Source organism: Oncorhynchus clarkii, chromosome 24 (assembly GCF_045791955.1).
Source record: "Oncorhynchus clarkii lewisi isolate Uvic-CL-2024 chromosome 24, UVic_Ocla_1.0, whole genome shotgun sequence".
NCBI lineage: Eukaryota > Metazoa > Chordata > Actinopteri > Salmoniformes > Salmonidae > Oncorhynchus > Oncorhynchus clarkii.
The window spans coordinates 13,718,450-13,862,628 of NC_092170.1; the positions used below are offsets into that span (position 1 = coordinate 13,718,450).

At 42.7% G+C, this 144,179-nt stretch overlaps 3 protein-coding genes across 5 annotated transcripts; 2 read left to right on the forward strand and 1 right to left on the reverse strand.

The window, feature by feature from the left end:
- Nucleotides 1-51,908: 51,908 nt before the first annotated feature.
- On the reverse strand, nucleotides 51,909-74,736 carry LOC139382267 (A disintegrin and metalloproteinase with thrombospondin motifs 15). The gene is made up of 8 exons (XM_071126137.1): nucleotides 73,570-74,736; nucleotides 70,119-70,251; nucleotides 64,555-64,722; nucleotides 63,821-64,104; nucleotides 63,405-63,582; nucleotides 61,369-61,544; nucleotides 55,201-55,376; nucleotides 51,909-54,797 (listed from the first exon to the last, which is right to left on the reverse strand). Exons 1-8 carry the CDS (start codon nucleotides 74,518-74,520, stop codon nucleotides 54,020-54,022), a joined length of 2,844 nt encoding a protein of 947 aa, XP_070982238.1. The 5' UTR covers nucleotides 74,521-74,736; the 3' UTR covers nucleotides 51,909-54,019.
- Nucleotides 74,737-76,257: 1,521 nt separating this feature from the next.
- LOC139382268 (A disintegrin and metalloproteinase with thrombospondin motifs 8-like) lies at nucleotides 76,258-84,888 on the forward strand. The gene is made up of 9 exons (XM_071126138.1): nucleotides 76,258-77,330; nucleotides 77,932-78,171; nucleotides 79,003-79,135; nucleotides 79,493-79,660; nucleotides 80,747-81,039; nucleotides 81,598-81,781; nucleotides 81,945-82,117; nucleotides 82,248-82,423; nucleotides 82,615-84,888. The coding sequence occupies exons 1-9, from the start codon at nucleotides 76,575-76,577 to the stop codon at nucleotides 83,345-83,347; spliced, it is 2,856 nt and encodes a 951-aa protein (XP_070982239.1). The 5' UTR covers nucleotides 76,258-76,574; the 3' UTR covers nucleotides 83,348-84,888.
- Nucleotides 84,889-92,405: 7,517 nt separating this feature from the next.
- LOC139382710 (zinc finger and BTB domain-containing protein 44-like) lies at nucleotides 92,406-117,066 on the forward strand. 3 transcript variants are annotated; one of them, XR_011628657.1, is made up of 7 exons: nucleotides 92,406-92,813; nucleotides 94,699-95,750; nucleotides 96,464-96,548; nucleotides 101,470-101,621; nucleotides 112,355-112,655; nucleotides 113,602-114,857; nucleotides 115,040-117,066. XR_011628657.1 is itself a non-coding variant. In XM_071126814.1 (6 exons), the coding sequence occupies exons 2-6, from the start codon at nucleotides 94,715-94,717 to the stop codon at nucleotides 113,894-113,896; spliced, it is 1,869 nt and encodes a 622-aa protein (XP_070982915.1). In that variant the 5' UTR covers nucleotides 92,460-92,813; nucleotides 94,699-94,714; the 3' UTR covers nucleotides 113,897-117,066. The 3 variants fall into 3 exon arrangements, 2 of the variants coding, with proteins under 2 accessions (XP_070982915.1, XP_070982916.1); XM_071126814.1 differs by having other exon boundaries at nucleotides 92,460-92,813; nucleotides 113,602-117,066; XM_071126815.1 differs by lacking the exons at nucleotides 96,464-96,548; nucleotides 101,470-101,621 and having other exon boundaries at nucleotides 92,462-92,813; nucleotides 113,602-117,066.
- Nucleotides 117,067-144,179: the final 27,113 nt, after the last annotated feature.

Below are 144,179 nucleotides of genomic sequence, written 5' to 3' on the forward strand. Positions count from 1 at the left end.
GTAATCAAACATAAGGGATCTGTTATCATAAATTGGGTGGTTTGAGCCCTGAGTGCTGATTGGCTGACAGCCGTGGTATATCAGACCGTGTACCACGGGTATGACAAACCATTTATTTTTACTGCTCTAATTACGCTGATAACCAGTTTATAATAGCAAAAAGGCACCTCTGGGTTTTGTGATATATGGCCAATATACCACGGCTAAGGGCTGTGTCCAGGAACTCTGCGTTGCGTCTTGCATAAGAACAGCCCTTGGACATGGTATATTGGCCATATACCACACCTACTTGGGCCTTATTGCTTAATTAGAGCACACAGCAATGCATACTGGTGGGGCATAACCCAATCAATGGGGTAAGAATGTATTTAATTCACCAGATCAAATAGTACATTCTCAATTTTGAGTCCCGTAGCAAAAGGTCTGAATACTTATGTAAATAATGTGTCTGTTTTTTATGTTTAATACATTTGCAAAATGTGTCATTATGTATTGTGTGTAGATTGAGGATAAAAAAAAAAATTAATCCATTTTAGAATAAGGCTGTAATGTAACAAAATTTGCAAACAGGGAAGGGGTATGAATACTTTCTGAATGTACTGTATGACACAGAATTGTGCAAGCATCTAAAAAAAATTCAGACATACAGTTGAAGTCAGAGTAAAACTAGTAAAAATTCCCTGTTTTAGGTCAGTTAGGATCACCACTTTATTTTAAGAACGTGAAATGCCAGAATAATAGTAGAGAATTATTTATTTCAGCTTTTATTTATTTCATCACATTCCCAGTGGGTCACAAGTTAGTATTTGGTAGCAATGCCTATAAATTGTTTAACTTGGGTCAAACGTTTTGGGTAGCCTTCCACAAGCTTCCCACAATAAGTTGGGTGAATTTTGGCCCATTCCTCCTGACAGAGCTGGTGTAACTAAGTCAGGTTTGTAGGCCTCATTGCTCGCACACGCTTTTTCAGTTCTGCCCACAAATCTTCTATAGGATTTAGGTCAGGGCTTTGTAATGGCCACTCCAATACCTTGACTTTGTTGTCCTTAAGCCATTTTGTCACAACTTTGGAAGTATGCTTGGGGTCATTGTCCATTTGGAAGACCCGTTTGCAACCAAGCTTTAACTTCCTGAAAGATGTCTTGAGATTTTGCTTCAATATATCCACATAATTGTCCTTCCTCATGATACCATCTATTTTGTGAAGTGCACCAGTCCTTCCTGCAGCAAAGCACCCCCACAACATGATGCTGCCACCCCTGTGCTTCTCGATTGGGATGGTGTGCTTCGGCATGCAAGCCTCCCCCTTTTTCCTCCAAACATAACGTTGGTCATTATGACCAAAAAGTTATATTTTTGTTTCATCAGACCAGAGGAGTGTGCAGTTGCAAACCGTAGTCTACCTTTTATTTAAGACGGTTTTGGAGCAGTGGCTTCTTCCTTGCTGAGTGGCCTTTCAGGTTATGTCAATATAGGACTTGTTTTACTGTGGCAATAGATGCTTTTGTACCTGTTTCCTCCAGCATCTTCACAAGGTCCTTTGCGCTTGTTCTGGGATTGATTTGCACTTTACGCACAAAAGTACGTTCATCTCTAGGAGACAGAACACATCTCCTTTCTGAGCGCAATGACAGCTGCGTGGTCCCATGTAGTTTAAACGTGCATACTATTGTTTGTACAGATGAACATGGTACCTTCAGGCGTTTGGAAATTGCTCCCAAGGATGAACCAGACATGTGGAGGTCTACAATTTTTTTCTGAGGTCTTGGCTGATTTCTTTTGATTTTCCCATGATGTCAAGCAAAGAGGCACTGAGTTTGAAGGTAGGCCTTGAAATACATCCACAGGTACACCTCCAATTGACTCAAATCATGTCAATTAGCCTATCAGAAGCATCTAAAGCCATGACATCATTTTCTGGAATTTTCCAAGCTGTTTAATTATAAGTGAAATAATCTGTCTTTAAACAATTCTTGGAAAATTGTGTCATGCACAATTAACCGACTTGCCAAAACTATAGCTTGTTAACAATAATTTTGTGGAGTGGTTGAAAAATGAGTTTTAATGACTCCAACCTAAATGTATGTAAACTTCCGACTTCAACTGTACTTATTCGTGGTACATTTTGACAGAGGGTATTACAATATTTACGCAAGGGGATTTATGGTAAATGAATGTAGTTAATTTATTGAGCCCTTCTGTATCCCATAGTGGACAGAAACCATTCCTCCATACACCAATTTCTTGCATGTATTAGTGTAGCATTCCTAATGCACTCAGGTTAACCCACTTGACACTGATAGTAGATACTTTCCACGGTTGAAATTGAAACTAATGGAGATTGACATAAAGTATAAAAATTGCATTTATTATATGAATACTTGTAATGAACACTCAGGGAGAAAAATGTGTAGATTCACTCGCAGAGCAGGTGTTTTTTCACCTTCGCAGAAGGCAGGGATCGTGGTCACAGGCAGGCAATGGTCATACACAGGTAGGCAATGGTCATACACAGGTAGGCAATGGTCATACACAGGTAGGCAATGGTCACACACACAGGTATGCAAACAGGCCCGTGAATCAAAACTAGGACTGAAGGCTATAACTGGTTCTCACAAAGGAGCTAGGAAAAGGCTTAGTAGAGTCAAAACGAACAACACCTCACAAAGGAACAAACAGCATGAACTGAACTAAATAAGGAGCTGATGAGACCAGGTGAGTAACTAACACAGGTGAAATCAATGAAAAGAAATGAAAGACAGGGCTATGTTCAAGAACACAAAGGAACAGGGCTCCGTTCAAGAATACAACGAAACAGAACACATGGTTGACTAAGAAAATAAATACAGAACCTTACAATACTGTGTTGCAATACAATTAAACACATTTATATTATGATGCTATGTGTTTGTTTTTTTACACAGCTGGCTAATAGAAAGTGTTAATATTAAGTTAGTTAATGCCCCACTACATTTACTCATGACTTCATCCACAACTGCAAAATGGGAAAGGCCTTTTGTTGGCAGTGAGTATATTATGACGGAATAACTCATATTTTCCTTGTGCCTGTAAACCTAGTTAAGGTTAAACATTTTGACCTAAAATAAAGTGTTACTAAAGTGTTACCATTTCTCCAAGTAATGCAGCCTCTCCCACTGCTGCTGCTGCTCCTGCCTCTGTTCCTTCTCCTGCTGCTGCTGCCTGTTGACACACCGCTTGGTCCGTTTGTGGTGGGTGATTCTGCAACGGTTTTCTTGGTGAGAAGAAGAGTCGGACCAAAATGCAGCGTGTAGATTGCGATCCATGTTTATTCAACAAACGAAACACGAATCTAAATACAAACACTACAAAACAATAAACGTAACGAAAACCGAAACAGCCTATACTAGTGAAAACTAACGCATAGACAGGAATAACGACACATAGAACATCAAGACACTAAGGACAATCACCCACGACAAACTCAAAGAATATGGCTGCCTAAATATGGTTCCCAATCAGAGACAACGATAAACACCTGCCTCTGATTGAGAACCACTCCAGACAGCCATAGACTTTGCTAGATAACCCCACTAGCTACAATCCCAATACATACACACCAACACCCCCAAGACAAAACACACCACAATACAAAAACCCCATGCCACACCCTGGCCTGACCCAATACATGAAGAAAAACGCAAAATACTTAGACCAGGGCGTGACAGAACCCCTCCCCCTAAGGTGCGGACTCCCGAACGCACCTCAAAACAATAGGGAGGGTCCGGGTGGGCGTCTGTCCATGGTGGCGGCTCCAGCGGGACGTGGACCCCACTCAATCAATGTCTTAGTCCCTTCTCCTCGCGTCCTTGGATAGTCCACCCTCGCCGCCGACCATGGCCTAGTAGTCCTCACCCAGAACCCCACTGGACTGAGGAGCAGATCGGGACTGAGGGGCAGCTCGGGACTGAGGCAGCTCGGGACTGAGGGGAAGCTCAGGAGTGAGAGGAAGCTCAGGAGTGAGAGGAAGCTCAGGCAGGTTGATGAATCACCAAATCCTGGCTGGCTGGTGGTTTCGGCAGATCCTGGCTGACTGGCAGATCCTGGCTGACTGGCAGATCTGGCGGATCCTGGCCGACTGGCGGATCCTGGCCGACTGGCAGTTCTGGCAGATCCCGGCTGACTGGCGGATCTGGAAGAGTCTGTATGACTGGCAGATCTGGAAGAGTCTGTATGACTGGCAGATCTGGAAGAGTCTGTATGACTGGCAGATCTGGAAGAGTCTGTATGACTGGCAGATCCGGAAGAGTCTGGTAGACTGGCAGATCCGGAAGAGTCTGGTAGACTGGCAGATCCGGAAGAGTCTGGTTGACTGGCAGATCCGGAAGAGTCTGGTTGACTGGCAGATCCGGAAGAGTCTGGTTGACTGGCAGATCCGGAAGAGTCTGGTTGACTGGCAGATCTGGAAGAGTCTGGTTGACTGGCAGATCTGGAAGAGTCTGGTTGACTGGCAGATCTGGAAGAGTCTGGTTGACTGGCAGATCTGGAAGAGTCAGGTTGACTGGCAGATCTGGAAGAGTCTGGCTGACTGGCAGATCTGGAAGAGTCTGGCTGACTGGCAGTTCTGGCTGCTCCATACTGACTGGCTGCTCTGGCTGCTCCATGTTGACTGGCTGCTCCATGCTGACTGGCAGCTCTGGCTGCTCCATGCTGACTGGCTGCTCTGGCTGCTCCATGCAGACTGGCGGCCCTGGCTGCTCCATGCAGACTGGCTGCTCTGGCTGCTCCATGCAGACTGGCGGCTCTGGCTGCTCCATGCTAACTGGCGGCTCTGGCTGCTCCATGCTAACTGGCGGCTCTGGCTGCTCCATGCTAACTGGCGGCTCTGGCTGCTCCATGCTAACTGGCGGCTCTGGCGGCTCCATGCAGACTGGCGGCTCTGGCGGCTCCATGCAGACTGGCAGCTCTGGCGGCTCCATGCAGACTGGCAGCTCTGGCGGCTCCATGCAGACTGGCAGCTCTGGCGGCTCCTTGCAGACTGGCAGCTCCTTGCAGACTGGCAGCTCCTTGCAGACTGGCAGCTCCTTGCAGACTGGCAGCTCCTTGCAGACTGGCAGCTCCTTGCAGACTGGCAGTTCTTAACAGGCGGGAGACTCCGGCAGCGCTGTAGAGGCGGAAAGCTCTGGCAGCACTAAACAGGCGGGAGACTCCGACAGCGCTGGATAGGAGGAAGGCTCCGGCAGCGCTGGACAGGCGAGGCGCACTGTAGGCCTGATGCGTGGTGCTGGCACTGGTGGTACTGGGCCGAGGACACGCACAGGAAGCCTGGTGCGGGGAGCTGCTACCGGAGGGCTGGGGTGTGGAGGTGGTACTGGGTAGACCGGACCGTGCAGGCGCACTGGAGCTCTTGAGCACCGAGCCTGCCCAACCTTACCTGGTTGAATGCTCACGGTCGCCCTGCCAGTGCGGCGAGGTGGAATAGCCCGCACTGGAACCGGAGACACCGAGCGCAAGGCTGGTGCCATGTAAGCCGGCCCAAGGAGACGCACTGGGGACCAGCTGCGTAGAGCCGGCTTCATGGCACTTGGCTTGATGCTCACTCTAGCCCGGCCGATACGCAGAGCTGGAATGTACCGCACCGGGCTATGCACCCGCACTGGAGACACCGTGCGCACCACAGCATAACACGGTGCCTGCCCGGTCTCTCTAGCCCCCCGGTAAGCACAGGGAGTTTGCGCAGGTCTCCTACCTGGCGTAGCCATACTCCCTGTTAGCCCCCCCCCCCCCCCCCAATACATTTTTGGGGGTGACTCTCAGGCTTCCATCAGCGTCGCCGTGCTGCCTCCTCATACCAGCGCCTCTCTGCTTTCGCCGCCTCCAGTTCCTCTTTGGGGCGGCGATATTCTCCAGGCTGTGCCCAGGGTCCTTTACCGTCCAAATCGTCCTCCCAAGTCCATTTCTCCAAGTAATGCAGCCTCTCCCACTGCTGCTGCTGCTCCAGCCTCTGTTCCTTCTCCTGCTGCTGCTGCCTGTTGACACACCGCTTGGTCCGTTTGTGGTGGGTGATTCTGTAACGGTTTTCTTGGTGAGAAGGAGAGTCGGACCAAAATGCTGCGTGTAGATTGCGATCCATGTTTATTCAACAAACGAAACACGAATCTAAATACAAACACTACAAAACAATAAACGTAACGAAAACCGAAACAGCCTATACTAGTGAAAACTAACGCATAGACAGTAATAACGACACATAGGACATCACGACACTAAGGACAATCACCCACGACAAACTCAAAGAATATGGCTGCCTAAATATGGTTCCCAATCAGAGACAACGATAAACACCTGCCTCTGATTGAGAACCACTCCAGACAGCCATAGACTTTGCTAGATAACCCCACTAGCTACAATCCCAATACATACACACCAACACCCCCAAGACAAAACACACCACAATACAAAAACCCCATGCCACACCCTGGCCTGACCCAATACGTGAAGAAAAACACAAAATACTTAGACCAGGGCGTGACATAAAGTTTATTTTGGGGAATCATTAACTGTTTTGTAGATTTGAATTCAGGACCTCCACCACATAATATTGTGGGTGTACATACAGTGCATTCGGAAAGTATTCAGACCCCTTCACTTTTTCCACATTTTGTTGCTTTAGAGCCTTATAAAATTGATTAAATAAAACATTTCTCAATCTACACACAACACCCCATAATGACAAAGTGAAAAAAGGTTTTTAGAAAACCTACATAAGTATTCAGACCCTTTGCTATGTGCTTTGCAGGTGTGTATTGTTACCATTGATCATCCTTGAGATGTTTCTACAACTTGATTGGAGTCCACCAGTGGTAAATTTAATTGATTGGACATGATTTGGAATGGCACACACCTGTCCATATAAGGTCCCACGGTTGACAGTGGATGTCAGAGCAACAACCAAGCCATGAGGTCGAAGGAATTGTAGTAAAGCTCCGAGACAGGGTTGTGTCGAAGGCACCGATCTGGGGAAGGGTACCAAAAAATGTCTGCAGCATTGAAGGTCCCAAAGAACACAGTGGCCTCCATCATTGATAAATGGAAGAGGTTTGGAACCACCAAGACTCTTCCTATAGCTAGCCTCCCGGACAAACTGAGCAATCGGGGGAGAAGTGCCATGAGAAACAAGATTCTCTGGTCTGATGAAACCAACATTGAACTTTTTGGCCAGAATTCCAAGCATCACGTCTGGAGGAAACCAGGCACTGCTCGTGATCTGGCCAATACCATCCCTACGATGCTTCCACCACCATGCAGTGGGGATGTTTTTCATTGGCAGGGACTGTGAGACTAGTCAGAATCGAGGGAAAGATGAACGAAGCAAAGTACAGGGAGATCATTGATGAAAACCTGCTCCAGAGCACTCAGGATCTCAGACTGAGGTGAAGGTTCACCTTCCAACAGGACAACGACCCTAAGCACACAGCCAAGACAACGCAGGAGTGGTTTTGGGACAAGTCTCTGAATGTCCTTGAGTGGCCCAGCCAGAGCCGTATCAGGAACCCGATCGAAAATAGAAAATAGCTGTGCAGCGATGCTCCCCAGTCAACCTGACAGAGAATGAGATCATCTGCAGAGAAGAATGGGTGTGCCAACCTTGTAGCGTCATACCCAAGAAGACTTGAAGCTGTAATCGCTGCCAAATGTGCTTTAACAAAGTACTGAGTAAAGAGTCTGAATACGTATGTAAAGGTGATATTTCAGTTTATTTGTAATACATTTGCAAAAAATGATAACCTGTTTTTGCTTTGTCATAATGGTGAATTGTGTGTAGATTGACGAGGGAAAAACATTAATACATTTTAGAATAGGTGAGGTAACAAAATGTGTAAAAAAAGCAAAGGGGACTGAATACTTTCCAAATGCACTGTAGGCAATACATGCTGTATAATGATAGGAGACAAGCGCAGGAATACGTAATATTTTATTCCCCTCCAAACGCAGATGGTTGCCAGCACGCTGTCCATTGCGCTGCCGAGTCTGGAGAGACAGTCCTCTTGATGCTACGTAATAGGGGGTTTTATATTCTCCACCCAAACAAAAGAGCAAGATGTAAACCTCTAAATAATACACGGGACGAGACCCATAAAACAAGTGCACAATTACACGTAGCATGGAAGCCGCTACAACATCAAAAGGTGCTCACACTGGAGACGCCCCACCCAATGCCTTGAATCCTGAACTTCACGGACCGAGTACGCCTTACCTCCCTCGATGTCCAGAGGAGGAGGCGGGGCATCACTGGGTTCAGCCTCAGCCTGAGGAGAGACATATGAAAAGTCTGGTTAATGCGGTAATCAGTAGGGAGTTGAAAAAGGTATTTTACCTCATTAACCCTTCTCAGGACTTTAAACGACCCCACAAACTGCAGTCTCAGCTTCCAGCAGGGCATGCGGAGGGGCAGGTTCCGCTCACTTCAGTGGCGGTCGGCCTGTTCCTTGTGCCGACGCACAGCCCGCTGGAGACCAGTGTACACAGCGTTCCAGGTCTCCTCAACATGCCAAACCACTAATCCACTGCAGGGGCCTCGGTCTGACTCAGATGCCAAGGTGTCAGGGCCGGCTGATACCCCAACACGCACTGGAAAGGAGTGAGGTTAGTGGAGGAGTGGCAGAGGGAATTCTGTGCGTACTCAGCCAAAGGTATAAAATCCACCCACTCCCCCAGCCGGTCCTGACAGTAACATCTCAGGAACCAATCAGTCAAATGTATTTATAAAGCCCGACTTACATCAGCTGATGTCATAAAGTGCTGTACAGAAACCCAGCCTAAAACCCCAAACAGCAAGCAATGCAGGTGTAGAAGCACGGTGGCTAGGAAAAACTCCCTAGAAAGGCCAGAACCTAGGAAGAAACCTAGAGAGGAACCAGGCTATGAGGGGTGGCCAGTCCTCTTCTGGAGGTGCTGGTTGGAGATTATAACAGAACATGGCCAAGATGTTCAAATATTCATAGATGACCAGCGGGGTCAAATAATAATACAGGAAGGAATAATAAAGGTACCTGCCCACTTCCTGATTGACCCTCTCCACCTGCCCATTAGCTTGAGGATGGTACCCAGAGGTGAGAAACCATACCCCCAGGCATTCCACGAACGCTTTCCATATGCGTGATGTCAACTGAGGGCCACAATCTGACACAATGTCTTCCGGGATCCCGTAGTGCTGGAAGACGTGCGTAAAAAGAGCCTCCGTTGTTTAAATGGCCGACGGGAGCCTAGGCAGCGATTTGGATAACCGGTCCACAACAACGAGAACGGTGGTGTTCCCCTGGGAATGGGGAATGTCAGTAACTAAGTCCACAGAGAGGTGAGACCAGGGTCATTGTGGAGCCGGCAGGGGAAGGATCTTTCCATAAGGGATGTGTCTGGGTGTTTTTGACTGGGCACAGATGGAGCAGGAAGAGATGTAAACCCGGGCATGCCTAACCAAGGTGGGCTACCAGTACTTCTCAGTCAGGAAGGCGATGGTATGACTTATCCCAGGATGACCTGACACAGGCGCCATCTGCCCAGGTAAGGAGGCGGTCCCGCACACCCGTGGGCATGTAGGTGCAGTTCTCCGGGCACTATGCAGGTGTGGGTTCCATGTGCAGGACTTGCCATATGTTGGCATCCATGTCCCGCACCACTGGCACTATGATGGGATGGGATGGTGGGATGATGGGGTCTCCTCTCCCTCTCCTCTGCGTCATAGAGGCGAGACAGGACATCCACCTTCACGTTCTTCGAGGCTGGCCTATAAGAAAGCGTGAATTGGAACCCACCTGGCATGTCTTGGGTTTAGTCTCTTCGCTGCCCTGATGTACTCCAGGTACACCCAGGTACACCCATGTACACCCAGGAAAGGGTGTTTGGATCCATCCAGCCAGTGCCTCCACGCCTTCAGAGCCTTCTTGACAGCCAAGAGTTCCCGGTCCCCCTACGTTGTAGTTCCTCTGGGCGGAGCTCAGCTGCTTGGAGTAAAAGGTTGAAAGGCCACAGCCTTGGAGGGGTTCTGGTGCGCTGGGACAGAAGTGAGGGACGGGATGTGCCAGCAAGCAGTGGCGAAGCATGCCTTCAGTGCCTCGAACGCACTCTCTGCCTCTGCCGTACAACGAATAAGCAGAGGACCTCCTCAGGTAAGAGGCGCAACCAACGTGCTGAAGCCCAGGAAATAGTTGGCAGCCACAGGAATCGCTGGACTGCTTTCACGGAGTTGGGGATGGGCCATGACTGCGCTGACGCGTTGCTGCTTCATCTCCACTCCCCCGTGGATATGAGGTAGCCCATAAAATAACACGGACCGCTGGCAAAACAAACACTTTTAATAAAGGCCTGGAAGACTGAAAGAGCATTAGACAGGTCAAAAGGCATTACGAGATACTCGTTATGGCCCGTGGTCGTGGAAAAGGCTGTTTTCCATTCATCGCCTGCACGAATGCGCACTAGATTGTAGGCGCTCCTCAAGTCCAGTTTCATGAAGTACTGCGCCCCGTGAATTTGTTCGATGGTTGGAATGAGGGTTAAAGGATAACTGAACTTACCGGTGGATTTATTCAGAGTTCAATAATCAATGCAGGGGCACAGTCCCCCATCTTTCTATTTAACAGAAAAGAAGCTTGAGGAGGTGTAGAGGGGCGGATAAAACCCTGCTGGAGGCTCTCCTGTAAATATGTCTCCATGGCCTCGGTCTCCGCATAGGAGAGGTGATAGACATGTCCTCTCGGGAGGGCTGCGTCAGACAGCAAGTCAATGGCACAGACCCAGGAGGCAGACGTGTAGCCTGGGTCTTAGAGAAAACCCTATGCAGATCCTAGTATTCATCCGATAACTTCACTTGAGGGGCGTGGTTCGAACATTCCACCATAGTGGTGTTGATAGACACCGCGAGACACCTCCCCTGACACTCCTGCGACCAACCCAGCAGTCTCCCCTCGGACCAGGAAATAACAGGGGTCTGCCAACTCAACCAGGGGAGACCTAACACAACGGGGTGCCTATAATCAAAAAGGTGATCTGTTCTAAATGAATGTCATGGGTCAGCAGAGAAACGGGAACAGTGAATTGATGTACGAGCCCTGTCCCTATTGGACGATAATCCAGGGCTTGAGCCGGAATGGGTGACTGGGGGAACCAAAGGAATGCGTAATGCAGTGGCCAGTGCACTTTCTAAAAGATTTCCGGAAGCGCCGGAGTCAATCAGAGCTAACGGGAGTGAGGGGCTAGGGTATTCAGGGAATTTTATGGGAAAACACACTGGTTGAGTTGACAGAAAAGGAGGGGAGATCTTGCATCCTACCTGGCTTGTCACCTCCTCTCCGATTATTTGATAGAGGGCAGGTTGGTGAGAAATAACCCCTTTCTCCACAATAGGAGCAGAGGCCCAGAGTCCTCCTTCTCCTACGCTCTACCTTGGGAAAACGTGCAGAACCCACTTCCATCGACTCTGGCCATAGAGCAGGTGTAGCCACGGGCTCTGGTTTCCCTCGCAGGTCTACGTCTGGACCGCAGGAGGTTGTCCAAATGAATCGCCATGCTGATGAGCTGGTCAAGTGACAGGTTGTCATCACGGCAGCCTATCTCCATCTGTACCTCCTCCCGCAGTCCGCTGCGGAACACGGTGACCAGAGCTGACTCGTGGAGGCCACGATGGTCCAGAACTCCAGAGCAAACTCCGAGGCGGTCCTAGATCACTGGCGTAGTCGATGCTCACCCTCCTCTCGGCCCTCCACAGGATGATCAAACATCGAGCGGAAGAGGAGGGTGAAGTGTTCGTAGGACTCGACGGTGGGTCCGCCCATTTCCCAGACCGTGGCACCCCAGTCCAGGGCCTGTCCGGTCAGTGCTGAGATGACGGTGGCAACCCTTTGCGTAGCGAGCGAGGTACAGGTTGTATTGCAGTAGGAATCCCTTGCATTTCACTGGTGCGCTATCAAAACCCCCGGGAGAGACAGGGGTATTCTGCAGACCGGCTCAGATGGGACGGAGGCAGGTAGTGGTGTGGGGGCTGGTCCCGGAACCGGTGCTGGAGACTGGAGGAACTGCACATTCCCCTCCAAACGCAGGATGGTTGCCAGCATGCTGTCCATGGCGCTGCCGAGTCTGGAGAGACAGTCCTCTTGATGCTACGTAATAGGGGGTTTTATATTCTCCACACAAACAAAAGAGCGAGGTGTAAACCTTTAAATAATACATTGGACGCGACCCGTAAAACAAGTGCACAATTACACGTAGCATGGAAGCCGCTACAACAGCACAGGTACTCCCAAGACCAACGGACATGGTAACAATAACCGACAATGGGGAACAGAGGGCACATATATACACATACTAATCAGGGGGAATGGGAACCAGGTGTGCGTAATAAGACAAGACAGTCCGGGGTTGGTGGTAATGAATCTAGTTCAGTGACGCCTAGAAGGCCGGTGACGTAGACCTCCAGAGCTGATGAACCGAACGAGCAGCAATACCGTGGGATCCATGACAACTTTTGACAGGCATATGGGGATGTAAGCAACATTACACTGTCTTTGGAGGCCAAACTAATATCTAATTTCTGTATGGAACATTGTTTGGCTCGGACAGTGGATCTGGCCCATGTTCGCAGAGGAGAGGAATTGAAAGATTATTGGTAAGCAAAACAGTACAGTACATGGGAATCTGTGAGTGTATCAGTGGAGTACAGCAAGTGAGGGCCTGTTGAGTCCTCCAATCTTTGCTGACGTGGAACAAATTCCAATGGTAATGAAATCATCTTCAAAGTGCTCACATCTCTTTGAAAACACATTTCAGATTCCCATATTTAAAATGAACAGCTCACCAGGTTTGATAAATTACTTGGGCATCCTGGAATGTTGAACATTTCTCAGTATTGTCTCGGCTCTGTGAGCTAGTTCCATTTACGTGAATGTTTTTAACAGTTTGGCCACCAGTGACGTCCTATCAGGCATGTACACCCCTGTACGTCATTTCACAGTTCAGTAAGATTCCACCAGCCTGAAACAACACTCCCTCTGGATCTGCTCCAGGACACCATTTCTCACTCTCAGGACTGTCATTTTGAGAAATGTAAGTTGAAGCTTTTCAAAGTAATGGGATGGAACATCCCGAACGTGCCCACACTCAGGTAACACTCAAATACAGTAACAGAAGTTTTGTCAGTGATGTATGGGCCAAGTGTTGCAAAATGCCACCCATTTATCATGTTCTCTTCAAATGGAAAAGCCCAGAGTGGAAACTGTGTCGACTGTAGTCATCGCTGTGTCTTTAAAACCTTCCACTGGCCTACATTCTTGGAAAAAAAGGTTCCGAAAGGGTTCTTCGGCTGTCCTCATAGGAGAACCCTTTTTGATTCAAGGTAGAACCCTTTTTGGTTCCAGGTATAACCCTTTTGGGTTCCAAGTAGAACCCTCAATGGAAAGGGTTCTACATGGAACCAAAAAGGGTTCTTCAAAGGGTTATCCTATGGGAGCAGCTGAACAACCCTTTTAGGTTTTAGATAGCACCATTTTTTAAGAGTATACTCCTCAACATCCAAGATACATCTTGTTTACAGTCTGAATTTTAAAGTTTGTCTTATCCTTTTTCATAATGTTCCACTTATGAGTGTGTTGAATACTATATATTTGGAAAAAAACGTATTATATTTGTCTATTCATATAGGCCTATTTACAACGTTATCCCTCTTTACAATTTATGATATTCTGTTCACCATACTGTACCAAAAGATATATCCTGGAATTTGTATTGCAATGTGCTTCTGTAAACATGGTTCTGGTTTTGATGTTGGGCTTGGATGAATTCAGGACTTCAAACCTAGAGACTAAAGCTTTGTAGCGTTAAAGAACCATAGTGGGACTATACACACTAATACAACTCTTGTCTTGGTTAATCAGTGAGGTTGTGTATTCTCTAGCCGTCCTTTAACAAACTGTTTGAAACCAAAGCCTTTTTTCTCTTTCCTTCTCTCAGCCTCAGTGGGATTCTGAGCTCTCACTGTTGACTGAACACTAAAGGTATGCTAAGGCTTGCAATTGGGATCAATCTCACACACACTCCCTCAATGTCTGTTCTGTGAAATCTAAGAATGGCCTCGCCTCGAGCTATGATTTATTTTACCTTCCTTTCGCCACTCACTTCTGGCAGTACACTCTTAGAAAAAAAGGGTTCCAAAAGGGTTATTTGGCTGTCCCCATAGGAGAGCCCTTTGAAAAATAATTTTAGGTTCCAGGTAGAACTCTTTTGGGTTCCATGTAGAACCCTCTGGGGTTTTACATGGAACTCAGTAGGGTTCTACTTGGAACCAAAAAGGGTTCTTCAAAAGGTTCTCCTATGGGGACAGCCGAAGAACCCTTTTATGTTCTAGATAGCACATTTTTTCTAAGAGTGAAGAAGTAGTGTCTCCCTGTAACGATAGGAAGCTTTGTTAGAAGATCTTTAGATCCCCCCCAAGACTGACTGAAAGTGCATGGTATGGTAATTGGGTAACACTTTAGCACTGTAACAGTTTTGTATTAACATGTTGTTTGATAGTTGCCTGGCTACTCAGACTCCTTACTCTGGCCAACGCTACGCCACACCCACAGACATTAGTTTCTTCTCTGCAATGAGTATGGATCTGTGTACCTCCCCGACCCTGCACTGAATTGCGAACACATTCGGGGACGTCTGACTGGTCCAAAAAATGTAACCAGGTAGGCCAGTTGAGAACAAGTTCTCATTTACAACTGCAACCTGGTAGTTAGGCCAGAGCCAGAACACATGTGGTGCTCTGATTGGTTAGACTATCCAATCGCTGATGACTTTGTTATGTACAACGCCCCTCGTCACCACAAATAACTTCAATGATGGCAGTCTCAGGTTAAAGTGTGTAGTGAGCGACAGAGCAGTTGAAGAATTTAGTGTGAGTCCTCAGTCTAGTTACATAGTACTGTACTTCAGTTGAGGACAGCCCCATTCCATTGATACAGTATATACAGTATATAATAACAAAAACCACTCATTTACTATGTAATTTTATTGAAATTGCCAAAGTACATCAAAGTACTATCATGTATAAAATAGTGTTTACCAATCGATTAGATTAAGTTAACAGTAATGCACCATATAAAACAGTAGGTCAATTTGTTATATTTCATTTTTTATTGAGAAGAAAAATGAACCTACTGTACATTACAATAATTCTACTCACAAATGAGGAGCTGAGTCGTAACATAGTTGCCACAACAGGGCTCATATTTCACAGGTTAATTGTGTTGTGCTTTATTGCACCTCTGGCACATAAGGGGCAGGTGTTAGCAATAAAAACCTGATCGCTTAGTTCTCCCCTGCTGTTTATAAGCTGAACTGGTTATGCCAGGTGTTAGTGCCTACCCAATTATAAATTCATGTTTGGGTTTAAGGCTTGTAAGCGGTACCAGGTGGGGTCACTCATGCATGTTTGGATAATGTCCAGACACAAAGGCCACATTCTCATCTGCACAAGTTCAAGGAAGTCACACTCACATTAAATATTCATTGTGGAAGATTTACAAGACATTGACCTAAGATTTGATAGAAACGGTGAACTAACACAATCTAACACAGGAAATGTATTTCACAGAAAATATATTTCTATATTTCTTTCTACATCGGATGAAGTGACACCCCTTTGCTCTTGGGCAGAACCTTGTTGGAACCATATGGGATGCAACACAGGCATTCTGGTATGATGTCATTGGTGTCGAGCTTATTTGGAGCACATGTGCGGCACAAATAGTACTACTACAGTTTAACAGTTTAGCTATTCATATCTTTTGACCCATATCTGATTTAACGGGAAAACAATACGTTTACATGCAAAATGTGAAAAACACTGCATGTGACAATATTAGTGTATTCATAATGACTTGATCCTTAAAGTCTTAATGCAGATCACAAAGGGTCATACATCAAAGCCCATTCTTGAGATGAGCCTTGAGGTCCAATTAATTGGCTGAACATGCTATGAAAGATAGTCATATGGCTGTATAGTCCCTATGATTCATAAGCTGCTCTTCCATTTCCTGCCCATTGCTGTCTGTGGCACAGCCTTGCTGACTGAGAATGTTGTATGTGGTATGAAGCTCAAGGCCTGTTCCAAATTTCTTTAAAAAAAATATATAAATATTTTATCTGGGCATCAATTGTGTGCAGCCTTGTTGACATAGCTCACCCTGAAGTCATTCTAATGAGCAGTGGCATTATGCACCATCATTTTTTAAATTCAGTAGATTTACATTCATATCTGTAAATATATATTTTACTGTATATTGTTGTCCTAAAATCTAAGTTCTTCGGGGGACATGCCCCCGGCCCCCCTTCCCCGTCAGTTTCAATGGGCTTCTGTTAATGAGGAGCTGATACAGCTCATTTCCTTGTTGCGTAATCACATTCAAACAGAATCATGGCTTTTTAACCCCCGCCTATGCCTTATTGGTGCTATGCTCCCTCTTATATGGTTGCGAGAGATATCCTTTCCTCTGTTGATTGCCATTAGTTAATTATGTCAAAATTACCAAGACAATTCAGAAATTCCTAATGTATGTGCACTGGCAACTCAAGACTGCCAATCATTGGATTATTGGGTTCAACAATCAGTACCAACGAGGGTTCTATGCTTTGACATCTTCCAAAAACAAATGTTGTGTTGAGAATATAACCATACAAGCTTGCAGAAGAACGTAGTGTCTACATCCTTTGCACTTGACAGCCCTCTTCGTAGACTGCCAGTCTTGTCATAGACGGTCCCAGGGGACACATTTTTTGGGGGATGATGAAATACTGTACGTGTCAATGTTTTGTTTTCATCATAGATGTTTGTTTTTGTTCTAAGCAACTGAAGAGCTGAGCAAAGACCACAGCTCTTTAGGCCCAGTCTTTTATGGTGACTCAATCCCTGTAAACCAAAACATAACATTGAGATTAAAACAGAGCACACAGAGAACACTGATATTCATCTCATAATAGAAGAATCAAGGTTTCTGTGTACTATGACTTCAGCAGTGACTGTGTTGGTGTGTTGGTACCATGGTTACGAATGGCCTGAGAGTATTCCCACTGGGCACAAACTTGTTGAATCAACATGGTTTCAACACACACTACCAGTCAAAAGTTTGGACATACCTACTCATTCAAGGGTCTTTGTTAATTTTTTTATTATTTTCTACATTGTAGAATATTAGTGAAAACATCAAAACTACGAAATAACACAGAATCATGTAGTAACCAAAAAAGTGTTAAACTTGACAGCTTTGCAAACTCTTGGCATTCTCTCAACCAGCTTCACGACATAGTCACCTGGAATGTATTTCAATTAATAGGGGTGCCTTGTTAAAAGTGAATTTGTGGAATTTCTTTCCTCAGTGCGTTTGAGCCAATCAGTTGTGTTGTGATAGGGTAGGGGTGGTATAGAGAAGATAGCGCTATTTGGTAAAAGACCAAGTCCATAATATGGCAAGAACAGCGCAAACAAGCAAAGAGAAACAATAGTCCATCATTACGTTAAGACATGGTGGACAATTTCAATAACTTTGAAAGTTCCTTCAAGTGCAGTCGCAAAAACTATCAAGCGCTATGATGAAAATTGGCTCTCATGAGGACTGCCAGAGGAAAGGAAGACCCAGAGTTACCTCTGCTCCAGAGGATAAGTTCATTAGAGTTAACTGCACCTCAGATTGCAGCACAAATAAATGCTTCACAGAGTTCAAGTAACTGTGTGAATCAGGCCTTCATGGTCTAATTGCTGCAAAGAAACCATGGCTAAAGGACGCAAATAATAATAAGATCCTTGCTTGGGTCAAGAAATACGAGCAATGGACATTAGACCAGTGAAAATCTGTATTTTGGTCTGATGAGCCCAAATGTGCAATTTTTGGTCTTTGTGAGACTCAGAATAGGTGAACGGATAATCTCTGCATGTGTGGTTTCCACCGTGAAGCATGGATGAGGAGGTGTGAGGGTGTGGGGGTGCTTTGCTGGTGACACTGTCAGTGATTTATTTAGAATTCAAGGCACACTTAACCAGCATGGCTACCACAGCATTCCACAGCTATACGCCATCCCATCTGGTTTGCGCTTAGTAGGACTATCATTTGTTTTTCAACATGATAATGACCCAACACACCTCCAGGCTGTGTAAGGGCTATTTTACCAAGAAGGAGAGTGATGGAATGCTGCATCAGATGACCTGGCCTCCACAATCACCCGACCTCAACCCAATTGAGATGATTTTGGATGATTTGGACCGCAGAGTGAAGGAAAAGCAGCCAACAAGTGCTCAGCATATGTGGGAACTCCTTCAAGACTGTTGGAAAAGCATTCCAGGTGAAGCTGGTTGAGAGAATTCAAAGAGTGTGCAAAGCTGTCATCAAGTCAACGTGGTGACTACTTTGAAGAATCTCAAATATAAAATATATTTGAATTTGTTTAACACTTTTTTGGTTACTACATGATTCATATGTGTTAATTCATAGTTATGATATCTTCACTATTATTCTACAATGTAGAAAATAGTACAAATAAAGAAAAACCCTTCAATGAGTAGGTGTCTACAAACTTTTGAATGGTACTGTACCTTGTATAAAATGTGTTGAATTTGTACATTTAAAACAACATCAGATTTTCAACTTTGTTTCCACTATCAGGAAGAAAATGTAATAGTCTGGGAAGCACCTCCTACTGGAGAGTTGATCTATCTATAGCTATTCATTTGGTCTCTCATCCTAGGTTTAAACCAAGCCCTGCTTTGTTTGGTTATTTCTCACTGACTACTACCAATCTGCTATCATGAGAATGATTATTGAGAGATCTCAACCTTTTACTGCAGCCGGTTAAACCAGGGTCACAGAGTGTTTCCTGGTAGTCTTAAACAAATTTACTTTGAAACAAAAGTATACACCCCACACACATGGTTATGGGCTTAACAAAAATAAATATCTGTGCCATGCCAGATATAGAGTATAAATGTATTACATTTTGAGTTTGCATCCCAGTTTGCATTACACTTTACACATCACAGAAGACTGATAAATAACAAAAGCGCTTGACATAGCAACAGCGTATTTCCAGCGTTTAAAAATATATTGTTTACTAATTATGAAAAATGTTAACATTCCATCCATGAGGCCACTAGGTCATTTGACTGCAGGAAAGGGCTACTAAATCAATATTTTCACTTTTGCTACTGAAGTCATTCCAAAGGGAAGGTTTAACAGAGCAAATGAAATGTAACCATACTTTAAAAGTCATGTATAATCAGTTATACTATTTAGGCCTATAGCAGTTACAAGTCATCAACAACTATTGTTTCAATTCAACCCTATAGCTAGCTAGCTAACAAAGAATAACAAAGAATATCTAGTTAACAGAAGAAATGAAAGACAAAATAAGGACAGAAGAACAAGGACATCAAAGTGAAACAGTCCTCTAAAGACACAAGAGACAATAGTACAAGAAACAACGCTTCTATTGCGTTTATATTATATTTCTATAGCTTCTTCAAGGTTTCCAAGATGGCATAGCAGTCAGACGTCCTTTGTCCTCGTCTTGTCCCATGTGTATGTATTTTATTTATTTTTGTATTTTTCTTTGCATATCTTTTTGTATATTTTTTCTAGAAACTCAACTTCAAAACACTAGCTAACGTTAGTATTCAGCTAACCACGGCTAGCGGTCATCAGCTATCCTTTAGCTCGGAAAGCTATCGCCAGTTTTGTACAACGCGACTCAGACCAGAGCATTCCGGACCTATTTTCTCTCCATATCCCCGGATTTCTACCGCAAGCTCTGGACATTTACACTTGGTTCTTGCAGCTAACTAGCTGCTATCCGTGTGACTATTGGCTAACGTTGATTCCGGAGCAAACACCAATTATCCCGGAGCTAGCCAGCTGAAGAGTTCCATCAGCCACTCCTGGGCTACAATCACTTATCCAGACCCGTTTTACTGCCGATGCGGAGCCCCACCGGGCCTTCACGACTGGAATGCCGACGTTATCTGCCGGAGGGAGTTATTCAACTGGCCCGTCCATCGCGACGTAACCTGAACGCCCATCTGCTAACTGCGGCCCGCTAATCATTAGCAGCCGATATGCTCAAGACAGCTATCTGAACAGGTCTATCAAACAATCTTCTTGGGCCACTATAACTATAACTATTTTAATAATTGGATTAATCCCCTCTACCACACGGAACCCACTAATCTACCGACGGAAATGCACGGGGTGGCTAAAAACAGACCTCCATCTTCTGCTAGCTTGCTACCCATGGCTTGTCTAGCTGTCTGAATCGTCGTGTCCCCAACCAACCTCACTACTCACTTGACCTTTATGATCACTCGGCTAAGCATGCCTCTCCTTAATGTCAATATGCCTTGTCCATTGCTGTTCTGGTTAGTGTTTATTGGCTTATTTCACTGTAGAGCCTCTAGCCCTGCTCATTATACCTTATCCAGCCCTTCAGTTCCACCACCCACACATGCGATGACATCACCTGGTTTCAATGACAATCTCTCTTTCATCATCACTCAATGCCTAGGTTTACCTCGACTATATTCACATCCTACCATACCTTTGTCTGTACACTATACCTTGAATCTATTTTATCGCCCTCAGAAACCTGCTCCTTTTACTCTCTGTTCCGGACGTCCTAGACGTCCAATTCTCATGGCTTTTACCCTTATCCTACTCCTCCTCTGTTCCTCTGGCGATGTAGAGATTAATCCAAGCCCTGCAGTGCCTAGCTCCACTCCTATTCCCCAGGCGCTCTCTTTTGATGACTTCTGTAACCGTAAAAGCCTTGTTTTCATTCATGTTAACATTAGAAGCCTCCTTCTAATGTTTTATTCACTGCTTTAGCACACCCTGCCAACCCGGATGTCTTAGCCGTGTCTGAATCCTGGTTTAGGAAGACCACCAATAACTCTGAAATCTCCATCCCTAACTACAACATTTTCAGACAAGATAGAACGGCCAAAGGGGGCGGTGTTGCAATCTACTGCAGAGATAGCCTGCAGAGTTCTGTCCTACTATCCAGGTCTGCACCCAAACAATTTGAACTTCTACTTTTAAAAATCCACCTCTATAAAAATAAGTCTCTCACCCTTGCTGCCTGCTATAGACCACCCTCTGCCCCCAGCTATGCTCTGGATACCATATGTGAACTGATTGCCCCCTATCTATCTTCAGTGCTCGTGCTGCTAGGTGACCTAAACTGTGACATGCTTAACACCCCGGCCATCCTACAATCTAAGCTTGATGCCCTCAATCTCACACAAATGATCAATGAACCTACCAGGAAAAACCCCAATGTCGTAAACACGGGCACCCTCATAGATATCATCCTAACCAACTTGCCCTCTAAATACACCTCTGCTGTTTTCAACCAAGATCTCAGTGATCACTGCCTCATTGCCTGCATCCGTAATGGGTCAGCGGTCAAACAACCTCCACTCATCACTATCAAACGCTCCCTGAAACACTTCAGCGAGCAGACCTTTCTAATCAACCTGGCCCGGGTATCCTGGAAGGATATCGACGCCATCCCATATTTTTTTAAATGCCTTCCTCACAATCTTAAATACGCATGCCCCATTTAAGAAATTTAGAACCAGGAACAGATATATCTCTTGGTTCTCTCCAGACCTGACTGCCCTTAACCAACACAAAAACATCTTGTGGCGTTCTGCATTTTCATCGAACAGCCCCCGTGAAATGAAACTTTTTAGGGAAGTTAGCAAACAATATACACAGGCAGTTAGAAAAGCCAAGGCTAACTTATTCCAAGCAGAAATTTGCTTCCTGCAACACAAACTCAAAAAGTTCTGGGACATTGTAAAGTTCATGGAGAATAAGAGCACCTCCTCCCAGCTGCCCACTGAACTGAGGATAGGAAACTCTGTCACCACCGATAAATCCACTATAATTGAGAATTTCAATACGCATTTTTCTACGGCTGGCCATGCTTTCAACCTGGCCACGCCTGCCCCGGTCAGCAGCACTGCACCCCCCACAGCAACTCGCCCAAGCCTTCCCCATTTCTCCTTCTCCCAAATCCAGTCAGATGATGTTCTGAAAGAGCTGCAAAATCTGGACCCCCACAAATCAGCCGGGCTTGACAATCTGGACCCTTACTTTCTAAAATTATCTTCCGAAATTATTGCAACCCCTATTACTAGCCTGTTCAACCTCTCTTTCGTGTCGTCTGAGATTCCCAAAGATTGGAAAGCAGCTGCGGTCATCCCCCTCTTCAAAGGGGGGGACACTCTTGACCCAAACTGCTACAGACCTATATCTATCCTACCCTGTCTTTCTAAGGTCTTCGAAAGCCAAGTTAACAAACGGATCACCGACCATTTCGAATTCCACCGTACCTTCTCCGCTATGCAATTTGGTTTCAGAGCTGGTCATGGGTGCACCTCAGTCACTCTCAAGGTTCTAAACGATATCTTAACCGCCATCGAAGAAGAAGAAACAAGAAACAATACTGTGCAGCCATATTCATTGACCTGGCCAAGGCTTTCGACAGTGTCAATCACCACATTCTCATCGGCAGACTCAACAGCCTTGGTTTCTCAAATGATTGGCTCGCCTGGTTCATCAACTACTTCTCCGACAGAGTTCAGTGTGTCAAATCTGAGGGCCTGTTGTCCGGGCCTCTGGCAGTCTCTATGGGGGTGCCACAGGGTTCAATTCTTGGGCCGACTCTCTTCTCTGTATATATCAATGATGTCGCTCTTGCTGCTGGTGAGTCTCTGATCCACCTCTACGCAGACAACACCATTCTGTATACTTCTGGCCCTTCTTTGGACACTGTGTTAACAACCCTCCAGACGAGCTTCAATGCCATACAACTCTCCTTCCGTGGCCTCCAACTGCTCTTAAATACAAGTAAAACGAAATGCATGCTCTTCAACCGATCGCTGCTTGCACCTGCCCGCCCGTCCAGCATCACTACTCTGGACGGTTCTGACTTAGAATATGTGGACAACTACAAATACCTAGGTGTCTGGTTAGACTGTAAACTCTCCTTCCAGACACATAAAGCATCTCCAATCCAAAGTTAAATCTAGAATTGGCTTCCTATTTCGCAACAAAGCATCCTTCACTCATGCTGCCAAACATACCCTCGTAAAACTGACCATCTTACCGATCCTCGACTTTGGAGATGTCATTTACAAAATAGCCTCCAACACCCTACTCAACAAATTGGATGCAGTCTATCACAGTGCCCTCCGTTTTGTCACCAAAGCCCCATGTACTACCCACCACTGCGACCTGTACGCTCTCGTTGGCTGGCCCTCGCTTCAAACTCGTCGCAAAACCCACTGGCTCCAGGTCATCTACAAGACCCTGCTAGGTAAAGTCTGGCCTTATCTCTGCTCACTGGTCACCATAGCTGCACCCACCCGTAGCACGCGTTCCAGCAGGTATATCTCCCATGTCACCCCCAAAGCCAATTCCTCTTTGGCCGCCTCTCCTTCCAGTTCTCTGCTGCCAATGACTGGAACGAACTACAAAAATCTCTGAAACTGGAAACACATCTCCATCAGTAGCTTTAAGCACCAGCTGTCAGAGCAGCTCACAGATCACTGCACCTGTACATAGCCCATCTATAAATAGCCCAAACAACTACCTCTTCCCCTACTGTATTTATTTATTTATTTATTTTGCTCCTTTGAATCCCAGTATTTCTACTTTGCACACTCATCTACTGTCAAATCTACCATTCCAGTATTTTAATTGCTATATTGTATTTACTTCGCCACCATGGCCTATTTATTGCCTTTACCTCCCTTATCTCACCTCATTTGCTCACATTGTATATAGACTTATTTTTCTACTGTATTATTGACTGCATGTTTGTTTTACTCCATGTGTAACTCTGTGTTGTTATCTTGGCCAGGTCGCAGTTGTAAATGAGAACTTGTTCTCAACTGGCCTACCTGGTTAAATAAAGGTGTTCTCAACTGGCCTACCTGGTTAAATAAAGGTGAAATAAAATAAAATAAATGAAAATCAAAAGGTTCAACTACAAATAGACAATACATACTTCGGAAAGACGCCTCAACTTTTTCGACATTTTGTTCCGTTACAGCCTTATTCTAAAACTGGTTAAATGAAAACAAATCCCCAGCAATTTACACACAGTACTTCATAATGACAAAGTGAGAATGTGGTTATTAGACATTTTTGCAAATGTATTAAACATAAAAAACAAAAATACCTTATTTACATACGTATTCAGACCTTTTGCTCTGAGACTCGAAATTGAGCTCTGGTGCATCCTGTTCCCATTGATCATGATTGGAGTCCACCTGTAGTAAATTCAATTGATTGGACATGATTTGGAAAGGCACACACCTGTCTATACAAGTTCCCACAGTTGACAGTGCATGTCAGAGCAAAAACCAAGCCACGAGGTCGAAGGAATTGTAGCAGAGCTCCAAAACAGGATTGTGTCAAGGGAAAGATCTGGGAAAGGTTTCCAAAAAATGTCTGCAGCATTGAAGGTCCCCAAGAACACAGTGGGCTCCATCATTCATAAATGGAAGAAGTTTGGATCCACCAAGACTCTTCCTAGAACTGGCACCCGGACAAACTGAGCAATTGGGGAGAAGGGCTTTGGTCAGGGAGGTGACCAAGAACCCGATGGTCACTCTGACAGATCTCTAGAGTTGCTCTGTGGAGATGGGAGAACCTTCCAGAAAGACAGCCATCTCTGCAGTACTCCACCAATCAGGCCTTCATGGTAGAGTGGCCAGATGGAAGTCACTCCTCAGTAAAAGGCCCATGACAGCCCGCTTGGAGTTTTCCAAAAGGTACCTAAAGACTCTCAGACCATGAGAAACAAAAGTATCTGGCCTGATGAAACCAAGATTTAACTCGTTGGCCTGAATGCCAAACGTCACATCTGGAGGAAATCTGACACCAGGGTTGCCAGGATCGAGGCAGGATCGAGGCAAAGATGAACGGGCAAAGTACAGAGAGATCCTTGATGAAAACCTGCTCCAGAGCGCTCAGGACCTCAGACTGGGTCGAAGGTTTACCTTCCAACAGGACAAAGACCCCTAAGCACACAGCCAAGACAACACAGACGTGGCTTCGGGACAAGTCTCTGAATGTCCTTGAGTGGCCCAGCCAGAGCCAGGACTTGAACCCGATCGAACATCTCTTAAGAGACCTGAAAATAGCTGTGCAGCAACGCTCCCCATCCTACCTGACAGAGCTTGAGAGGATATGCAGAGAAGAATGGGAGGAACTCCCCAAATACAGGTGTGCCAAGCTCGTCATGTAAATGTGATATTTCTAACAACCTGGTTTTGCTTTGTCATAATGGGATATTGTGTGTAGATTGATGAGGGGGGAAAAACATTTGAATACATTTCAGAATAAGGCTGTAACCTAACAAAATGTGGAAAAAGTCAAGGGGTCTGAATACTTTCTGAAGGCACTGTATATGCTTAGGCCCTTGGGTTTCAAGGTTTGGTTGAGTTCAAGTTAGTCTTTAATATTCACATCTCCATCACAAACAAGAATCTATGTTAAATAATAGGACTAAATTAATTAGTGCATTTAAAGTTTGCTTAGATTTAGTCCTAGTCTTTAACTTTGATATTTGGTGTAGCTGGAGACACGTATCCAACATATTAATTTGTAGACTAAATGGATATTGAATTGTGTTTGGTTGTCCACACAGCCGAGTATCAACATTTGAAGGAGATATATCTTCTGCTTGGATAGTTCCATCTGTGCCAGTGACTTAATCTGCCTTTAATTCCAGTTTGTCTACAGTTTAATAATTTAAATGTTGGTTTTATGTCTCCATCTCAACCGAGTAAAAAAATAGGACTAAATCAAATCAAACTTTAAATGCACTTTAAATAAAGTTTGATTTGATTTAATTATATTCTTTAACTTTGATTCTTGGTTGAGAAATCCAACATATCTGTCACGCCCTGGTCTTAGTATTTTGTGTATTCTTTATTATTTTTGGTCAGGCCAGGGTGTGACATGGGTTATTTATGTGGTGTGTTTTGTCTTGGGGTTTTCGTAGGTATTGGGATTGTGGCATAGTAGAGTTGTCTAGGAAAGTCTATGGTTGCCTGGAGTGGTTCTCAATCAGAGGCAGGTGTTTATGGTTGTCTCTGATTGGGAACCATATTTAGGCAGCCATATTCTTTGAGTGTTTCGTGGGTGATTGTTCCTGTCTCTGTGTTTGTTTGCACCAGATAGGGCTATTTTGGTTTTTCACGTTATGTTTTTGTATTGTTCGTTATATTCTTTATTAAATATGTATCGAGATAACCACGCTGCATTTTGGTCCTCCTCTTCTTCACCGGAAGAAAACCTTAACAATATCAATGATAAAAATAAAAAAAATAAACATTTACGCTACTGCTACTTGTTATCTATGCATAGTAACTTTACCCCTACCTACATGTACATTTTACCTCGACTAACCAGTACCCCCTCACATATACCCTGTATATAGTATAGGCTCGTTATTGTTACTTTTTTATTTTTTTACTTTAGTTTATTTAGTAAATATTTTCAACTCTTATTTTTCTTAAAACTGCATTGTTTAGGACTTGTAGGTAAGGACTATTACACCTGTTGTATTCGGAGCATGTGACAAATAACATTTGATTTGTATATTACCTCACACCCTTGTGATTTTCACAGCACATGATCTTGAGTGCCCATTGTAATGACAGCTCTTGACTGTTATTATAGATAACTTAAGTGGTGCTTGCAGGCATGTAAAAAGCTTGTTGGACAACACAAGCACACGTCTGTCAAACTCTTGCATAAACAGCACTTTGTTGGTCAAGATTTGTTTGATTGAACATGTTGACTAAAATACATTGTGATTGTATGGGTATTTGTATGAGGTAGCCTACGATGAGGAACACTGATGGGTTAGTTGCTTAGTAGAATACAGAATGCTACCATAATAGAATCCCAGAACTGTATTCACTAATGGCATATCTACATTCCTACTGAAACAGTGTATTCAGGGTGTGTCTAGAGAGTTTTTCACACTATGAGTGAAACACAACTGCCGGTGAACAGTCCTGGGTTCAAATACTACTTGCAATGATTGAGCTTGGTGCAATGCAACCCCCCCCCCCAAAAAAAAGTTTTTAAAATATGTAAATAGTATTTGAACCCGGGTCTGCCGGGGTTCACTGAACTGTCTCCGTTTGGACCAGATCTGAAGTATGCAGGTAATCCATCAAGATCTATCCAGACATGGCTACATTTCCACCACTAACGTGTTGAGCATGTGCATTCTCAGGATGATGAATGAACCCCATTGGAAACAGTGAGACAGTAGGAGACTCTCCTCCTCTCACACCCTCTCTCCCCATAATCTCTACTTCTCACAGGATTTTAACTCCCTCTCGTGTCTGGTTTTTGTCTTGTATCTGTGCAGGTTACTGTGAAAGCTGTTGAGAAACTCTCGTGCTTGTGCCATGTATTGATTTTCTTGTTTAGTATTGATTTATATATTTACAAAGTCAAGCAAATAGGCCTACACAGTATATCAGTTTGCTCATACCGATATTTGACTTGACTATACCCTACAGTACTATTAGGAATGTCTCTAAGTGAACAACAAGGTAACTCCTTATGTCCCATGTAAACAGGGCAGAGGTTGGACATGCTTACAGAACCGAAGGACTGAAACACTAAGCATTGCCAACTGTAATGAGGATGTTAATGGCACCACTGGGACCCCCTTACAGGACGTGAGTCATTTGCCCTGTCACTCCTCAATCAGGCAGCCTGAGAAATGCCTCCCCTGTGGGTCTAATGGAACTATTTACCCATTTCGACCAAATAACCTAATGTAAAGTTGGACAGAGACTGCCTATAAGGGCAGATTGATAAATTATTATCTCACTCTAGTGGGTTGGTGGAGGGGGACAAGTTCTTTACCTCAAATTGAATTGCCTGGCTCGACATCACGTATTTGGAAAAGTTGACTTATTGTTAGGCATGTAAAAGTGGAATGGTATGAATTGTGTTTGGTAATGTGTTTTTGTGGTCTTATGGGCTTGGTATAGTCTTTCTGTTATTTTGCTCTTATGTGACAAAAGTATTGACCGTTTTGTATGATAGAGGATTGCTATCTCACTTGAGAAGGCTTCTCTGTGGGTGTAATAGGTTCTCAGAGCCTTTGTTTTTCTCCTGCGGGCCCGCAGAGAGAAGAAAGTTAGGGTCTCACGGTCTAGAGAGAGAGCTTGTCATAACCGTGAAGCAGCTGAGGGTGTAGGGAGTAATCAGAGCCCTTTGCACTTCTGCTGTAGTGACCATCACACCCACATCTCAGGAGACACGGCTGGGAACACAACTGTCTACTGACGCTATTAGCTCTATCTGTGCAGTAGCTCTCACACTGCGGAGTAAAGACCCCACTGAGGCAACCAGAAAGAATGCACGCACGCACGCACACATCAAATCAAATGGTATTTGTCACATGCGCCGAATACAACTTAATTACTAATAAGCCATTAAGAAAATGACTGTAAAAACTGTTAAATCCCCTTGGATTGATGAGGAATTGAAAAATGTTATGGTTGAAAGGGATGAGGCAAAAGGTATTGCAATTAAGTCTGGCAGCCCAACTGATTGGCAAACGTACTGCAAATTAAGAAATCTGTGACTAAACAAAATAAAAATAAACTACACTATGAAACAAAGATAAATTATATAAATAATGATAGTAAAAAGCGTTGGGGTACCTTAAATGAAATATTTGTGAAAAAAGCCTACTCGGCTTCTTCATTCATTGAATCAGATGGCTCATTCATCACAAAGCCCACTGATATTGTAAACTACTTCAAATAACTTTTTCATTGGCAAGATAAGCACATTTAGGGATGACAAATGCTGACACTACACATCCAAGTATATCGGACCAAATTATGAAAGACAAGAATTGTACTTTTGAATTCCCAAAGTAAAGATCTTCAGTTTCTTGGCAATTTCTCGCATGGAATAGTCAAATAAAGAACAGAGTAGCAGCAGCAAATGATGAGTGTAAAAGTGTATATGTATGTGTGTTTTTGTTGTGTCGGCATGTGTGTGTGTGTGGGTGTGTGTGTGAGTGTGTGTGTAGGTTTTGTGTGAGTGTCAATCAATCAATCAAATGTATTTATTAAGCCCGACTTACATCAGCTAATGTCACAAAGTGCTGTACAGAAACCCAGCCTAAAACCCCAAACAGCAAGGAATGCAGGTGTAGAAGCACGGTGGCTAGGAAAAACTCCCTAGAAAGGCCAGAACCTAGGAAGAAACCTAGAGAGGAACCAGACTATGAGGGGTGGCCAGTCCTCTTCTGGCTGTGCCGGGTGGAGAGTATAACAGAACATGGTCAAGATGTTCAAATGTTCATAGATGAAGAGCAGGGTCAAATAATAACAATCACAGTGGTTGTTGAGGATGCAACAGGTCAGCACCTCAGGGGTAAATGTCAGTTGACTTTCATAGCCGATAATTCAGCGTATCCCTACCGCTCCTGCTGTCTCTAGTGAGTTGAAAACAGCAGGTCTGGGACAGGTAGCACATCCGGTGAACAGGTCAGGGTTCCATAGCCGCAGGCAGAACAGTTGAAACTGGAGCAGCAGCACGACCAGGTGGACTGGGGACAGCAAGGAGTCATCAGGCCAGGTAGTCCTGAGGCATGGTCCTAGGGCTCAGGTCCTCAGAGAGAGAGAATGAAAGAAAGAAAGAGAGAAAAGAAAGAGAGAAAAAAAAGAGAGAATTAGAGAGAGCATACATTCACACAGGACACCGGATAAGACAGGGGAAATACTCCAGATATAACAGACTGACCCTATCCCCCGACACATACACTTTTTCAGCATAAATACTGGAGGCTGAGACAGGAGGAGTCGGGAGACACTGTAGCCCCGTCCGACATTAAACCCGGACAGGGCCAAACAGGCAGGATATAACCCCACCCACTTTGCCAAAGCACAGCCCCCACACCACTAGAGGGATATCTTCAACCACCAACTTACCATCCTTTGACAAGGCCGAGTATAGCCCACGAAGATCTCCCCCACGGCACAACCCAAGGGAGGGCGTCAGTGACTCAACCCACTCAAGTGACACACCCCTCCTAGGGATTGCATGAAAGAGTACCAGTAACTCAGCCCCTGTAATAGGGTTTGAGGCAGAGAATTCCAGTGGAGTGAGGGGAACCGGCCAGGCAGAGACAGCAATGGCGGTTCGTTGCTCCAGTGCCTTTCCGTTCACCTTCACACTCCTGGGCCAGACTACACTCAATCAGAGGACCTATTGAAGAGATTAGTATTTATTGAAGAGATGAGTATAAAGACTCAAAGGTTTAGACCGAGTCTGCGTCTCTCACATGGATAGGCAGACCATTCAATAAAAAATGGCTCTACCACCAGCCTTTGCTTAGAATTTCCCTGTATTTAGCACCATCCATAATTCCTTCAATTTTGACCAGTTTCCCAGTCCCTGCCGATGAAAAACATCCCCACAGCATGATGCTGCCGTCACCATGCTTCACTTTTGCGCCAGACATAGCATTTTCCTTGATGGCCAAAAAGCTCAATTTTAATCTCATCTGACCATATGTTTGGAGAGTCTCCCACATGCCTTTTGGCAAACACCAAACATGTTTGCTAATTTTTGTCTGGTCACTCTTCTGTAAAGCCCAGCTCTGTGGAGTGTATGGCTTAAAGTGGTCCTATGGACAGATACTCTAATCTCCGCTGTGGAACTTTGCAGCTCCTTCAGGGTTATCTTTGGTCTCTTTGATGCCTCTCTGACTAATGCCATCCTTGCCTGGTCTGTGAGTTTTGGTGGGTGGCCCTCTCTTGGCAGGTTTGTTGTGGTGCCATATTCTTTCCATTTTTTAATTATGGATTTAAATGGTGCTCCGTGGGATGTTCAAAGTTTCAGATATTTTTTTATAACCCAACCCTGATCTGTACTTCTCCACAACTTTATCCCTGACCTGTTTGGAGAGCTCCTTGGTCTTCATGGTGCCGCTTGCTTGGTTGTGCCCCTTGCTTATTGGTGTTGCAGACTCTGGGGCCTTTCAGAACAGGTGTATATATACTGAGATCATGTGTCAGATTATGTGACACTTAGATTGCACACAGGTGGACTTTATTTAACTAATTATGTGACTTCTGAAGGTAATTGGTTGCACCAGATCTTATTTAGGGGCTTCATAGCAAAGGGGATGATACATATGCATGCACCACTTTTCTGTTTTTTATTTTTAGAAGTAATTTGGACTATTTTGTGTATGTCTATTACATAAAATCCAAATAAAAATCAATTTAAATTACAGGTTGTAATGCAACAAAGTAGGAAAAATGCCAAGGGGGTGAATATTTTTGCAAGGCACTGCATATAGTCTAGTGAGTGTGAATATGGTGTGTATATATATATAGTCTACAGAGTGTGTGTATATGGTGTGTGTATATATAGTTTAGTGAGTGTGTATATGGTGTGCATATATAGTCTACGGAGTATGTGTATATGGTGTGTATATATAGTCTAGAGAGTGTGTATATGGTGTGTATATATAGTCTACAGAGTGTGTGTATATGGTGTGTGTATATAGTCTACGGAGTGTGTGTGTATGGTGTATATATATAGTCTAGTGAGTGTGTGTATGTGGTTTGTATATATCGTCTAGTGAGTGTGTATATGGTGTGTATATATAGTCTACAGAGTGTGTGTATATGGTGTGTGTATATAGTCTACGGAGTGTGTGTATATGGTGTATATATATATATATATATGTATATATATATATATATATATATATATATATATATATATATATATATATATATATATATATTTAGTCTATATATTTAGTCTACAGAGTGTGTGTATATGGTGTGTATATATAGTCTACAGAGTGTGTGTATATGGCGTGTGTATATAGTCTACGGAGTGTGTGTATAGTTTGGGGACCATAAATGTACTATTTAGCAGTCCAGCTATTTAAACGTATGGCTTGGAGGTAGAAGCTGTTGGTCCGAGAGCTGATGCTCCGGTGCCGTTTGACGATCGGTAACAAAGTGAACAGTCTATGACTTGGGTGGCTGGATTCTTTGGCAATTTTTCAGGCCTTCCTCTGACACTGCCTGATATTGAGGTCCTGGATGGCAGGGAGCTCGGCCACAGTGATGTACTGGGCTGTCCGCATCACCCTCTGTAGCACTTTGCGGTCAAGGTGGTGCATTTGACATACCAAGCGGTGATGCAGCCAGTCAAGATGCCCTCGATGGTGCAGCTGTAGAACTTTTTGAGGATCCGAGGGTCCCATGCCAAATCTTTTCAGCCTCCTGAGGGGGAAGAGGTGTTGTTGTCCTGGCACCACTGTGCTAAGTCTCTGACCTGCTCCCTGTAGGCTGACTCATCGCCGTCGGAGATCAGGCCTACCATCGTCGTGTCATCAGCAAACTTGCTGATGGTGTTGGAGACTGGGTGAACAGGGAGTACAGAAGGGAACTAAGCACACACCCATGAGGGTGTTGAGGATCCCCACCACCTGGGGCCGGCCCGTTAGGGAGTCTAGGATCCAGTTGCAGAGGGAGGGTTTCAGTCAAAGTTTGGTGATGAGCTTGGAGCGGACTATGGTGTTGAATGCTGAGCTGTAGTCTATGAACAGCATTCTCACATTGTTATTTCCCCTCTTGTCCAGGTGGGAGAGGTCAGTGTGAAGTGCAATTAAGATGGTTTCATCTGTAGATCTATTAGGATGGTATGCGAATTGGAGAGGGACTATGATGATGTCTGGGATGATGGTGTTGATGTGTGTCATGACCAGCCTTTCAAAGCACTTCATAAATACAGATGTGAGTGCAACAACTCAACGGTGGACTGATGTTCAACTTATCACTACTGATTATTTGACTTAGCATGACTTCATTCTTATCAGGCAGATTCCAAGTGAGAATGGGTTGACTTTCTACCCTGTTCACTTCATCCTGAACACTCAAAATCTACTGTCATTGGTCCACCCCTCTGTTTGACAAAACCCATTCTACAACCTTACAGCTACACTATACATTGGACGTTTGGCGCAGTCTGATGTTGGCAATGCCAATACAAAACATCTCCGCTAACTTTCTCAGCGACATCTCTCACATCCCATCTCCACAGGGAGAGAGCTGTCATGGAGGTCTGAGCCTCTCTCTGGTCTAACTACCAGCCACCTGGCTGACCCTGAGTGCTAGGGGAAGGTCTGAGCCTCTCCCTGGTCTAACTGCAGCCCCCTGGCTGGCCCTGAGTGCTAGGGGAAGGTCTGAGCCTCTCCCTGGTCTAACTGCAGCCCCCTGGCTGGCCCTGAGTGTTAGGGGAAGGTCTGAGCCTCTCCCTGGTCTAACTGCAGCCCCCTGGCTAGCCCTGAGTGCTAGGGGAAAGTCTGAGCCTCTCTCTAGTCTAACTGCAGCCCCCTGGCTGGCCCTGAGTGCTAGGGGAAGGTCTGAGCCTCTCCCTGGTCTATCTGCAGCCCCTTGGCTGGCCCTGAGTGCTAGGGGAAGGTCTGAGCCTCTCCCTGGTCTAACTGCAGCCCCTTGGTTGGCCCTGAGTGCTAGGGGAAGGTCTAAGCCTCTCCCTGGTCTAACTTCAGCCCCCTGGCTGGCCCTGAGTGATAGGGGAAGGTCTGACCTGTATTCACACACAGAGGAACTATGTAGGTTGTGGGGCTCCTCACTGATAAAGATGGCAGTCTGTCTCTCCAGCTGCTTTAATCTGCCCACATTCCAGGAAGCATCTGGTCTCATTGAAGCAATTCAAGGTGAAGGACTACAGGCAGAGCTAGGGGCCTGTTGCTTTTTCATTGCCAGGTTTAGGACATTTGGATTGTTTTCAGTCTCAAACTCATTAGATAACGCCATGTAGTTTGATATCATAATCACTCCTGATGATTTATATTGATTTACCCTGTTTTTACAGGTAAATGTATTAAGAACAGACTCTTATTTGCATGATGAGGATGAGACTGAAAATGTGTATTATTATTATGTTGGTGTGTTATCCTATAGGCTTTGTTTGTAGTTTTTAACTGACGAATTTTGATGATGAAAAAATGATGATGATGATGAAGTCGACTGTGTAGAGAAGAATGGATAAGGTGAGCCACACGTATTTTCAGACTAACCCCTGCTGTCATGCTTGGTTTTCAGACATGTTCTGTACAGTGTAGTGTGGAAAATCTGTAGGTCTGCCATAGCATGTTATGTACTACGAATGTGTCTACATTCATGTTGTAATATTCCCAAAACAATATCATATGTCAGAGGTTAACAGTTTGCAGCAGTTCTTGTTTTTTGTTTTTTAAAGCTGATTGAATAGCTGGGCCTCAAGGTCAAGTCTATGAAATCACTGTGGTCAAATTACAACATATGAGCAAACAGAATCAGTTGAATGTTTTTTTTAGATTGTTTATTGATTTAACTTTTCCCAATGTGAAGAACAAAATGTCTTTTTAAAAATCTATTTGTTAGTTCTTTTCCAAACCTCTTCATTATTTGTCCTTACTAACTCTACTATATGAGAGTTTTATTTGGAAGGGATTCTCTGGATGACATTTGTCTGTCATCATCGGAATGGAATAATAGCACCTAACAGCTGAAATGTGTTTGGAATGAGGTGTTGCTTTCCTGGAGTCACTTTCCAGCGTCCAAATGAGAGACTGTCGGATTCTTCCAGGCAGTGAAAATAATAGAAAACAGGGATCCATCATGTTTAGCATTTAGAAGTCTAAAAGGCTTGAGAGGAATAAAAAAACCTGACTCTAGATGGTATTGCTGACAACAAGCTAAGACAACTGAATCCTAACCAGCACAATGTATGTCCTCCATGTGTACAAGCACATAGCGGCCGTGAAAAGGAACTGACTGCCAGACCTGAGTTCAAATAGTATTTCAAATCATAGAAATATGTTTGCTGTGCCTGATTGAGCTTGTTTGGCACAATGGAACCAATTGCACTCCAGGCAGGCTCAAGCAAAATACTACTTGTATGTAGTGGTTTGTCTCTGATTTAAATACATTTGATGAAAGGCTGGATTAAATTGACAGTGATATATTACAGAATCCATTTGGAATGATGAGGGAGCTGGGAATCTGAGCCACGGCCATGACACCACATACACATCTAATTCAAACTGTCTGCCTCCATGTTTATATGGTGTGTAAGCCTCTCTGCTGTTTTAATACATCAAGGATTGAATAATCTAGAATTTACTGTTCTCACCGTGCCCACTGTGGTCCAGGCCGCCACATAAACGCTTGTAGAGCACATTGACAACCATGTCAGTCGCAGCATTATGTTAGCACCAAGCTAAAGAAGCTTGAGCTCATTTACGATTGGCCAACTGATGAGGGGTTCTGTACACCTGAGAGGGGACAGTATACAGTACCTTGCGAAAGTATTCGGCCCCCTTGAACTTTGCGACCTTTTGCCACATTTCAGGCTTCAAACATAAAGATATAAAACTGTATTTTTTTGTGAAGAATCAACAACAAGTGGGACACAATCATGAAGTGGAACGACATTTATTGAATATTTCAAACTTTTTTAACAAATCAAAAACTGAAAAATTGGCCGTGCAAAATTATTCAGCCCCCTTAAATTAATACTTTGTAGCGCCACCTTTTGCTGCGATTACAGCTGTAAGTCGCTTGGGGTATGTCTCTATCAGTTTTGCACATCGAGAGACTGACATTTTTTCCCATTCCTCCTTGCAAAACAGCTCGAGCTCAGTGAGGTTGGATGGAGAGCATTTGTGAACAGCAGTTTTCAGTTCTTTCCACAGATTCTCGATTGGATTCAGGTCTGGACTTTGACTTGGCCATTCTAACACCTGGATATGTTTATTTTTGAACCATTCCATTGTAGATTTTGCTTTATGTTTTGGATCATTGTCTTGTTGGAAGACAAATCTCCGTCCCAGTCTCAGGTCTTTTGCAGACTCCATCAGGTTTTCTTCCAGAATGGTCCTGTATTTGGCTCCATCCATCTTCCCATCAATTTTAACCATCTTCCCTGTCCCTGCTGAAGAAAAGCAGGCCCAAACCATGATGCTGCCACCACCATGTGTGACAGTGGGGATGGTGTGTTCAGGGTGATGAGCTGTGTTGCTTTTACGCCAAACATAACGTTTTGCATTGTTGCCAAAAAATTCAATTTTGGTTTCATCTGACCAGAGCACCTTCTTCCACATGTTTGGTGTGTCTCCCAGGTGGCTTGTGGCAAACTTTAAACGACACTTTTTATGGATATCTTTAAGAAATGGCTTTCTTCTTGCCACTCTTCCATAAAGGCCAGATTTGTGCAATATACGACTGATTGTTGTCCTATGGACAGAGTCTCCCACCTCAGCTGTAGATCTCTGCAGTTCATCCAGAGTGATCATGGGCCTCTTGGCTGCATCTCTGATCAGTCTTCTCCTTGTATGAGCTAAAAGTTTAGAGGGACGGCCAGGTCTTGGTAGATTTTCAGTGGTCTGATACTCCTTCCATTTCAATATTATCGCTTGCACAGTGCTCCTTGGGATGTTTAAAGCTTGGGAAATCTGTTTGTATCCAAATCCGGCTTTAAATTTCTTCACAACAGTATCTCGGACCTGCCTGGTGTGTTCCTTGTTCTTCATGATGCTCTCTGCGCTTTTAACGGACCTCTGAGACTATCACAGTGCAGGTGCATTTATATGGAGACTTGATTACACACAGGTGGATTGTATTTATCATCATTAGTCATTTAGGTCAACATTGGATCATTCAGAGATCCTCACTGAACTTCTGGAGAGAGTTTGCTGCACTGAAAGTAAAGGGGCTGAATAATTTTGCACGCCCAATATTTCAGTTTTTGATTTGTTAAAAAAGTTTGAAATATCCAATAAATGTCGTTCCACTTCATGATTGTGTCCCACTTGTTGTTGATTCTTCACAAAAAAATACAGTTTAAATCTTTATGTTTGAAGCCTGAAATGTGGCAAAAGGTCGCAAAGTTCAAGGGGGCCGAATACTTCCGCAAGGCACTGTATCTTCTGGAGAGGAACTTGACACCGCTTGTGGTATTTTGCATTAAGTACCTGTTGAAAGACAGGGATATACTCTACTGGACACGAGTCACTCCAAAATATCTATCCACAGGCCATAGTTTTAGCTAATCTATCACTTGCTTTCTCTACCTTCTAATAATACAGGTGCCATGAAACTTTCATTTCACATTATTTGTCCAAAACACTAAATGAAAAATGGCCATTCTGTTTAAACCTACAGGTTTGAGCGGAATAAGGATATGCTCAGACGTAACACACTCATTACAGTTTTGGTTCTTTGTCTTTGATCAGCCATTTGTAGCAAAGTGTGTAGGAAGAACCAGATGTTCTCTCTCTCTCTCTCTGGTTCTACTGTCCAGAGAGAGAGAACATGCAGCTAATCTACATCTGCAGGTTACCAAGAGTGAAGGACTCTCAAACTAAGGAAAGGCTATATGAAAATAACTTAAACTGTCTCCATTGAGCCAGGCATTTCTCAAGGTTTTACATGTTTGATGTTCCTAAAGAGTAGGTACATTTAGACAAAATGCTTTGAAAAAGTCGACATGGAAATGTTAGTATTTCAAACCAAAAAGTAAATAAGTCAAATAAAACTGGGAAGGACCACGCCGTTACTCTGGACCCTGATCTCTCTTTTGAAGAACATATCAAGAACATCAGAACATCAGAACAGAACAGAACATCAGAACATATCAAGAACATATTGGGTCAGTTTGTTATATCTGGAGTACTTCTCCTGTCCTATTCGGTGTCCTGTGTGAATTTAAGTATGCTCTCTCTAATTCTCTTTTTCTTTCTCTCTCTCGGAGGACCTGAGCCCTAGGACCATGCCTCAGGACTACCTGACATGATGACTCCTTGCTGTCCCCAGTCCACCTGGCCGTGCTGCTGCTCCAGTTTCAACTGTTCTGCCTTGTTATTATTGGACCATGCTGGTCATTTATGAACATTTGAACATCTTGGCCATGTTCTGTTATAACCTCCACCCGGCACAGCCAGAAGATGACTGGCCACCCCACATAGCCTGGTTCCTCTCTAGGTTTCTTCCTAGGTTTTGGCCTTTCTAGGGAGTTTTTCCTAGCCACCGTGCTTCTACACCTGCATTGCTTGCTGTTTGGGGTTTTAGGCTGGGTTTCTGTACAGCACTTTGAGATATCAGCTGATGTACGAAGGGCTATATAAATACATTTGATTTGATTTGAAAATTTGCCAGTGAACAGTACTGCAATACCAACGTCAGCAATATTGTGATTTAAAGCTACAACCAATTCGTGACAAATTGAAATCAAAAGGACTAGGTGTGTCATTAAACAGCATACACATAATTGACCCCTATCCATCCTCAAAACCTATATATGACATGGAAAATAATAGATAGCTAATTAATGCATGAATTCAAATCTATCCTAATAGTCATAATTTTGTTATGATCTTTCTTTGGAGCCGTTCTTTACGAACCCTCAGGGTATAAAAAAATGGTACAGTGTGTGGCATGTGGATACTTTAAAGACTGACAATGATGGATGGGGTGTGTTGGCTGTATTCGAGGTCCGCTGTTATATAACATTATCGTTCTCTCATCATGTGAAATCCAATACCTTGTCAAACCTAAGATCAGCTCACCGGTATGGCTGTATAGTGTTTTATATATTTTGAACTCAGTCTTTTATCCAATGTCGTCACTTTGAAAACAAACAGATGAATAGCATGAGAACACCCGTTATATAAAACCGTTTTACTGCCCCTTGGGAATATGATTGACCACATATTTTCTCCAATGAAAACAATTTAGAAACATTTAAGAATACGTTCAATGTGCAGCGCAGTACTATTATGTACATGGTGCATTACCATAACCTTGTACCGTAAAAAAGTATAAAATGTAGTAAAAATCCCTGTAATTCCTTAATCAGAAGTTTATATTTTGTTTTTGCATACAGTGATCAAATGCAGCATTATCCCTTCACCATTACACCACAGAACTCAGTTTTAAAAGGTATATTCATTCAGACACTTTGTATGTTTTACTGAGCCTACCTGGAGCTCCGGGTGGGTGGCGTTTGCACTTTTGGGACCATCGCACCAGACAAGCTGAACCAAGCACAACTAAAAGTATATGAAATATTTCAAACACTATTTGGACCCAGGTCTGCAGAACACCATATGCGTCCAGTGTGATTCAGTGGACAGAGAGAACGGGGTGAACCAGTGGGCAGAGACAGTTCACTGCACATCCCTCAGCCTACTTCATTAAGCCCCCACAGGCAGATACATTGTTAAAATCACTCCGAGGGTGAAAACAGCATTGAAGATGTCATTACTTTCATCCTAGCACAACAGAGTAGATGTCCTTCCAAATTGTTTCCATTCTGCCTGGCTGACTGTCGGTAAAACTATCCTCCCCCGAACAGAGCTTCCCTCTGAGTGGCTCAGTGAATGCGGAGGAGGGGAGAGAAATCACTCTACTGTAAACTCGTTAAGCAAACACAGCAAATTAAGATTAAACCCATGCTGTCTCCTTCTGCTGTGATTCACCGATAATAACAGAGCAGATCAACAGGCCTTTATAGGGCTGAAACATCTCTCTCTCTCTCTTTCTCTCCCCCTCCAGCAACTGGAGTAAGTTTGAGATACCTTGTGTGTACTCATTATTGAAAATTGGATGTGTGTGTGTGTGTCTGTGAGTGGAGCGTATTTTGTTTTTAAACGAGGACATGCTACAGCCAAGCATCCCAGAGGGCATTTGAAATTATCAAAGTCCTTTGGCACGGCTGGTGGATTCCTGCCATCCATTGATTCTATCCCCTTAAGATAACAAAGGCAGGCTTTGTTATGTGAGGGCAAGCAAGCGTTGAAATTGGGCAAAGTCTCGCAGGCAAGTGAAACTCTCATTGTTCACGTCTTCAGCATGGCCACATCAAATGGCAGTACTCACGTGACTGTGGACACCCGGAACCTTTGAAGCCAACTCCTATAACTGCCAGTTCATTTTATCAGAATACACTAATCTATATCAAGACTATATCAAGACCATCCTCAACATAAATCCCAAATGGCACCCTATTTCCTATCTAGTGCACTACTTTCCCCCTTCTTTTTTTACCATAGGGCCCTGGTCAAAAGTAGGGCACTTTACTGTATAGGGAACAGGGTGCTATTTGGGATGTAACCAATGTCTTTCTAAGGTCCATGTACAAATCATGTTTATTTCAGAGCTAAACGAAAGGCATAGGAAGCCTCAGAGATGTGAGACGACACTTATAAGTCACCTTATAATACGTTAATGGTGTGTGTCTTCGTACATTATATTTTCTCTGAACTAAGGAGTGGAAATGTCCATAGCAGTGGTGACCAGTTCAAACTTGCATAAGAATACGGTAAAGTCTGTTGAATGAAAATTGGAATTAACTTTTTTTTCTGTTTGTATAGGCCTATGTGTGCTCAGTGATGTAGTTGTGTACATTGCTGTCTGATCCCTCTTTTATAAAATCGTAATGTTCCGTCTGGTTTAAATCATATCCGTTTCAACAATTTTGGCATATCAATGTTTTTCTTCTGTTTTGTTGTTTCCTTGATGTGGTAGAATTTAATGGGAATCATCAGCAAGTACCCCTTCTACTGACAGATTGGTTGGAACGTGACACCCCATCCCGGATCCGGGAGCGTAATCATCGACTGACACTAATTAGCATAACGCAACGGACATAAATATTACTAGAAGATATTCCTATTCATGAAAATCACAAGTGAAATATATTGAGACACAGCTTAGCCTTTTGTTAATCACCCTGTCATCTCATTTTCAAAATATGCTTTACAGCCAAAGCAAGACAAGCGTTTGTGCAAGTTTATCGACAGCCTAGCATTATGTCCACGAAAATCAGAAAATAAATCAAATTAAATTGTTTACCTTTGATGAGCTTCGGATGTTTTCACTCACGAGACTCCCAGTTAGATAGCCAATGTTCCTTTTTTCCAAAAATATTATTTTTGTAGGCGAAATAGCTCCGTTTGTTCTTCACGTTTGGCTGAGAAATCGACCGGAAATTGCGGTCATGACAACGCCGAAAAAATCTCCAAATTAGCTCCATAATATCGACAGAAACATGGCAAACGTTGTTTATAATCAATCCTCAAGGTGTTTTTCAAATATCTATTCGATAATATATCCACCGGGACAATTGGTTTTTCAGTAGGACCGATTGGAAAAATGGCTACCTCTGTATTTTACGCGAGAATCACTCTGAGAGCCATCAGGTGACCACTTACACAATGTGGCCGCTTACGGGTATTCTTCAACATAAAGGCGTAAAACTACGTCACAATGCTGTAGACGCCTTGGGGGATACGTAGAAAAAGTAATCTGGTTGATAGCCCATTCACTGCTCAATAGGGACACATTGGAACGCAGAGCTTTCAAAACTTGAGGCACTTCCGATTGGATTTTTCTCAGGCTTTTGCCTGCAATATCAGTTCTGTTATACTCACAGACAATATTTGTACAGTTTTGGAAACCTTAGAGTGTTTTCTATCCTATCCTGTCAATTATATGCATATTCTAGCATCTTGTCCTGACAAAATATCCCATTTACTTTGGGAACGTTATTTTTCCAAAAATGAAAATACTGCCCCCTAGTCACAAGAATTAAGGGGAAATATTGCACAACATAACCACAGACACTCACTGGAAACCCAGGTGAAAATATAGACGTCTTGTTTCTTCTTCTCATTCTAGTTGGTTTGGAGGCGGACAGTGGAAACCGGGGAAATAAGTCACTTTCACACACAATGGCTCTGTTACAATTCATCTTGACTTTATTGTTACCCATTTGGAAAGAATGCCAACCGAAAATCTATTTGTCATGTCACTTGTAGGGTCGTGTGAGTGTAGTATGTGAAAATCCTTGCCAAAGCACTACCATCAACATATGTTCCTTGGTAAGTATTCAGCCTTCATGCAATCGCAAACATTTATTTTCTAACAATAGTATGTATATAGGCAAGTTATCGTTACTCATTGTGTATTTATTCCACCTGTTATAATTTTTTCTATATTTTTTCTATATTTTTCTCTCTGCATTGTTGGGAAGGGCCTGTAAGTAAGCATTTCACTGTTAGTCTACACCTGTTGTTTACGAAGCATGTGACAAATAACATTTGATTTGATTTGATTTACTACTCAATGACTATTGTTTTAGACTTCTAAGGTATTATACCCATGCTGGTAGACTTTATGAAAGTAGCTGTCACCTTTCAACCGATCAGAGTAGGAGCATAAGAGATCCTTCAGATAGATAGCCACCGGGCAAAAACGTGTTGAACTAACATTTCAACTCAATTAAATATCAACCAAAACTTGACATTGGTTTTACGTTACATAATCTTTTTTTATGGGAACAGGGAACAGTCAGATTATTTCAGATGACAAGGTCACCATGGATATGTGTTTGAGAGCCAGTGACCTCACCACTTGTAGCCCACTGCTTTTCATTACACCCTGGTGCTGCTTTGCCTTCTAGGGTTCCCAACGCTGCAGTTTAGCCCTTATTTTGATGCGCACCATACATTTTCACCATAGCAACCTAAATCTACTTTAACCTTGGAAAGTCCCTAATGATGTCCTCATTAACAGTTTTTTTTCCTCCAGAGGAATAAGAAGGCAATGTGAGACTGTTCCTTCTCCCTAATGCTGAGCTGTAGGTCTCCTCTGTGGTATTGAAACTACTCAAGGGAAACTCACAATGTAGGAGAAGAGTATTGTACTTGTGAATGTGCATATCTAAATAGTGGAGTTGAACAGTTGCTTTTTAGAGTGGGGGTGTAAGTGTGTGTGTGGAGGGGGTGAGTGTGTGTGTGGAGGGGGTGAGTGTGAAAGAGCTAGACTGGTTCCTCATTCCTGCGATTGGAAAAACAACAAACCAGCTGCCCCACCACTTGTTCTGGTAAACAGCTGATGATTGGCTATACTGCATATCATTCATTTAATAGACCAAAAATGGATGTACCAAGCGAACAATGCCGTTTTAAGCAGAAAAGTTGTGGAATTTATTTTAGACAATACATTTTCAAAATAACAGCTAATCTCTAAACTTCAAAGGTCCGACAGCTTTTCTTTTGGATACATGCCCTCCGATGCTGGCTCAACATACAATGCAGAAATGTTCAGCTCAGTTCAACTCAGGACAGGCTTTTCGGTGACGTGGCATGTATTTAGCCAGAGACAATGGTAAATGAGGGCTGTCATTTTGACTGTAGTGCCACAATTACGAGAGCAAAGCTGCTATAGCTGTGCTGCACGATTTTCCTATTTTTGGGAGAGTCTCGAGATTTCTGAGGACCTAATTTAGCCCAGCTGGGTGTTGCTTACAGACCCTGTCAGGACATTTGATGAACCAAGCAATATGCCTGCCAGTTGTGTTTCCTGCTTCTGTCATTGAGCTTTTCAAATCAAATGTCAGGCTTTGGTTTGCATGGGTAGCGTACATTATTAATTGGCATTATGTGCAATTACATTAAAGGAGAAGTTCACTTTATTTGAACCTAATGTCCATTTTTTTATGTAAGTGGCATATTCTAGAAGTGTTCAGACACTTTTTTAAAGATCTCACTTGTTTTTGAGAAACTTAGCCCACCAATGATAGACTTCCTCGTGCTCTTTTAGCAGTTATAGGGGCAGAGATGAAACATGAACATAGGCTCCAAAAACACAATATGTCCTTTTGGAAACAGCAACGCTCTCAGTATAGTTATACAGGTCTTTAGATGTTGTACACATGAAATTGTGTCATTCCAAACTTTATTCGCAACACTATATTCCATTTTGTGGGACTCTAGTGATACGTCTCTGTGAAAGCCCAGGATACTTTTCCGTGTGCGTATGAGCGGGCTACACCGAGAAAAAACGTACAAAATGGAATACGATGTTGCAGGTAATGTTCAGAATGGCAGAATGCAGTTGTTTCTAGTGGTACACCATCTGTTAGTTAATGAACTTCAAAGCAAGATCACTGCCGGGTGAGGCAGCACACAGTACTACGCACTCAAGTGTGTCATCCAATTAGTTATTGATTCGCTGAATGTTTTAACCACAAAGTCTTTGATTCAACCAAAGTGGTCCTCCATTTTGGCACAACGTTGACCCAAGTCAAGATGTGGAGCTGATGACACAGGCGCCAGTGAGATGAACTGCAGTTGTTAATGACCTCTTTGAACACGGCACATTCTGTATCTGGCCCAGGGGCTTATGATATTAAAGTAAACAAATAAATAGGTCTCTCTCTCTCTCTCTAATTCAATTCAAATGGCTTTATTGGCATGGGAAACAATGTTTTCATTGCCAAAGCAAGTGAAATAGTGTAACGCTCGTCCTCTTCTTCTGACGAGGAGTAAGAGAGATCAGACCAATTTGCAGCGTGGTAAGTGTCCATAACGTTATAACTTTATTTGCAAGAACACTAAACTACAAAATAACAAAGTGAAAGAATGAAACAAACGAAACAGTCCCGTGTGGCACAAACACTAACACGGAAAACACAATCACCCACAACTCAAAAGTGAAACCAGGCTACCTAAGTATGGTTCTCAATCAGGAACAATGATTGACAGCTGCCTCTGATTGAGAACCATACCAGGCCAAACACAGAAATCCCAAATCATAGAAAAAGGAACATAGACAATTCACCCAACTCACGCCCTGACCATACTAAAACAAAGACATAACAAAATAACCAAGGTCAGAACGTGACAAATAGATAATAAACAAAAGTGAAATAAACAGAAAAAAAAGAACAATAAACATTACACTCACAAAAGTTCCAAGCAATTTAAAATGTCATATTATGTCTATAGACAGTGCTGCAATGATGTGCAAATAGTTAAAGTACAAAATGGAAAATAAATAAACATAAATATGGGTTGTATTTAGAATGGTATTTGCTCTTCACTGGTTGCCCTTTTCTTGTGGCAACAGGTCACAAATCTTGCTGATGTGATGTCACACTGGTATTTCACCAAATAGATATGGGATTTGTTTTCGAATTCTTTGTGGGTCTGTGTAATCTGAGGGAAATATGTGTCTAATATGGTCATACATTTGGCAGGAGGTTAGGAAGTGCAGCTCAGTTTCCACCTCTCTCTATCTCTCTAATGTTTCTATCCAATTGAGTCCATGTAGTATTTTATCCCAATTGTGGCAAATGGTCCATTCCAACATCCATATTTCCAAGAGTAACAACTTTTCTGCTGCCCCTGACCTTTTCAAAGCTAAAGCCTCCAATAACGGGGCCGACAGTACGGGAAACATATCACACTGTTAAGAGGTCATTCTTCAGACCAGAGTTTTTTGTGTTTATTTTAGCCTGGGATTTCAACCGCTGTATTTGTAGCTTATTGCCCTCGCTAGTCTCCTTACCCAAACAGAATGACCAGTTTGAGTCCCACATGTCCGTGATCGAGGCACTACAGACACTTCCAAACAAAGTAGCGCCAACAGAAGATACATGTGTACACAGAATGCACACAGACATTTTTCAGACAGACACCCTTTCTATGGGACTGTTTTTCATGCTCTGCTTTTGAACAGCACAGTGGTCCCTCCCTACAAAACACTTCTGGGTAACAATGAGTCAATTGGTTTCTGGTGGACTGGTGGGCTGGCCTGAAGGCTTAGGTCGGTGGCTATAGTATGACTTGATTCAGCCTGCAGAACAGGTTTTCAGTAGTGAGGCCTAATGCAAGGACAAGTTCACCCAATTACTATGCAACTACACATTAATAACTGTAGTAGCGACATAGTAGTTGCATATGTGTTACTACGTAATTACATGGTAACAAGGTTGTAGCGCTATCAGTTAATATGAACCTTTGTCAAATCCATTAAAGGGAAGTCATACTGAAAAATATTATCCTGTCTCCTTATTTCTCCTGGTCAGCCTGATGTCTGCAAAGGTTGTTACATTGTAACTACATAGTAATTATAAAGGTTATACCCTACTTGGATTCACTTCACATTAAGTTGCTTTCTCATGGGTAGGTACATGATAACTACAAGTATATCCAATGCAACTACATTGTCCTTACATTACATTGATTCGGTATAGCATTTGAGCCAGGTCATAACATAGAAATAAACTAATTGAAAATGACCAGTAGTTAATGACAGGGTGTGCCTTGTTGCAATTGTTCTTACCAGGTCCTAGCCTACTTATCAAGCCTGGTATTACACGTGGATTCGACGGGAGTGGCACCTTGTGTAACAAGGTCAGATATTGGTTAGAGTTGTTAACATGGTAATTCACAGGTGACCTTCAAACATGTAATTACAAAACATTAGTTACATAGTGGAACAAGAACATGTGTAATAACATCAGTAGTTACAAATGTGGAATAACCGTCAGCAAGTGGATGCGTAATTACACATGTGGAATAACCTTCAGCATTGGATGTGTAATTACACATTCCTTGTTCCAATTGTGCAACAACTACAACCTTATTACCATGTAATTACATAGTAACACCTGTGTAGTTACATAGTAATAGGAGCAACAATGTAAAGCGTTTCCTACATCTATGAGCTGAAATGACCTCACTTGAAACTTGATACATTCTTAGATTTGCTAATCTGTCTGTTGTACATGGCCTTCTAAATGCATTTAACTCTGCAACGCTGGTCATATTGAATTTCAAGGTTACCTAAGTGGCCCAGCCGTTGCAAAGGCCAACTTAGTAAGGGCTCAATGGTTCCAAAGGACCGGAAAATATTAACCCTTTGAGGTTGTTTGCCCCATGAGAAGAGAGTGAAGGGGCACACAGCCATCCACTTAGAGAAAAGGGGGAAATGAGTAGGGGAAGTCTTTTCTGCAAACTGTTGTGTCCATGTGTCATCCATTGCACCGCTATGTCAAACGCATAACGGGATTTCCGGACAGGAATTATCCTCACACGTTGTGCGGTAGTACTGGGGGTAATACTCTTTCAGCTGAACTCAAAGCCAGAAAATAAATCATAAATCCAAAACTAAACTGGGGGCATGTCTAGATGTCTTTCCTTTGTGCAACAAGCACCAAAAAAACATCCCAATACATCAAACTCACTTCAACAGGTTTCCGTGGATGGATTCTGAGGATGGAAAATGTCATTACTTTGAGATCCACTTGCTTTGTTTTGATTTAAAAGAAAAGGGACAGTTTAAACATAGTTCGGTGACTGTGGGTTGCTACTCACCATGTAATTCTGGGTAGGGGGCATTTTTTTAGTTAAAACCTTTATTGAAATGGAAACAATTAGCCGACCACCGTGGCTCAACCTTGATATTTAAACACACATGAAGTAGCAAAATGGACAAGAGCCAGGAGAGATCTGAGACCAGTTTATTTAGTATATGCCGTTATATACAGTATGTGTATATATATTCTTCTTACAGGCTCAGTTTTAGTATTCCACAAAGTCAAGCATCACAAAGCTGGCCAGTCTGGGTGATGGAAACGAGAGGGAAATGCTTAATAGGAATGGAAATACATGCAAACTATACCATATATTTGTGTATTTTTCACATGTACGGAAGAGAAGACCTTTTGCAATTCTACAACCGGCCTTTTTATCAATTTTTCAGAAACAAACTGTGATGTGGTAGTAATAATTAGAGGGATAGTACAGCGATTTTACATATTCCAATATGGATTGCAGTCACTCCTTGTCCATAGACTGCATTCAATGTAAAGAAACAAATGTCTAAATATGTCACATCGCTTAACTATGACTTTAGAAGTAAGGTAGAGTAAGTATGACATTACATTTTAACATTTGAATGTCGGAGAAGGAGGTGTGGTGCACTGAAGACGCGCTCCAGGCCTGTTTGTCAGACTCTTTGTTTCTCCCTGGCTGTACCATCACTACCCCCTCCACTCAAGGTACTGTATACTGCCTTTCTAGCCCACTGCCTCAATTCCATTTCCATTTTTTAAATGTATGTACTGTGTGTATGTGTATTTTTAACTGTTAAATAAAATAATTAAAACAAAAATTATAATCAAGTAATGTTTGAGAGGTCGTGTTTAGGGTTTCTGCATTGCCAAGACTCGGGGGAGTTGTAAGGGTTGATATGTTAGCCGGGACCAGAACTATACATTGTATAATTAAGCAATAAGGCCCGAGGTATATATATGTGATATATGGCCTACAGTATATACATACCATGGCTAAGGGTTGTTCTTACGCATTACACATCACAGAGTGCCTGGATGCAGCCCTTAGCCGTGGTATATAGGCCATATACAACTAACCCCCAAGGTGCCTTATTTCTTTTATAAACCAGTTGCCAACACAGTAAGGCAAAGAACTACACATCTAAATAGAAAATGTTGCTTTAATAAATAAATTCATAATAATTACATTCTGACAGAAAAAGTAGTCCGGACAAAAGTCTCATTGCTTGAATGGTTGCTATGCAACAACCACAAGCTATCTAGCAAGCTTACATTTAATGTATGCAAAAACAATACATTAGAGACACTTCTAGTGTGACTAACACATTCAAATTATTTATTAATGTTGATCTGAATGTTGCCATTTATTGTGCACAAATGATTTTTTTCTCTCCGTGTTATCATTTGTTGTTGGCTTGCCCAGGCCATGTTGTCGTTTGTTGTTGGCTTGCCCATGCCATGTTGTTGTTTGTTGTTGGCTTGCCCAGGCCATGTTGTTGTTTGTTGTTGGCTTGCCCATGCCATGTTGTTGTTTGTTGTTGGCTTGCCCAGGCCATGTTGTTGTTTGTTGTCGGCTTGCCCATGCCATGTTGTCGTTTGTTGTTGGCTTGCCCATGCCATGTTGTCGTTTGTTGTTGGCTTGCCCATGCCATGTTGTCGTTTGTTGTTGGCTTGCCCATGCCATGTTGTCATTTGTTGTTGGCTTGCCCATGCCATGTTGTTGTTTGTTGTTGGATTGCCCATGCCATGTTGTTGTTTGTTGTTGGCTTGCCCATGCCATGTTGTCGTTTGTTGTTGGCTTGCCCATGCCATGTTGTTGTTTGTTGTTGGCTTGCCCATGCCATGTTGTCGTTTGTTGTTGGCTTGCCCATGCCATGTTGTTGTTTGTTGTTGGCTTGCCCATGCCATGTTGTTGTTTGTTGTTGGCTTGCCCATGCCATGTTGTTGTTTGTTGTTGGCTTGCCCATGCCATGTTGTCGTTTGTTGGTTCCATGCTGCTGGAAATGCATGCCGTTCTTTTAGCTTGGGGAGCTGCTGTGTTGTCAGAGAACAGTGCTCCACCGCTTCCAGATTTGGCCTCCAATAACTTTGAAGAGAGGTTTTGAATCTGTGTCCTGTGACAGACAGTATTTCTCGCCTCTAGTCAAGCATTCGACAGTTTCTGGATCATGGTGGTCCGGAGGCAGTGGATTGTATACATCTGGGACAGGCCAGCTATTTTGCAGGACTTAACCTTGGGCAACATTGTTGCGAGTGTGGTCACTCCCATCGGCTCTTCCGAAACATATAAGAAAAAATAAAGTTAACTAATAGTTTGGCCTACAACACTACTGGTTATATTGTCAGGGTACATTAGAAAGATTTAACTAGCTAGCTAACAGTTAACGTAAACTCACCCCATTCCGTACAAATGTGCATAACCGCAACATTCAAACGAGGCTACAAAGAAAACTAATGGGACTGTAGCGACTGAGTTGACTTCAAAATCGGGGGTGTGAACTATGTTTCTATTCAAGCATTGATCGACATGGTAATGGCTCTATAGTATTGGAGAAAAGTTGAAAAAACGGACCCTACTTTACATCTTGATGTGTCATGTCGTAACGTACAGCACGCATAAAGCAACTATTTCTGTCTTACAATCTCTCTCCACCAGGTGTAGCACTTCTCTCATCGTTTAAAAACGAGAAATGGACAGTGACGGGGGTAAGGGGGAATACCTAGTCATTTTTTCGTCATCATTGCATGTGATCATCATTCTCAACGCCGCTGTTTACTTCTATGATCACTTTAGCACCGCCCTAAAAACCCGATTCAAATTAGACACAAACCTTCAAATAGGTATGTAATGACACATTATATAAACTCTTTATAGTGTTTTATTTACATTTTATAGGCAATACGGTGATAAGTTGGACAGATCAAGTGAAAAAAGCAATTTTCCCACACGACATCTGTCCTTCTCACAACCACGCATTAGTTTCGCTTCCCCACCCTCCATTTTTAAAAAGACCCCACGGGGCGCATTGCCTGCTTGAATTATGCAGAAACAGGCAGTGTTTGGGTCATGTAATTGATTTTTGTTGGAAAGGGGAAAAAGTGTGCTTTACAATGGTATTGACATTACATTTGATCTGGAAGTATTACATTTTTGGGGCGCTAAAATAAGGGCAATTGTACGGACCAAGGCGATGTACGAGTTTACGTTAGTTTATGTAACCTCATCCATTCACTGGTGGGCAGCTTTGTCACGCCCCTCTTTCCTCAACTTTTTAATTACGCCAACAGACACTTTGTTGCTCGTTGCGAATTCAGTGTCCTTCTGTATACTCCATGTCAGACTGAGAGGGGGGTCGTTGATATGTCGGTTCAAACCAGCTCTGAGTCCAGCGTAGCTGCTAATCCCATATTCTTCGCCATTCATGTTTCTCGCTGAACAATAAAAGTCCCGTAGAATGGCGTTCAGCTCCGTTTTTGTTGTATTCCCAAACTCACAATGTGTGCCTTTTTCTGCACACCAGTCCGTGAAGCAGGTACGCGCCCACCTTGTTTGTTTCACAATGATCTTTTCTTTTTGATTTCTCTCAAGTTCATCTAAACGCTTTTTTCCCTACATCGACATGTCAAACTATTGTTGATGTAGCCATTTTATTGAGGTGAAAAGGCGCAGTGATATCAAGGTGAAAAGCCTGAACGCCATAGTCATGGTATACATTCTCACATACACACGGCTAAATTATGTTTTAGCCAATCAGCATCCAGTACCCAAACTACCCGGTTGATAATGACAACCAAATACATATGATAACATTTGTGAAAGTTACTCGGTCAGTGGTTTTGGGTAACGACAGTGGTCAGGACCTGTCGTAGGAAGAGTTCTCAAAATACCCAGCTGCCCCGATGCTCAGTGAGACAAAATTAATGTGGGAGACTGCCTAGCTCTCTCCAACAATAGGCGTGGATTACGTGGCATGATGTAGTGGGTCTGTGACTGTTATTTCAGGGAAGCCAGAACACTTGAATCAGCAAATTCCACAGTGACTGAATGAGGTGGATGTGTTGGAGATAGGCTGTGGTCGTGAGCCTCTTTGACTGCATCATCAGTTGTGGATCTAGACTGAAAAGCACAGCAGTTTGCGCCTCATCATGTTTATCTTTGGCATTCTAAACAGTTAAGTTAAAGTGATAGTTCAGGGATTTTACATATTTAGATATGACTGCTTTCAAGGTAGGGAAACAAATATCTAAATGTGTAACATTACTGAACTATCCCTTTAAGATTACTGAACTCTCCCTTTAAGATAGTGGTCACAGTGTTATTACAGTTAAAGAGCCAACAACTTCCACACATCTGTCAACTTTTTGGCAAATCTAAGAAAGGTTGCAGGCCTACATACAGTAGCTAGCCAGTAAACACATCACTACCACACAACATTGTTCAATGTTGACTCAAAGTTGTGGGCCTCAACATGCCATTGCTACTTTTTAATAACCCTTGGACAACTTTTGTGTTGCGCTGCATGAAAACTGGTCATTGGTTGCTACTGCTACCTACTGTATGTAATTCCCGGAAAGGGAGAGTGGGAATCATCTGACACACGTGATGAGAACACAAAGAACACAATATTCACGTGTTGTTTATTTGTGCACAGATGAATGTATACATAGTATACAAATGCAGCGGATGGAAGAACAAGTCTTTTGCTGTACATGATGCAAAAGGAAATGAAACAATTCCAATTCCAAAGAATACAGGAACCATCTTTCAGATGGAAGATGTGGTTCCTCCGAACCAAAACAAAATAAACAACAGAATGGTATCATGGGAGTGGATTCTGTGCCAGGAAAGTACCTTTTCATTGACAGTGGATCTAAATGGAATGTAGAGCAAAACAAAAAGCCTTTTGTCACTTTCCTATGCATTGTAATAAAACAATTATTATTACATAATAATGTAACACAGGCTTTATTAGAAAAGTCAGTAGAGAGGACAAAGTTTCAGAAATTGAATTGCTGATGATGTGACATGGTCTTGTAAAGTTCCTATGATAATTTACCAGCATTGCATTGAAATAGCTGAACTGAACACACTGTAACTAATAGTATTTACTTGAAACTCAAATTCTCAAATGACCATCATGCAAAAGGGGACAAGGAAGAATATCAGCATCCACTCTACTGCAAGAGGTAAGAAAGCTATGCTATGTCAAGTTCACGTGGTGAATCTGAGATGTGTCTCTTGCAAAGGCTTTCCTCATATTCAGTATCCTCATTTCTTTGGCGAAACATGAATACAATCTGAGCGTTGTGAAATTTGCACTGTTCAAGACACAACATTAAGAGGAAAATGATGCATTGCACAATACAAGTACATTATTTCTTGAAACGAATCATTAGTTATATAGTACATACAGTGCGTTTGAGTCTCTATGTCTATATATACACATATTGTTTCTTTCTCTTAAAATATTGAATTGTTTGGCCAAATTTGCACTGCTTTATTGCATCACTGGATTGATTAAAATCCGATTCATAATTGATTTTATAATTGCCATTTGCTGATAATATTTTCAAGTGTATAGGATATTTCATTAACAATTTTTAATTATCATATGAGAAATATTACTATCAACTGTTTAATCATGGAAACTGAAAAAGGTATATTGTAGGGTTTTAACAAGACTTTAGCAAATAGTTCAGATTACAATTGTATTTTTTATTTTTTTTATGATATTTAATTTATGTCAATGTACCTAATAGATTAACAATTAACAATGTTAATAAAATTCCATTGTAAATACAAAAATAGCATTTGAAACTAGTGCATGGACCAAACAGGTCTTATATTTTGCAGATACAGTACTGCATTTCACATTTCATTAAGATTATTACAGGAAAAGATGGGGATGGTGAATCACAGATGAAAGATAGCTAACATACTGCTCCATAATCCAGTTGCTGATTTGAAGGTGATTGAGTGTCTGGTGTCAAATACAGCAAGTCTATAGACCTCCTGTATATAGACCGTACCTAGACCAGTGCTGTGTGTGCATTTGTGTTTTACTCTTTGTCTCACTAGAGGTAGAATGGCTGTGGCTGTGTCCAAAATAGTTCTTGCCTACTAAAATAACTAAAAGAATAAACAATGTATTAACCTTACCACATACGGTTTAGAACACACTGTTTGTTAAAAATATTTGCAGTAAGCAACAGATATCAACATACTAGGCTCATCCATACTGAGAGGGTATCATCTAATGAGTAGGCGGGTTGTTCCCTGCCTTTTGTTCATTTTGGTACAGCCCCTCCCGTTTTCTGTTTATCAGCTGTTGTCAAACTCACGTGGATCTAATAAACACGATCATCTTCCTCAATAGTGTACAGCGAATTCATATTAGATTAAAAGCCAAAAGAAGTCCTGGCATTAAAAACACTCAATATTAGAAATTTCCCATACAATAAAACATTATATTTTTTCGCATACTCAAAAACCCTACTACTTAGGACACAAGTACAAGTATTCAGGCACTGCCAGTAACTCAACTGAAATGGTCCCACATTTTGTACCTCTACCACTTTCTTTCCCTTAGCTGTTTCAAATACCAACAATGCCATGCACTACGGGAGTTTGTCAGAGCCCAATAGGACAGCGAATGGGTTTTATTTTCAAGAGCATCACTGGAACAACACAAAGAATCAGCAGACATAGAACTTCTCTAACACAGCTGCGCTGTGCAGAAATCTAGTTCCTGTGGCTTCTTCATGCCAGAGCAGTGCTCTCTGGGTAGGTGCATGCCAGTCTGAGTGGTGCAACGCAGCGGCCGCCGCTTGAAGCCCCTTCCACATGTCTTGGAGCACAAAGACCACTGGCCTATGTCCCACATGGGACAGGGGTCCCCACATACCCTGGTGGCAGCCGGCCTCTGTAAGCTGTCACAGTCCGTGGCTGTTTTGCCCTCTGGGTCCGTACACTGAACCAGTCTACTCTGGAGCCCGTTCCCACAGGTCACGGTGCACTCTTCCCATGCCCCCGTCGACCACATGTTCGGGGGCATGGACTTGTGCGACGACTCCTTTAGCTTCACCTTGTTGCGGTCCATCAGGACGCTGTTCTGCGAATGGCTCCTCTCCATTTTCTTCAGGATGTTCTCCTCCTTATGGTGCTCCCGGGCCAGGAAGAATGAATAGCGGACCCGGGGAGGGGTCATCTTCCCCACCGAGAGGACCTCTACGGTCAGTGCTTCCTGGAGAGGCCTGGTGGCCTGGAGGATCTCCACAGCACTAGTGGTGCCGCTGTAGCGCAGCAGGCTGCCCTTCACAATTATGTCCCGCTCCATCGCTGACACCACGTAGTTCCCATTCAGAAGGTATTTGCCATGTCGGTTCTTCACCGCTAGGTAGTTGTCGTCATTAACCAAGCCTCTGTAGCCACGCTGCCGGATGTCGATGTTGGACGCTCCCACAGGCAACATCACCACAAAGTTGTAGCCATGTCTGAAAAAAGTATGGTGACATAAAGTATGGTGACATAAAGTATGATGACATAAAGTATGGTGACATAAAGTATGATGACATAAAGTATGATGACAAAGTATGATGACATAAAGTATAGTGACATAAAGCATGGTGACATAAAGTATGGTGACATAAAGTATGGTGACATAAAGTATGATGACATAAAGTATGATGACAAAGTATGATGACATAAGGTATAGTGACATAAAGCATGGTGACATAAAGTATGGTGACATAAAGTATGGTGACATAAAGTATGATGACATAAAGTATGATGACATAAAGTATGATGACATAAAGTATGATGACATGAAGTATGGTACAAAAAAGTAGCAGATTCTTGCATGCACTAGGAACAGCATACTGTGTGCCGGTCACTTACATGGGTTTGGTGAACAATCCGGACACTTTCTTGCATCTTTGGTTGTCCCCTCCACACACACCACACTTGTCATACCTCTTATTGGAGCTGAGCTTGCCGTCACAGCCCGCCTTGATACATTTCCCTTGGACACACACTGCAGAGGTGTCAGGAGAACAGGGTGTTCCATCAACAACCTGTGGGTTTGAATAGGGGAATATATTAGTGAGAGAGAGAAAGGAAGTGAGAGAAAGAGTGCTTGTGTGTGTGTGTGTGTGTGTGTGTGTGTGTGTGTGTGTGTGTGTGTGTGTGTGTGTGTGTGTGTGTGTGTGTGTGTGTGTGTGTGTGTGTGTGTGTGTGTGTGTGAGCTTGACACTAAAGTAGAACTGATTTTTTACTTCCGAAAGCTCAAGTCACTTGGTCTGTAACACAATGCGCCAAAAAGGTAACTGGAAATAGTGTTGTATGATGCAAGGAACCCCTTTACAAAATTAAATGTATTATTATCATTACTATGCCTATTAGCATACAGAAAATCAGACAAAAATGTAAGCTACCCTCTGCCTATTGGTATCTTTGCAGATTCAAGACTGTCTCAAAATACAACATTGCCCCTTTAAAGGCCCAATGCAGCCATTTTATATCAATATCAAATCATTTCTGCGTAACAATTAAGGACCTTACTGTAATAGATTTCCATTAAAATTGTCAAAAGCTGCTTTTTAGCAATAAACAATATTTCAAGCAAGAATTTTGCTAGGACTATCTGGGAGTGCTCTAAATGGGGATGGGAAAACTGAAAACTAGCTGTTATTGGCAGAGAGGTTTGGAACTCTTTTTGTTATTGTTCTATTAACCAATGAATCGCATGGTGATGTCACCATGGAAAGCCGGTACTCCCACCAAAGCAAACCTGCTGATTAGAATGTCCTGTGTTGAGTGTATTTTCAACCAGCAACTATCAGGAAATAATACTGATCAATTTTTTCACACTTTTACAGTGTTAGTTTCATCAGCAGTTGTACAATATGATATAAAGCACAGAAAAAATGGAATTTGGACTGCACTCGTTCTTTACGTCTCTCCTTGAGGATGATTGCAACACTAGGCCTACATTTACAACCAAATACTTTTTATGTCTTTATAAAATAATTTCCTCATTCAATGAATCATGTGGAAAATGGCTAAATTAGGCTACTTCAAAGCAAGGTAACGAACTGAGACACGTTTATCTATAACCTAAGGCAAAATATTCAGGTTTCAGGGGCTGCATTGGAGATATTTGTTAATTCTAAGAATATATTTTAAAATTGTCAGAATGACATGGCCAGTGTTGAATAGAGGGGAATCCCAGCTTTCCAATGGTGTCAGATTTTGGGAGAACAGCAATACTTTGCATCCAGAGGACAATTATCCAATTCTGATCCAATTCTGATTGGAGTAATTGTTAGATATTGTAATTGATAGAGAGAGATTCCATTCTAAAAGACCCCAAATGGATCCACACTTTTCTATCCAGCAACTATCTGGACCATCTAAAGACAGAACAGCAAACAAGAAAGTCTAAATATCAGAGTGCTCAAAGGGAAAGAGAGGTCTGGTATGTATTGATATAAAAGCTTGTTTCAGTGCTTGGTTGGTTGGTTGGTTGGTTGGTTGTGTAAATACTTGCCGAGATACAACAGCTGTAAACAACACAGTCCATGACTGCTGTCTCTCTCTCTCTCTCTCTCTCTCTCTCTCTCTCTCTCTCAATTCAATTCAGTTCAATTCAAAGGGCTTTATTGGCATGGGAAACATGTTTACATTGCCAAAGCAAGTGAAATAGATAATAAACAAAAGTGAAATAATAAATAAAAAATTAACAGTAAACATTAAGTCACAAGTTTCAAAGGAATAGACACATTTCAAATGTCATATTATGGCTATGTACAGTGTTAAAATTATGTGCAAATAGTTAAAGTACAAAAGGGAAAATAAATAAAGATAAATATGGGTTGTATTTACAATGGTGTTTGTTCTTCACTGGTTCACCTTTTCTTGTGGCAGCAGATCACAAATTTTGCTGCTTGATTGCACACTGTGATAAATCTTGATGGCACACCGTGGTATTTCACCCAATATATATGAGATTTTATCCAAATTTGTTTTGGAATTCTTTGTGGGTCTGTGTAAACTGAGGGAAATATGTGTTTCTAATATGGTCATACTGTACATTTGGCAGGAGGTTAGGAAGTGCAACTCACACTGCCCATTTTGTGGGCAGTGTGCACATAGCCTGTTTTCTTTTGAGAGCCAGGTCTGCCTACGGCGGTCTTTCTCAATAGCAAGGCTATTGTCACGAATATCACCGAAGGTGGCTCCCCTTCCGTCGTCGTAGCTGCCACCGATCCCTTTTTCCCTTTTTGTTTGGTTTTGTCTAATTGTTTTCACCTGTTCCTTGTTGGCTTTTTTGGGTTGGGGTTATTTATGTTTGATTAGCCCACTTGTGTTTGTGCAGGCTTGTTGCTGTGTATGTAAGAGGTGTATTGTTTATTGTTGGGTTTTTGCTGTCCGAGTATTACCAGTGGTCCTTGGGTTGTGTTTTACACCTGTGTTTTGGCTTCACCCATTTGTACATGTTCCTGGTTGTTGGACATTAAAGCTTTTTTCCCTCGAATCTTCTGCTCTCTGCGCCTGACTCCACAGGACCGGCAACGCTACCATCTCCTCCAGCGGGATCCGGTGCCAGCACTCTGCGTATTACACCTCCGAGGGAGTACGATGGAGCGGCGGAGGGGTGCCAGTGATTCCTGCTTCAACTAGAGCTCTACCTGGCCACCGTTCGGCCGGCTCCCTCGGACGAGGAGAGCGTGTGTGTCCTCGTCTTTTGCCTGACGGGTAGAGCCCTGGAGTGGGCCAATGCCGTATGGAACGTGCCCGACTCGGCAAGGGGCCACTACCCGAAGTTCACCCGCCGTTTCCCGGCCGTGTTCGATCACCCTCCGGAGGGCCGAGCAGCGGGTGAGAGATTGTTCCATCTCAGGCAGGGGACGAGGAGCGCGCAGGACTTCGCGCTGGAATTCCGGACCTTGGCCGCTGGAGCAGGTTGGAACGACAGGGCCCTGATAGACCATTACAGGTGTAGCCTGAGAGAGGACGTCCGCAGGGAGCTGGCTTGTCGGGACATTACGCTCAGCCTGGACGAGCTTATAGACATGTCGATCCGGCTAGACCATCTGCTGGCTGCTCGCGGACGTTTTGAAAGGGTCCTGTATGTTCCACCTCCTGGTCCTCCCGCTCCCATACCGATGGAGCTAGGTGGGGGGAGGGGGGGGGGGGGGGGGGGCTGCATCTAGGGAGACAGGAGGAGGAGGCTCCTCTTGAGGAGGAGGCTCCTCCTGTACCAGCTGTGGCCGGAGAGGGCACACTTCCGGTCGGTGCTGAAGGAGTCCATCTGGGAGTCGAGAGGGCAGGCAGAACACTCTTCGGTAACCCCAGGTGAGTCAGCACCACACTCACCACACTCACTCAGAGCTTCCTGTTGGTCACATGTCACACATCCCCCCCTTCCCCGTGCACTCCTTAGATAGTCGACTGTCAGGTTCAGGGCTGGTCAGGGAGGCCACGATTCCTCTGGAGATGATTACGTGGGGGGATCATAAGGAGCGGATTAGCCTGCGTTTACCTGCGTTTCCGGTGGTGCTGGGGATTCCCTGGCTAGCTATTCACAATCCTAAGATTTCGTGGAGACAGGGAGCTCTCCAGGGGTTGTCTGATGAGTGTTCAGGCAGGTGTGTAGGATTTTCCATCGGTGCGACAACGGTGGAGAGTCCAGACCAGATTTCCACCGTGCGCATTCCTGCTGAGTATGCCGATTTGGCTATCGCCTTCAGTAAAAAGAAGGCAACCCAATTACCACCCCATCGACAGGGGAATGCGTGATAAACCTCCAGGTAAACTCTGCACTGCCCAGGAGTCACGTGTATCCTTTGTCCCAGGAGGAGACGTTGGCTATGGAGACATATGTCACGGAAGCTCTGGGACAGGGGTACATTCGGACCTCCATGTCACTCGTCTCCTCGAGTTTCTTTTTTGTGAAGAAAAGGGAGGGTGGTTTGCATCCGTGCATTGATTATCGAGGTCTCAATTCCATCACGGTGGGTTTTAGTTACCCACTACCTCTCATCGCTATCGCGGTGGAATCATTTCACGGGGAGCGGTTCTTCACGAAACTGGACCTCAGGAGCGCGTATAATCTGGTGTGTATTCGGGGGGGGAGATGAGTGGAAAACCACGTTTAGTACCACATCTGGCCATTATGAGTACCTCGTCATGCCGTACGGGTTAAAGAATGCTCCAGCCATCTTTCAATCGTTCGTTGACGAGATTCTCAGAGACCTGTACGGACAGGGTGTGGTGGTGTATATTGACGATATCTTGATCTACTCCGCCGCACGCATGTGTCTCTGGTGCACAAGGTTCTTGGGCGACTGCTGGAGCATGACCTGTACGTGAAGGCGAAGAAATGTGAGTTTTCCAAATGAGCCGTTTCCTTCCTGGGTTATCGCATTTCCACCTCGGGGGTGGTGATGGAGTGTGACCGCGTCAAGGCTGTGCGTAATTGGCCGACTCCGACCACGGTAAAAGAGGTGCAGCGGTTCTTAGGGTTTGCCAATTACTACCGGAGGTTAGTCCTGGGTTTTGGCCAGGTAGCGGCTCCTATTACTTCACTGCTGAATGGGGGGGCCAGTGCGTTTGCAGTGGTCAGCAGAGGCGGACGGAGCTTTCCGTTGTTTGAAGGCGCTGTTCACCGACGCGCCAGTGTTGGCGCATCCGGACCCTACTTTGGCGTTCATAGTAGAGGTGGACGCATCCAAGGCTAGGGTTGGAGCCGTGCTCTCACAGCGCTCGGGTACGCCACCGAAGCTCCACCCCTGTGCTTTTTTTTCAAAGAAGCTCGGGCCGGCGGAGCAAAACTATGATGTGGGGGACAGGGAGTTGTTGGCTGTGTTAAGGCCCTGAAGGTGTGGAGACACTGGCTTGAGGGGGCTAAGCACCCTTTCCTCATCTGGACTGACCACCATAACCTGGAGTATATCCGAGCAGCTAGGAGACTGAATCCTCGTCAGGCAAGGTGGGCCATGTATTTCACCAGATTTCGATTTACGATCTTGTATCGACCAGGTGCCCTCAACACTAAGGCCGACGCGCTGTCCTGCCTCTACGACACTGAGGACCAGTCCATCGATCCTACTCCCATCATTCCGGCGGCTAGGCTGGTAGCACCGGTAGTATGGGAGGTGGACGCGGACATCGAGTGGGCGCTAAGGGAGGAACCTGCGCCTCCACGGTGCCCGGAGGGTCGTAGGTACGTGCCGCTCGCTGTTCGTGATCAATTGATTCGGTGGGCTCATAGTCTACCCTTGTCAGGTCACCCGGGTATTCCGAGGACAGTGTGAGGTCTTAGGGGGAAGTATTGGTGGCCCACCTTAGTGAGGGACGTGCGATTCTATGTCTCCTCCTGATCGGTGTGCGCCCAGAGTAAGGCTCCTAGGCACTTGCCACGAGGGAAGTTACAAACGGCCGTGGTCCCATCTATCAGTGGATTTTCTCACTGATCTTCCCCCGTCTCAGGGGAGCATGACGATCCTGGTCGTTGTGGATCGGTTCTCGAAGTCCTGCCGTCTTATCCCGTTGCCCGGTCTCCCTACGGACATGTGTCTCTCCTCAGGCCGGTGGTAGCTGGTCCCATGCAGGAAGGTGAGGTTCCGGAGGTCCCTCCGCCCCCTCTGGACATCGAGGTGAGGGGCCTGCAGTACCTTGTGGACTGGGAGGGGTACGGGCCGGAGGAGAGATGCTGGGTCCCGGTGGGGGACATATTGGATCCATCTATGCTGAGGGAGTTCCATCGCCTCCATCCGGATCGCCCTGCGCCTCGCCCCCCGGGTCGTCCCCGAGGCCGGTGTCGGGGCGCTGCGGGAGCCGCGTGTCAGGGGGGGGGGGGTACTGTCACGAATATCACCGAAGGTGGCTCCCCTTTCTGTTCAGGTGGCGCTCGGCGCTCGTCGTCGGTCTACTAGCTGCCACCGATCCTTTTTTCCCTTTTCGTTTGGTTTTGTCTAATTGTTTTCACCTGTTCCTTGTTGAGGTTTTTGGGTTGGGGTTATTTAAGTTCGATTAGCCCGCTTGTGTTTGTGCGGTACTCACCTTTGGAGCAAGGACATAGAAGTAGCCTGTTCCATTGGCTCTGCAGATGAGCTTGCACTTGTCCTTGGGTGACACTCCAGAATATTTGGGGACCCACACCACAGACGCTGAGAGCCTGTTGGTGTTGAGGCTGAATCCGTTGAACGCCTCACACTGCTCCTCACGGAAGCTTTTTCCTATGGATTGTATGCTTATTAGTAACATGGATCCAAACGAGTACACATCTGTAAAAAAAACATGTGGGTCATCCTTTAATGAAGCAACTTACAGTGCCTTGCGAAAGTATTTGGCCCCCTTGAACTTTGCGACCTTTTGCCACATTTCAGGCTTCAAACATAAAGATATAAAACTGTATTTTTTTGTGAAGAATCAACAACAAGTGGGACACAATCATGAAGTGGAACGACATTTATTGGATATTTCAAACTTTTTTAACAAATCAAAAACTGAAAAATTGGGCGTGCAAAATTATTCAGCCCCTTTACTTTCAGTGCAGCAAACTCTCTCCAGAAGTTCAGTGAGGATCTCTGAATGATCCAATGTTGACCTAAATGACTAATGATGATAAATACAATCCACCTGTGTGTAATCAAGTCTCCGTATAAATGCACCTGCACTGTGATAGTCTCAGAGGTCCGTTAAAAGCGCAGAGAGCATCATGAAGAACAAGGAACACACCAGGCAGGTCCGAGATACTGTTGTGAAGAAGTTTAAAGCCGGATATTGCACAAATCTGGCCTTTATGGAAGAGTGGCAAGAAGAAAGACATTTCTTAAAGATATCCATAAAAAGTGTCGTTTAAAGTTTGCCACAAGCCACCTGGGAGACACACCAAACATGTGGAAGAAGGTGCTCTGGTCAGATGAAACCAAAATTGAACTTTTTGGCAACAATGCAAAACGTTATGTTTGGCGTAAAAGCAACACAGCTGAACACACCATCCCCACTGTCAAACATGGTGGTGGCAGCATCATGGTTTGGGCCTGCTTTTCTTCAGCAGGGACAGGGAAGATGGTTAAAATTGATGGGAAGATGGATGGAGCCAAATACAGGACCATTCTGGAAGAAAACCTGATGGAGTCTGCAAAAGACCTGAGACTGGGACGGAGATTTGTCTTCCAACAAGACAATGATCCAAAACATAAAGCAAAATCTACAATGGAATGGTTCAAAAATAAACATATCCAGGTGTTAGAATGGCCAAGTCAAAGTCCAGACCTGAATCCAATCGAGAATCTGTGGAAAGAACTGAATACTGCTGTTCACAAATGCTCTCCATCCAACCTCACTGAGCTCGAGCTGTTTTGCAAGGAGGAATGGGAAAAAAATTCAGTCTCTCGATGTGCAAAACTGATAGAGACATACCCCAAGCGACTTACAGCTGTAATCGCAGCAAAAGGTGGCGCTACAAAGTATTAACTTAAGGGGGCTGAATAATTTTGCACGCCCAATTTGTCAGTTTTTGATTGTTAAAAAAGTTTGAAATATCCAATAAATGTCGTTCCACTTCATGATTGTGTCCCACTTGTTGTTGATTCTTCACAAAAAAATACAGTTTTATATCTTTATGTTTGAAGCCTGAAATGTGGCAAAAGGTCGCAAAGTTCAAGGGGGACGAATAATTTCGCAAGGCACTGTATAAAGGCTTTAGGACATTCAAAAAGTCTTCATGAGCACTACATACATGCTTGACAATTTTTTAAAATATTTAATAAATAAAATATGGTTGGATAGGTGCAGTGAAACGTGTTGATTACATCTGGTGCATTGCCAAATGTGACATTACCTTTTTGCCACTGTTCATATAACATGACGTTTGCTTGTGAATGATTTCTGAAGCTTCTGTATAAGCTTTACCATGGACTAATGGCTTTCTTTAACATTTCAAAATGTAATTTTAAAGTGAGACTGTTGTTTCACACGTATTTTTACATATTAGCATGTCAGCAAATCTTATTTCTTGTGGTAAGGAAGCAAAATGCATTTTTCGAAATAATGTAATTAAGGATTACTTAAAACTTCACAATGAGTTCTACCTGGTTCTGGGCAGGCGTCCAAATTGCAGGAGCGATGCTTCAGACGGAGTCCTTGGCAGTATTTCCCCCCATATTCTGGAACAGGGTTGTTACAGTCTCTTTTGGCCAGCTGAACTCCTCCCCCACAGGTTCTAGAACATGACCCATACACACCCCACGTCCCCCATCCACCGTCCACCTGTAGGAGAACTACACACATTTAGAACCTGTACTCTAAATTACACGTAGAACCAATAGTAACATTTTAGTGTACATTCAGAAATATAGTTTACAGTACATATTATTACAAAGATATAGATGTTTCATTGTTGTTAGATTGTGAAATCATTGTATTCATTGTGAGATCAGTCTCTATCAACATCTATATCAATAGTAATAACTAAGCAGATCAGAACACTGACAGTGAGTGTGCTCACCTTGGTCTTATTGGTATTGTTCTTGTCGGTGCACACCCCTCGGAAGCAGAGCTTACTGTTGCCACAGCTGGTGCCATCAGCCCAGGGGAAATGACGTGTCTGGCAGACCAGCTGGCCTCTGGCCTTGCCCGTGCACCACAGCTTGGAGCAGTGCTGCATGTAGGGACAGGGCTTGGAGCCCGTACCGAAGGCCAGCTCACACTGGCGGTGGAGGCTGTAGTTGGTGCCTGGGAGGCTCTCAGGCAGAGCCAGCAGTTTTTGGGGCTGATCCAGAAGACAGTCCCCTTTCGAAGAAAAACAACCACAGAGTCAAGATATCAGCTGTGCAAAGCTTTTTGTAAACCATTACATAGTCATATTTTCCAGCCCAAATAAGTGCAAATACCTGTGCAAAAAAACGAGTATTTTTTTAAACATTAAACAAGCGTTGAAGCTCGTTATATGTCACAGTCAGCTAATGCAGATGTTGAACAGCAACAGTATTTGACATGAGAGGCCCATGAACTCCAATGCTATTGCTTCTAATTGCATTGCCCCATTCAAGAACTCCAATAGTAAGAACTGTTTAGATTTGCTGCAAGAGTGAGAACAAAGTCTGATGTTTTTCAAAGGAGGGGGTGCATATATACATTTGTATGACAGCTATAATTTACACAAGCAGAACTCACACGCACATGCATGCACATTGTATGACAGCTCCAATTTACAGAGACCGAGCTGAGTGGCTGACTGACCGTGGCCTCTGTCCAGGAAGTCTGTAATGATGGCTGCACTGCACACAGACCAGGGGTTGGCACGGTCAATCTGGATCAGCGTGGGGGACATCATGTGGTTGTCCTTGAGCTTCCCAAACACCTCCTTGCAGGCGTTCACATTGTCATGGGGCATGTTGAAGACATGGCCTGAAGGACAGAAGAAATAGCACAGGGAGGAAATATGACCAGAATGGCTAGAAAATCTGAAAATACAGAGCATCGGTTTGAGAATACCAGGTTATTTCATCATCATCTCATCATCGTCATTTTAATCAATGTCAATCATCATCAACCAATTCCAATAATGTTCTAATTCACGAGTCAAGCTCATTCCATGGAGGGCCGAGTGTCAGCGCCTTTTAGCACCTCCTTTGTATTTAATTGAGAAATGAAGGTCACTAATTACAAAGGAACTCCCTGGTTGTCTAGGTCTTAATTGAAAGGATAAAACAAAAACCTGCAGACATTAGGCCCTCCATGGAATGAGTTTGACACCCATGTACTAATTAGAGGATGATTTAAAAAAGAGGAAAAATCCCATTCTCTGCTCAACAAGCCATTGAGACCTTGCTATTGTCGAGTGGTGGTTTGGTTGCAGATATTTCCCCCTTTTATTAAGTTTGCAATGTCCATTTGTTTTGCTCAGCCTGCAGTAGCTCACGGCGCTAGCCTGGCCTGGTACCAGCTGCTTATGTTTGTAGTGAAGACCACTGACAGTGGAACATAATCACAGATTCATTGGGACGAGGACAATGAGAGTCATGGTGATTTACTAGTCTTCTTCAATGCATCTGTTTACGGCAGGACTGAAGTTGGATCGCCATACTTCTCTTCTAAATCATATAGCATACAATTATACTATATGTTGTAGGGCTAGTATGTATTTTATACACTATGTTGTGAAATGTCATGTATTCACTTGAACTCTATCCCACTCCAAATATCAAACCAACCACTTTTCACAATGCTGTCATATGAAGTTTAATAGTCACAGGCAGTGGAAGGAAAACTGTAAGATGGAACTGAGGACTTTGTTTCCAACAACAAGGCAAGTCATCTCATCCCACACGGAAATGACGACTTCACAAAGGGATGTCAAATATGACAGTCCTTTTTGAAGGAAATTCTATAATTAGTTCATAGAAGTGTGCACCTTAAACCAGTGCCTCTCAATGGGGCCTCACATCTGCTAGTACTTCCCCATCTGTTTTCAGGCTTTACTTCCTTCACAGCTCCACATGGATGATTGAAAACACTTGATGCAACTGTCACTTGTTGTCTCATTAATAATACCAGCCTTGACAAAAAATGGCTTCAGTGGTAATGAGACTGTTGGACAGAATGACACCCATTTCACTTGATCAAAGGAAGAAGGTGAGAAAAGTTCAAGAGTTTTCAATGGGGCCATGTTTTTTTCCCCCCACCAATGTCTGACAGATTAGAATTGGTAATCAAATTTTGTCAAGGACCCCCTTGGGCAGTTCACACATTGAGGGATTATGTATGCTCTTTGGTCCAATTTACAACATCTCATTTCTATGGAGATTGATGAACTTTGCAGTACATCCGCAACAACAGACTACAATTGAATTAGTTAACACCACATGACATCATCAACACCTATCATCTTTTGTGCAAGACGTGCATAATGCTTACATGTTCACTCTGGCAATAACATAATAACATACAAGTCTACTTGGGCATCGACATATTATTAATTAGCTGTGAACATCGAAGACGACAAGATGCCCAATGAAGAGCTCCGTGGCCTGTTTGTCAGATGTTTCTAACTCCCTGCCTGGCTGTTCCATCCCTCCTTTCAAGATACAACTTTATGAACCTCCTATCGTCTAAAACTGTGGAAGACCATCACCCACGTACTGCCAGATCCCTGCATTTGTTTTGGAAACATTTTTGTTTTTTGTTGTTTTTATTTTTAATAGTGACTTTGATTCTACCTGTAATGAAAAGCACTATATAAAATAAATAAATATATTATTATTATTTAGTCTTCACATGCTATCTAGAACCTATAAGGGTTCTTTGGCTGTCCCCATAGATCAAATCACCACGATGTCACAATAGCCTGCACATTTGATTCTGGTTTGTAAATGCAGAGTTCTGTGTATGGTTGGTTCTCTGCATGGCTCTGGTCTGTGTTTACAAATAACTATCGTATAATGTAGATGACAGTATGGTAGGCGGCCGGCAAAATTGTCGCTATTTTCACAAACGGAACAGGGTCAAATTATCAGATCTTAATACTTTTTGGTATTAAATTGCCTGGACCAATATATCTATTTGAAAACAGGGGGGCAGGTAGCCTAGCGCTTAGAGTGTTGGGCCAGTAACCAAAGGTTTGCTTGTTTGAATCCCCAAGCCGGCAAGGTGAAAAATCTGTTGATCTGCCCTTGAACAAGGCACTTAACAGCCGTCAATAATGGCTGATCCCTGACCATGACCCCGCTCGCTGAGAGTGTCTCAGGTGGAGTTGGAATGTACAAGAAACACACTTGTACAAGTTACCCTCTTGTACATGCAGTGAAACAGGACAAATATAAGCACCCCTATTTGAGTATACAGTGGGGCAAAAAAGTATTTAGTCAGCCACCAATTGTGCAAGTTCTACCACTTAAAAAGATGAGAGAGGCCTGTAATTTTCATCATAGGTACACTTCAACTATGACAGACAAAATGAGAAAAGAGAAAAAAAATCCAGAAAATCACATTGTAGGTTCCTCCTTTAAAAGTTGTGTCATACTGAGGCACACCTTGTGTGCTGCTGCAGCATTCTGTGGCATGTCATAATTGTCAGGCATTTTTTCTGTTAATGCAAGCTAATTTGACCTCCAGAGGGCATCTTTGAGAAGCATTCGATCGTCTTCCATATTGGCATTACCAGAGACGGGGAGGGCACGCGGGAGACCGGGGTTCAATCCCCCGACGGGGAGGCAGGAGTAGGCTGTCCTTGTAAATATGTAAAAAATAGTTAAAAAAAAAATAATCCTGGAATGAGTAGGTGTGTCCAAACTTTTGATTGGTACTTGCTTAATTAATTAGATTAATATTATGGTGTTTCTATTCCATGAAAAAATGAAAAACCCTCTGGGTAGGATGAAACGGAAAATATGGCGCTGTACAATGTGACGGTCGGCAGTACAGTACTGGGCTATTTAGCTAAAGAATCCCTGTGTCGTGCGGATGGGAGACTGTGGTATGTGTGTACATGTGAGAGAGGGAGAGAAAGAATGCTGTAACATACCTCACTCTCCATTGTCTTACATTGGATTTGCTTATACTGTATAATCTACTCTAGGAATGTGTGTGAGAGTGTTTGGATTTCTTTAGATATTGTTTATATACAGTACCGGTCAAACGTTTGGACACACCTACTCATTCAATGGTTTTTCTTTATTTTTAGTATTTTCTACATTGAAGAATAATAGTGAAGACATCAAAACTATGAAAAAACACATATGGAATCATGTAGTAACCAAACAAATGTTAAACAAATCAAAATATATTTTATATTTGAGATTCTTCAAAGTAGCCACCCATTGCCTTGATGACAGCTTTGCACACTCTTGGGATCCTCTCAACCAGCTTCACCTGGAATGCTTTTCCAACAGTGTTGAAGGAGTTCCCACATATGCTGAGCACTTGTTGGCTGCTTTTCCTTCACTCTGCGGTCCAAATCATCCCAAACCATCTCAATTGGGTTGAGGTTGGGTGATTGTGGAGGCCAGGTCATCTGATGCAGCCCTCCATCATGCTCATTTTTGGTCAAATAGCCCTTACACAAGCTGTAGGTGTGTTGGGTCATTGTCCTGTTGAAAACAAATGATAGTCCCACTAAACACAAACCAGATGGGATGGCGTATCGCTGCAGAATGCTGTGGTAGCCATGCTGGTTAAGTGTGCCTTGAGTTCTATATAAATAAGAAACAGTGTCACCAGCAAAGCACTCCCACACCATCACACCTCCTCCATGCTTCACGGTGGGAACCAGACATGCAGAGATCATCCATTCACCTACTCTGCATCTCAGACACTGCAAAATTCTCAATTTGGACTCATCAGACCAAAGGACAGATTTCCAACAGTCTAATCTCCATTGCTCGTGTTTCTTGGCCCAAGCAAGTCTCTTCTTATTATTGGTGTCCTTTAGTAATGGTTTCTTTGCAGCAATTCGAACATGAAGACCTGATTCACGCGGTCTCCTCTGAACAGTTGATGTTGAGATGTGTCTGTTACTTGAACTCTGTCAAGCATTTATTTGGGCTGCAATTTCTGAGGCTGGTAACTCTAATGAACTTATCCTCTGCAGCAGAGGTAACTCTGGGTCTTCCTTTCCTGTGGAGGTCCTCATGAGAGCCAGTTTCATCATAGCGCTTAATGGTTTTTGCGACTGCACTTGAAGAAACTTTCTAAAGTTCTTGAAGTTTTCCACATTGACTGACCTTCATGTCTTAAAGTAATGATGGCCTGTCATTTCTCTTTGCTTATTTGAGTTATCTTCTGTATACCACCCCTACCTTGTCACAACACAACTGATTGGCTCAAACGCATTAAGGAAAGAAATTCCACAAATTAACTTTAAACAAGGCATACCTGCTAATTGAAATGCATTCCAGGTGACCATCTCATGAAGCTGGTTGAGAGAATGCCAAGAGTTTGCAACGTTGTCATCAAGGCAAAGGATGGCTACTGAAGAAACTCAAATTCAAAATATATTTAGATTTGTTTTTTCACTTTTTTTGGTTACTACATGATTCCATGTGTGTTATTTTGATAGTTTAGATGTGTATACACACCTTCCTAATATTGAGTTGCACCCCCTTTTGCCCTCCGAACAGCCTCAATTCATCGAGGCACGGACTTTACAAGGTGTTGAAAACATTCCACAGGGATGCTGGCCCATGTTGACTCCAATACGTCCCACAATTGTTTCAAATTGGCTGAATGTTCTTTGGGTAGTGGACCATTCTTGATACACACGGGAAACTGTTGAGCATGAGAAACCCAGCATCGTTGCAGTTCTTGACTCAAACTGGTGCAACTGGCGTATAATACTATACCCCATTCAATGTCACTTAAATTATGTGTCTTGCACATTCACCTTGTGAATGGCACCCATACACAATCCATGACTCAGTGGTCTCAAGGCATAAAAATCCTTCTGTAACCCTTTTCCTCTACACAGATTTAACTAAAAATGGTTCTTCTAAGGGCTCTCCTATACACCAAATCAGAACGTTGTTTATAAACATTCTGATTTGGTGTAGAGGAGAACCCTTAGAAGAACCATTTTTTGTTCAAGGTAAAAATCCTTTTGGTTCTAGGTAGAACACTTTTGGGATCCACGTAGAACCCTATCCATAGAGGGTTCTACATGGAACCCTAAAGGGTTCTACCTGGCACCAAAAGGGTTATCCTATGGGGACAGCCGGAGAACCCTTTTGGAACCCTTTTTTCTTAGAGTGTTCTGGTAGATCTGATCTGAATGATACCGATAATACACAGTAAGAGTGATCTTCACTCACCCAGTTCATGAGCAGTGGTGAAGGCTGAAGGGAGACCGTCATCCTCGATGACAGAGCAGCTTCTCTTGGGATCACACATAGTTCCCACATCTGCCATGCCTAAGGTGTCACAGGTTGTGGCTCCACACAAGTCCTGTTGCAGAAGACAAATGAAATGTGATCATCTGGACAATGTGATGAGATGGGGAGATGTGTAGGTGTGTAATGTCATTTGTCTTACGCGTATAAGTGTGTTGTTATTTCATTGCATATCCACGATCTTTTGGTAGATATTAAAGCAGAAAACACTTACAATCTGGTCCATTGTTCTGGTTGGGTCCATTTCTTTATCTCTCTCTCTCCCTGTCTCTCTCTCTCTGATGTGCAAACAATCTGGCCCAGTGAGCTAACCCTTTAATCCGCAAGATGCTTAGGGAATGTTACAGCTGTCAGAGAAGAACAATTCCACTGCCACGTGCCAAAGGGTCTGTCTGACAATGGAACTGATAAAAATGTATTGTACAACACTTTCAAATACAAGTTTATTTGATTTGAGTGTGAGAATTCTTATCCGATACAACTGCATTGTTCATACAAGTACATTAAAACAATGCCTCTAGCCTACAATATTCAATTCAATAACCCCCTCCCCAATAAAGTCAATAAACACTCTTTATCCCTACAGGGTAACTGTATAGGTCAAGGCATCTTCGCCATGTAAGTGGGATCATTTTACACCACTTTGATCACAGTTGGACAGAATCAGTCTCAGAATGAAATGTTATGCATTTTGCTATGCACTCAAAGAGAACCAGTGCATCAGATTGCTTCCAGCCAAGCTCGGCTTAATGGAAAACAGACAGACTGGCTGAGTCCAGGCTGAGAGGCAGGACTAAAGGCTCACAGCTGGAAGTGAGTGGATCATCACAGAGTAATGGATACTTCCCATTCCACCATATGAGTGTAAAATCCTAGCTCTGGTCCAGGGCGTTAGTGCTAATACTGAGGATTCTGTTAGCAAGCTGCACTGAAGCCCTGTATCAGAGCTAGTGAAAACCCTGCCTGGCCTGTTCTACCTGTGGCATTTCTCAACTCAGGTTGGGATCATAGAGAATGATAGAGGCCTCTAGTGACCAAAAGGCAGTTTTAGCATGGGCAGCGCCATTGAGGGCTTCTACCATGCTTCCGCCAATTTAAAGTAGTCAAAGTAGTGAGTGGGGATTCCTATGCGTTGTAGCCTCAATGGTGCTGCCCATGCTTTCACAGATGCTATAATGGCACAGATATAAAGACGAGTCCTCTATCTACCTCTATGGTCGGGATGGAAAAATAGGTGACCGGCTATACCCACTTTCCTGAAAGATGTGAAACAATATTTGTTCATACGGTTCAATCTTGTTCCATGAGCATGTTTTTTGGCTCAGTGATCCTAATAGTGTGGACCTTTATGCTAAATCTTCTGCAACGTGATTCATGATAGGAAAAAGGAGGGGGACTTTTAAGATGTCAAGACAGATGTGATGCTTGTTAGCTGTGCAATTGCAAGCAATGTTTTCATTTTTTGCATTGAGTAAAAATTTGAATTTGGAAGTGGAATTTTAGTTGATTTCCTTAATAGAAGAGGAATTGACACCCAAACCCACCTTGTCTCAGCATTACCAGGCTGCATGTAAACACACAGGGATGTGTCTATAAAAGAACACTTAGTATTGTATTTGCAGATAATGTATTGGGTTACATAATGAGATCATTATTCCAAATGGAAATACAGTGCCTTGCGAAAGTATTCGGCCCCCTTGAACTTTGCGACCTTTTGCCACATTTCAGGCTTCAAACATAAAGATATAAAACTGTATTTTTTTGTGAAGAATCAACAACAAGTGGGACATAATCATGAAGTGGAACGACATTTATTGGATATTTCAAACTTTTTTAACAAATAAAAAACTGAAAAATTGGGCGTGCAAAATTATTCAGCCCCTTTACTTTCAGTGCAGCAAACTCTCTCCAGAAGTTCAGTGAGGATCTCTGAATGATCCAATGTTGACCTAAATGACTAATGATGATAAATACAATCCACCTGTGTGTAATCAAGTCTCCGTATAAATGTATCTGCACTGTGATAGTCTCAGAGGTCCGTCAAAAGCGCAGAGAGCATCATGAAGAACAAGGAACACACCAGGCAGGTCCGAGATACTGTTGTGAAGAAGTTTAAAGCCGGATTTGGATACAAAAAGATTTCCCAAGCTTTAAAAATCCCAAGGAGCACTGTGCAAGCGATAATATTGAAATGGAAGGAGTATCAGACCACTGCAAATCTACCAAGACCTGGCCGTCCCTCTAAACTTTCAGCTCATACAAGGAGAAGACTGATCAGAGATGCAGCCAAGAGGCCCATGATCACTCTGGATGAACTGCAGAGATCTACAGCTGAGGTGGGAGACTCTGTCCATAGGACAACAATCAGTCGTATATTGCACAAATCTGGCCTTTATGGAAGAGTGGCAAGAAGAAAGCCATTTCTTAAAGATATCCATAAAAAGTGTTGTTTAAAGTTTGCCACAAGCCACCTGGGAGACACACCAAACATGTGGAAGAAGGTGCTCTGGTCAGATGAAACCAAAATTGAACTTTTTGGCAACAATGCAAAACGTTATGTTTGGCGTAAATGCAACACATCTCATCACCCTGAACACACCATCCCCACTGTCACACATGGTGGTGGCAGCATCATGGTTTGGGCCAGCTTTTCTTCAGCAGGGACAGGGAAGATGGTTAAAATTGATGGGAAGATGGATGGAGCCAAATACAGGACCATTCTGGAAGAAAACCTGATGGAGTCTGCAAAAGACCTGAGACTGGGACGGAGATTTGTCTTCCAACAAGACAATGATCCAAAACATAAAGCAAAATCTACAATGGAATGGTTCAAAAATAAACATATCCAGGTGTTAGAATGGCCAAGTCAAAGTCCAGACCTGAATCCAATTGAGAATCTGTGGAAAGAACTGAAAACTGCTGTTCACAAATGCTCTCCATCCAACCTCACTGAGCTCGAGCTGTTTTGCAAGGAGGAATGGGAAAAAATGTCAGTCTCTCGATGTGCAAAACTGATAGAGACATACCCCAAGCGACTTACAGCTGTAATCGCAGCAAAAGGTGGCGCTACAAAGTATTAACTTAAGGGGGCTGAATAATTTTGCACGCCCAATTTTTCAGTTTTTTATTTGTTAAAAAAGTTTGAAATATCCAATAAATGTCGTTCCACTTCATGATTGTGTCCCACTTGTTGTTGATTCTTCACAAAAAAATACAGTTTTATATCTTTATGTTTGAAGCCTGAAATGTGGCAAAAGGTCGCAAAGTTCAAGGGGGCCAAATACTTTCGCAAGGCACTGTAATTGATGATTGCATGGAAGCTAATCTGCAAGCAAACATCAAAAAGAGTTGACACCGTGTTACCACCCCTTACCTGTTTGGTGAATAGGATTGCAGTGTCCCAATATTCAGGGTGCTTGTCATTGTATTTGTTTAAATGTTTCTGCCAAGAACAGAAACTGCGTAGAGTGAGGGCAGCATTGGTGGAAACCTTGGGTCCTTTCTCTGCTTCGTTGATCACCATGAAGCCCACTACCACTATGTTTATGTAGTTCATGATGCTGGGGTGCTTGTACAGCTTCGCAGCAACAGACATCAGGGTCAACAGGTAATGTTTCAAGTCATCCCCGTGAAATTTGGCCATAGACTCATCAGCCACGACAAGAACCTCCACAAACCTAGGGATGGAGGCAAACCTTTTTGATCTACCCAAGCTCTTCAATACAGTTTCAGTCAGGCTGTCCATCTCCAGTCCTTTCATGTGTTTATGTTTCTCAAAAGACCCTGAAATGCTTTGGGTCAAACCAGGTCCTACTCCACACCTGTTCGTGGTGGAATTGCCGCTGGAGTCCGGGTCGCGTCCCCGGCGGCGTATGACGTGGGTTCTTCTCACCCTCTCGTTCGAAAGCTGATTGATGAAATATTCCATGCCCTGGTAAGAAAAGGCGCCTTGTAAGCCTTTGCAGAGGCTCAGCGCAGCATACGATTCCTGGTCTGCATTGACATCGCCAGAGTAGAAGCAGTGGCTCAGGTCTGTGGCTGCAGAGGAATTTGATGCTAAGGAGCCGCTGTGAGGAGGGATGTTGGGCGCAATAAATGTAGAATCCGGTAAAAGATTGAGATAAAATTCTTGACTGAAAGCCGTTATTTTAAAAACAACTAGTTGGTCATTCTTTCTCTCCTCCGTCTGTCGAATAGTATGTCTTTCTAAATGTTTATGGTCTAATCGAACAGGTACGCAAAAATCTATTTCGATGCAATAGTTCAATTTTGCATATAATAGGACATCCATAAAAATAAACAGAGAGCCAATAAACGTAGTCATATTTGCAATGCAAAAACTATTACTTATCGATTAATCCGCCACTGTCCTTGGTGGTGCCAAGTCTGCATGTGATCCAGTGCGCTGTGTCACAGAGCCGCAGTTGAGCGTCCTCAAAGGATGAAAGACCAAAAGATGTGATCGATTCCCATCTTGAACCAGACTATTGAAGCCAGCCTGCTCTTTGGACTTGGTGAGTTTGACTCTCAGTCTAGAGTCATGTTTATAAACATCGGGAACTGTCAACGGAAATGTGGGGAGGTCCTTGGAAAAGCTCATTGGACATGGTCTAACCCCTTGGTTTATGCTTTGAACCGCAGCCACTTGTAGCGCTCTAAATATTATTATCACATGTGGCACAAGCTGAACTGTCTCCTCCCACTATCCGAACCAAAAGTGCGTCTCTGACGCAACGGGTTGAACACTCATCGACAACGACAAAGTAGCCTACTAAAGTAACACTTTTAGTACAGTGCCAATTGTACAGTGTGAGTTATAGATTCAGGTGAAACTAATATGACTTAATCCGGCATAACTAATCGATTGATTAAACTATAATATTATACAAACTAATTATCGTACAAGGTAACTAGGCTTAATGACCTAACAGTTCAAACTCCATGCGTAATGCAAATACACCCAAGAAATATTGAGAAATAGCCTAATAATATTTCCAACAATGTCTAACCTGCTCTAGGCTATAGTTTAAAAAAGAACGACACCTGTTGCGCCTGCAGTAGAGTGCGCATCTCTGGTCATTCCCGCGCGTAAAGGGCATCTAATTATTTTGTGGTCCAATACTACCACCTTGTGGTTGAAATGTTTACTCAGGACCTTACCTAAAATAACCTACTTTTTATATAGCGCTAACGTGTCCTTTTGCCAATGCCACTTCGAAGCTAATAAGAGCCCCAAGTAATATCAGCGTTCACTGGTTACATTTTATGACATTGTTTGCTCTCTTATGACGAAGGGCAAAAGGGACACGTGTTAGCGCTTTATAAAAAGTAGGTTAGTTTAGGTAAGGGTAGCATAGTGGTTAGAGCGTTGGACTAGTAAAGGAAAAATTGCAAGATCGGAACCCCGAGCTGACAAGGTAAAAATATGTCGTTCTTCCACTGAACAAGGCAATTACCCCACTGTTCCTAGGCCGTCATTGAAAATAAGAATGTGTTCTTAACTGACTTGCCTAGTTTAATGAAGGTAAAACAAAAAAAGTTTAGATAAGGTTCTATTGAAGCTTTTCAACCACAAGGTGGTAGTATTGGATTACAAAATAATGAGATTCCCTTTACGCGCGGGAATGACCAGTGACGCGCAAGATAAGAGTCTTATCTCTTTAACACAATTCTCTAATGTGTTCCATGACATCTCTTTATCATTGATTTATTCGACTGATGAGGAACATGGCCGTGGTGGGTATGCTATAGCCTACTTATGGGAGTCGCTTGGGGGCCACTGCACTGGCAGTCACTCAAAGTTTAAAATAACTGACCGAGCCCTTCAATTATAATATAGGTATCCATGTTGCAGCGTCCTGTGCTGTAGGCCTATGCCGAGTTCATGTTAGTTGCAGGGTTGTCAAACTTGCAGCTATTTCAGAAGGGGGGAGTGTCGCTTACTTCCCATTGGATCCGGTTTATCCAAGAGTTTCTCATGAGGTACGAGTGGGAGGAGAATTTGAGGCAACGAGTGGTATACAAGAAAGTATAAATACCTCCGCTACTCCTAGTATTCAGTGGTGCTGCCGAGTGGTAGAACAGTATTTTAGCTCCGCTATAATAGCATGAAGATCACACAATTAAACTAAAAATATCAAACATTCTCGACACAGACTGACTATACAGCAGTGGGCTTTTGTCACATTATACTGATGAAAAAAATATTTTAGTTGTGAGGTCCCTAAGACTAAAAATAGTTTAGTGACTCGAGATTTTCTACCGACTACAGACATTATCTATTGACGAGTACAGCTGCGTATGGGCTTGGTCCGGAATTTTGGTTGAAAAGTTGTTTTTGTTTTAAAAAAATTTTTTGTGCAATTTCCATTGCAGAATATGTGTTCGAATAGGTGTTTCGTTTTACTAGTCCTGTGCGTAATCGACAAATCACTTTCTAAATTGTTTGATTCCGAGGAAATTGTACCTGTCAGGTTAAATGGAAGAAGCAGTGGTCGTTTTTGGAAACGAAGTGAAGAACAGCCGAGATTTAGACTCAGTGCCTTTGGCCGAGATTTCACTTTGAATTTAAGTCCGGATAACAGTTTCTTATCTACTAAACTGACAATTCAACGCATCAAAGCAAACGATCTCCACACTTTACGCAGCGCCTCAGGTGTCCATGGCAGACACACTTCTGAGACTGAAACGGACTTTCACAACTTGATAAACAAGACTGAAGAGATGGAAAGACATTTGAGAAGCTGTTTTTACTCGGGGACTGTGGACTCCAACCAAGATTCTGTTGTTGCGGTCAGTCTCTGTTATGGCATCCTTGGATCGTTTGTTACAGACGGGGATGAGTATTTAATTGAGCCCAAAGTGCTCGGCTCAGGGAGAAGGGAGAGGTCCACTGAACAGTTACATTTTATCAAAAGGACGACACCCACCGAAGCACCACGTGACACTCAAACTGTATTTGATCAACTGAGTGAGGAGAGTCGTGTAAAAGCTGACATGGACAGTTTTACTCACGATGAACAATACCCTGAGAAACAATTACGAGGGAAACGCTTTGTTTCAGCACCACGATTTATTGAGACGCTGGTGGTTGCAGACTCGTCCATGACACATTTCTATGGAGATGAGATAAAGGTAGGATATATTCGATTAATATAGCCTATGTTGACTAATTTAATTTATTGCATTTAATCCAACCCCCAATGCGAAAACACCCACAGCCAAAATATTTTATGAAAAAACTCGTTTCTGTTTCAATTGAAAATAATTCTAGCCTATATTTTGGGTGCAGAAACAATGTTTCTGATCTGCTCTGTCATGCAAGACTAGGCTCGCCACACTTGCTGATGAGCTGATATGCATGGCGGTAACTAAGTTGAAGTAATGAGATCATTATAAAAGGAAGAGTGCGTAGTGAGTAATGATGGGACTGGGAAACCTCTGATAAGGTCAGGCAGGATAATGATGCTTTGGCAGTAATTTCGTTCCGCATTCATTATGACTTAGCTTCTAAATCATCACCATTAAACAATGTTGGGGTCATGCAAGTGATAAAGAGCATGAACATTATACATTTTTAAAGATACTTCCTCTTTTTTTTTAACGGGGGAAAAACATGTGTGTTTACTTCGTTATTTCACTCACTTAGTTTTTCCCCTCCAGTTTTAGCCTAAATCATCACCACCAGTCTTGCCTTGTAAGCCTCCCTAATGCCGGTTGTCCTCCCTTGCTCCAGCACTATATCCTGACCTTGGTCTCAATGGCTGCCCAGCTTTACAAACATCCCAGTATCAAGAACTCTGTCCACATGGTGGTGGTGAAGATGGTGCTGGTGGAAGACGAGGAGGTTGGACCGTCACTCTCCAATAACGGGGGAGTCGCTCTGCGCAATTTCTGTGCCTGGCAACAACAGTTCAACCCGGCCAGCCAGAGGCATCCTGAGCACTACGACACTGCTCTACTTTTCACCCGAGAGGTGAGCACTGCCTGCCCCATATGTATACTGTCACACATTACATCAATGTCACAGGATCTCCCTAACCCCTTATTCCATAATGATGTTACCATATGGTTTGGAGAGTTAATGAAATAATGTAAGCAAACAGTGATATATTTGATTATGTATCCTCTAAGGAAATACAATTGGCTGAATCAGATTGGATGAGCTTTCTAAACATACAGTATAGGGCTGAATGGTCTCCTATGAGGTATTTTTTAGAATTGCTACAAATCAGCCTTGAGTGATGACATCCCTTAAAATGGCCAGAGTATGGGTGTAATGTTGCTGCCCTGAATTTGACCTGCCGAAGAATGTGTGCCACATGCCTCGCCACAAGAGAAACCCCAAAACTTGAGACTTAAATTGGAAGTAGTTTGCACATGCGGTCTCCAGTGAGCTATGCTTCTGCAAAACAAGGTGTACACGTGCTGAGTTGAATTCAGCATGTCACTCTCAAAGTCCAGATGTCCTTTGAATCATGTATGGTTATGTCTTGTGGTTTGGGATCATAGGCCCCAGGAAACATTTATCTCAGTCGCAGAGAGTGAGCCTGACATGTGAAGGGAAAATGTTGAGGCATGTCGTTGAAATATATATATCTAATACCACACCATTAATTTCCCCACATCATAGATCTGCTTCTGTCTGCCAGGAATATTTATTTGCTTCATTTTATGATGGAAACATTGACAAACACGTTTTTTTGGCATTAGCTCTCAAGTGAAAAGAGAAAAAAAAACAACCAGGGACAAAAATAAATGCTGTCTAAAGATTCACTGTTTGAAACCGCTGCTGTCTGTCTTCCAGGATATTTGTGGACATCAGAGTTGTGACACCCTCGGGGTTGCTGATGTGGGAACTGCGTGCGATCCAAAAAGGAGTTGCTCTGTCATTGAGGACAATGGACTTCAAGCAGCTTTCACTGCTGCCCATGAACTTGGTATGACTTGTGCATTAAACAATTTGAACTTTCTCAAACTTCTATATTGACCATATATAAAGCTACTATAGGTCTACATACATTTAGCCTCTTGTCAAAGGGTCTGCTAAATGTACAGAAATATTGTCCACAAATAACTTCATTTGTACAGAAAGGGGCACACCCATGAGCCGAAAGCTTATGCAAAAGTGGGTTAGCCTACAACTAATAATTGTGTGGTTTAATGAGATACAAACTTGATATGAACCATACAGTCGATCCCCAAACCTAAAGTAGATGTAAACTATTAGCAACTTTACTTCCATAGCATACCTTAAATAGTATTAATTTAATTTGAATGGTATTGTTCTGCTTTAGGCCATGTGCTGAGTATGCCACACGACGACTCCAAGAATTGCGAGAGGATGTTTGGGAATCTGGGCGGCCATCACATGATGGCCCCTCTGTTCATTCACCTCAACAAGACTTTCCCCTGGTCCCCTTGCAGCGCTCTCTACATCACAGAGTTCTTTGACAACGGACACGGTATGTCATGCTGATAAACAACACTGACAACTCTGATGTAGGCAAAGGACACATATTTGGTAGCACTTTCTATGAGGAAAGTGTTAAAGTGTTTATTTTTGTTAAAAGCTTTTAAATGATTTGATACTACAGTCATTTTTTTTACAACTATTATACTTTTTTAAAATGTAAATTTTAAATTCTACTGCATGTATATCACAACATATGAACACTGTGTGTTGAGGTCAATAGGCTGGACCTGAATGAAATCACATACATTGTTTTTAAAACTCAGCAGTTGCTGGTAGATCCATTTTTACAAAAGCCTTCTAGGTCTGTTTTTACTAGAGGCTTCTAGTTCAAACCACTCTGTTATGAGGGCCCAGTTTTCACTTCTGTATTTTCTTTGATAATATCTACCCGCTTAAAGAAATGATGGCCTCTGACAACGACAATGAATACTTCCAGTAGAAGTTACTTATTGTAAGCCATTCCAAAGGCTCATAATGCTTATAACAAGTTACAAAGCGTTATACCTGCAGGCTTCACACGTGTTCACAATGTTAACTCCACCTGTAGTTTCTCACCGCAGGTTTGCTTATATGCAAAAGAGTCACTAAAATATGCACTAATCAATCTCAAAATGGAGATAAATTGGAGACATCCTAAGGAATTTAGAGATTGGCTGACAAATTGTTTGTGGTTACTACTTATATCTGAAATTGGGCGTGAATGGCACTGTTTGGTATTTGAAGAGATTCATATTATTTTGTAACATTTAATCAAGACCTTCCGTTCCTCTGAGTCATACATACAGAGAAGGTTTCGGTTCTCACAAGCCAAAAGTAACAGCTGGTGTGAGCAGATAATATGTTATTTATCAGTTAGTCAGTGATTTCAAAGAGAGTGTATGTGGCTAAGAAAGTGGTCTGATCACCAGGTCAAGAACAACATCACACTAAAGCTCATTGAATATCTATCCAAATAATGTGATTGTGTGAAGACTCCAAAAAAGTCAGCTTCTGTCACTGTCAAGTCTCCACATTATACAACCAGTTGATTTAAAAAAAACACAAAAAAACAGAACTCTCGTGTGTTCAATCACAGGCGACTGCCTCTTGGATCCACCGGAGAGCATCTTACCGTTACCCAGTGAACTCCCAGGCACCACATACAGCCTCGACCGCCAGTGTCAGCAGATGTTTGGGGAGGAGTTTGTGCACTGCCCCAACACCTCTGACAGTGACGTCTGCAGCCAGCTGTGGTGCAGGGAGGAGGGCAAGCCCCACTGCACCACCAGAAACGGCAGCCTTCACTGGGCGGATGGCACCACGTGCGCCACCAACAGGAGCTGTCTGCACGGTGCATGCATGGCAGCCCACGAGGTCCTGCAGCCAAAGGTAAGCCCTAGTTTTTCTCAGAAAAGGGGAGAAAAAAAATCTATATTTGGTCTTCTGGTATTGCATTTTGACAAAAACTCTGTCTCAGAATGCCTTGTTAGTTACTATATGTGGATTAATTTCTCTGTGACAGAGTATTTCCTTCCTGCTTTGTAAGGAAGACCGTACTTCTGAGAGTACAAGCTCTGTAGCATGTGTCAATAAACTTGATTTATAAATTGACATGCTGGCAGTTAATATACTTTTTGCTCACCCACTAGTAAAAGCTTGTGAAAACACACACACACACACACACACACACACACACACACACACACACACACACACACACACACACACACACACACTTTAGTCTTGCCAAGTGCGCCACGGGTTGTACAAGTGGTGACACATAGAACAGGAATGTGGGAGACAGCAGAAGCGTGCCACACTGACGGACAGATTTACCCAAGTCATGGCATGCCAAGAGACGCCTCAGCCTAGACTGTGGTTGAGTTGGACGGCTGATGTTATCATGGCACTCAGTACTCACTCTGTTTCGTTTTGGCTTTACCACAGGTGGTTGTGGATGGCGGCTGGGGTGCTTGGGGACCATGGCAACAGTGCTCCAGGACATGTGGAGGGGGTGTGGAGTTCTCCTACAGGGAGTGCACAGATCCCGTGCCCCAGAACGGCGGCAAGTACTGCGAGGGCCAGAGAGTCCAGTACCAGTCCTGCAACCCCCAGACGTGTGAGGAAAATGGTGAGCCATATTTTGTCTAGGCACTTGCACTACAGAATTTCCTTTAATTTATATAGTGGTGAGCTATAGTGGTGTTTTTAACCTAGATTTTTCAATAAATGTCTCTGCTTTGATATTAGTTTGATGGATCATTTTTTCCCCTTTGTCATTTCTCCAACCTTAGGGAAGAGTTTTAGAGAGGAGCAGTGTGAGAAGTACAACAGCTTCAACTATCTGGACATTCTTGGGAACATGAAGCAATGGATTCCAAAGTACGCTGGTGTGTCGCCCCGGGACAGGTGTAAACTCTTCTGCCGGGCCAAAGGCAGCAGTGAATTCAAAGTCTTTGAAGCAAAGGTACGTTCACTAAAAATCATCTGTAGAATGTTGGCCACTGTAAATAAATATTTTACAGCTTGCCTTCACTGTTTGGTGAATCACAGTGTTAAGTAAATTGAGACCTTAAGTTTGCATTTGTGGTCCATAGGTTATCGACGGCACGACATGTGGTCCTGACACTACGTCTCTCTGTGTACAAGGCCAATGTGTCAAGGCGGGCTGTGACCAAGAGATCGGCTCAAACAAGAGGCTTGACAAGTGTGGCTTGTGTGGTGGGGATGGCCTCAGTTGCAGGAAGATCACTGGTTCATACAACAAAGCCACGTGAGTACACCTAAATATTCCAATTGCAATTATGGTAACAATAATTTATGACCCTAATGTCTTAGCCATTATCGTCTTATAATGAGCCAGAATAAATAACAGTCATATTTAGAAAGCATTATTGGTTGATTGTCTTTTGTGCTGCTGATGTGATTACAGCTGTAATGAGACATTTAGCTTCTTTCTTTCAGTTATGGATACAGCGACATTGTGACCATTCCTGTCGGGGCTACCAATATTGACATTAAACAGCGTAGCCATAGGAACATCACACACGATGGAAACTACCTGGCGGTCAAGCGAGAGAGCGGTGGCTACATACTGAATGGTAACTTCTCTGTGTCCACGGTGGAGCAGGATATCCCTGTTCTCGGGGCTGTGCTGAAGTACAGTGGCTCGTCCACCACCTTGGAGAGAATCCAGAGCTTCAGACAACTGAGGGAGGCCATCACCATCCAGTTGCTGGCCACTGCTGGGGAGGCATTTCCACCCAAGGTCAAATACACATTCTTTATCCCCAAAGATGTGTCTTTCACTAAATCCAAAGAGAAAAAGGCTTCGTTGCATATGATCCAGGCTTTCGGCGTGCCCCAGTGGCATTTGGGCAAATGGTCAGAGTGCTCCAAGAGTTGCAGCTCCGGGTGGTCCCGAAGGAACGTTGAATGCAGAGACAACGCTGGTTTCCATTCCAATACCTGCGATAAGGACCTGAAACCCACAGATATCAGACCCTGTGCTGATCTGCCATGCCCCATCTGGCAAATGGGGCCTTGGTCATCCTGTTCACGAACTTGTGGCCAGGGGGAACGCCGACGCAGTGTTGTCTGTATAGACTACACCGGCAAGACTGTCGAGTCGGAGAAGTGTGACGCTAACAAGCAACCTGCGCCAGTGTCGGTAGAGTGTGTTTACCAAGAGTGCTAGCGAGGAGACATGAAGACAGAGAGAACTTTGGGAGGGGTAGTGTAGTGGATTCTTAACCGACCCGACCGTGCTTTAGAGAAAAGCAGGGAAACCCTAGTTTGGAAATTAAGAGTGCACTAACTAACCCAGACAAGTCATAGGACATGGGACAATAGGACAACCACTAGAGAAGTTTGAACCAATAGAGATCTAGCTACCTCAGGATGTACATGTGTTGTTTTGTTCAAATAGACAAAGGTACTGTGTGCAAAATATTATTCTCTCCTAAAAGCAATTACTTTGCATAAAACCTACTGACAAACACCATTGCTGTTAAATATACCTCAATTTTGCAGCATATAACCCAGAACTATACAGTCAGAGACTCAGAGCCAATAAATGAACAGGGCTAATAAAGTTAGTCTGAAGGCATACTATTTCTACCATAACATGTGACATTATCATTGCAAGACAATGACTTACAGTGTGTATTATTTTTGAGTAAAAAGGGTTTGTGTAAAACATTTGATTAGGTGGACAAGATGAAAAACTTTGTAAAATACCTTGCTTGTGGATACCTTGCTTGTGGATACCTTGCTTGTGGTTTGCTCTTTTGTTTAATTTCCTTGGGAAAAATAAGTATTTTTTGTGTTGTGTTAACTGCCTGTAAAAAAATGTGTCAAAGAATCTATCTGCTATCTTATTGTTGATTAATGATTTGTGGAACTGATATGATTAAAGATGAAAATGTAAGTTCACCCATAATCATTCAAATGGTACAGGTGATTAGGTCTGCCATTGACTAATCTCTAGTGGGCAGACAACGTAACAATCTGATGCAATTAAGCAACATTTTAGTTTAGGGTTTTTGAGATTAGACATTGACAGACATTAAATCAAATAATATACTTTGTAACAAAAAAGCAACCAGCATTAATTAGTAGTAAGAATGAAACTTACATTTTAGTGTTCCTAAAATGAGTGTACACGCTCTTTGTGTAAAATTTAGTTTAGCAGACCATGGTCAGGAATCTGATCTGAGGCAAATCAGTGTAACGGGGATTTTTTTTCTCTGTTCTGTACTTTTTATGTAGTGTTTTTAAAGGAATTGTAAGTACAACCAAATTCAATATAAACACATGTGTGAAATGGTATATTATGGTGCATCGAAAATAATTTGCATAAAGAACAAGTCCTTTGTTTGTAATAATTTCATAGTTGATTTAAAAATATATATTATTCATAATGGGAAGAATACTCTATTGTTTGTCAGATGTCTGTATATGTTTGATTTCTCATTCCAGTTTGTATGTCATAAAACAAAAAAGGCTAAATATGATATACCTTCAGTGAAGGACCATAATACTATATTATTATTATTGTAGCTTCCTTTTAAAGCTATTTATTTTAAAGTTTTTACCTTGGACCTGAAATTATAACATTTTCAAATGCTGCTGTCTTTGAGATTTATGTCTACAATATCTTTGAGATTTGTCTACAATTTATTGTATAGGTCTACAATAAAATGGTCAAATACATCACATTTTACTATATGCAGTAAACATTGAGTTGTCTCTTTTGTTACCCGTTTTGGAAAGTTTGACCTACAACGGGTCTGCTTCTCCTTCCACTGCAGTCTTCTGGTTTAAACACAGAGAATAACAATACAAATATGTGCACACTACACACATTGTTCAATCTTCCTATTAGATGGACATACACATCAAATCACATTTTATTTGTCACATACACATGGTTAGCAGATATTAATGCGAGTGTAGCGAAATGCTTGTGCTTCTAGTTCCGACCATGCAGTAATAACCAATGAGTAATCTAACTAACAATTCCAAAACTACTACCTTATACACACAAGTGTAAAGGGATAAAGAATATGTACATAAAGATATGTGAATGAGTGATGGTACAGAACGGCATAGGCAAGATGCAGTAGATGGTATCGAGTACAGTATATACGTAGACATATGAGATGAATAATGTAGGGTATGTAAACATTATATTAAGTAGCATTGTTTAAAGTGGCTAGTGATATATTTTACAGACAATGAAAGTGTTTTAAATTATCCTTCGTCCATAATTTGTGTTCTTCTGGCTAGCATTTATGGGCTTATTGTATTACATGCAAATAGTTGATCAGCTAGCTTTCAGAGGTACCGTAGCCTATATGAAAGGAGCTTTTTGACAGCATGATCTTCATCCAAACAAAAGAATTCAGAGGCTATCTCCAGGATCATCCAATAGAATGGTCCAGAACTGTGTGTGCAGACTCTTGACTACAGTACAACAATAAAATATTCAGAGATGAACCTGCAGCTGTGCCTGCAGAAATTATAGCTAATTTCTTTGGATACATGAGAAATCAAATTCATATTTTTTTCCATTGTCATTTCCAAACAAAATCTTTTGGGGCACAGCTCATGGATTCTGCTCATGCATTCTTAGGGCAATTCAACTCGATGCCAGTAGGCTTCCCGCTGGGCACACTGGTTGAATCAATGTTGTTTCCAAGTCATTTCAATGAAATTACGTTGAACCAATGTGAAATAGACGTTGAATTGACGTTTGTGCCCAGTGGGTTGGCTACATAATATGATAGGCTAAGAAAACTAGTGTTACTAGTGGCCTAGTAGACTACAAAGCAACCTTGTCAACTGGTTTGGACCTCTTGGTGTTACGGTTAAGGTGTTAGACTGACAGAGATCCGTGTTCAAGTCCAAGTTGGACTATGTGTTAAGGGCCTTACACGCAGGGAGCTGCAAAACCTGGCGAAGCCCCCTACAGTTTATGAAAAATATTAAACTCTGGCGGCAACACGGGCGGAGAGAGGCAAATTAAAATGTGTGTGGCAGAGAAAAATTACCCAAACAAAGAGGTGTATTGGGTTTTCACTCAAGAATATGTTGCATAAAGCTTACTTCATTATTCAATTTTTTTTTTTTTTTTTTCACTTCACCAAGGATTCAGTGTGCAGGTATAATTGTATTTTTATTTCATTTGAAAGTTTTGCAGTTCGTGGATTTCTGTGCTCAAGACCACAGAAGAAGACAAAACCAGAAGTAGTTGGTTGTTGTTACCTCGATAGCATTTGACAATCCCGTATGTAATCATCTTCCATCCTTCATCATGCAGTCTTTCATAGCCTTTGTGCTGTATGTTTAACTATCCCTTATGTTTTATGAACACGTTTTATGCTGTTATTTAGCTGTTTATATCACTTTTTGCTACATCAAAAAGATTGTTGGCCAAAACGGTCTTAGCCGTTATCCGTTTTAATAGAAATGTAAATGTAAAAGTATTAGCCTAGCTGTTTTTTAGCCCCATTGAAATGTAGCTACGTAGCCTTTGTTTTCGTCATGCTAGCTAATAAGTATGTGCTTGTATACAAATGGGACAATACAATTGGGGACAAATCATTCACTAAACCTTAAACCTCAACTAAATCTTGTAATAAATCATGTGGAAATTGAGCAAATTGAGATGACTAAACTGCTTGGAGTAACCCTGGATTGTAAACTGTCATGGTCAAAACATATTGATACAATAGTAGCTAAGATGGGGAGAAGTATGTCCATGATAAGGCAATGCTCTATCTTCTTGACAGCACTGTCAACAATGCAGGACCTACAAGCCCTAGTTTTCTCGTACCTGGACTACTGTTCAGTCGTGTGGTCAGGTGGCACAAAAAAGGACTTAGGAAAATTGCAATTGGTTCAGAACAGGGCAGCACGGCTGGCCCCTGGATGTACACAGAGAGCTAATATTAATAATATGCATGTCAATCTCTCCTGGCTCAAAGTGGAGGAGAGATTGACTTCATCACTGCTTGTATTTATGAGAGGTGTTGAGACATGTTGAATACCCCGAGCTGTCTGTTTGCACTATTGGCGTGGACACCCATGACTGCCCCACAAGACATGCCACAAGAGGTCTCTTCACAGTCCCCAAGTCCAGAACAGACAATGGAAGGCGCACAGTACTACATAGAGCCATGACTACATGGAACTCTATTCAACATCAAGTAACTCATGCAAGCAGTAAAATCAGATTTAAAAACAGATTAAAAAAACACCTTATGGAACAGCGGGGACTGTGAAGCAACACAAAGTTAAGCACAGACACATGCATACATACACACACACAATAACATACGCAATATACACACGTATACATGGATTTTGTACTGTAGATATGTGGTGGTGGTGAAGTAGGGGATTGTGAATGTATTGTAGAGTGGCTTGCGAAAGTATTCACCCCCATGGCATTTTTCCTATTTTGTTGCCTTACAACTTGGAATTCAAATAGATTTTTGGGGGGTTTGTATCATTTAATTTACACAACACGCCTACCATTTTGAACAAACAAGAAATGAGACAAAAAAAAACTTGAGCATGCCTAACTATTCACCCCCAAAGTCAATACTTTGTAGGGCCACCTTTTGCAGCAATTACAACTGCAAGTCTCTTGGGGTATGTCTCTATAAGCTTGGCACATCTAGCCACTGGGATTTTTGCCCATTCTTCAAGGCAAAACTGCTCCAGCTCCTTCAAGTTGGATGGGGATGAGATTCTGAGATTCTGCTGTGGGGATGAGATTCTAGGGGTGATGCGAGGTGCTGGGTTTGCGCCAGACATAGCGTTTTCCTTGATGGCCAAAAAGCTCAATTTTAGTCTCATCTAAACAGAGAACCTTCTTCCATATGTTTGGGGAGTCTCCCACATGCCTTTTGGCGGACATCATAGGTGTTTGATTATTTTTTTCTTTAAGCAATGGCTTTTTTCTGGCCACTCTTCTGTAAAGCCCAGCTCTGTGGAGTGTACGGCTTAAAGTGGTCCTATGGACAGATACTCCAATCTCTGCTGTTGTCACGCCCTGACCTTAGAGAGCTTTTTATGTCTCTATTTTGGTTTGGTCAGGGTATGATTTGGGGTGGGCATTCTATGTTCTTTTTTCTATGTTTTGCATTTCTTTATTTTGGCTGGGTATGGTTCTCCATCAGGGACAGCTGACTATCGTTGTCTCTGATTGGGAACCATACTTAGGTAGCTTTTTCCCACCTATGTTTTGTGGGTAGTTGTTTTCTGTTTAGTGTTCTGCACCTGACAGGACTGTTTCGGTTTCGTTTATTCACTTTGTTATTTTGTTCTAGTGTTCAGTTTAATAAAATCATGAACACTTACCACGCTGCGCTTTGGTCCGATTCTTCCTCATCAGACGACGACCGTTACAGCTGTGGAGCTTTGCAGCTCCTTCAGGATTATCTTTGGTCTCTTTGTTGCCTCTCTGACTAATACCCTCCTTGCCTGGTCTGTGAGATTTGGTGGGTGGCCCTCTCTTGGCAGGTTTGTTGTGGTGCCATATTCTTTCAATTTTTTAATAATGGATTTAATGGTGCTCTGTGGGATGTTCATTTTTTTTATAACCCAACCCTGATCTGTACTTCTCCACAACGTTGTCCCTGACCTGTTTGGAGAGCTCCTTGGTCTTCATGGTGCCACTTGCTTGGTTGTGCCCCTTGCTTAGTGGGGTTGCAAACTTGGGGGCCTTTCAGAACAGGTGTATACAGTGGGGCAAAAAAGTATTTAGTCAGCCACCAATTGTGCAAGTTCTCCCACTTAAAAAGATGAGAGAGGCCTGTCATTTTCATCATAGGTACACTTCAACTATGACAGACAAAATTATTTAAAAAATCCAGAAAATCACATTGTAGGATTTCTAATGAATTTATTTGCAAATTATGGTGGAAAATAAGTATTTTGTCAATAACAAAAGTTTATCTCAATACTTTATCTCAATACCCTTTGTTGGCAATGACAGAGGTCAAACGTTTTCTGTAAGTCTTCACAAGGTTTTCACACACTTGCTGGTATTTTGGCCCATTCCTCCATGCAGATCTCCTCTAGAGCAGTGATGTTTTGGGGCTGTTGCTGGGCAACACAGACTTTCAACTCCCTCCAAAGATTTTCTATGGGGTTCAGATCTGGAGACTGGCTAGGCCACTCCACAATCCAGGGTTACTCCAAGCAGTTTAGTCATCTCAATTTGCTCTATTTAAATTACAGGTTGTAATGCAACAAAGTAGGAAAAATGCCAAGGGGGGGGGAATACTTTTGCAAGGCACTGTAATATTTTTTGTAATTGTACAAACTGCCTTAGTTTTGATGGATCACAGGAAGAGTAGCTGCTACCTTGGCAGCAGCTAATGGGGATCCATAATGAATACAAATACAAAGGGATTAATAAAAATGTATAAATATGTAATTCATTTGATAAAATATAAACATTTAAATTAAGTTTATAAGCTTATTATTTATGGTTTAATTATATAACTACAGTTAGAAACTTGAGGAAATAACATGTGCACTAGTCTTGTAGTGACACAAGATGTCAATAGTACATTTTTATTAGGCAAAAAGTAATAAACGTGTCATTTTTCAATATTAATACAAAAGGGTTTACAGCGCATTCGGAAAATATTCAGATCCCTGAACTTTTTCACATTTTGTTCCTTAACAGCTTTACTCTAAAATTGATAAAATATTTTTCCCCCCCATCAATCTACACACAATACCCCATAATGACATAGCAAAAACAGGTTTTTAGAGAATTGAGCAAATGTATAAAGAAAAACAAACTGACATATCACATTTACGTAAGTATTCAGACCCTTTACTCAGTACTTTGTTGAAGCATATTTGGCAGTGATTACAGCCTACAGTCTTCTTGGGTATGGTGCTACAAGTTTGGCACACCTGTATTTGGGAAGTTTCTCCCATTCTTCTCTGTAGATCCTCTCAAGCTCTGTCAGGCTAGATGGGAAGCGTTGCTGGACAGCTATTTCAGGTCTCTCCAGAGATGTTCGATCGGGTTCAAGTCAGTGCGCTGGCTGGGCTACTCAAGGACATTCAGAGACTTGTCCTGAAGCCACTATTTTATTGTCTTGGCTGTGTGCTTAAGGTCCTTGTCCTGTTGGAAGGTGAACCTTCACCCCAGTCTGAGGTCCTGAGCACTCTGGAGCAGGTTTTCATCAAGGATCTCTCTGTATTTTTCTCCGTTCATCTTTGCCTCGATCCTGAGTAGCCTCCGAGTCCCTGCCACTGAAAAACATTCCCACATCATGATGCTGCCACCACCATGCTTCACCGTAGGGGTGGTGCCTGGTTTCCTCCAGATGTGACGCTCGGCATTCAGGCCAAATAGTTTAATCTTGGTTTCATCAGACCAGGGAATCTTGTTTCTCGTGGTCTGAGAGTCCTTTAGGTGCCTATGGCAGTATAGCGTATGGTTCGGCAGCCCGGACATCATTGGAAAGGCTAGATGCCATACAGGGACAAGGACTCAGAATATGTAGTGGGGCCTTTCGGATCTTCCAGAGGCTTCCAGAGGCTGCATTACAGGTGGAGATGGAGGATATATGCCATTGCAGATTAGGAGACAGCAGCTGGCAATGAATTATTGGGTCAACCTACAGGGACATGGGGTGTCTCATCCTGCAAAAGGGATTTTACAGGCATGCTGGGAACATGAGTGAAGACAGAACACAAGCTTTGGGTGAGTGGGTAATACCCAGGCGAAGGTGATGGGACTGTATGGAAGGGAGTTTAGTCCAACGGTAGCTATTCCTGTAAATCCACCGTGGCTACTCCCGCCTCCAGTAGTTGATCTAGAAGCGTTGGAGAGATTACAGAAAGATGGGGAGGCTGTTGATCCATCTGATTTGTTTAATAGACATCTGAACACTGTTTAACAGGATTTTGTGGCCATTTACACAGATGGTTCAAAAGATCCAAGGACAGGATGTACTGGGTCAGCATTTATAGTTCAGGAATGTGGGGTGGAAGTCAGGAAACATATTACAGATCATCTGGCTGTATAAACGGAAGAGCTGATGGCCATACTGTTGGCCTTGCAGTGGGTGAAAGAAGTCAAGCAAGACAGAGTAGTTATTTTCTCTGATTCATGTGCAGTGTTAATGAGTCTCCAGTCCTTTAGGTCATGTAGCAGACAAGACCTTCTTTATGCGGTGCTACAAACCCATGGCAGGATTAGACAGATGGGTATACAGATAAGATTTACTTGGGTCTCAGGCCATGTGGGGGTGGAGGGGAATGAGGCATTTGATGTACTGGCTGGGTTGTTGATGTTGTAGTTTCAATGTGCAAGGCAGAGGCAAAACGCCTGATATGAACAGTGATGGTACAGAGATGGCAGGAGCAGTGGAATAGAGATACTAAGGGTAGGCATTTATTTCAAGTACAGAGGGAAGGGACAGAAGAGAGAATACTATTTTGTTCAATATTAAGGGTGGGACACAGCTAGTTGAATACGTCCTTAAATGTGATAGGAAAGCATCCAACGGGAAAGCCAGGAAACAGGGGACTGCGGAGCATATATTGCTACAGCGTGGGCAGTATCAGAGGGAAAAAGATGTCGAGATTTAGTATGAGGGAGAAGGGGCTACAGGAAATTAGTTTAAATAGTATTTTGAGTAGAACGTCATTAGATATAGTCTCAAATATCTTTTAACAGATAAACGGGGCTGGAAGGTAGGATTTAGTTTCTCCGTCTCTGGCCCACACTCCAGTACAGTAGGTGGCGGTCATGCACCATAACGTTGGATGCCAACCGCCGATAAACCCCACCGAAGAAGAAGTGAAGCAGTCTAGACTGGCATGGTTAGAGCACTGGTTTCTCGAGTGCATGGAACAACATTTGGTGAAACCACATGGCTACTGAGGCTTGTGAGAAGAACTGTTTAAAGAAAATGGACACTTGCCTTCTAGGGTGCATCACGTCCTGTGTCTCATTTTTGGTCTATTGATAAATGTTTTACTTGTATTGGTTTCAAACGTGTTCATGAGCGCTACTGAAATGAGGAAAAGTGCATTCTGAACTGAATTTAACCATGCCTTATATATATTAAATGTTGGTAAATTGCCTGTGCTTTGTCGGTACTTCACACTGCCTGCTCAACCTCAACCAAGTTTGAAAATAACCTGCCACTTTTCCACCCTGTGATTACAACAACCATATTTAGCTACATAAATTGCTTTCGAGAGCCGTCAGACATGATCTTTACCAAATCAGATGTTGTCTACTGTAATTGGAGTTGCGCGTTGCATTATGGGACAGGAATAAAGTGCAAAAAGGATTTGCACAGAGAGGCTAGCTAAAATTATCTAAACGAAACGCCAAAACAAATCATTTTGTAAACCTTTAAAAACAATTTGTGCTATCGACAGCTCCAAGTATTAATACAAATCTCAAATGTATCCGTCTTTGGCCAACGAATGCTTCCCAAGGAATTCCAAAGAACGGGCTAAATAGGCAAGGATAACAACCAGACAGTTTGCAAGTTAGGCTGCTGCACGCCCAGCTGTGGTGTGTTTACATCGGCCTCATTTGACTCCACAACCCGAGGCCGATCAAGTCGAACAACAGACGGACTCACACACTGTTCTATCGACTGAAGGTATATTTTGTTGCCTAGTCAGTAACTAGATCGCGGAACACTGCTAGCTAGCTATAAGGTGTGGAAGCTTGGTGTGTATTTGTAGTTTACTTGCCAGTCAAATAAACGTTACATCAGATAACTAGCTAGCTAGCTGGTGGCTTGTACAAGGCTCTGTAATTGTTCATAACCAGCTAACTAGCTATTTTTTTTGTTTTTTACTTTTTACCAAGCTTTCTTTTGTTAGCTAACTAGCTTGTAGTTAGCTAGCCAACTAGCTAGATTGCAACTTGTTGTTGCTTGCGGTATGCAAAGCACTGTTAATGTTTACAAGTGAAAATGCTAGCTAGGTTCAGTTGAGCCTACGCCCCCTTCGTCTGTAAACATAATGCCTGTCCCAATTTTGGAGGAGCTCCATTGGCTATTTGTGTCGAACCTGATTTGATTAGTAAGAACTAACAACTTCATTGCAGCAGCTAACGTAATTTAGTACGCTATTTTCGTCAGTATGATGAGGAAATCCCAATAACGTTAGTGGAGGCTGTTCAAGAAGGGATAACCTTCTAGAAATAATGTTTTATTTCATAATGCAGGCTATTAGGCCTAGTTACTCGTCAAAAGGTTTTTAGCTTGAGACTTTGATTTGTTATGTTTCTACAGTTAATTATCTAGGCCTATTTATGGACCATTCACCTATAAAAACTCAAGGCTAGTTCTTGAAAGTTCAAGCCTGGCAATGCTTGAGTCGGGTTTTGGATTAGGTTAGCCAAAATTTAGAATTAAGAGAATATGATTTTGAAAGGTAGACAACAACCCACACTCCTCCACTGCAGCTAAAATCAATGGCATAAGCCTAATTTGCGCGATGCCTCTATTGGGCCAACAGCCTGGGAGTATTTTCCCTTTTTTTCTTGGTGAGAACGACAAGCTCTCCCAAAGAGAGCCCCTTCTGGAGAGTTTTGTTTGATGGAAAATCTCATGCCTCAGAGCAGCCACATGTCTGAGGGGCAGATGCACTTGTAGTGTGGACTCCACATGAATTTGGATTTCATGATGCATCTGCTTTGATTGTTGTTACATAACTTGCTGTCTACCTCTCTCTTTCACCCTCTCACTGCCCTCTCTCTTTCATAGTAACTTATTGGAAGAAACCAAGCAGGACCTTTTTGGTTAATTTGATAGGCTTTTACACAATTACATCATTTGTTTGAACAATTTGGCTGTATGGTTTCATTGGATTGTAGGATAATGTAAGCACAACTTCAGTTGTCCTCAACCATCAACAATCCAAAAACTTGTAGCAGAAATAAAATGCAGATTGTTTGGTGTTAGGTTAAGTTTGTTTTGAGATTTGTTTATCTCCTTTCTAAACCATTGCAAGAGCTGTAAATACATGGTCTCTGGCTTTGAACATCCACATTTATTTTCTGCTAGTAGCACATTTGTACGTTAGATTTTTGGGAGATTAAATCAATCTGAGTTTCAGTGCGTAAACAAATGTCAAGAGGGATGTTTCTCTTGGCTCTGCACTCCTTTATTGCCATTTGTTTCTGCATTTCTTCTGCCACCCTGTTAAGACCATGTCGTGAGGCCAAATTAAATTCACCCCAGGCAATACAGACTGTTCTCTGTTAACACTTAATTTGTTAAATTGTCATTCTGTGTGGTTACGTAGGCTTAACTGAGCTCCTCTAATCCCATCATCTGACAGAGTAGATTTACTATAGTATGTGGTATTTTCTTTTTTAATACCATGACTGGGTTTATATTTAGGTTGTTTTTGTTTGTTTGCTATAGCCATTGTTTAACATCCATCAAAATAATGAAATACAAACCTTACATTGACTTTATAGCAAAGGCCCAATGTAGGCCAACATTGTAGGCTAATTTTCCATTCTTCCTGTAGGTACACTAAGACAAAGATGGGGGTCAAAACCTTTACCCACAGTTCCCCCACGCACAGTCAAGAGATGCTGGAAAAACTAAACGCCTTGCGCAACGAGGGCCACCTCTGCGACGTCACCATCCGTGTGCAGGACAAGTTGTTTCTGGCGCACAAGGTGGTGCTGGCCTGCTGCAGCGAGTTCTTCCGCTCCAAACTAGTAGGCAGGCCTGATGAAGAGGATAAGTTTGTGTTGGACTTGCACCACGTCACGGTGAGCGGCTTCACCCCTCTGCTGGAGTACGCCTACACCTCCACCCTCTCCATCAGCACGGAGAACATCATCGACGTTTTAGCCGCCGCCAGTTACATGCAGATGTTCGCCGTGGCGAGCACATGCTCAGAATTCATGAAGTCCAGCATCCTCTGGAGTGCTGGGAGCATGGGTCAGGAGAAACCGCAGGAGTCAGCTCTCGGGGAGAGTGCTTCCTCCCACTGCGCCTTGACCTCATTGGACAGCAGCCTGTCACCTGTATCGTCTGACTGCAGCGTGATGGAGAGGAACATCCCTGTGTGTCGCGAGTCGCGCCGCAAACGTAAGAGCTTTATCATGATGTCGCCAGAGAGCCCACTCAAATGCACCTCGCAGATCACCTCGCCGCAGATGCCCAACCCATCGCCCTCCTCCTTTTCGGAGACCACCACCCAGCCAGTGGACTCTTCCCTGGCCTTCCCATGGACCTTCCCGTTCGGTATCGACCGGAGGTTCCACCCAGATAAGCAGCCCAAGCCTCCCGAGAGCCCACGCCGTCTGGACCAGGCAGGGCCCTCGGAGGTGAGCCGCCGGCTGAGTGACTTCCTGGCCTGTGAAAGCTCCATTAAGGCGCCGCTGTCGCTGGCGGGCCCTGAGGAGGACGTGCGTGTGAAGGTGGAGAGGCTGAGTGACGAGGAGGTCCAGGAGACGTCGTCGCAGCCCGTCAGCGCTTCCCAGAGTTCCCTGAGTGACCAGCAGACGGTACCCTGCAGCGAACAGGTCCAGGAGGACCTCCTCATCAGCCCACAGTCCTCCTCCATAGGTATGCCTATTGTTGTGTGTTTTTAGTTAAATGCTTCGTCCCCAAATGAATGGAAGAGCTAGGCCTAACCACATAGTCTGGTGTGCATATCTTTTCCATTCGTTTTGAATTGCGGCATGTAGCTGGGTCTACATAATGGAGGACCTAGGATGTGGACTTCTCTATACAAGTCCACCAACTTTTTTTCCTCTTTACACTTTTTGGGAGTGTAATTTCCCTCAATTTAAAGGGCTAATTTGCAGTTGCTACATACTTTTTGTTTGTTTTAGAAATTCATTATATTTAGCCCTACCCATTGATTCTTGAATATAACTTATAAAGTCCTCATGAACTTTGTTCAACTGTCATACCCAATCAGAACCCAAAATATAATCTTGTTTTACTCAAAGTAACAAAGTAGGCTTAAATATAAACAAACACTGTATAGTCTCAAAACTATAATTTTGATATCATGGATGGTCAACCCTTGGATCGATAGCTCTGTCTATGAATTTGAGTGGCTGCATTTCGCCAGCCCCATTCCTCAACTGTTTTCCCAAACAGTGGTGGGAAGGACACTTTATTGCTTCAACTGCGGATTGCCACTTTAAAGTTATTCATTTTTTGCATTACATCTGTGTATGGGTTTGATCCCGACCCATGTCTTATGGAAATCAGACTGAGAAAGAACTAGTAACTGGGGGAAATTATATTTCATCTTTGTTTTGGCATAGGTTCGATAGATGATGGAGTCACAGAAGGGTTGCCCTCAATGCAAAGTACATCCAATGCTGGAGGTCATGCTGAGGATGATGAAAGGTAACAATATGGTTGGTTGAAGCCTTAGTAGAACGGATGGTACGGAAAAAGTAGGTGGATATATAAAGTTGAAGTCGGAAGTTTACATACACTTAGGTTGGAGTCATTAAAACTCGTTTTTCATCCACTCCACAAATTTCTTGTTAACAAACTATAGTTTTGGCATGTCGGTTAGGACATCTACTTTTTGCATGACACAAGTAATTGTTCCAGCAATTGTTGACAGACAGATTATTTCACTTATAATTCACTGTATCACAATTCCAGGGGGTCAGAAGTGTACATACACTAAGTTGACTGCCTTTTAAACAGCTTGGAAAATTCCATAGAATGATGTCCTGGCTTTAGAATCTTCTGATATGCTAATTGACATCATTTGAGTCAATTGGAGGTGTACCTGTAGATGTATTTCAAGGCCTACCTTCAAACTCCGTGCCTCTTTGCTTGACATCATGGAAAAATCAAAAGAAATCAGCCAAGACCTCAGAAAAAACATTGTAGACCTCCACAAGTCTGGTTCATCCTTGGGAGCAATTTCCAAACCCTTGAAGGTACCACATTCATCTGTACAAACAATAATATGCAAGTATAAACGCCATGGGACCACGCAACCGTCACACAACTCAGGAAGGGGACGCGTTCTGTTCGGTCTCCTAGAAATAAATGTACTTTGGTGCAAAAAGTGCAAATCAATCCCAGAACAACAGCAAAGGACCTTGTGAAGATGCTTGAGGAAACGGGTACAAAAGTATCTATAGCCACAGTAAATCGAGTCCTATATCGAATATCCTGAAAGGCAGCTCAGCAAGGAAGAAGCCACTGCTCCAAAACCACCATTAAAAAAGCCAGACTACGGTTTGCAACTGCACATGGAGACAAAGATTGTACTTTTTGGGGAAATGTCCTCTGGTCTGATGAAACAAAATAGAACTGTTTGGCCATAATGACCATCGTTATGTTTGGAGGAAAAAGGGGGATGCTTGCAAGCCGACGAACACCCTCCCAACCGTGAAGCACAGGGGTGGCAGCATCATGTGGGGGTGCTTTGCTGCAGAAGGGGCTGGTGCTCTTCACGAAATAGATGGCATCATGAGGTAGGAAAAGTTTGTGGATATATTGAAGAAACATCTCAAGACATCAGTTAAATTAAAGTTAGAGCTTGGTCGCAAATGGGTCTTCCAAATGGACAATGACCCCAAGCATAGTTAAAGTTAAACAATTTAAAGGCAATGCTACCAAATACTAATTGAGTGTATGTATACTTCTGACCCACTGGGAATGTGATGAACGAAATTAAAGCTGAAATAAATCACTCAACTATTATTCTGACATTTCACATTCTTAAAATAAAGTGGTGATCCTAACTGACCTAAAACAGGGAATTTGTACTTGGATTAAATGTCAGGAATTGTGAAAAACTGAGTTTAAATGTTTTTGGCTAACGTGTATGTAAACTTCCGACTTCAACTGTATACACAAAACCACTCGTAGGTTTGGACACACCTACTTATTCCAGGGTTTTTCTTTGTTTTGATTTTTTTCTACATTGTAGAATAATAGTGAAGACATCAAAACTATTAAATAACACACATGGAGTCATGAAGTAACCAAAAAAGTGTTAAACAAATCAAAATATATTTTATTTGAGATTCTTCAAAGTACTTACTCTTGGCATTCTCTCAACCAGCTTCATGAGGTAGTCACCTGGAATGCATTTCAATTAACAGGTGTGCCTTGTTAAAAGTACATTTCTAAAATTTGTTTCCTTAATGCATTTGAGCCAATCCATTGTGTTTTGACAAGATAGGAGTGGTATACAGAAGATAGCCCTATTTGGTGAAAGACCAAGTCCATATTGCAAGAACAGCTCAAATAAGCAAAGAGAAATGACAGTCCATCATTACTTTAAGACATGAAGGTCCATCAATACGGAAAATATAAAGAACTTTCAACGTTTCTTCAAGTGCAGTCGCAAAAACCATCAAGCGCTATGATGAAACTGGCTCTCATGAGGACATCCACAGGAAAGGAAGACCCAGAGTTACCTCTGCTGCAGAGGATAAGTTCATTGGAGTTACCAGCCTCAGAAATTGCAGCCCAATAAATGCTTCACAGAGTTCAAGTAACAGACACATCTCAACATCAACTGTTCAGAGGAGACTGCGTGAATTAGGCCTTCCTGATCGAATTGCTGCAAAGAAACCACTACTAAAGGACACCAATAACAGTGGAGACTTGCTTGGGCCAAGAAACTTGAGCAATGGTAGAACAGTGGAAATCTGTCCTTTGGTCTGATGAGTCAAATTTGAGATTTTTGGTTCCAGACTCAGAGTAGGTAAACGGATAATCTCTATATGTGTGGTTCCCACCGTGAGGCATGGAGGAGATGTGGGAGTGCTTTGCTGGTGACACTGTCGGTTTATTTAGAATTTAAGGCACACTTCACCAGCATGGCTGCAGCAATACGCCATCCCATCTGTTTTGCGCTTAGTGGGACTATGACCCAAAACAAACCTCCAGGCTGTGTAAGGGCTATTTTTACCAAGAAGGAGAGTGATGGAATGCTGCATCAGATGACTTGGCCTCCACAATCACCAGACCTCAACCCAATTGAGATGGTTTGGGGTCAGTTGGACCGCAGAGTGAAGGAAAAGCAGCCAACAAGTGCTCAGCATATGTGGGAACTCCTTCAAGACTGTTGGAAAAGCATTCCATGTGAAGCTGGTTGAGAGAATGCCAAGAGTGTGCAAAGCTGATATCAAGGCAAAGGGTGGCTACTTTGAAGAATATAAAATATGTTTTGATTTATTTAACTCTTAAGTAACGTTTTTGGTTACTACATTATTTAATTGTTTTGGTGTCTTTAACTTTTCTACATTGTAGAATAATAGCAAAAAATGTAAACCCTTGAATGAGTATGCTCTTCCAAACTTTTGACTGATACTGTGTGTGTGTATGTATGTATGTATGTATGTGTGTGTGTGTGTATATATAGAGTTGGGCAAAAAAGTATTTAGTCAGCCACCAATTGTGCAAGTCCTCCCACTTAAAAAGATGAGAGGCCTGTAATTTTCGTCATAGGTACACTTCAACTATGACAGACAAAATGAGAAAAAAAATCCAGAAAATCACATTGTAGGATTTTTGATGAATTTATTTGCAAATTATGGTGGAAAATAAGTATTTGGTCAATAAACTTTTGTTATCTCAATACTTTGTTATATACCCGTTGTTGGCAATGACAGAGGTCAAACGTTTTCTGTAGGTCTTCACAAGGTTTTCACACACTGTTGCTGGTATTTTGGCCCATTCCTCCATGCAGCTCTCCTCTAGAGCAGTGATGTTTTGGGGCTGTTGCTGGGCAACACGGACTTTCAACTCCCTCCAAAGATTTTCTATGGGGTTGATCTGGAGACTGGCTAGGCCACTCCAGGACCTTGAAATGCTTATTACGAAGCCACTCCTTCGTTTGCGCGGGCGGTGTGTTTGGGATTATTGTCATGCTGAAAGACCCAGCCACGTTTCATCTTCAATGCCCTTGCTGATGGAAGGAGGTTTTCACTCAAAATCTCACGATACATGGCCCCATTCATTCTTTCCTTTACACGGATCAGTCGTCCGTCCTGGTCCCTTTGCAGAAAAACAGCCCCAAAGCATGATGTTTCCACCCCCATGCTTCACAGTAGGTATGGTGTTCTTTGGATGCAACTCAGCATTATTTGTCCTCCAAACACGACGAGGTGAGTTTTTACCAAAAGGTTATATTTTGGTTTCATCTGACCATATGACATTCTCCCAATCTTCTTCTGGATCATCCAAAAGCTCTCTAGCAAACTTCAGACGGGCCTGGACATGTACTGGCTTAAGCAGGGGGACACGTCTGGCACTGCAGGATTTGAGTCCCTGGCGGCGTAGTGTGTTACTGATGGTATGCTTTGTTACTTTGGTCCCAGCTCTCTGCAGGTCATTCACTAGGTCCCCCCGTGTGGTTCTGGGATTTTTGCTCACCGTTCTTGTGATCATTTTGACCCCACGGGGTGAGATCTTGAGTGGAGCCCCAGATCGAGGGAGATTATCAGTGGTCTTATATGTCTTCCATTTCCTAATAATTGCTCCCACAGTTGATTTCTTCAAACCAAGCTGCTTACCTATTGCAGATTCAGTCATCCCAGCCTGGTGCAGGTCTACACTTTTGTTTCTGGTGTCCTTTGACAGCTCTTTGGTCTTGGCCATAGTGGAGTTTGGAGTGTGACTGTTTGAGGTTGTGGACAGGTCTTTTATACTGATAACAAGTTCAAACAGGTGCCATTAATACAGGTAACGAGTGGAGGACAGAGGAGCCTCTTAAAGAAGAAGTTACAGGTCTGTGAGAGCCAGAAATCTTGCTTGTTTGTAGGTGACCAAATACTTATTTTCCACCATAATTTGCAAATAAATTTATTAAAAATCCTACAATGTGATTTTCTGGATTTTTTTTCTCATTTTGTCAGTCATAGTGTATGATGAAAATTACAGGCCTCATCTTTTTAAGTGGGAGAACTTGCACAATTGGTGGCTGACTAAATACTTTTTTGCCTCTGTGTGGTGTGTGTGTGTGTATATATATATATATATATATATATATATTTTTTTTTTAAATTTTTTTAATTTTTTTTCCATGTAAGTGGAAATATCAAGATCCCCCTTCCCTGGCTTTCAACCCCACTCGTTTGGAAGGTGTCATACCCTTGAGATTTTATTTTGTTAAATCTAATCTTGCATATATGTAATATGTTCCATTTTGCCTTTAAGCTGGTATGGAATCCTTTGGTCTTGATGTGTTTATGATGAAGCTTAACAAAGGTTTTGATCTGGCACCACAGGCTTTACCAAATTTGTGCGTACCTCACTGAAGCACCACATCCTCTTTCTTGATTTTCAGATTAGAAAGCCTCCAGTACCCTTACCACTTGTACATAAGCCCTTCCATCCGCCCTGGCACTAACGGGCCTGACAGACCTTTCCAGTGCCCCACGTGTGGCGTCCGATTCACCCGCATACAGAACTTGAAGCAACATATGCTCATCCACTCTGGTAGGTTTTTCCACACATCCACTATGCAGTTGGCGAAGTCTGTGTAGACTAACTACTGCTCTGCGACCTGTTATGTCCTATCTGTTATGTCATAGGTACCCATCTGGAAAGTAGCTCATGTGACTTGTACCGTATTTACATTGCCCCCTACAGTAGTTCCATGCGTCCTCTATCCACCCGATGATAGGAGCCGGAGATCAATGGTATGAATGGCTATTTAATGGTTTGACTCATGGCACACTGTGGAGAAAGATGAAGGGCATTCCAGGGAACATTGATTTTGGAAACACTTGAGGCTTGGTGTCTCCCGCCTCGGTTGACATCGGAAAAACACACTCATCAAGCGCACACATACCCAAACTCATGTTTGAAGACAGTGGAACATTATAACAGGAAATGTCAACCAAATATCTACACTAATTTCAACTTGACTCTTAACCTTCACAAACAAGCAGTGCTACATTCAATGAGATCAAGTGTTGTTGTTTCAACGTTTCCAGCCCTTTATACAACAAGTTTGATTTTTGGAGTATAATGTCCTATTTAACGTCTTCTCTAAGCTTGAAGCATGAATTTGTCCAAAAGTAATCAGGCTTGCATGTGTACAGTCCCATTTGTGCAGCCATGCACAGTTACAGCATGTGGAAAGTAACTAACTATAGGTTGACTATCTGGTTTAAAATACTTCATGGGGCTCAAGTATTTTTCTTCAGGGTCATTTAAGCTCGATCCATAGTGTTGTATGCAGTTAAAAGTAATGCAGTTCACGTCTGCTTAAATTATCCTTCTCTGGCTCTGCGCAATGTGCTTCATTGTAAATTCTCGTAAACGTATGCCTCAAAAAAGAGCCGTTGATGTATTTTTATATTTCTCATTGAAAAAAGTCAGGCTTAATCTTAGTCGTGGCATGTTTACGAGGGCCATAAATAACTGAGTCAACGGAAGCTCTTTTTGTTGTATTCCATGGCCACTTAGTTCTATGGAAATAATGACTCGTGTGCCAATTTCCCTTCATATTGTTCCCCTGGTCCGTTCGGCACAGAACTGCTTGTTACGACCCGTGTGTGTCAATGAACCATGAGTGACATTGGAGACTGGATGCCTTTGTCACAGAACACAGACAGCTGATGTTCTGAAAGAGCTGCAAAATCTGGATTCCTATAAATCAGCTGGGCTAGACAATCTGGACCCTCTTTCTAAAATTATCTGTCAATTGTTGCAACCCCTATTACTAGCCTGTTCAACCTCTCTTTCGTATCGTCTGAGATCTCCAAAGATTGGAAAGCTTCCGCGGTCATCCCTCCCTCTTCAAAGGGGGAGACACTCTAGACCCAATCTTTTATGGACCTATATCCATCCTGCCCTGCCTTTCAAAAATCTTTGAAAGCCAAGTTCACCTCTCTTGGGTAGGGGGCAGTGTTTTCACGTCTGGATGAAAAGCGTGCCCAATGTAAACTGTATGTTACTCAGGCCCAGAACCTAGGATATGCATATAATTGGTAGATTTGATAGAAAACACTAAAGTTTCTAAAACTGTTAAAATGATGTATGCGAGTATAACATAACTGATATGGCAGGTGAAACCCCTAGGACAAACCATCCCGAAAAAAATAAACAAATTCAGCCTACCACTGTTTTCAATGGCTGTCACTTTGTTTATAAGGCGAAATCCTCCCAGATTGCAGTTCCTAGGGCTTCCACTAGATGTCAACCGTCTTTAGAAAGAGTTTCAGGCTGGTTTTTGGACAAATTAGCCAGAAATTGTAGTTTTTCTAGGTGGCTCCCATTTTGGCTGTAGTGTTTCCAAGCGTGTGGAAGAGGTATGGTATTTTTCTCCTATGGTATTTTTCTCCGGTAAAGACCATAACGATTTTCCGTCTTAAATTTTATAATTTATTTACGTATTCGGGTACCTACGGTTTGATTATAAACGTTGTTTGACTTGTTTGGAAAAGTTTATTAGTAACGTTTGGGATTAATTTTGTATGCATTTTGATGGAGGGAAACATGGTGGATTATTGACTGAAGTGTGCCAGCTAAACTGAGTTTTTATGGATATAAAGGAGGACATTATCGAATAAAATAACCATTTGTGATGTACAGTGCCTTGCGAAAGTATTCGGCCCCCTTGAACTTTGCGACCTTTTGCCACATTTCAGGCTTCAAACATAAAGATATAAAACTGTATTTTTTTGTGAAGAATCAACAACAAGTGGGACACAATCATGAAGTGGAACGACATTTATTGGATATTTCAAACTTTTTTAACAAATCAAAAACTGAAAAATTGGGCGTGCAAAATTATTCAGCCCCTTTACTTTCAGTGCAGCAAACTCTCTCCAGAAGTTCAGTGAGGATCTCTGAATGATCCAATGTTGACCTAAATGACTAATGATGATAAATACAATACAATCCGCTCTGGTCAGATGAAACCAAAATTTAACATTTTGGCAACAATGCAAAACGTTATGTTTGGCATAAAAGCAACACAGCTGAACACACCATCCCCACTGTCAAACATGGTGGTGGCAGCATCATGGTTTGGGCCTGCTTTTCTTCAGCAGGGACAGGGAAGATGGTTAAAATTGATGGGAAGATGGATGGAGCCAAATACAGGACCATTCTGGAAAAAAACCTGATGGAGTCTGCAAAAGACCTGAGACTGGGACGGAGATTTGTCTTCCAACAAGACAATGATCTAAAACATAAAGCAAAATCTACAATGGAATGGTTCAAAAATAAACATATCCAGGTGTTAGAATGGCCAAGTCAAAGTCCAGACCTGAATCCAATCGAGAATCTGTGGAAAGAACTGAAAACTGCTGTTCACAAATGCTCTCCATCCAACCTCACTGAGCTCGAGCTGTTTTGCAAGGAGGAATGGGAAAAAATTTCAGTCTCTCGATGTGCAAAACTGATAGAGACATACCCCAAGCAACTTACAGCTGTAATCGCAGCAAAAGGTGGCGCTACAAAGTATTAACTTAAGGGGGCTGAATAATTTTGCACGCCCAATTTTTCAGTTTTCGATTTGATAAAAAAGTTTGAAATATCCAATAAATATCTTTCCACTTCATGATTGTGTCCCACTTGTTGATTCTTCACAAAAAAATACAGTTTTATATCTTTATGTTTGAAGCCTGAAATGTGGCAAAAGGTCGCAAAGTTCAAGGGGGCCGAATACTTTCGCAAGGCACTGTATCTGGGATCTTTTGGAGTGCCAACAGAAGAAGATCATCAAAGGTAAGGCATTTATTATATTGCTATTTCTGACTTTCGTGGCGCAACTGCCTGGTTGAAATATGTTTTTCATGCTTTTATATGCCGGGCGTTGTCCTCAGATAATCGCAAAGCCTTTTTGAAATCTGACACAGCGGCTGGATTAACAAGAAGTTAAGCTTTATTTTGATGTATTACACTTGTTATTTTATGAAAGTTAAATATTTATAATTCTGTAGTTTGAATTTCGCGCTCTGCAATTTCACCGGATGTTGGCCAGGTGGGACGCTACCTGCCCATAAGAAGTTAACAAACAGATCACCGACCATTTCAAATCCCACCGTTCCTTCACCACTATGCAATCTGGTTTCTGAGCTGGTCATGGGTGCACCTCAGCCACGCTCAAGGTCCTAAACGATATCATAACCGCCATTGATAAAAGACAGTACTATGCAGCCGTCTTCATCGACCTGGCCAAGGCTTGGCCATCACTGCATTCTTATCGGCAGACTCAACAGCCTTGGTTTCTCAAATGACTGCCTCGCCTGTTTCACCAACTTCTTCTCAGATAAAGTTCAGTGTGTCAAATTGGAGGGCCTGTTGTCCGGACCCCTGGCAGTTTCTATGGGTGTACAGGGTTCAATTCTCGGGCCAACTATTTTCTCTGAAAATATATCAATGATGTCGCTCTTGCTGCTGGTGATTCTCTGATCCACCTCTACGCAGACGACACCATTCTGTATACATCTGGCCCTTCTTTGGAAACTGTTAACTTCTTTTGGGCAGGTGGGACGGAATGCAATATTCAAAATACAGAAATACTCATAATAAACATTCATAAAACATACAAGTGTTATACACTGCTCAAAAAAATAAAGGGAACACTTAAACAACACAATGTAATTCCAAGTCAATCACACTTCTGTGAAATCAAACTGTCCACTTAGGAAGCAACACTGACAATACATTTCACATGCTGTTGTGCAAATGGAATAGACAACAGGTGGAAATTATAGGCAATTAGCAAGACACCCCCAATAAAGGAGTGGTTCTGCAGGTGGTGACTACAGGCCACTTCTCAGTTCCTATGCTTCCTGGCTGATGTTTTAGTCACTTTTGAATGCTGGCGGTGCTTTCACTCTAATGGTAGCATGAGACGGAGTCTACAACCCACACAAGTGGCTCAGGTAGTGCAGCTCATCCAGGATGGCACATCAATGCGAGCTGTGGCAAGATGGTTTGCTGTGTCTGTCAGCGTAGTGTCCAGAGCATGGAGGCGCTACCAGGAGACAGGCCAGTACATCAGGAGACGTGTAGGAGGCCGTAGGAGGGCAACAACCCAGCAGCAGGACCGCTACCTCCGCCTTTGTGCAAGGAGGAGCAGTGCCAGAGCCCTGCAAAATGACCTCCGGCAGGCCACAAATGTGCATGTGTCTGCTAAAATGGTCAGAAACAGACTCCATGAGGGTGGTATGAGGACCCGACGTCCGCAGGTGGGGGTTGTGCTTACAGCCCAACACCGTGCAGGACGTTTGGCATTTGCCAGAGAACACCAATGTTGTCCTGTGCTCTTCACAGATGAAAGCAGGTTCACACTGAGCACGTGACAGACGTGACAGAGTCTGGAGACGCCGTGGAGAACGTTCTGCTGCCTGCAACATCGTCCAGCATGACCGGTTTGGCGGTGGGTCAGTCATGGTGTGGGGTGGCATTTCTTTGGGGGGCCGCACAGCCCTCCATGTGCTCGCCAGAGGTAGCCTGACTGCCATTAGGTACCGAGATGAGATCCTCCTACCCCTTGTGAGACCATATGCTGGTGCGGTTGGCCCTGGGTTCCTCCTAATGCAAGACAATGCTAGACCTCATGTGGCTGGAGTGTGTCAGCAGTTCCTGCAAGAGGAAGGCATTGATGCTATGGACTGGCCTGCCCGTTCCCCAGACCTGAATCCAATTGAGCACATCTGGGACATCATGTCTCGCTCCATCCATCAATGCCACGTTGCACCACAGACTGTCCAGGAGTTGGCGGATGCTTTAGTCCAGGTCTGGGAGGAGATCCCTCAGGAGACCATCCGCCACCTCATCAGGAGCATGCCCAGGCCTTGTAGGGAGGTCATACAGGCACGTGGAGGCCACACACACTACTGAGCCTCATTTTGACTTGTTTTAAGGACATTACACCAAAGTTGGATCAGCCTGTTGTGTGGTTTTCCAATTTAATTTTGAGTGTGACTCCAAATCCAGACCTCAATGGGTTGATAAATTAGATTTCCATTGATAATTTTTGTGTGATTTTGTTGTCAGCACATTCAACTATGTAAAGAAAAAAGTATTTAATAAGAATATTTCATTCATTCAAATCTAGGATGTGTTATTTTAGTGTTCCCTTTATTTTTTTGAGCAGTGTACATCAGCTTAAAGATTAACTTCTTGTTAATCCAGCCGCCGTGTCAGATTTCAAAAAGCCTTTACGGCGAAAGCATATCATGCGATAATCTGAGGACAGCGTTCCGCTTACAAAAGCAGACAAACATTTTCCAGCCAAGTAGATTAGTCACGAAAGTCAGAAATGGCGATAAAATTAATCACTTACCTTTTGATCTTCATATGGATGCACTCACAAGACTCCATGTTACACAATAAATGTTAATTTTGTTTGATAAAGTCCCTCTTTTATATCCAAAAAAACTCAGTTTTGTTGGCGCGTTTTGTTCAGTAATCCACTGGCACAAAGGCGGTCACAACAGGCAGACGAATAGATCCAAATAGTACTGGTAAAGTTCGTCGAAACATGTCAATTTTTTAAAATTAATCCTCCGGTTGTCTATTGTCTTTATAATCGATAATATTTCAACCGAACAATAGCGTATTCAATACAAAGGACAAAGAACGAGGGCGCACTCAGAAAATTGTCATTCTTACTAATTTTTCAGAATAAAAGCCTGAAACAATGTCTAAAAACTGTTGACATCTAGTGGAAGCCATAGGAACCGCAATCTAGGTCCTATCCATTTATATGGTGGATAGGCTTTCAATGGAAAACACTCCAAAAACACTCCGCCCGCCCGACTAGCATCACTACTCTGGACGGTTTTGACTTAGAATATGTGGACAACTACAAATACCTAGGTGTCTGGATGGACTGAACTCTCCTTCCAGACTCACATTAAGCATCTCCAATCCAAAATCAAATCACCACAGCGACCTGTGTGCTCTCGTTGGCTGGCCCTCACTTCATATTCGTCGCCCAACCCATTGGATCCAGGTCATCTCTAAGTCTTTGCTAGGTAAAGCCCCACCTTATCTCAGCTCACTGGTCACCATGGCAACACCCACCTGAAGCACACGCTCCAGAAGTTATATTTCACTGGTCATCCCCAAAGCCAACACTTCCTTTGGCTGCCTTTCCTTCAAGTTCTCTGCTGCAAATAACTGGAACAAATTGCAAAAATCACTGAAGCTGGAGACTTATCTCTAACTTTAAGCATCAGCTCTCAGAGCTGTATCTGTACATAGCCAATCTGTAAATAGCACATCCAACTCATCCCCATATTGGTATTTATCTTTTTGTTCTTTTGCACAACAGTATCTAAATCCAATTTATTTATATAGCCCTTCTTACATCAGCTGATATCTCAAATTGCTGTACAGAAACCCAGCCTAAAACCCCAAATAGCAAGAAATGCAGGTGTAGAAGCACAGTGGCTAGGAAAAACTCCCTAGAAAGGCCAAAACCTAGGAAGAAACCTAGAGAGGAACCAGGCTATGAGGGGTGGCCAGTCCTCTTCTGGCTGTGCCGGGTGGAGATTATAACAGAACATGGCCAAGATGTTCAAATGTTCATAAATGACCAGCATGGTCAAATAATAATAATCACAGTAGTTGTCGAGGGTGCAGCAAGTCAGCACCTTAGGAGTAAATGTCAGTTGGCTTTTCATAGCCGATCATTAAGAGTATCCCTACCGCTCCTGCTGTCTCTAGAGAGTTGAAAACAGCAGGTCTGGGAAAGGTAGCACGTCCGGTGAACAGGTCAGGATTCCATAGCCGCAGGCAGAACAGTTAAAACTGGAGCAGCAGCATGGCCAGGTGGACTGGGGACAGCAAGGAGTCATCATGCCAGGTAATCCTGAGGAATGGTCCTAGGGCTCAGGTCCTCCGAGAGAGAGAGAAAGAAAGAGAGAGCATACTTAAATTCACAGAGGACACCGGATAAGACAGGATAAGTACTCCAGATTTAATAAACTGAACCTAGCCCCCCGACACAAACTACTGCAGCATAAATACTGGAGGCTGAGACAGTAGGGGTCAGGAGACAAAGTGGCCCCATCCGATGATACCCCCGGACAGGGCCAAACAGGCAGGATATAACCCCACCCACTTTGCCAAAGCACAGCCCCCACACCACTAGAGGGATATCTTCATCCACCAACTTACCATCCTGAGACAAGGCTGAGTATAGCCCACAAAGATCTCCGCCACGGCACAACGTAAGGGGGGACGCCAACCCAGACAGGAAGATCACGTCAGGGACTCAACCCACTCAAGTGACGCACCCCTCCTAGGGACGGCATGGAAGAGCACCAGTAAGCCAGTGACTCAGCCCCTGTAATAGGGTGAGAGGCAAAGAATCTCAGTGTAGCGAGGGGAACCGGCCTGGCAGAGACAGCAAGGGCGGTTCGTTGCTCCAGAGCCTTTCCGTTCACCTTCACACTCCTGGGCCAGACTACACTCAGTCATATGACCCACTGAAGAGACTTAAAGGTTGAGACCGAGTCTACGTCTCTCACATGGGTAGGCAGACCATTCCATAAAAATGGAGCTCAAAAGGAGAAAGCCCTGCCTCCAGCTGTTTGCTTCGAAATTCTAGGGACAATTAGGAGGCCTGCGTCTTGTGACCGTAGCTTACGTGTAGGTATGTACGGCAGGACCAAAACGGAAAGATAGGTAGGCGCAAGCCCATGTAATGCTTTGTAGGTTAGCAGTAAAACCTTGAAATCAGCCCTTGCCTTAACAGGAAGCCAGTGTAGAGAGGCTAGCACTGGAGTATTATGATGAAATTTGTTGGTTCTAGTCAGGATTCTAGCAGCCGTATTTAGCACTAACTGAAGTTTATTTAGTGCTTTATCCGGGTAGCCGGAAAGTAGAGCATTGCAGTATTCTAACCTAGAAGTAACAAAAGCATGGATACATTTTTCTGCATAATTTTTGGACAGAAAGTTTCTGATTTTTTGCAATGTTACGTAGATGGAAAAAAGCTGTCCTTGAAACAGTCTTGATATGTTCGTCAAAGGAGAGATCAGGGTCCAGAGTAACGGCGAGGTCCTTCACAGATTTATTTGAGACGACGACAACCATCAAGATTAATTGTCAGATTCAACAGAAGATCTCTTTGTTTCTTGGGACCTAGAACAAGCTTCTCTGTTTTGTCCGAGTTTAAAAGTTGAAAGTTTGCAGCTATCCACTTCCTTATGTCTGAAACACAGGCTTCTAGCGAGAGCAATTTTGGGGCTTGTTTCATTGAAATGGACAGAGGTGTGTCATCCGCATAGCAGTGAAAGTTAACATTATGTTTTCGAATGACATCCCCAAGAGGTAAAATATATAGTGAAAACAATAGGAAATTTACAGTTGATTTGTCAGAGGACAAACCATTCACAGAGAAACTGATATCTTTCCGACAGATAAGATCTAAACCAGGCCAGAACTTGTCCGTGTAGACCAATTTGGGTTTCCAATCTCTCCAAAAGAATGTGGTGATCGATGGTATCAAAAGCAGCACTAAGGTCTAGGAGCACGAGGACAGATGCAGAGCCTCCGTCTGATGCCATTAAAATGTAATTTACCACCTTCACAAGTGCAGTCTGTGCTATGTTGTTGTCTAAAACCAGACTGAATAATTTCGTATACATTGTTTGTCTTCAGGAAGGCAGTGAGTTACTGCGCAACAGCTTTTTCTAAAATTTTTGAGAGGAATGGAAGTTACAATATATGCTGATAGTTTTTTTTTTTTTTTTTTTGTTCTTGGTCAAGGTTTGGCTTTTTCAAGAGAGGCTTTATTACTGCCACTTTTAGTGAGTCTGGTACACATCTGGTGGATAGAGAGCCGTTTATTATGTTCAACATAGGAGGGCCAAGCACAGGAAGCAGCTCGTTCAGTAGTTTAGTTGGAATAAGGTCCAGTATGCGGTATGAGGCCATGATTATTTTCATCATTGTGTCTAGTGATATCGTACTAAAACACTTGAGTGACTCTCTTGATCCTAGGTCCTGGCAGAGTTGTGCAGACTCAGCACAACTGAGCTTTGGAAGAATACGCAGATTTAAAGAGGAGTCCGTAATTTGCTTTCTCATGATCATGATCTTTTCCTCAAAGAAGTTCATGAATTCATCACTGCTGAAGTGAAAGCCATCCTCTCTTGTGGAATGCTGCTTTTTAGTTAGCTTTGCGACAGTATCAAAAATAAATTTAGTTTTGTTCTTATTTTCCTCAATTAAGTTGGAAAAATAGGACGATCAAGCAGCAGTAAGGGCTCTTCGATACTGCACGGTACTGTCTTTCCAATTCTGGTCGGAAGACTTCCAGTTTGGTGTGGCGCCATTTACGTTCCAATTTGCTGGAAGCTTGCTTCAGAGCTTGGGTATTTTCTGTATACCAGAGAGCAAGTTTCTTATGACAAATGTTTTTAGGGGTGCAACTGCAACTAGGGTATTGCGCAAGGTTAAATTGAGTTCCTTTAGGTGGTTAACTGGTTTTTGTCCTCTGTCCTTGGGTAGGCAGAGGTAGTCTGGAAGGGCATCAAGGAATCTTTGGGTTGTCTGAGAATTTATAGCACGACTTTTGATGCTCCTTGGTTGGGGTCTGATCAGATTATTTGTTGCGATTGCAAACGTAATAAAATGGTGGCCCGATAGTCCAGGATTATGAGGAAAAACATTAAGATCCACAACATTTATTCCATGGGACAAAACTAGGTCCAGAGTATGACTGTGACAGTGAGTAGGTCCAGAGACATGTTGGACAAAACCCACTGAGTCGATGATGGTTCCGAAAGCCTTTTGGAGTGGGTCTGTGGACTTTTCCATGTGAATATTAAAATCACCAAAAATTAGAATATTATCTGCTATGACTACAAGGTCCGATAGGAACTCAGTGAGGAACGCTGTATATTTCCCAGGAGGCCTGTAAACAGTAGCTATAAAAAGTGATTGAGTAGGCTGTATAGATTTCATGACTAGAAGCTCAAAAGACAAATGTTTTTTTTTTTGTAAATTGAAATTTGCTATCGTAAATGTTAGCAACACCTCCGCCTTTGCGGGATGCACGGGGGATATGGTCACTAGTGTAACCAGGAGATGAGGCCTCATTTAACACAGTAAATTCATCAGGTTTAAGCCATCGTTAACAGTTCTAAAAAAATCTATGTCATAATGCTAAATTCATAGTTAATCTATTGTAGTGATTCTAATGTGCAACAGAAGTAATCTTTCTCTTTTGTTCATCCCTTTCTCAACAGGCATTAAGCCCTTCCAGTGTGATCGCTGTGGGAAAAAGTTCACACGGGCCTACTCCCTGAAGATGCACCGGCTGAAGCACGAAGGTAAACGCTGTTTCCGGTGCCAGATTTGTAGTGCAACATTCACGTCCTTCGGCGAATACAAGCACCACATGAGGGTGTCCCGCCACATAATCCGCAAGCCCCGGATTTACGAGTGCAAAACGTGCGGCGCCATGTTTACCAACTCTGGCAATTTAATTGTACACCTGCGGAGTCTGAACCATGAGGCATCTGAACTAGCAAACTACTTCCAGAGCAGGTGAGGAGTCCCGGGGTGTCGTCCCTTCATTTACTCAGCTTAACGTAACACAGGAAATAAGCAAAAAATACAAATAAATCTCCCATAGTGGCCGTGTTCAGGGAGAAATACTATTTCAAGCTTTTCAGAATTGGTTCATTACACAGGCCCAACTAACTGTTGCACACTAAGCATACTGTAAAATTTACAGTACAACACATCTCAGTCATGCTGAATATGTGGTTCAAAGCAGTATTTGGCCACTTTCCTCTTCCCTATATAGTGGGATATATATATTTAATGTAGAATAGACTATTACATGAGTTACTATTGTGTATTCTGTTGTCCAATTTCTTAATTGAACCATTCCAATGCTGTTATCTTAGTTGCTAGCCTTTGAGAAACATACAGTATCAAATGATGCGTGCTAGGGTCTTTAAATCCTTTCGTCTTGCTTGCAACAATTTGGATACATTACATAACCTTTTTCTGTCAATGCATTTTGCTTTTCCATATAGGAATTTCACTCCGTTTAATGGCTTTCATTCAAATGTATTGCTCATAGAACTTAAAGTACTTCTACATAAAGCAGACATGGACTCATATATTCTAGACTTTTCCACTTCTTAATCAACTCAAGCCCTCACAGGTTTTTTTAGGGCTCAAATGGGCCACTGACTTTTTAAAATGTTATAGTATGTCTATGCCTGAGATCATAACACTGTATGGAAAATTCTTTGGCGATCCAGTTTAATTCTCAAAAAACAGATCACAGGCCTCACACAGCCCTCACATAAAAGATCTGTCACTGTATTATTTTTCAAGAAAATGGGCCGATTTCCATCCGTTTTTCAAATTGCTTTCAAACTTACACCATATTTACTGTGTAGTCTACTTTATATAGGAGGTATAGAGACACTTTTATCAACAGCCTTTTCTCGTCTGTTATGTCTCCACATGGTCCTAGTGATTTCCTCATGCCCGACTACCTGAGCCAAGTGCAGGAGGAGGAGACTCTGGGGCAGTACGAGCTGGTGGAGCACGGCTTCGAAGGCAACAACTCGTCTGTCCAGATGGCGGTCATCTCCCAGGTCTCCTCCACCCAGAATTGCGAGAGCAGCACCTTCCCCCTGGACCCCTTATCCCTGAAGGACGAAAAGGTGTCGGAGGAGCCAAAGACAAACGGCAGTAGCAGCTCCCCGGATGGCTCTGAGGAGGAGACCGCCCATATCAAAGAGCTGGCTTCCATTTCGATTGAGTGACCGTCACCTAATTGTCTCCCCCCCCCCCCCCCCTTCCAATCCAAAGCCTTGACTTTGGAAAGTGCCTGAGATTGCCCTTCTTAACATTCACCTCTAGAATGGGAGGTCTTAACTTTGCTAACAGTGACAAGTAGTTTCTTTCCTTCCTTATTGGATTATTGTTTTTGCATAATGAAGTTCATATGATAGACGCCGTCTTACTTCTTGAGTGCTGTCGCTTTGGGCAAACTTAGTGTTACTAAATATTGTTTGATAATCGAATGCTACATTGGATTTTGTCGTGAACTATGTCAGAGGTGTGTATGCATTCCTTTGTGAGGAGGAGCACAGTACATTTGAAACCTTTTCACACACAAAAAGTTTGAATTTGAAATTGCATCGTAGAGCTCTTTGTCTCTCACTTTCGTTATGAAATGAACTGTAGCTACTACACTTGACTTGTATTGGGTGTTAATGTAGGTGTCTACTGGTGGCTTAGACCCTCAAAGGCATGGCCGCATTTTATTTCATACGCAAAGTCAGTCGTTAAACCGTCAAGAGAGACGCACTGCAGCGTCTGCCCTTTCCGATATCTGGAACAGCTAGGCTAAGTTCAAATGTGAAGTTGAAGTGGAGTAAATTTGTCAGACCTATTTCATTAGTACTTGTCCCTAACATTTCTTGTGTGGTGGAAGTTTATATACTGCACGGTATTTGTAATATGTCAGCTGTGTGACAAAAAAACGAGTCTCACTATAACAACAATTTGTTAAATGTCAAAAACAATTGTCACCACCGTGACGTAGAAGTAATATATCACCACCATAAGTGCCGTATTACTAATATGTCAACTTTGGTGACATAACTACTATACTTTAATGTCACTATTTTGACATATAATGAGACCATGTTGCGTTTGGTGGAGAATGTGTTGGTCAATTTACACTGAATGTTTACTTTGGACATGACATTTCAGAAGCTAGTGTCTTGACTGTGGGTGACATTCTTCAGACTAACGTTGTACTAATCAAGTGGTCAGCACATTAGAATCTGTAGCTGGCTGCCTTGCTTTTACTGTGAGTTGAGTTGTGTAATTCAATGTATATGGAGCCAGGAGAGGTCTTCAATAACATGGCAAACATGACATTGCTTTGTATCATGAAGTGTGATCGATAGGTATTTTATTCTTCATGGTGTTCTAGGTTCACCTTGCAATTTTACAGTTTCAAGTACAGGTTACATTTTCAACAGAAATCTTGCCCTAGCTTGGACAGCTGTTACTGTACATTGCTTGGACACCTGTTACATTGAGCTATCACTAGTCAGTTGCATATCACCATGCCTTTATAATAAGGTGGTGATACTCCATTGATTTAAATGCTACTGGTATTTCATTTTTCATTGTGTTCCATGCCATTAAGTGTAGTCCTTATCAATTCACTTAATCTTGGTAGTCCTGCAAAAAAACGAAAGGACTTTTGCATGCCAATGAAATGCAAATTAGATTAGAAACTTTTAACATTAGTTGGTATTGAATTCTTGACATCTCAACCAGGAATTTCTGGAATTTGACATTAGAGCAGTAGATCCTAAAAATATTACCAGGAAAATAAGAATTTGATGACAATTAACATGTTGAATCTGTTATCTTGGGTTCAGAGAAGTAACAGTTTGTTTTACTATCATAGAATGGGTGCTCAGATTTGTTTTATGATTATGTATCGTGCCATCCAATCAACTGTTCCTAAAAGATGTGGCATTTAGCCTAACTACCCTATGTCTGGGTAACAATAAAGCTCTCCTATTGCACCAAATGTTCCCAATCCCTTTGGGGTTGACGTATCTACCATTTGAAGCTATCGTTGCTGTTGACATTATAAAGTAATGAGCTAATCATGCTTGGTTTCCCCATGCTATTGAAACAGGAAATGTCATTTTCGCTCCGATAGACACTATCATACTGTGCGTTGGAGAAAGTATAGCCTTATATTGGCCCTTGCATAGATTCAACCTGCACAATTTAAAATCTTGAGACATTTTCTTTTTTTCTCACGTTTGAGCATTTTAGCGCTTAAGTAAGCTTGTGTTTTGCCTGTTTGTTTCTGTGTGTATTCATATACCTTTTTAATAAAGAAATGCTGCTGTTTTGTTAACTTAAAGTGCCCAAATATTTTTTGTGAACCTAATGTGTGCAATAAATGGACAAGCTGTTTATATTTTGTCTGAATAATGAAAGAAAAGAATGTACTGTTTTTGTGTTGTGTACTTACAATGTGACAATTTAACCTGAAGAAAAATAAGTGAGAATCCACTCATCTGTGAAAATCGTGAACAAAACTTACATTTTGATATTTAACATTTTTGTATTTTTGCATTTTGCCTAGGATTGTGAAATGCGCGTCCATTTAAAAGTCCTGTGAATCCGAGAACGTGCTTTCTGCTGTTTCCTATTCAATAAGGTCTTCTCGAGGCATTAGACCTCGGCACATATCAGCTTTTTGTTCTTGATTTTACTCCATCAAAAGTTTTTACAGATATTAGCATGTCTTTTCTTTGTTCCCCAGATGTAGCTTCTCTTTTGTGCAATGTTTAAAACATGTATTGATTACATATGCCTTTTTAACGTATACATTATATATACATTACCTGGTTCAAATTGTTTGTTGAAAATATGAAAAAAACAGTAGCTCTTAGTTATACATGATATATTTTTGTGACTTTTTGTATTATGTTTGCCGTTTCATGAATATGCCATCTTTTGGATATTCTCGTTTAAATGTGAATAAAACAAAATGGTTAAGGAGTGTGGGCCTTTTTGTGTTCACTTTGTCTGCAAACACATCTGTATTGTGTGTTTTCTTTATGATGTAGATTAATTTCCAACTTAGTTTGGATAATTGAAAAATATCTATTTGACTTTCATTTAATGGTTTTAAACATCCCCATAATGCAATTCGCATATGGTGCAAGAGCAAAAATGTTTGTGGTTTCATAAGCAAGTATTTACTTAGACAGTGTTGAATGTTTTGAACTTTTCCTGTTCTAAACTGCTGAAACCACTTTCTACTGCTATACAGTTAATGGATGTTCCCAATTCTGATCTGTGTTTTTTCCTAGTTATATTGTGAAGAGGGGTGTTTTGTATAGTACAAAAAAAACTAAATAAATAAAAACTTGCATCGATTCCCACCCCCTTGGCTAAGTTATTTATTTTTGCGGACATGAAAGGACAACGTATCTGGTATACATCACCTACGCAGTCTTCTGACTGGAGCACATGCCTATAAATGATTTTTCTTAGCTATATGCCAAAACGATAAAACCCACCAACCTCAAAAACACAATTTTGAATCATTATGCTTTCACACTTGCCTAATGATGGTGTTTGTTTTTCCTGCTCATAACCCTGTTGACTACTGCCTATTGCTATGAAAAGCACTGTAGGAAACAAATTAAGTTAATCAAATGTACTTGTTCTTGATTATTCTGATTAATTGGCATGTACATTTTTTATTTTTCATGGCATTTATCTATTACATACTTAAAGTCTAAGACAATTCTAAGATGCATTATGTGGTTGGTAAATGAAAGGGTTTTGCATGTGTTGTAAAACAACTACACGCCCCTCATATCCAGACTTCTCCCTACTGTTCTGCCCAAATCTCTGTAATTACTGATGCATGTTTTGATTAAAATGTGGAAAACAACGATACGAAAGATAACCTTCTGTGAAAGTGTGTTTACTTTAAGTAGTGAAAGCCCACAGAGTGATGTCTGGAGCACTAATGGGAGATTTATGATATATGTGAGATGATCCCAACCACCTGCGTATAATTCCGTGTCTCTTTGTTTGTGACTCAGAATTGGTCTTCAAATATAGAGGAATTAGGCCAGCATCAGTGAAGCTTATGTTATCAAAGTCATTAACGTGGATGGATTACCCTATAAACTAGCTCTAAGTATTACAGCTTTTATTACCTTTTAGACTCAAGGAAAGGAAAGCTCTGGATCCTCAGAGATCCAATATAACATTTATCACAAATAATGTCCTTATTAGAAACATATTTATCTTGTAAAAAAAATAATACACAAAATCAGCCTTTCATGAACTAACACTCGCACTTGACTCTTTCTCGCCTTAAAATAAATACATGACTTATTTTTCAAAATACAAACTTGAGCCTAAGTTTTTTCACAAGACCTTCTATGCTGGGTTGAAAGGTGAGACAATAATTTATTAAGAAACCCAGGTTCTTGTAATTGATACCCTTTCTATTGGTTTGACTTTTTCCCCCCTTACTAGCTCTGACTTTGCTGATAGCTACTGTATTGAAGAAAAATGCACTCACTATGATGGGGATATATGGTTGTCTCACCTAGCTATCTTAAGATGAATGCACTAACTGTAAATTGCTCTGGATAAGATGTAAATGTAATGAACTCAGAATAAACAACAGGTTATTTTAAAACGTTCTGAAAAAACGGACCTATGGGTTAATCCACACCCTGTTGTGAACAAAAAGCCCACAGAAGTGTGGGCATATAAAGGTGAATGACTTAGTGAAACCCATAGTATTTTCTCCTGCTGTGGGCCTCATTAAAATGTTACATAAGACTGGGCTGTCACTTTGTTACTTGTAAAGTTTTACTAGAGAGCCAGGAATGTGTTTGCAGATGCATTTATGACTTGTTTACATGCTTGACTTATCTGTAGACATGCAATCCCCGAGGGGATTCGAAGGGATAACAACAAAATGCTTTGCCACGAAAACAACATACAGTGTCGAACACAGCTGCCATGTATCTCCAATCAATTCTGTCTAAACCATCAATTTTACTATGACTTGGATAATTGTATCCGATGCGAACTTAGAGCCTCAGAATCTCTACAGGGATTTCAAGGCTGCATATGAGAATGTTCAGATATTCTTAGCGCTTCATAATAAACTTAATGAACAAACATTTATAATAATTTATATTGGCTTACTCATCAAGTTGTCATTTGAAATACAAGAGAGGCATTTCACGGTTGCACAGCCCCCCCCCCCCCCCCCCCCCCAGTTCAATGATTTGGTGACCACAATGCCAGCTTTATCAAATGTGCTTGGATAGTATAAAGTGGGACCAAGGCGTGATTCCTGATGTGGTCACCCACAAAACCTTCCCTCGGTCCTTTTGATAATCCTGCTGACCTCTATGTGGGTAACCCCAGAATAATGTGTTGTGAGACAATGATTTGACTCAACTTCAACCTTCTCTCAATTTAAATAACTAAATCAACCCTAGTCTCATTGGGGTTTTCTTACAATAAAAGGAAACTATTTTGTGTACCTTTCTCTTTTTTAATGAAACATATTGTTAATACCATTTCAGAATCATAAGCTACTCAGCAATGCAACTCTCTCTGGTTAGTCTCAACTCTGACCTCATATCATAGTTAATACGCCTATAAGGTTGTTTTCTAGTCTATCTAGTCTAGTCTGTCTAGTAGTTTGTCCAACCAACAATGTAAATACCTTGATAATAACTGCAACTGAAATAAACAAGAGATCATTTCAAAACAATGTGTTTCATCTCAAAAGCATTGCCCGAGTCATTTAAACTGACAGTACTAAACATTGGGTATTAAGTGGATGCATGCACTTAAGCTTGTTTCCAGCAATTTTTGGACGCCCTCATAATTTAATTAGCTATTTCATTCTTTCCACTATGGCTCCGAATTGAATCCTCTGCCCTTTTGGAAAACCTTCCCTTCAGCCAGACATGGAAAATAGAGCCTTTATTCCAGTTATGATTCCATTGCATACACGTGACCCCCAGAGATAGGAGGAAGCAGGGGTAAACATGTGAGTGGAATGTCTACTAGTTGGATAATAATGAACAAGTGACGACATCTTACAGCTCGATACATCGTTTCCACTGACACATTCAACATGAGATGTTACACCTCAGTAAAACTCAGTGTTCATCTACTTATTATGCAAAACCATATGTCATCAACACCTGCTGTGACCTACCAAATCAGGGCAATAGGTCTCTTTAATGTGATACCTTTCATCAAACCATAACTTGGCTCCAGGGGTTACATGTGCATTCAATGAGAACAGCCATGAGTTCTTTCACAGTGGCTCACCGCTGGACCTTCAGAGGACAACAAAGTCACGGTATTGGAGTGGCCATCACAAAGCCCTGACCTCAATCATATAGAACATTTGTGGGCAGACCTGAAAAAGCATGTGCAAGCAAGGAGGCCTACAAACCTGACTCAGTTACACCAGCTCTGTCAGGAGGAATGGGCTTAAATTCACCCAAGCTTGTGGGAGGCTACCTGAAACGTTTGGCCCAAGTTAAACAATTTAATGGCAATGCTACCAAATACTAATTGAGTGTATGTAAACTTCTGACCCACATGGAATGTGATGAAAGAAATAAAAGCTGAAATAAATCATTCTCTCTACTATTATTCTGACATTTCACTTTCTTAATAAAAAGTGATGATCATAACTGACCTAAAACAGGGAATTTTTACTTGGATTAAATGTCAGGAATTGTGAAAAACTGAGTTTAAATGTTTTTGGCTAAGGTTTATGTAAACTTCCGTCTTCAACTGTATATACAATTACTAATCAGGGGAAATGGGAACCAGGAGTGCGTAATTAGACAGTTCAATGAAGCCTAGAAGGCCGGTGATGTAGAGCTCCGGAACTGGTGCACGGAATGAGCAGCAGTATCGGGGGAATCCGTGAGAGTAGAACCCTTTTGGGTTCCATGTAGAACTCTCTGTGGAAAGGGTTCTACATGGAACCCAAAATAGTTTTACCTTGAACCAACAGGGTTCTACCTGGAACCAATAAAGGTTAGTCAAAGGGTTTTCCTATGTGGACAGCTGAAGAACCCTTTTAGGTACTAGATAACACATTTTTTCTAAGAATGTACTCTATTGATACTTTCTAGTTACTGTATATGTTAACAGTACATATGGGCAAAACTGTTGATATGAGTGTGACTGTAAAAGAGCTTTGCTCTTTCCAAGTAACCTCTTCTCTCTCTCCCCAGCTGGCTGGTAGTCTCCATATGGATTCTTCCAGATCACTGCCTTATATGGTTTCATATCGCTGCACTCCAGGTTTTTTATAGTCACATTGTCTGATGAACCACTTGTTCATTTAAGACTGTGATTATGAGTTCAAAAGGGCTCTGCAATTGAGCCCTGTAATGTACATTAGTTATGGGACTATATATTGTTATTGTGACTATAGGGAGAGTGACTCTGTCTGTACAAAATGTTAAATGTTCTTGTTGTATAACTGGACCTAGGTCAAGTGTCTGTGTCTGGCTTGTGTTTGTTGGCTTTGAATAACCAAAAATGTTTTACTTTGACAGACTGTGTTCTGCTGCAGAATCACAGAAACAGATCCAGTGCTTATGACTGGGAGTGATATGCAACAGCTAGTAAAATAAGATCCATTCACTAAGGCTATTGTATGGTTAGGGTTATGCTGACTGTGGTAAAATAATGATGTTTCAGACATGTGGTTTGGAGAAGAAAAACAGTCCCATGGTTCACAACAGAAGGCAACGCTTGAAAAAATTCACTAGGACGGGGAGACTGCCATACTGGAGGTGGTGGAAATGAGCACTTATAGAAAACACAGACATGTTCTATGCTATTTACAGTCAACAAAACATGTATCAGAAAGGCAAACGTTTTTGAGACACTTTTGTACATAGAATATGTGGACACCCCTTCAAATGAGTGGATTCGGCTATTTCAACCACACCCTTGCAGGCTGTTGTATACAATCGAGCACACAGCCATGCAATCTCCATAGTCAAACCTTTTCAGTAGAATGGCCTTACTGAAGAGCTCAGTGACTTTCAACATGGCACCTTCATGCTGCAGGGTGCCACCTTTTAATCAAGTCAGTTCGTCAAATGTCTGCCGTGCTAGAGCTGGCCCGTTCAACTGTAAGTGCTGTTATTGTCAAGTGGAAACCTCTAGGTGCAACAACAGCATACACATACAGACGCATACAAGCCTAAGGTTTTGTTACATTACAGCCTTACTCTAAAATGTATTAAAAAAATTATAATTCTCATTAATCTACACACAATAACCCATAATGACAAAGAGAAAACAGTTTTTCAGACATTTGCAAATGTACTAAAAATAAAAAACAGAAATACCTTATTCACATAAGTATTCAGACCTTTTGCTATGAGACTTGAAATTGAGCTCAGGTGCATCCTGTTTCCATTGATCATCCTTGAGATGTTTCTACAACTTGATTGGAGTCCACCTGTGGTAAATTCAATTGATTGGACATGATTTGGAAAGGCACACACCTGTCTATATAAGGTCCCACAGTTGACAGTGCATGTCAGAGCAAAAACCAAGTCATGAGGTCGAAGGAATTGTCTGTAGAGCTCCGAGACCGGATTGTGTCGAGGCACAGATCTGTGGAAAGGTACCAAAAATTGCCTGCAGCATTGAATGTCCCCAAGAACACAGTGGCTTAAATCAAAGAAGTTTAGAACCATCGAGACTCTTCCTAAAGCTGGCCGCCCGCCAAACTGAGCAATCGGGGGAGAAGGGCCTTGTTCAGGGAGGTGACCAAGAACCTGATGATCACTCTGACAGAGCTCCAGAGTTCCTCTGTGGAGATGGGAGAACCTTCCAGATGGACAACCATCTCTGCAGCACTCCACCAATCAGGCCTTTATGGTAGAGTGGCCAGACGGAAGCCACTCCTCAGCAAAAGGCACTTGACAGCCCACTTGGAGTTTGCCAAAAGGCACCTAAAGGACTCTCAGACCGTGAGAAACAAGATTCTCTGGCCTGATGAAACCAAGATTGAACTCTTTGGCCTGAATGCCAAGTGTCACGTCTGGAGCAAACCTGGCACCATGCTTACGGTGAAGCATGGTGGTGGCAGTATCATGCTGTGGGGATATTTTTCAGTGGCAGGGACTGGGAGTCTAGTCAGGATCAAGGGAAAGATTAACAGAGCAAAGTACAGAGAGATCCTTGACGAACACCTGCTCCAGAGCGCTCAGGACCTCAGACTGGAGCTAAGGTTCACCTTCCAACAGGACAACGATCATAAGCACACAGCCAAGACAAAGCAGGACCTGGCTTCGAGACAAGTCTCTGAATGTCCTTGAGTGACCCAGCCAGAGCCCTGATTTGAACCCGATCGAAACATCTCTGGAGAGACCCATAAATAGCTGTAAAGCAAAGCTCCCCATCCAACCTGACAGAGCTTGAATGGATTTGCAGAAAATAATGGGAGAAACTCCCCAAATACAGGTGTGCCAAGCTTGTAGTGTCATGCCCAACAAGACTCGAGGCTGTAATCGCTGCCAAAGGTGCATCGACAAAGTACTGAGTAAAGGGTCTGAATCCTTCTGTAAATGTGGTATTTCAGTTCTTTATTTTTAATCGAAAAACCTGTTTTTTCTTTTTCATTATTCATAACTATTTAATCCATTTTAGAATAAGGCTATAATGTAAAAAAATGTGGAAAAGGTCAAGGGATCTGAATAGTTTCTGAATGCACTGTAACTAAAGATAATAAGGAGTTCACCAAGACTACCTCTGAGCCCTGTTTGCCACCGATGAGTCTGAATATAGGTCCTCTGAATATACTGTGTGTAAAAACGACAAAACAACTTTATCTCTCTGATTGGTTGTAAAGATGGACTCATTATGGATTGTATACCAACAACACAAATAATTAAACCGGTTAGCAAAGTGTCAGTGTATTTCTATTGACGTCACCAAATAGATGCCTGTTTGCTCGGATTCCATGTGAACAGCATCTTGAATGCTACGCTAATGAAAGGCTAGTCCCATTAACCCAGCAGGAGTCCTGTTATTCAGTAGCAGTAATGGGAGCCCCCAACCCCTGAATGATACTTCACATTAAAGAACAGAGCTGACATTTATAAAGAGCTGTCTTAAAGCCAGACTCCCTAGCTCAGCTATCCCATTAGTGCTAATGCATTGTATCAGACAAATGTGCAATCCCCTCGGCTTCTGCCGGGAGTCAGGGTATATAAGGCTGCAGGAGATACATCGGAATGTTGTGTGTCATGTGTTTCTGCGTCATGGTGATCAAACAGATGCTTCTCATCCAAACCAGACATTAGAGCTTTTTTAGACTTCAGTTGAGTCAGCGTCTCAACACAGGTTCCTGAACAGAGCTTCCTGGATGTTTATGTGGACATCATGTTAATGATTGAGTATAAATTGTAGTGCATATGCTTTATGGGAAATTAATGGGTACATGGCACATGCAGGACTAGTGTAAATAGAAGCCGTGTCTGAAAAATAGGCTTGGCGCTCAATCGTGGCACTGTGAGCCTCAACACAGCCAATTGTCTGTTTCTTGTCCAGTGAAACTCTTTCTGAGAGGCAGGTCCTAGTTTCTAAGAGCTCCCACTTAACAACCTGTCAGAGATGGACTGAGAAACCAACACAGAAAATACCAAGGGCCCTATTCAATCAAAACCGCTAATCAGATTTGACGGTTTATGTCAAATGCAAATTAGTTAAGAAAATAAACTTAACCGCATATTATGGCTAACTTATAATGAAACAATTCTCCAGATTTTGTATATCACAGAAAATGTTGGAAGCATTTTGATTGAATTGGCACTTACTTACTTACTTACTTACAAAAAATACAGTCTGACCATGTCTCACCACCTGTCATCTTATTGAGTTACACTGTCAGGGGGAGACTGATGATATACCACCTGTCATCTTATTGAGTTATACTGGCAGGGGGAGACTGATGATATACCACCTGTCATCTTATTGAGTTATACTGTCAGGGGGAGACTGATGATATACCACCTGTCATCTTATTGAGTTATACTGGCAGGGGGAGACTGATGATATACCACCTGTCATCTTATTGAGTTACACTGTCAGTGGGAGACTGATGATATACCACCTGCCATCTTATTGAGTTATACTGTCAGTGGGAGACTGATGATATACCACCTGTCATCTTATTGAGTTATACTGGCAGGGGGAGACTGATGATATACCACCTGTCATCTTATTGAGTTATACTGTCAGGGGGAGACTGATGATATACCACCTGCCATCTTATTGAGTTATACTGTCAGGGGGAGACTGATGATATACCACCTGTCATCTTATTGAGTTATACTGTCAGGGGGAGACTGATGATATACCACCTGTCATCTTATTGAGTTATACTGGCAGGGGGAGACTGATGATATACCACCTGTCATCTTATTGAGTTATACTGTCAGTGGGAGACTGATGATATACCACCTGTCATCTTATTGAGTTATACTGTCAGGGGGAGACTGATGATATACCACCTGTCATCTTATTGAGTTATACTGGCAGGGGGAGACTGATGATATACCACCTGCCATCTTATTGAGTTACACTGTCAGTGGGAGACTGATGATATACCACCTGTCATCTTATTGAGTTATACTGTCAGGGGGAGACTGATGATATACCACCTGTCATCTTATTGAGTTATACTGGCAGGGGGAGACTGATGATATACCACCTGCCATCTTATTGAGTTACACTGTCAGTGGGAGACTGATGATATACCACCTGTCATCTTATTGAGTTATACTGTCAGGGGGAGACTGATGATATACCACCTGCCATCTTATTGAGTTATACTGTCAGGGGGAGACTGATGATATACCACCTGCCATCTTATTGAGTTACACTGTCAGTGGGAGACTGATGATATACCACCTGTCATCTTATTGAGTTACACTGTCAGGGGGAGACTGATGATATACCACCTGCCATCTTATTGAGTTATACTGGCAGGGGGAGACTGATGATATACCACCTGTCATCTTATTGAGTTACACTGTCAGTGGGAGACTGATGATATACCACCTGTCATCTTATTGAGTTATACTGTCAGGGGGAGACTGATGATATACCACCTGTCATCTTATTGAGTTATACTGTCAGGGGGAGACTGATGATATACCACCTGTCATCTTATTGAGTTATACTGGCAGGGGGAGACTGATGATATACCACCTGTCATCTTATTGAGTTATACTGTCAGGGGGAGACTGATGATATACCACCTGTCATCTTATTGAGTTATACTGTCAGGGGGAGACTGATGATATACCACCTGTCATCTTATTGAGTTATACTGTCAGGGGGAGACTGATGATATACCACCTGTCATCTTATTGAGTTATACTGTCAGGGGGAGACTGATGATATACCACCTGTCATCTTATTGAGTTACACTGTCAGTGGGAGACTGATGATATACCACCTGTCATCTTATTGAGTTATACTGGCAGGGGGAGACTGATGATATACCACCTGTCATCTTATTGAGTTACACTGTCAGTGGGAGACTGATGATATACCACCTGTCATCTTATTGAGTTATACTGTCAGGGGGAGACTGATGATATACCACCTGTCATCTTATTGAGTTATACTGTCAGGGGGAGACTGATGATATACCACCTGTCATCTTATTGAGTTATACTGTCAGGGGGAGACTGATGATATACCACCTGCCATCTTATTGAGTTACACTGTCAGGGGGAGACTGATGATATACCACCTGTCATCTTATTGAGTTATACTGTCAGGGGGAGACTGATGATATACCACCTGCCATCTTATTGAGTTATACTGGCAGGGGGAGACTGATGATATACCACCTGCCATCTTATTGAGTTACACTGTCAGTGGGAGACTGATGATATACCACCTGTCATCTTATTGAGTTATACTGGCAGGGGGAGACTGATGATATACCACCTGCCATCTTATTGAGTTATACTGGCAGGGGGAGACTGATGATATACCACCTGTCATCTTATTGAGTTACACTGTCAGTGGGAGACTGATGATATACCACCTGTCATCTTATTGAGTTATACTGTCAGGGGGAGACTGATGATATACCACCTGTCATCTTATTGAGTTACACTGTCAGTGGGAGACTGATGATATACCACCTGTCATCTTATTGAGTTATACTGGCAGGGGGAGACTGATGATATACCACCTGTCATCTTATTGAGTTATACTGTCAGGGGGAGACTGATGATATACCACCTGTCATCTTATTGAGTTATACTGTCAGTGGGAGACTGATGATATACCACCTGTCATCTTATTGAGTTATACTGTCAGGGGGAGACTGATGATATACCACCTGCCATCTTATTGAGTTATACTGTCAGTGGGAGACTGATGATATACCACCTGCCATCTTATTGAGTTATACTGTCAGGGGGAGACTGATGATATACCACCTGCCATCTTATTGAGTTATACTGTCAGGGGGAGACTGATGATATACCACCTGCCATCTTATTGAGTTATACTGTCAGGGGGAGACTGATGATATACCACCTGCCATCTTATTGAGTTACACTGTCAGGGGGAGACTGATGATATACCACCTGTCATCTTATTGAGTTATACTGTCAGTGGGAGACTGATGATATACCACCTGCCATCTTATTGAGTTATACTGGCAGGGGGAGACTGATGATATACCACCTGTCATCTTATTGAGTTATACTGGCAGGGGGAGACTGATGATATACCACCTGTCATCTTATTGAGTTACACTGTCAGTGGGAGACTGATGATATACCACCTGTCATCTTATTGAGTTATACTGTCAGTGGGAGACTGATGATATACCACCTGTCATCTTATTGAGTTATACTGTCAGTGGGAGACTGATGATATACCACCTGTCATCTTATTGAGTTATACTGTCAGGGGGAGACTGATGATATACCACCTGTCATCTTATTGAGTTATACTGTCAGGGGGAGACTGATGATATACCACCTGTCATCTTATTGAGTTACACTGTCAGTGGGAGACTGATGATATACCACCTGTCATCTTATTGAGTTATACTGTCAGGGGGAGACTGATGATATACCACCTGTCATCTTATTGAGTTATACTGTCAGGGGGAGACTGATGATATACCACCTGCCATCTTATTGAGTTACACTGTCAGGGGGAGACTGATGATATACCACCTGTCATCTTATTGAGTTATACTGTCAGGGGGAGACTGATGATATACCACCTGCCATCTTATTGAGTTATACTGTCGGTGGGAGACTGATGATATACCACCTGTCATCTTATTGAGTTACACTGTCAGTGGGAGACTGATGATATACCACCTGTCATCTTATTGAGTTATACTGTCAGGGGGAGACTGATGATATACCACCTGTCATCTTATTGAGTTATACTGTCAGGGGGAGACTGATGATATACCACCTGTCATCTTATTGAGTTATACTGTCAGGGGGAGACTGATGATATACCACCTGCCATCTTATTGAGTTACACTGTCAGGGGGAGACTGATGATATACCACCTGTCATCTTATTGAGTTATACTGTCAGGGGGAGACTGATGATATACCACCTGTCATCTTATTGAGTTATACTGGCAGGGGGAGACTGATGATATACCACCTGTCATCTTATTGAGTTATACTGGCAGGGGGAGACTGATGATATACCACCTGTCATCTTATTGAGTTATACTGGCAGGGGGAGACTGATAATATACCACCTGTCATCTTATTGAGTTACACTGTCAGTGGGAGACTGATGATATACCACCTGTCATCTTATTGAGTTATACTGTCAGGGGGAGACTGATGATATACCACCTGTCATCTTATTGAGTTATACTGTCAGGGGGAGACTGATGATATACCACCTGTCATCTTATTGAGTTATACTGTCAGGGGGAGACTGATGATATACCACCTGCCATCTTATTGAGTTACACTGTCAGGGGGAGACTGATGATATACCACCTGTCATCTTATTGAGTTATACTGTCAGGGGGAGACTGATGATATACCACCTGTCATCTTATTGAGTTATACTGTCAGTGGGAGACTGATGATATACCACCTGTCATCTTATTGAGTTATACTGTCAGGGGGAGACTGATGATATACCACCTGTCATCTTATTGAGTTATACTGTCAGGGGGAGACTGATGATATACCACCTGTCATCTTATTGAGTTATACTGTCAGGGGGAGACTGATGATATACCACCTGCCATCTTATTGAGTTATACTGTCAGGGGGAGACTGATGATATACCACCTGCCATCTTATTGAGTTACACTGGCAGGGGGAGACTGATGATATACCACCTGTCATCTTATTGAGTTATACTGTCAGGGGGAGACTGATGATATACCACCTGTCATCTTATTGAGTTATACTGTCAGTGGGAGACTGATGATATACCACCTGCCATCTTATTGAGTTACACTGTCAGGGGGAGACTGATGATATACCACCTGTCATCTTATTGAGTTATACTGTCAGGGGGAGACTGATGATATACCACCTGTCATCTTATTGAGTTATACTGTCAGGGGGAGACTGATGATATACCACCTGCCATCTTATTGAGTTACACTGTCAGGGGGAGACTGATGATATACCACCTGCCATCTTATTGAGTTATACTGGCAGGGGGAGACTGATGATATACCACCTGCCATCTTATTGAGTTACACTGTCAGGGGGAGACTGATGATATACCACCTGTCATCTTATTGAGTTACACTGTCAGTGGGAGACTGATGATATACCACCTGTCATCTTATTGAGTTATACTGGCAGGGGGAGACTGATGATATACCACCTGCCATCTTATTGAGTTACACTGTCAGTGGGAGACTGATGATATACCACCTGTCATCTTATTGAGTTATACTGGCAGGGGGAGACTGATGATATACCACCTGCCATCTTATTGAGTTATACTGGCAGGGGGAGACTGATGATATACCACCTGCCATCTTATTGAGTTACACTGTCAGGGGGAGACTGATGATATACCACCTGTCATCTTATTGAGTTATACTGGCAGGGGGAGACTGATGATATACCACCTGCCATCTTATTGAGTTACACTGTCAGGGGGAGACTGATGATATACCACCTGTCATCTTATTGAGTTATACTGTCAGTGGGAGACTGATGATATACCACCTGTCATCTTATTGAGTTACACTGTCAGTGGGAGACTGATGATATACCACCTGCCATCTTATTGAGTTACACTGTCAGGGGGAGACTGATGATATACCACCTGCCATCTTATTGAGTTATACTGGCAGGGGGAGACTGATGATATACCACCTGTCATCTTATTGAGTTACACTGTCAGGGGGAGACTGATGATATACCACCTGCCATCTTATTGAGTTATACTGGCAGGGGGAGACTGATGATATACCACCTGTCATCTTATTGAGTTATACTGTCAGGGGGAGACTGATGATATACCACCTGTCATCTTATTGAGTTATACTGTCAGGGGGAGACTGATGATATACCACCTGCCATCTTATTGAGTTATACTGTCAGGGGGAGACTGATGATATACCACCTGCCATCTTATTGAGTTACACTGGCAGGGGGAGACTGATGATATACCACCTGTCATCTTATTGAGTTATACTGTCAGGGGGAGACTGATGATATACCACCTGTCATCTTATTGAGTTATACTGGCAGGGGGAGACTGATGATATACCACCTGTCATCTTATTGAGTTATACTGGCAGGGGGAGACTGATGATATACCACCTGTCATCTTATTGAGTTATACTGGCAGGGGGAGACTGATGATATACCACCTGTCATCTTATTGAGTTACACTGTCAGTGGGAGACTGATGATATACCACCTGTCATCTTATTGAGTTATACTGTCAGGGGGAGACTGATGATATACCACCTGTCATCTTATTGAGTTATACTGTCAGGGGGAGACTGATGATATACCACCTGTCATCTTATTGAGTTATACTGTCAGGGGGAGACTGATGATATACCACCTGCCATCTTATTGAGTTACACTGTCAGGGGGAGACTGATGATATACCACCTGTCATCTTATTGAGTTATACTGTCAGGGGGAGACTGATGATATACCACCTGTCATCTTATTGAGTTATACTGTCAGTGGGAGACTGATGATATACCACCTGTCATCTTATTGAGTTATACTGTCAGGGGGAGACTGATGATATACCACCTGTCATCTTATTGAGTTATACTGTCAGGGGGAGACTGATGATATACCACCTGTCATCTTATTGAGTTATACTGTCAGGGGGAGACTGATGATATACCACCTGCCATCTTATTGAGTTATACTGTCAGGGGGAGACTGATGATATACCACCTGCCATCTTATTGAGTTACACTGGCAGGGGGAGACTGATGATATACCACCTGTCATCTTATTGAGTTATACTGTCAGGGGGAGACTGATGATATACCACCTGTCATCTTATTGAGTTATACTGTCAGTGGGAGACTGATGATATACCACCTGCCATCTTATTGAGTTACACTGTCAGGGGGAGACTGATGATATACCACCTGTCATCTTATTGAGTTATACTGTCAGGGGGAGACTGATGATATACCACCTGTCATCTTATTGAGTTATACTGTCAGGGGGAGACTGATGATATACCACCTGCCATCTTATTGAGTTACACTGTCAGGGGGAGACTGATGATATACCACCTGCCATCTTATTGAGTTATACTGGCAGGGGGAGACTGATGATATACCACCTGCCATCTTATTGAGTTACACTGTCAGGGGGAGACTGATGATATACCACCTGTCATCTTATTGAGTTACACTGTCAGTGGGAGACTGATGATATACCACCTGTCATCTTATTGAGTTATACTGGCAGGGGGAGACTGATGATATACCACCTGCCATCTTATTGAGTTACACTGTCAGTGGGAGACTGATGATATACCACCTGTCATCTTATTGAGTTATACTGGCAGGGGGAGACTGATGATATACCACCTGCCATCTTATTGAGTTATACTGGCAGGGGGAGACTGATGATATACCACCTGCCATCTTATTGAGTTACACTGTCAGGGGGAGACTGATGATATACCACCTGTCATCTTATTGAGTTATACTGGCAGGGGGAGACTGATGATATACCACCTGCCATCTTATTGAGTTACACTGTCAGGGGGAGACTGATGATATACCACCTGTCATCTTATTGAGTTATACTGGCAGGGGGAGACTGATGATATACCACCTGTCATCTTATTGAGTTATACTGTCAGTGGGAGACTGATGATATACCACCTGTCATCTTATTGAGTTACACTGTCAGTGGGAGACTGATGATATACCACCTGCCATCTTATTGAGTTACACTGTCAGGGGGAGACTGATGATATACCACCTGCCATCTTATTGAGTTATACTGGCAGGGGGAGACTGATGATATACCACCTGTCATCTTATTGAGTTACACTGTCAGGGGGAGACTGATGATATACCACCTGCCATCTTATTGAGTTATACTGGCAGGGGGAGACTGATGATATACCACCTGTGACAGAAGTTGAGACCAGTTTACAGTGTGATCTAATATCACTTGTGTGGCAAGCCTCATAGAAATCTGCCAGTGAATCTGGCATGTTAAGCAGGTTCTCCAGTTAAGCAGTAGTTATTCTACTGAGCAGTTTGTATTCTCTTCCTCACAATGGAGTGTGCTGCCTGAAACATGTCACGCTCCTCTCCAGTGGGTGTTGTCATTATCTTTGTAAACAGCATCTGTTTATAAGGCAGATCATAAAAGGCAGTGCTCTTACCGGAGCTGTTATGAATCTGTGGTGTCAACTTCCAGAATACTCATCCACTTTATGGAAGTGATTACTCATACCTCAAGGACTCCCAGAGAGTTCCGAAACCCGCTGCTGCTGTCTCGCTTGGCCAAGTGAGACATTTGACACATGGATATCATATGAATGCCATTGGCAGCCATTTTATTGCAGTAATGTTAAGATGAAGCAGAATACAAGTTATGATGTAAAAGTACCCATTATACTGTACATACCGCACATTTTCTGTACAGGTATTGAAGTGAAGGACTTCTCTGATACAGTTTAATCAGCATTTGCCTTGCAATCTTGCTATTCAAAAAGCAAGAGGTAACATGTATGTATACTTGTTAAAAAAGGTAAATGGAAAATGGTAAATGTACATTGAGAGTCTCATGCCATGATACATCCTTTGGGCCTTTGAAACCATTCACTGCTGGAATATCATCTTCCCATTTAATCTCTGCCATTACAGCGTCATGGTAACTTTTAACCAATGAGCACTGTTAAGGTTACTGACACGGTTGTCACTCATGCGTTCTACATGACTAAACTGACTCACCCCCTGGTGGGTAACAGAAAAGCTAATTCCATTGAACGATTATGTATAGTTTAACTATCAAATGTAAAGTGTCCCCTGTTATTGTTGTGTTGTTCATTTCAATTGAACCCTGATCAAACATGGTCAATTACATAATGTGATAGCACTTAGGCCACTTCCAGTTAGCCAGTTTCCATGCTATAATGAATCCTCACATTGATAAAGTACATATGGTAGTAATAGCGGAGGGAAGGAGTTAGCATTTATTTGCCAGACCAGAGGACATTTCCAGTGAAAGAAGACATCCGATAAAAGCATGATTCACCTCTCAAACATTCCCAAATATTTCCAAGAATGTGTTATATTTGTAACACTATTGGGATCAAGTTCTTGGCTCCATCTTTGACTGTACTAGCCTTACTCATATTGTCATTCCGTTGTTGATCACCGTTGCTAGGGACACTATCCACACAATTTGATTTTGACGTCAACCAGTGGGATCGTGTCATATTAGAACCTAATCTTCAAAGGTGAAGAGGATTCAATTTTCATTATGGGTCACTGAGAGGTCTTTGCTATTAATCTGCATGAGACGTTGTTGCAAATTGATTACCTGTTACTAACTTTTCCCTCAAATGATTTGACATAGTTTCCACTTACGGATAGTTTCTAGAGTAAGTAAGTGATCTTCTGTGGTTATGGTGTTTAAATGGATTCCATTGATATGTATCTGCTGGGTTAAATGTTGTCAAGTTAACAGACATGAAGCAGCTAGATAATGTCAAGGGGAATAGATATGAGGTAAGAATATTCTCTCATTCTCTCATGGTCTCTGGTATGAGTGGTCTGACATTCTTTGAATTGCTTTTTAAAGAGCCATTATGCAAAAACTGTTTACCCATTCCTTAGTTTTTACACAGTGCAGGAGCTGGTAATACTTTTGATCGGAATCTACAGTGATGGCTTATGACCTGCTCAGGTAAATTCATGAAATGAAGAAGTCAGACTGGCGTAGTGAGATTCACTTAAGTGTGTCTGTAAATGGCCAAGTCAGGATTGGGTACAGTATTTTTTTGCCAATAATTTCAGAATGTGTGTTACTCATCCAGTAAAGAAAACACTACATTTCTGAAATATTCTGGATGACTGGATTTGTGAAATTAGTATCAAAGCTATGTTATAAAGCAGGCTGACATAAAAAAAAAGTTGAGGAACTTCTAGACCTATTTTCCATTATTTCACGGCAGACTCTTTCCATTGCATTTTTGGGAAGTAATGGAAAACTCAACCTGACACCAGTGACAGTAAAAAAAACAAAGACACCTGTGATACTTTCCAGTAATCTTCATGTCAGCAAGCATATTATCACGACTCAGGATAAGACCCAGATGCAGACAGTTCGAAGAACAGACGTTTATTATAAACCAGGGGGCATGCAAACAACAGTTCAAGGCAGGCAGAGGTCGGTAGTCCAGGGCAGAGTCCGTAAGGTACAGAGTGGCAGGCAGGATCAGGGTCAGTGCAGGCAGATGTCAGTAATCCAGGGCAGTGTCAAAAGGTACAGAACAGCAGGCAAGCTCAGAGCCAGGGCAGGCAGAGTGAAAACAGGAGTACGAAAAACACACTAGTAGGCTTGACAAGACGAACTGGCAAAAGACCAACAGAGAACACAGGTATAAATGCACAGGGGATTAATGGGGAAGATGGGCAACACCTGGAGGGGGTGGAGACAAGCACAAATACAGGTGAAACAGATCAGGGTGTGACAGTAACCCTCCCACCAGGGACGCCTCCTGCTGACCTCTTCCTCCGGCAAGAGTTGGAGCTGATATTCCAGGGAACACTCAAAAGGCGAGAGACCCAGTGGCTGAGCAGGGGAGGGTGTTGCAGGCGTACTCTACCCACACGTGTTGCTGACTCCAGGTGGTGGGGTTGGTGAAGACAAGACAACGAAGAGTAATCTCTAGGTCCTGGTTGGCTCGCTCTGACTTGGCCGTAAGACTGGGGGTGGAATTTGGAGGACAGGCTGGCTGACAATCCAATGAGCGTGCAGAACTTCTTCCAGAACTGGGACGAGAAGGTCATGGATCCGGAAGATATGCTGCACCATGAGCTGGGCCGTCTCCTTGGCTAAGGGTAGCTTGGGGAGAGGAATGAAATTGTCGACTTTGGAAAATCGGTCCACCACTGTAAAGATAACGGTGTTGCCATCAGACAGGGGGAGACCAGTGACGAAGTCCAGGGATATATGTGACCAGGGACCGTGAGGGACAGGAAGTGGTTGAAGGAGGCCAGCCGGAGCTTGCCGATGAGTCTTACTCTTTGCACAGATAGTGCAGGTGGCGACGAATGTGGAGACGTCAGGGACCATGGTGGGCCACCAAAAGTGATGTCGCTCCAAGGCCAGGGTCCGACGGGAACCTGGGTGACAGGCAAGCCTGTAGGAGTGAGCCCATTCCAGGACTAAGAAGCGGACAGCGTCTGGAACAAACATCCGGTTATCTGGTTCGTGACCGGGGTTCGGCTGGGAATGCTACGCCTCACAGACCTGGTTCTCTATTCCCCAGACGAGGGTAGCCACCAGGCACGAGGTAGGAAGAATGGTCTCAGGGTTCGAGGGTGTAGCCGCAGGGCTATAGCGGCGTGAAAGCACATCTGGCTTGACATTCTTGGACCCCGGGTGGTAGGAGAGGGAGAATTTGAACCGGGTGAAAAGCAGGGCCCACCGAGCTTGCCTGGAATTGAGATGCTTGGCAGGGTGGAGATATTCCAGGTTCTTGTGATCCATCCACACAATGAAAGGATGTTCCTCCCCCTCCAACCAGTGCGTCCACTCCTCCAACGCCATCTTGACCGCGAGAATCTCATGATTCCCCACAAAGTAATTCCTCTTTGTTTATGCAGCTTAAGGTCCAGGGCAGAAATCTGGGACAGGACAGCCCCCTCTCCGACACCCAAAGCGTCGGCCTCCACCATGAACTGACGGGACTGGTCAGGATGGACTAATATGGGAGCTGTGGTGAAGCAGTTCTTGAGGTCCAGGAACGCCTGGTCAGCTGCTACGTACCACGTGAACGGAATCTTGGGAGAGGTGAGTGCAGAAAGGGGGAATTCGAGATCCGATGGCAGTTCCTGGGTGGCAGCTCATCCTTAACTTCTTCCGATAATTCCTGCAGGAACGTGTCAAACAGGGATTCCAGGTTCCAGGCACTCTCGGCAGCCAACGTGCAGAAATCCACCGCATAGTCTGCCACACTGCAGGAGTCTTGCTGAAGCAACTTCCGGGTAGCCTCTTTCCCGTACAAAGGAGAATCGGAAACCTTCACCTCAGCCACAAACTCCTCCAGACTGAAGCACACGGCAGACTGTTGTTCCCACACAACCGTAGCCCAGGTGAGAGCCCTCCAGGACGCAGCGTGATGAGGTACGCTATCTTTGAGCAGTCCGAGGGGAAGCAGGAGGGCTGCAGCTCGAAGATGAGGGAACACTGAGAGAGAAACGCCCGACAGATTCCAGACTCTCCAGCGAACCATTCCGGAGGAGGTAAGCGGGGTGCTCGTGAATCCGGGGTGGCCGGGAGAGATGCGTTGCTGACAGCTGGGTTACTGAGGGGCTGGGAGGTTACCATTGTGGTAAGCTGCCTAACAGACAACCTACGGAATTACTCCAGCAATGTTTTCAACACCCGGTCATGGCGTTCTGCCAAGGTCTGGAAACCTTCCATAAGGCCACAAAGCAACTCCTCGTGCCTCCCAATGGTGGCTCCTTGGGAGGAGAGGGTGTTGTGGGGCTGGTCCGAGTCTGCTTGGTCCGTCATGGCCAGTTCGTGCTATCACGACTCAGGATAAGACCAAGACAGTTCGAATAACAGACGTTTATTATAAAACAAGGTAGTAGACAAACGACAAGTCAAGGGCAGACAGAGGTCAGTAGTCCAGGGCAGAGTCCATAAGGTACAGAGTGGCAGGCAGGCTCGGGGTCAGGGCAGACAGGGATCAGTAATCCAGGGCAGTGTCAAAAGGTAGAGAACTGCAGGCAAGCTCAAGGCAGGCAGAATGATCAAAACCGGGAAAACTAGAAAACAGAGGCACAAGAAAACAGAAGAACAAAAAACATCATGGTAGTCTTGACGAGACAAGACAAACTGGAAACAGACAAACAGAGAACAACGGTATAAATGCACAGGGGATAATGGGGAAGAGCACAAAGACAGGTGAAGCAGATCAGGGTGTGGCCTATTTTTCTCTGCAGCAGTGTGCCCTCAGCTGCATATACTTTACACAAAACATGGGGTGCTCTTTTCATCTTGGCAGACCATTAAAATGTACAGTACCTCTGCCAAGTATGTGCACAATGCAGATACAATACCAGAACTGACGGTGGAAGGAACCCTCTTGTACTGTTTCCTTCCATACCTACTGTCTCTATTAAACCTATACAATTCCTGTTCAGCAAAATATTGTGTTGCATTATTATGAATTATTATGTTGCACCACAATTAATGAAGTAGCATCTTGTAACATAATACTCTTTGAATGCTAGATTTTTTTTTTAATTAAAGGGATAATCCAACCCCAGAAAAAAATATGTCAAATTGATGAAATCCTATGTTTTATCAGTGGGTAAAATATACATTTTCCCCATGATGTAACTTCTAAGTGGTCCGTCTGTGAAATCAGGAAATCGTGTAGGGACGCGTCGTAGTTTTCGTCACTGGAGATAGCGGATAACACAATATCCAATTTCATAATGCTTTTGAAACAATTACCCGCGCTCCAGATCGCCAAATCATCCAAACGATGGTATGAGCATACTTGTCTAGGACACATCCATTCGTTATATCGTCATGACAAAGTATGTATTTTGATGTGCTCAGTCTAGTGTACCAAATTATTCTACTTAGTTTCTCTTTCAAGTACCATCTTGTAATGCGCCCTGTGTGTGTGTGGGAAACATGGGAAAGGGCTGTTGTTGCCATGGCAACGTATTATGCACTCACTCTGGACAGAGACAAACTGCCAGTTGAACTCGGTGAGATAGTTTGTTTAGGCGATTTTACAGCTAGCTTGCTACTTTACATGCTGATATTGACTTTGGTATTATCGTGTGTAGCTACGTTTCATAGCTAGCTAGCCAGCCCAGAGAGAGAGAGAGGGAGAGCATTGCATTGTTGGTTTTATAGTTGAGCTCCAACAGATTTCCACAATGATTTTCACATGTTGCTTCCAACCTTGTTATGATGACAAAATGAAACATTTGTTCACAAACAATATTGTTTTCACATTTTAGTGCTATTTAACACTGATAATCCTTGGAATTCGTGGTTTGGGGTGGATTATCCCTTTAAATATACAACCTTTTTTTAAAGATGAAAAACACAGAAATCCTGAAGGAAATACAACTTTTTGCCTTTTTTGTTTGGTGAACATTTATATTAAATATGTTGGCGTAAATGGAATCTTGAGTCATGGTACAGATGTAGGAGCCTTTTAAAAAGGCTTCTAAAATTTAATTTCCACGTTAACATTTCAGACTTGATTTTTCCTCATGAAAAATCTATCAACCCCTACAAAAATGTCTGTTAATTATAATTCACATTTCCTGTTGCTGCAGGATTATTTTCCTGCTGTAGCAAACTGACTGAATGCCCATCAAGTCCCAAAAGCTCCAAGAGTTTGTTTGAAATTTATGAAATTGGCAAATGGGTTTTAACTTATGTTCAAGATGGATGTTTTTTTTTCTTCACTTTAACCACACGCATCCTGCTCACTGATGCATTGGAGACATTTTCAATGGGTTTAAGAAGGTATTTACAAGAAGATTTACTGTTCTTGTAATGAATGCAATTAAAGTTTATGTTCCCTGAAAGCAGTGTGGAACTTGTTTTTCAAAACTAGTTTATATCAGCCCCATTTCTTTTTTTGAACAAACAGCACTTTTATTTTCCTAAGTAGCGACCGCAATGTCCAACACCTTCTTATAGTGATGTAGATGGAGATGATGGAAAAAGATAGTTGGATTCTATCTGCCAGATTAGCAATGAACAATCAAACCTCAACACGTTTTATGTTTGATTGTACAGTAATACATACAGTAGGAATACCATCTTCATAATGCGTCAGAAGTCACCAACATAGTTGTATTGTGTATAACTCAAGACAATATGAATTATGGAGAGTATGGCAACTGTGCAAGTGTCCCCCCTATTTGTGAATGATGGTTGAATACAAGTCAAGATGACATGTAAAGTGCTTGCCCTTTTGGTATTTCCTAAATTACTTTATAGTTTATCAGACTTCAGATATTGCTTCCTCTGGAGGATTTTTTTTTCTCCAACTAAACCTAAGTATTCAGCACACTTCCACCTCTAAGCAAAGAGACATAACACATCCAGTACCACATTATAAAGGTTAATAAATGCTTAGAACTAGTGATAAAGCCTTATACCAATAAAGTGTTACCCAACATCGTATGTTATACCTCAGTATGTATATCTGCCAAAACACAAATTCCACACAGTTGTATGTTGAGCCAGGGTAACATGTTACATCACTACTGTATCTGTTTACCCCACATCTGCTTTATTTAATCGCAGACTGTTGTTTCTCCCAACGCACTACATAGAAATGTAGTTATACTGAAAGTTAGACTGAAGAAACTGCACATTTTAGAGTGGCCTTTTATTGTCCCCAGGACAAGGTGCACCTGCGTAATGATCATGCTAATAAGCTTCTTGAAATGCCACACCTGTCAGGCAGATTATCTTGGCAAAGGAGAACTGCTCACTAACAGGGATGTAAACAAACTTGTGCACAGAATTTGAGAGAAATAAGCTTTTTGTGCGTACGGAACATTTCTGGGATCTTTTATTTCAGCTAATGAAACATCGGACCAACACTTTACATGTTGCATTTATAGTTTTGTTCAGTATATTAAACTGAGAGATTTACAACTATTTGCAAGTGTAGTATGAGTCCTTTTTAGGAATTGCTCATGATATACATTTTACTGGGAGCAAATGGAAGTGCATGATTATGGTGTTTATAAAGATTTATGGTGTTTATAAGGTTTTATAATGACACGATGTTTAGAATGAGTATGTTGTTGCTGTTCTCTATGCAGTAAAACAGCTAGAGTTCCTCTCTATAAAGGACATCAGTAAAATACCTCTTGCTCGAGGGTACCGGGCCACCAATGGTTATTGTAATATGCTCTGGTCCATACCTGGGTTCAAATAGTATTTGAAACCCTTGAAATGCTTTGAGTGTTGACTTGAGCCTGCCTGTAGTGCCGAATGGTCAGGGTTTGCACTGTAGTAATACATTAGTTACATTGCACCAGGCAAGCTCAATCCAGCACAGCTAAAGTATTTTGAAGAAAACAAATCCTATTTGAACCCAGGTGTGTCTGGTAATAGAGTGCAGACAGGGCCAGGGGTGACATGGGATGGTTCTGCTAGTTGTTAGAGTGGTGTCTGCTCTGCTGTGGTTGGAGGCGGCTGGAATCTTCCTTGCAAGAATGTGGTTCCCTTTCCAAAGAAGCTGACGTCAGACGTGGCCTTGCACAAATAAAGAAGCCAGGATGATCTGACATGTTGTTTGGTATCATTTGATCATTTGTAAGATTGTAAATCCTATCTCTTTCATGCTTATGGCCTTTTGAAAACACTAGAATGCATACTAGACACATACAAGAATGTGGTAACACTGAAAATGATGAAGAAAATAAATTATGTTTTACATGCTATCACTTGAAAATAGTGGACTTGGTGGACTGCTCACTGGTAACCTTTAAGTCTAATGCCAATAAATCACTTTTGTGATTTGGCCTGTTTTGGCATGTGTAGGGCCTCATTGTAAATAATAATTTGTTCTTAACTGACTTGCCTAGTTAAATAAAGGTTACATTTTGGTCTATATGCATAGTTATACATTGTCCATTGCCCTCTAGCGGGGTATTTACCATTATTACATGGCATAACAATCATACATGAACCATCCATACTTACCATCCAACAATACCATACCATTGTTTATGTATTTTTATTAGTGCACTTCTTATCATGAAGGAAGTCAATTCACTCATAATGCTGAATAAATACTTTGGTTCTATATTGCAAAAGCTGTTCCATAGCAGCTCTGTTCTAAGGTCTGTAGGGAAGGAAAGTAGTGAATAGGTGCGAAGAGACATACTGTATAGCCAGTGATGTCATCCGTGGCTGGGCTCCTCCCAGGCTGGTGTTATTAGAGTAAACAGCTGTGGCCATTTAGCCAAGTGCAGCGACAAAACCTGAGAAAATGCAGTGTTGGTGGGAGGACAATGAGTTGATGCACAATGGGTTGTATGTACTATGAGGAGAACTGTGCAATGGTGCACTGAGACTGGGTCAACTCTATTGATCCAGTCTCAGTGGACAGAAAATGCTTTCTCACACCGCAAAGTGTTCTTCACTTACATAAGTCAGAGCGGCAAGAAACATCTGGAAATCAACTACTTCAAGATCGGGATGGTGCCAGTAGTTTGAGAAGCAGCTGTTTCTCTGTGAACAGGCAGGCTTCACAAATAGCCCCAAACACATCAAAACCCTTCAAACTCCAACCAAATAGATATACAGAGATAACAGAAAGAAGAATGTATTGATCTCTTATGTGGGACCTGCCCACCATGCTGGATATGTCATGTGCAAAAGATCTGTTTCTGGATGTCCTGATTTCAACTCAGGTTGAGGATTCTAAGGAGGAATGTATTTTGTAGCCTGGCAGAGCAGAATTAAACTGTTTTACCATTGCAAAAACAAGCTCACGCATGTGTGGCCATTCCAGTAATCAATCATTTGAGTGGAAGAATACCAGAGCCTTTGTTGTGACAGATCACACATGGTCATTACTGTACTATATTAAAACTTATTCATGATTAAGTTAAGATTTATAAATCCCGGTAAGGGAATAGCTACTAAATCATTTTAATGGAAATTCTGATAGTAGTAAAGCAACAAATGCTATGCTTAATACAGTCAGAGGAACAGTGGAGTGGAATGTTTGTTATTTTCAAGGGCATCACACTGCCTGTTTTATTGGCTAAGTTGGAGACAGACAATGTAACAGAATTCCTCTTCTTCAGAGGAGTAGCAAGGATCAGACCAATGTGCAGCGTGGTAAGTGTCCATAATGAAATATTTAATAAATCTACAGAACAAAATAACAGAAGTACAAACAACCGAAACAGTCCCATATGGGGAAAAAACTAACACAGGAGACAACCACCCACAAAACACAATAGAAAACAGGCTACCTAAATATGGCTCAGAGATAAACGACTGACACCTGCCTCTGATTGAGGACCATACTAGGACAAACACATAGAAATATAACAGAACAAAACATAGAAAAACATAGAATGCCCACCCCAACTCACACCCTGACCAACTAAAATAAAGACAAAAAAGGAACTAAGGTCAGAACGTGACAGTACCCCCCCCCCCCCCCTCAAGGTGCGGACTCCGGCCACAAAACCTGAACCTATTGGGGAGGATCTGGGTGGGCATTTACCACGGTGGTGGCTCTGGAGCGGGACGTGGACCCCACCATAGTCTCGGCCCACTTATGTGGCACCTTAGGAGTGGCGACCCTCGCCACCGACCCCGAATTGGGGACCCTAGCAGCGGGTCCCGAATGGACAGGAGATTCCGGCAGCACCGGACAGGCGGGAGACTCCGGCAGCTCCGGAGTGAAAGGCGATTCCGGCAGCTCAGGACAGACGGGCGACTCTGGCAGTGCTGGACAGGCGGGAGCACCTGTAGGGACGAGACAGAGACAGCCTGGTGCGGGGGGCTGCCACCGGAGGCCTGGTGCATGGAGGAGGCACCGGATAGACCGGACCGTGGAGGCGCGCTGGAGTTCTTGAGCACCGAGCCTGCACAACCCTACCTGGCTGGATACTCCCCATAGCCAGGCCAGTGCGGCGAGGTGGAATAGACCGTACTGGCTGTGCTGGCGAACCGGGGACACCATGCGTAGGGCTGGTGCCATGTACCCCGGCCCGAGGAGACGCACTGGAGACCAGATGCACTCTAGCCCGGCCGATACGAGGAGCTGCTATGTAACGCACCGGGCTATGCCTGCGCACCGGGGACACCGTGCGCCTCTAGGCATAACACGGTGCCTGCCCGGTCCACCTCTCCACGGTAAGCACGGGGAGTTGGCGCAGGTCTCCTACCTGACTTAGCCACACTCCCCGTGTGCCCCCCCCCAATACATTTTTGGGGCTGCCTCTCGTCCCAGCCGCGCTGCCGTGCTGCCTCCGCATACCACCGCCGCTCAGCTTTCGCTGCCTCCAGCTCTGCTTTGGGGCGGCGATATTCCCCAGCCTGTGCCCAGGGTCACTTGCCGTCCAGAATCTCCTCCCATGTCCAGGAGTCTTGAGATTTCTGCTGCCCGTTACCACGCTGCTTGGTCCTTTTTTGGTGGGTGGTTCTGTAACGGAATTCCTCTTCTTCAGAGGAGTAGCAAGGATCAGACCAATGTGCAGCGTGGTAAGTGTCCATAATGATATAGTTAATAAATCTACTGAACAAAATAACAGAAGTACACACAAACAACAGAAGTACACACAAACAACCGAAACAGTCCCGTATGGTGAAAAAAAAAAACTAACACGGATACAACCACCCACAAAACACAATAGAAAACAGGCTACCTAAATATGGCTCCCAATCAGAGACAAACGACTGACACCTGCCTCTGATTGAGAACCATACTAGGCCAAACACATAGAAATATAACAACAGAACAAAACATAGAAAAACAACATAGAATGCCCACCCCAACTCACGCCCTGACCAACTAAAATAATGACATAAAAAAGGAACTAAGGTCAGAACGTGACAGACAAAAGGCGAGCATTAATAATGTAACCAAACAAAAGCCAGATAGGCCTACATGGACTCCAGATTAAAATGTTTCTTTCAATCAGTTTTGTCAAGATGCATCAAGGAAACATAGATTGACTGGCCCACCTGTGAGAACGTACTCA

What these genes read in the sequence shown, in the direction of transcription:
- LOC139382267 (XM_071126137.1), bottom strand. Translation starts at nt 74,520, where the DNA reads ATGACTACGTTTATTGGCTCTCTGTTTATTTTTATGGATGTCCTATTA. An exon ending in GGACGCCTGCCCAGAACCAG is followed by an intron (nt 61,545 to 63,404) that starts GTAGAACTCATT and finishes TACAATCCATAG; the next exon opens with GAAAAAGCTTCCGTGAGGAG. An exon ending in GGATTGTTCACCAAACCCAT is followed by an intron (nt 54,798 to 55,200) that starts GTAAGTGACCGG and finishes TACTTTTTTCAG; the next exon opens with ACATGGCTACAACTTTGTGG.
- LOC139382268 (XM_071126138.1), top strand. Translation starts at nt 76,575, where the DNA reads ATGTGTTCGAATAGGTGTTTCGTTTTACTAGTCCTGTGCGTAATCGAC. An exon ending in CTCTACTTTTCACCCGAGAG is followed by an intron (nt 78,172 to 79,002) that starts GTGAGCACTGCC and finishes TCTGTCTTCCAG; the next exon opens with GATATTTGTGGACATCAGAG. An exon ending in CACTGCTGCCCATGAACTTG is followed by an intron (nt 79,136 to 79,492) that starts GTATGACTTGTG and finishes GTTCTGCTTTAG; the next exon opens with GCCATGTGCTGAGTATGCCA.
- LOC139382710 (XM_071126814.1), top strand. Translation starts at nt 94,715, where the DNA reads ATGGGGGTCAAAACCTTTACCCACAGTTCCCCCACGCACAGTCAAGAG. An exon ending in ACATATGCTCATCCACTCTG is followed by an intron (nt 101,622 to 112,354) that starts GTAGGTTTTTCC and finishes CTTTCTCAACAG; the next exon opens with GCATTAAGCCCTTCCAGTGT. An exon ending in GCAAACTACTTCCAGAGCAG is followed by an intron (nt 112,656 to 113,601) that starts GTGAGGAGTCCC and finishes ACATGGTCCTAG; the next exon opens with TGATTTCCTCATGCCCGACT.